Source organism: Cibotium barometz, chromosome 26, assembly GCF_041138505.1.
Source record: "Cibotium barometz isolate CiBa-2024 chromosome 26, ASM4113850v1, whole genome shotgun sequence".
Lineage (NCBI taxonomy): Eukaryota > Viridiplantae > Streptophyta > Polypodiopsida > Cyatheales > Cibotiaceae > Cibotium > Cibotium barometz.
Window position 1 is genome coordinate 9616990 of NC_141071.1, and position 123002 is coordinate 9739991.

The 123002-nt window shown below is 43.3% G+C and overlaps 2 protein-coding genes across 4 annotated transcripts; one reads left to right on the forward strand and one right to left on the reverse strand.

Annotated features, from left to right (window-relative positions):
* Window positions 1-23679: 23679 nt before the first annotated feature.
* Window positions 23680-27170, forward strand: REP (Rab escort protein). 2 transcript variants are annotated; one of them, XR_015269185.1, is made up of 9 exons: window positions 23680-25092; window positions 25342-25467; window positions 25552-25651; window positions 25782-25820; window positions 25918-26167; window positions 26253-26328; window positions 26465-26622; window positions 26723-26806; window positions 26957-27170. XR_015269185.1 is itself a non-coding variant. In XM_086820233.1 (9 exons), the coding sequence occupies exons 1-9, from the start codon at window positions 23744-23746 to the stop codon at window positions 27086-27088; spliced, it is 2346 nt and encodes a 781-aa protein (XP_086676359.1). In that variant the 5' UTR covers window positions 23680-23743; the 3' UTR covers window positions 27089-27170. The 2 variants fall into 2 exon arrangements, 1 of the variants encoding a protein (XP_086676359.1); XM_086820233.1 differs by having other exon boundaries at window positions 26433-26622.
* Window positions 27171-60038: 32868 nt separating this feature from the next.
* Window positions 60039-121307, reverse strand: LOC147623647 (sphingoid long-chain bases kinase 1-like). Of its 2 annotated transcripts, none has more exons than XM_086820234.1 (9): window positions 120933-121307; window positions 118442-118906; window positions 116970-117329; window positions 116613-116706; window positions 66010-66047; window positions 65725-65871; window positions 62508-62607; window positions 60618-61591; window positions 60039-60533 (listed from the first exon to the last, which is right to left on the reverse strand). In XM_086820234.1, exons 2-9 carry the CDS (start codon window positions 118811-118813, stop codon window positions 60387-60389), a joined length of 2232 nt encoding a protein of 743 aa, XP_086676360.1. In that variant the 5' UTR covers window positions 118814-118906; window positions 120933-121307; the 3' UTR covers window positions 60039-60386. The 2 variants fall into 2 exon arrangements, with proteins under 2 accessions (XP_086676360.1, XP_086676361.1); XM_086820235.1 differs by having other exon boundaries at window positions 118442-118894; window positions 120933-121065.
* Between the last annotated feature and the right edge of the window lie 1695 nt (window positions 121308-123002).

Consider the following 123002-nt stretch of genomic DNA (forward strand, 5'->3'; position numbering starts at 1 on the left):
CCCATTGGAGCATGTTTGGATACGATGTATAGGAAAGAGCGGGATTTTCCTTGCCCTCTAAAGCACCAAGAGCCTTGACAAATGTATAGTGGACGCTAATTACTAACCCAAATATGCTCCAATGGGGACCAAACTTTACAAGCATGTGGGGCTCGGTCCCCCCGACATGCTTACAAAGTTTGGTTCCCATCGAAGCATGTTTGCGTACGATGGTATGGGAAAGAGCGGGATTTTCCATGGCCTCTTAAGCACCAAGAGACTTGAAACATCCGCACTGGGCGCTTAAGTCCAACCCAAAAATGCTCCAATGGGGACCAAACTTTACAAGCATGTGGGGGTGGGTTCCCCCCACATGCTTGCAAAGTTTGGTCCCCATTGGAGCATGTTTATGTATGATGCTATGGGAAAGAGCGGGATTTTCCATGGCCTCTTAAGCACCAAGAGGCTTGAAAAAGCCACACTAGGCGCTAATTATTGACCCAAACATGCTCCGATAGAAACCAAACTTTGCAAGCATGTGCGGGTGAGTCCCTCTCGCATGCTTGCAAAGTTTGTTCTCCATCGAAGCTTGTTTGGGTCTTGCAAAGTTTGGTCCCCACCATTGGAGCATATTTGGCTATGATGGTATGGGAAAGAGCGGGATTTTCCATGGCCTCTTAAGCACCAAGAGACTTGAAAAATCCACACTGGGCGTTAATTACTAACCCAAACATGCTCCAATCGTGACCAAACTTTGCAAGCATGTGGGGGTGGGTTTCCCCGCATGCTTGCAAAGTTTGGTCCCCATCCGAGCATGTTTGGGTACGATGGTATGGGAAAGAGCGAGATTTTCCATGGCCTCTTAAGCACCAAAAGACTTGAAAAAAAACTAGGCGCTAATTACTAACCCAAACATCCTCCGTTGGGAACCAAACTTTTCAAGCATGTGGGGGTGAGTCCCCCCCACATGCTTGCAAAGGTCGGTCTCCATCGGAGCATGTTTGGGTATGATGGTATGGGAAAGAGCGGGATTTTCCATGTCCTCTTAAGCACCAAGAGACTTGAAAAATTAGCACACTAGGCGCTAATTTCTAACCGAAAAATGCTCCGATGGTGACCAAACTTTACAAGCATGTGGGGGTGGGTCCCCTGCACATGTTTGCAGAGTTTGGCCCCCATCGAAGCATGCTTGTGTATGATGGTATGGGAAAGAGCGGGATTTTCCATGGCCTCTTAAGCACGAAGAGACTTGAAAAATCCACACTGGGCGCTAATTACTAAGGCAAACATGCTCTGATGAAGTCCAAACTTTCAAAGCATATGCAACGGTGGGTCCCCTTGCATGCTTGCAAGGTTTGGTCCCCATCGGAGTATGTTTGGGTACGATGGTATTGGAAAGAGCGAGATTTTCCATGGCCTCTTAAGCACCAAGAGACTTGAAAAATCCGCGCTAGTCGGTAATTACTAACCCAAACATGCTCCGATGCGAACCAAACTTTTCACGCATATGGGGGTGAGTCTCCCCCCTGCATGTTTGTAAATTTTGGTCCCCAATCGGAGCATGTTTGGGTATGATGGTAAATGAAAGAGTGGGATTTTCCATGGCCTTTTGAGCACCAAGAGACTTGAAAAATTCACACTGGGGCGCTAATGACTAACCCAAATATGCTCCGATGGGGACCAAACTTTGCAAGCATGTGGGGGTGGGTCGCCCCCGCATGCTTGCAAATTTTGGTCCCCATCGGAGCATGTTTGCGTACGATGATATTGGAAAGAACAGGATTTTCCATGCCCTCTTAAGCACCAAGAGACTTGAAAAATCCGCAATGGGCGCTAAATATTAACTCAAACATGCTTCGATGGGAACCAAACTTTGAAAGCATGTGGGAGCATGTTCCCCCCACATGCTTGCAATGTTTGGTCCCCATTGGAGCATGTTTGGATACGATGGTATGTGAAAGAGCGGGATTTTTCACGGTCTCTTAAGCACCAAGAGCCTTGAAAAATCCGCAGTGGGCGCTAATTACTAACACAAATATGCTCCGATGGGGACCAAACTTTGCAAGCATGTGGGGGTGGGTACCCCCTGCATGCTTGCAAAGTTTGGTCCCCTTCGGAGCATGTTTGCGTACGATGGTATGGGAAAGAGTGGGATCGGAGCATGTTTGGGTACGATGGTATGGGAAAGAGCGGGATTTTCCATGGCCTCTAAAGCAAGAAACTTGAAAAATCCGCACTAGGCACTAATTACTAACACAAACATGCTCCGATGGGAACCAAACTTTGCAAGCATTTGGGGGTGAGTCCCCCTCACATGCGTGCAAAGTTTGGTCTCCATCAGAGTTTTTTGGGTACGATGGTATGGGAAAGAGCGGGATTTTCCATGCCCTCAGGGGCACCAAGAGACTTGAAAAATCCACACTGGGCACTAATTACTAACCCAAAAATGCTCTAATGGGGACCAAACTTTACAAGCATGTGGGGGTGGGTCCCCCCACATTCTTGCAAAGTTTGGTCCCCATTGGAGCATGTTTAGGTACAATGGTATGGGAAAGAGCAGGATTTTCCATAGCCTCTTAAACACCAAGAGACTTGAAAAATCCGCACTAGGCGCTAATTACTAATCCAAAAATGCTCCGATGGGGACCAAAATTTAGAAGCATGTAGGGGTGGGTCCCCCCCATGCTTGCAAAATTTGGTCCCCATCGGAGCATGTTTGGGTATGATGGTATGTGAAAGAGCGGGATTTTCCATGGCCTCTTGAGTACCAAGAGAGTTGAAAAATTCGCACTGGGCACTAATAACTAACCCAAATATGCTCCGATGGGGACCAAACTTTGCAAGCAGGTGGGTGTGGGTCCCACCTTCATGCTTGCAAATTTTGGTCCACATCGAAACATTTTTGGGTACGATGGTATGGGAAAGAGCGAGGTTTTCCATGGCCTCTTAAGCACCAAGAGACTTGAAAAATCCGCACTGGGCGCTAATTAACTAACCCAAAAATGCTCCGATGGGGACTTGAAAGATCCTTGCCCTGTTCGTGCAATGAATTCTGGGGCACTAGCAGTGGAAGTAGCACTTCTTGCATAGGGCAGAGCCTCTCACCCCAGGGCCTCGCCCCCCACGAATATCCGGACAAGAGACTAATCCCTCGGTTCTTCCAAAACCAAACCCAGAAAAACTTCCCTCGCCCAGCAGACGGCGATTCCTCTAAGATATTTTATTCTAATGTAGTCAAGTTCATGACTAACCAAATTGATCCTACCGAACCCATAAGTCTCATGGGGTGGTTAGATCAAGGATAAGATTTGCACTTGGATCATAGAGACCAACACATTTTTCCTCATCAAGAGTCACAGCCGTTGATTCTTTTCCATAGAACAAGGACTATACGGGATTTACTTTATCTATCATAACATAACAGAATTGAGTCTCATTTTAGGGATCCATCAGTCCAGCCTAACCCCATCCAATCCCATGGGTTAGCCAACCACCCAACCGCTGTAGGATCCATTTAGGAATTTGGTTATGTTTTGCCCCAGGTACCAGGGAAAAGAGTTCCCAAGTCCCCTAGCCAGTGCTTCAAGCAAACTTCAAGATAGTCACACCACTTACACACCCAATATAAAATTTTCTGTTTCATAGATTCAACTGTCTTTAAAACAATCTTTTAATGAAACCATAGTATCACTGATCATAATCCGCCAAAATATCTAGCTTGAATTCTGATTTCCAATCATTCCTTCATCGATGTACCTATGGCATCATTGGCAACCAGAACACTCACCACCTGTTCACTCAGGGGCCTTTTCAATAGTTCCTAGCTCATAGTACCCGGAAATATAATCACATAAGAAAAATTCTGATGGACTCTCCATTGAATATCAGCAAGATCAACCAACATATCCATATAAAAGAGCCATGGACTCGTCCGTTGAGGACTAGCAAGGCCAATCAACCACATCCATACCCGAGTTCAGAAAACAACTCTAACTCCTTATTCTATTTTCTTCCTCCCGAATACATGTGTAGGTATCTTCGGCGACCCAGAGCCCGAGCACCGTATGGTCAGCACCCTCTAAGCTCCTTCGCAGGTCATCTAGCGCTTCACTCATAGGCCGCTTCCTTGGTCCCTATCGAACCAAGGCTGGTCAAGACCTCGAGCGACCTTGCTACGTGAGACGTCCTCCATTGGCTCTCCGTCTCAGCTGTTACAACTTTATCACTTAGGTCTCCCACGACCTCATTCACAAGATGGTCAAAATGCTTTCCCAGCATTCTTGACATAAAACAATTTAAAAATAGGTCATAAATACAGTTTCTAAACGAACTCTCATCTTTCCACATTGTTCCACATCATTTCTCGTTATTCCACATTCTTCTAAATCAATTCACTTTGCTTATTCCACATCCAGTCATATCTATTCCCATCATCCTTCATCCATTCTCATTACATCTCGTCACATCTATCCACATCACATCACATTCATCCACATCACATCTCATTCATCCACATCACATCTCATCACATCCATTTACATCTATTCAGATCCTCATCACATCACGTCACATCCATCCTCATCACATCTCATCCATTCACATCTACCCATATCCACATCACATCACATCACATCCATCCTCATCACATCTCATCCATTCACATCTACCCATATCCACATCACATCCATTCACATCATATCTCATCCATTCACATCTACCTCGATCCACATCATATCACATCACATCCATTCACATCACATCTCATCCATTCACATCTACCCTGATCCACTCATAGCACATCACATCCATTCACATCATATCTCATCCATTCACATCACATCACATCCCTACACATCTATCCAGATCCACATCACATCACATCCATTCCCATCTCATTACATCGCATTCACATCTCACCACATCCATTTAGATATCATCACATTGCATTCACATCCATTCACATCTCATCGCATCCATTCACATCTCATCACATCCACTCACATCTCATCACACCCATTCACATCTCATCACACCCATTCACATCCATCACACCCATTCACATCTCATCACACCCATTCACATCTATCACATTCATTGCATCCACATCACATCACATACATTCCATCCACGTCTATCCATATCACATCACATCACATACATTCCATCCACATCTATCCATATCACATCACATTCATTCCATCCATATTACATCACATTCATTCCATCCACATCACATCAGATTCACATCCATCCATTCACACCTCATCACATTCATCCACATCCATTCATTCATTCATATTCACATCTATCAATTCACATCTCCTCACATTCACATCCACATCCATTTACATCTCATCCACATCTCCTCACATTCACATCCACATCCATTTACATCTCATCCACATCTCATCACATCCACTCACATCTCATCACATTATATTCACATCTCATCACATTACATTCACATCTTATCACATCACATTTACATCTACTCTTATCACATTCACATCTCATCTAATCACATCGCATCCATTTACATCCATTCACATTCATTCAGATCCACATCACATCTTATCACATCCAATTTTAGTATCGTTTTCTACTTTCGATACCGATAGGACTTTTCTAAGTTTCTGCCAATTGCTTGGCCTAGTTAAAGGTATTGTATTTAATAGTAAAAACTCAGAAAGAGCATTTATGTCTTGTATTTTCATTCCTTAAGCTTCATTAATGAGAACTAATTCTAAACTTCCGTTTCTCATTGGATCCTCGATCCTCACAAGGATTCCAGATTCTCTTTTCTGAATAAGAATTATCCAAGTTTTCTCGATGGATATTTTCATATCCTTTCTCAAATTTCTCAAGTGAAATATATTCAATATTATTCTTTTTGAGTAAAAGATTCTTGGGATTTACAAAAATCAATTCTACCCATATTTTCCAATAAAATTAATAATACTCAAAATTTCACTTTTGATAAATACTCATAATTTGAATTATGCCAAAAAATCCTCTTTTACCATTTAATTACTTGGATTTCAAATATCATGGGAATTCCTCTTTTTGCATAAAAATAAATTTACCACAAATTCCTCTTTTACCATTTAATTACTTGGATCTCAATTATCATGGGAATTCCTCTTTTTGCATAAAAATAAATTTACCAAAAATTACTATTCTCATAATCAATTAATTATGCATAATTATAAAAAAATTATTCCACATGAATATGATTAAAATCATTCTTTTTGCATAGGATGTCCAATCCTAGAATATGGTAGGAAGTCCTCTTTTAGCATTATGCATAAAAATAAGATATGTTTTATTTTTTAAAAATTTTACCATAACTTGCTGCTATTACCGATAATTCTCAAAAAAATTCTAAAGAATAAAAGCCTGTAATGAAAATATGATAGTAGTTCCTCTTTTATGCTTAAAATCAAACTATGAATTTAAATCATAATTTTAACCATAAAATTAAACATAACTATGATTATCCCACTAGATTAAGCTAATTTCAACATTCCTCTTTTTCCAAATTGTTAGGATAATCCATTTCTCATTTAGAATGAATTAGAGTAGTTTTCAACTACTTATAAACAATCTAAAAGAATTTACCATTATTTTAATAGCACAAAATCATGAAAATAGCATTTTCTTAATCTCTAGCTTATCAAGCCTAGAGTTTAGCTTTGAATTAAGAGACTATCATTGAGAAGCATCCTTTTCCAAGGGATTTAGCCATAAAGATGGCTATTCTTTTAGAGAGAGAGATTTACTTAAAGAAAGCATTACAATTTAAGCATAAAGGTTAACTGCTAATTAAACATTAAGAAACTTAGGGAAATCTTGATTTGAATTAAAACAGTCATTTTGAAAGCTTCTCAAGCTTGAGAGGGGTTGAGAAGAAGAAAGTTATTGAAATTTGAAAAAAACCCATAAAATTTGATTTTACCTCTTATTCTCTATTTGTAGTGAAGCTCCCGACCAATCAATTGGTCCACCAAGAGGAGAAGAGCAACTCCAAGAGTTGTTGTAGAGAGAGAGAGAGCTCCAAGCTCCCAAGAGAGAGAAAAATTTAAGGGATAATAGAAAAAATGATTATTTTAATATAATACTGGCATGGTATAGCTCCAATATTTAATTGCAAATGAATAAGGGTCTATTTATAGGTGAGGGAGGCCACTAACCAAGTCCAACTGGGTTCTGGAATTTTCCAAGTTCAGTTTGACTCAATTTGGATAAGATTTGGACCAGTTTGGCTCCCTTTTTTATTTGGTTTGATCCAGGAGAGAGGAGAGATAAAAATATCATAATTTTTTTGAATTAAAAATCCTTCCACACATGTGAAAGAGGTGCCTACCTCAAGAGTCCCCCTTTCCTTACCAAGGTGTCAAAAATGCATCATTATTCTAAAATATCTCATTTTTTTTTATAATATCTCATAATTTTTAACTAATAAACCTTGTACTTAGTCAACTCTTCATCTTATGTGAGCATTGACTCATTTTTGGATATTTTCTTTTATTCTTTTGGATTTATCTCATCCCAACACTTGGATTAATCCAATTGGCCCATTGGAACCTTAATTGGACCATAATCTAAAATTTTCTAAAAATGTAGACCCTTAGGCTAAGGTCCCTTATACCATTTTCAATTAATTCCTAATAAACATTGGAAAGTTCATTTTGAACTTCTGTTTCAGGGGAATCCATTTTAGACACTAGGAAGATTTTTATATCCAAAGATATCTCAATTTTGGATTATCTCTCTCTAGGCCAAAACAGGGTAGAACCAGATCTTTCTTCTATTTCAGAGAGGGAATTACTATAAGAACAGAAGGGGAGGTTCTTATACCTTTACTCCTCAAAAGCTAGAGGGAGGAACCTTACAAGACCAACTTTACAACAAGCATGTGTGGGTGGATCCCCCCCCCACATTCTTGCAAAGTTTAGTCCCCATCAGAGCATGTTTGGGTACGATGGTATGGGAAAGACCGGGATTTTCCATGGCCTCTTAAGCACCTAGAGACTTGAGAAATCCACACTAAGCGCTAAATACTAACCCAAATGTGCTCCGATGGGGACCAAACTTTGCAGGCATGTGGGGAGGGACCCTGCAAGCATGTGGGGGTGGGTCCCCCCAATGTGCTTGCAAAGTTTGTTCCCCATTGGAGCATGTTTGGATACGATGGTATGGGAAAGAGAGGGATTCCCGATGGCCTCTTAAGCACCAACAGCCTTGAAACATCCAAACTGGGTGCTAATTACTAACCCAAATATGCTCTGATAGGGACCACACTTTACAAGCATGTGGGGGTGGGTCCCCCCCGCATGCTTCCAAAGTTTGGTCGCCATCGGAGCATGTTTGCATACGATGGTATGGGAAAGAGCAAGATTTTCCATGGCCTCTTAAGCACCAAGAGACTTAAAAAATCTACACTGGGCACTAATTACTAACCCAAAAATGCTCCGATGGGGAGCACACTTTACAAGCATGTGGGGGTGGGTCCCCCCTCCACATGCTTGCAAAGTTTGGTCCCCTGTTTGGGTACGATGGTATGGGAAAGAGCGGGCTTTTCCATGGCCACTTAAGCACCAAGAGACTTGAAAAATCCACACTGGAGCTAATTACTAACATCAACATACTCCGATAGGGACCAAACTTTGCAAGCATGTGGGGGTGGGTCCCTTGTGCATGCTTGCAAAGTCTGGTCCCCATCCGAGCACGTTTGGGTACGATGGTATGGGAAAGAGATGGATTTACCATGGCCTCTTAAGCAACAAGAGACTTGAAAAATCAAAACTAGGCACTAATTACCAACCCAAACATGCTCCGATGGGAACCAAACTTTGCACGTATGTGGGGGTGAGTCCACCTCGCATGCTTGATAAGTTTGGTCTCCATCGGAGCATGTTTGGGTACGATTGTATGGGAAGGAGCCGGATTTGCCATGCCTTCTTAAGCACCATGAGACTTGAAAAATCCGCAGTGGGTGCTAATTAGTAACCCAAGAATGCTCCAATGGAAACCAAACTTTACAAGCATGTGGGGGTGGGTCCCCCCACATTCTTGAAAAGTTCGGTCCCCATCGGAGCGTGTTTGGGTACGATGGTATAAGAAAGAGTAGGATTTTCCATGGCCTCTTAACTACTTGAAAAAATCACACTGGGCGCTAATTACTAACCCAAAAATGCTCCAATAGGAACCAAACTTTGTAAGCATGTGGGGGTGGGTCCCCCCCACTGCTTGCAAAGTTTGGTCCCCTCGAAGGGTACGATGGTATGGGAAAGAGCGGGATTTTCCATCGCTTCTTAAGCACCAAGAGACTTAAAAAATTCACACTGGGCACTAATTACTAACCCAAACATGCTTCGATGGGAACCAAACTTTGCAAGCATGCGGGGTGGGCCCCCCGCATGCTTACAAAGTTTGATCCCCATCGGAGTATATCTGGGTATGATGGTATGGGAAAGATTGGGTTTTTCCATGGCCTCTTAAGCACCAAGAGACTTGAAAACTCCGCACTAAGCACTAATTACTAACCCAAACATGCTCTGTGGGGAACTAAACTTTCCAAGCATGTGGGGGTGAGCCCCCCCGCATTCTTGCAAAGGTTGGTCTCCATCGGAGCATTTTTGGGTACGATGGTATGGGAAAGAGCGGGATTTTCCATGCCCTCTTAAGCACCAAGAGACTTAAAAAATCTGCATCATTGGGCGCTAATTACTAACCCAAAAATGCTTCGATGGGGACCAAACTTTACAAGCATGTGGGGGTAGGCCCCCCCACATGCTTGCAAAGTTTGGTCCCCACCATCAGAGCATGTTTGGGTACGAAAGAGCGGGATTTTCCATGGCCTCTTAAGCACAAAGAGACTTGAAAAATCCACACTGGGCGCTATTTACTAACCCCACAATGCAAACTTTGGTCCCCATCGGAGCATGTTTGGGTATGATGGTATGGGAAAGAACGAGATTTTCCATGGCCTCTTAAGCACCAAGAGACTTGAAAACTTCGCACTTGGCACTAATTACTAACCTAAGAAAGCGTCAATGGAAACCAAACTCTTCAAACATGTGGGGGTGAGTCCCCCCTGCATGCTTGCAAAGTTTTGTCCCCATCGGAGCATGTTTGGGTATCATGGTATGTGAAAGAGAAAGATTTTCCATGGCCTCTTCAACACCAAGAGACTTGAAAACTTTCTTTTCCAAAAATTTATTTAAAAAAAAAAAGGTGGCATTAACTGTGCCTTGAACTTGTATTCCATTCCTTAGATGTGGCACAATAATTTTGGGAAATGTTGGATAAGTATTTTGCACCCAGAATCACATTAATCATCAATGCTAGAAGTTCCCACATGAAACTACACGAAATGTTCACATCGTGAACCGTTTTCTGTAACTTTATGCTTTGAATTGCTCCCGACATGAGCAGCGTGATTAATGCCGCAATTCATAGGATTACCTTGCCAAAAATAGGTACCCTTATCTTGACACCTCTGATGTCTCACGAGGTCTGACAAAATTAAGAATCGTGAAAGTGCAGAAAATAATTCACGCCGTGAACTATTTCAGAACTCTTTACGGCATGAAGCAAATCATTCACGATATGAACCATTTTAGAAACTTTCACGATGTGAACCTTTTTAGAAACTTTCACGGCGTGAACCATTTTTTGTTCACGATGTGAACCCATTATTCTTCACATGATGTGAAACCTTATCTCTTCACGAGGTGAACGTTTTCCTGCAATCTCACGCCTTTATCAAATCCAACTCACACGAGCTTGGTATAGTCAGGTTAAGGCTACGGAGGTCTTGAAAAGATTAACACCCATAACAAGGTATCATGAATTATGATCCCAAGGGCAAAAAATTTTAAATACGTGAAAGTGCAAAAAATCATTCATGACGTGAACTATTCTCTACAATCTCACGGCCTCAAGAACAGGTTGGCAAAATTTGATCAAAACTTTCACTCCTTTACAAAGCCACATCCATTCACTCACAAATCCAGGGCTGTTCACTCACAAAGCCACGTCTGTTCCTTCATAAAGCCACGGTCGTTCACTCAAAGCCATGGTTGTTCACTCACTAAGCCATGGCCGTTCCTTCACTAAGCCATGGCCGTTCACTCATAAATCTACGGCCACCGTTCATTCACTAAGCCACAATCGTTCACTCACAAAGCCACAATTGTTCCTTCACTGTGCCGAGTGCCTCCATTCCATTGGGTGGCACCTTGACCATTATATATTCACATGTGGTTGACATGCCAAGCACATTTGGCCGTGAGAGCAAAACTTTTTATGAAGAGCCCTCTAGTGGTGCACCTTTGTACATGCACCAAGACGTGAATAGATGCCCCGCATGAACACACATGCATCCTCCTATAACCACATGCCTATTCTCACCCCCTACCCATGTACCCCCTCCCCTTGATCCCCAAAATGACATTTGAAGCTTAGCACAAGCTATAGGAAGAGCAGTTGTGCAACAATTGCATCACATACACAACCAATGTGGGTAAAAATCTTTAAACTCATGGCAAAATTCCACGGCGTTGGAGACCCCATATCCCACCTTGAGGTCTTTAACCAAATCTGTCAGGAATTTGAAGATTTAGATGATGCAACAAAGGTCCATATCTTTGGACTAAGCCTTGAAGGCAAGGCGGTGCAATGGTTCCAATCCTTGGACCCTCGGCACAAAGGCACTTTCAAAGCAGTGAGAGAGGCCTTCACTCTTGGATTTGCACCATACGAGCCCAAAGGGAGCCTCGTTATCCAATTGTTCCACCTAGAACAAAAGCCAAAGGAAACCTTAGGCGACGACTACAATGCACACATTAATTACCTCGATTCGCGTTGGCCCAAGTACTGGTATGCGACTAACAGGCCCAACTCAAAGAAGGGCCATTACCACTGCCAAACGCAGGCACACCCCAAGACACACGATACCCCATTGATGTATTTACTCACCTAAACTTATGCACCAGGTAAGGAAGGAGCTCGAGCTTAGGCTTGAAGACAAGGAAGATCCGTTCACCAACCTAGCATTGACAAACGAAGATCTTGCCCCACCTATGCCTCCTAACCCTACATTGCCTATTCCGCAAGAGGTCAAGACCAAATCCCACGTTCACATCGAAGAACTCGATGTGAACAGTGACAAAAAGTTCGACAAAGTCTCATAAGGTGTCCACACAAAATTTGTTGAAGTATTTTACCCTCCTACGGCACCCAAGTCTCAACCTCGAACCCCATCAAACAAGGACCAAATTGAACTTTGATACACCATTGTCGGTCCAACCTATGAACCACGCCCTGAAAATGAAGGAGTTCCTCATCAACGAAACCTTGTCCACCTATCCGCCTTTCTTTCCTCCCAAATCCAAATGCCCATTCGAACCTTTTTACAAGGGAATCTGAATTTATGGAATGACCTTAGGGATTGTATGGAAGGAAAACTACAGGCTCCCATAGAGGAGATGGATAGCTCAAATTCCTTAGATGAACTCTTGAATTACTTCATGAGGAAATCCCCCAACCCAATGGCACACCAACAATTTGAGTAAATGTGTTAGGTCACTACTTTAAAAGTAATGATACAAATGCAGCTCTTTGCCCATTTCTTACAAAGGACGTAACGTCACGACCATCCTGGTGGATGGGGGGGCTGGTGTAAGCATCATCACACAAGGAAGTGCTGAGAAAAATGGGAGAACCACCTTTGGATGACACTAAATTGGTGATAAGGCTAGCGGACGGCACAACCGTAAAACCCTTTGAACTATTGAAGGACCTCAAGATTAAAGTCCTTGACATGAGCTTCAAACACACATTTGTAATCATGTACTTTACTCAGAAGCCAATTTCTTATGATAGCATCCTAGGAAAACCCTTCATGATACTGACACGAATGGTCCATGATTGGGATATAGATCATGTCTATGTTTGCAAACAGGATCAAACACTCAAAGTGAACCTACCTACATGGGAGGCACATCCCATGATGAAAGGTCCAGGACTAACAATTTCTTTGTTTGCCAAGCTTGTCACCAAATCCTTGATGAAGAGCGGGAGTTAGACATAGTCACTTCTATCATAGATGACAGAGCTAACTAAGACTAGATGCAAATCCTAGCTACAATCGATACACTCCCAAATCACAAACAAGGAACGACATTTGCGGTCCCAACCTACTAATACCTTCATGAAACTTACAAGCCCTCTGCCTTGCTTAACACTATGAGTGTGAGCACACCTCCCCAACACAAAACCGTAACCCTTTGGGTCTAGTTAGATTTTCCCTTTGGCAAAAATATGCAAAGGAAGCATGCCTTGCTATCTCCAACAGCTAGCCACAATCTTTTGCCATGGGAAACATGGGTCTCCCTAGGCAAACCATCTCTTCACAGTGCTCATGCCAAAAATTCAGCTCTTCATAGTGCTTATGCCAAAATTCAGCTGCCTAGCGAAAAATGAATACAAAGTCTTGGGTCTTTTACACAAATAGAACATATTGTCTCTAACCCATTGGCTTGTAAGTTTTATGTGGTTCCCATAGGTGAGACCAAAGACACAGCCATCCTTGGAGGGAGCTAGGTCAAGAATACCCCATGTACAATCAACTCAGCTGACAACACAGCAATGGGAAAGGCAATGATGATCCTTTGGGAAGGGGAGTCGACCATATTCGATCCTACGCCAGTACCAATTGCTTCCACAAAGGGTACTCTTTCACCCACAAAAACTAGTAAGTATTCCACCACCCCCAAACTGCCACACGAACCAAACCAATAATATGGATTGGATTCTCAACTAAGAATGGTCTACAAAGGTGGAGGCATGGAAAACCCACACTTACACCTGACAGCACTTACATTCAAATATCACTAAGAATGGTCTACAAAGGTGGAGGCATGGAAAACTCGTGGAAAACCCACACTTACACCGGACAGCACTTACATTCAAATCTCACATAAAATGCACCTAAAGAGTGTTAGGTATTTCATTCCTAAAATATCCATTGGAAATAACTAGTTAGAGTGTAGATTTCATGTCGTAGATATAGGAACACTCAAAGGCCAGATTATAATTGGAAAAGAATGGATTGATGGCACTCATCACTACCAAATCAATTAGCGAGACGAGAAGAAATGGCCACCATGGAAGTCAACGGCAAAAAAGCCATAGTCCTCTTATGTCCAAAAGAGGAAATCAGACACACAACCTCACCCTTGACTACTCTCCCCATTCAAGTCCCATCTTCATCATTGGTAGTCTCCCCTATTACCACACCCCATGCCTCACCATCCAACACTGACAACAAAGAAGGGGCATTGTCAACACCATCCAACAATGACAGCAAAGCCTCATCGTTTTGACAATCACCCTTAACTCTACATCCTCAACCATCCACATTGTAAGCACCCCAATCTCTTACCACTATAATGATAATCAATGCTGGGTTCCCAAGAATATTCTTTGCAGCTCAAGGATTCTATGATGGCTACACTGAACTTTGGATCCCAAAATAGCCATTTGAAAAACACAAGAGAAAAAAGCAAACCAAGAAGACAAAAACAACCCTAAGCTAAACCTTCAACATTGACGAATCCCCGATCGCTTACTAAGAGCACAAGGCTACGACAAAGGCAACACTCACCTTTGGCTACCCGAGAATGTAGCCTGTGCTCATCCACCACAACAAATCCCTAAGGAGCTGCAACAAAAGACCCAATGGCCAAAAGTTAGGCAACCCCAAGCACAACAAAGCCAACAACTATGGGTGCCTACCAACATGTTCAAAGCTCAAGGCTTCCATGAAGGAAACACACAACTGTGGCTCCCAGAGCCACAATCAAAAGCTTGTCCCCTCAACATCGATAACCTACTCATAGCTCAAATCCCCATCGACAAAAAACCAAGAAGCCTTGTCAAACACAGGCCCTCATCACTTAACAATGATGCATGCTAAAATATCTCTTAAAATACCAATGCTTCAATGACGACAACTCCATCATTTGGGTCCCAATGAATAACCCTGACAAGTTGGCCCAATCCAAAAAAGCTGTGCAAGTACCTGTCCAATCCACACAACTGGTTTGGCGGGATGCGGCCAACAAGGAAGCAAGTCCACTCTTCATCCAACAAATCCCATAGACTTGCCCACACACAAAGCATGGGCACTCACAAGCTCAATTTTGCCCATTCCTTTCAACAAAAAGAGCCTCGTACACAAAGCTCCAACCCACCCCTCAACTTCATCACCAAACCAAGGGGCAGTGCCGCAACAATGCTAGAGCTTATGCAGCCCGTCTCAAAGACAACCTCACAAATCTAGCCAAATGGGCTAATTTGTACACAACCCTCTTTTGGGGTGCTGACCAATAAACAACCTTCAAGTCCTCACCCAAGAGGACCCAAAAAGAGAGAGAGAGAGAGAGAGCGCAGATGCACTCTAGGCAATTAGACATGTCTAGGTGATTAGGACCACGGGCACACCTTTCACCCTCACCCATACACGGCACCTCCAATTCTCAATGGCCTCTATCATTTGCACACACACCATACAAAGCATCATCATTGAGGACCCAAAAAGAGAGAGAGAGAGAGAGAGAGAGAGAGAGAGCGCAGATGCACTCTAGGCAATTAGACATGTCTAGGTGATTAGGACCACAGGCACACCTTTCACCCTCACCCATACACGGCACCTCCAATTCTCAATGGCCTCTATCATTTGCACACACACCATATAAAGCATCATCATTGACATCCATCCATGTACATCTCTGGATGGGGTGACCAAGGACGCAAGCCTGGTCAATGGTACAGCCCATCGCATGGATCTTCTTGATCACCCCAGCTTCGCTCAAACAACTATACTTCATGCCTCATCGACCCTACCTACAACTTCTTCTTATGCTACCTTAGCTTTGGCAACCAAATAATCCAAAGTAGCTTCTACTTCCATACTCAAAAGCTGTTACCCCTATGGATCCTCACCATCAACTACCTCTCATATCAAAACACGATCCCACTCACATGAGCTATAATGACAGAAGAAGACAAACCATTAAAATAGAAAGAGAGAACTTTGACCACTAAAAGATCAACACCCAACTGAGCCAAGATGCCCATTAAGGTGTCTTGATGAAGATGCTACAACTACAACACCCAAGTGAGCCAAGATGCCCATTAAGGTGTCTTAATGAAGATGCTACAACTACATGTACATTGCCATCAAAATACAACATCTCGGCGTGCAAGCAGTTTCCATGCAAGTTACCTCCTTGTCCCTCTGGAACCCCCACCTTGCCACTTGCTTATTAACACTGTCGTTTACTAACCCATCATCAACATCCACCTACCACTTGGATACTAGTCATTAAGTATTCCGTGCTAGTCTACTCATTCAAATACTTTGATTCCTCCCATGAGGATGTTACAGTTGCAAAGGCAAAAAAAAAAACAAAACAAAACAAAATAATAAGTACTATTGGGCATATACAAGAAATCAAAATTCATAAGAACCTGTATGACTAGATGGATACTTAATCACCAGAGTACTCCACTAAAACTTCTTTCCATCTTACTAACCTCCCCACCCCTCTCATTTCCGAGGAGACAAGAGGACCAACCAAGTGCGACACTTCCCAATGTGCCTTGACAACTTCTTCACCGATCATAAGGACGCATGTGGCTAACATGTTTCTATGACAACTATATCTGCATACTTATGTAATGAGCATGTGTACTATATTATAAATCCCATCATTTGATGAGGAAAATTCCCTAAAGACTCTCCCAAGCCTTAAGCTTCAAAGGACAGACAAGAGAATCACAGCTAATTGGCCAAACCATAAAGAAAATTCTTGTAACTATGTCTGGGCACCTCAGGTTCCTTACTCCTAGGTGGCCTAGCGGGATAAGGCTTGGAACTATAAAAGCCAATTTCTCTTGTTTGTAACTCATTCTCCCATTTATGCAATAGAATTGGAGTGTTCTCTCTCCCTCTCTCTTGTAACTCTAATCTAGCATGTGCGGTATGCTTAGGGTTAGGGTTTGGGTGTGATTAGCACTAATTGCTTGTTCTTTCATGCTTTCCTTGTACTTCTTATCTCCATCTTGCTTGAGTGATTAGACTATCGCCACACGATCGGATTCTACGGAGATCCCACATGATCTTTGCGAGAGTACTTTTACCACCTGTAGGATTAAGAACCACCTCGGTGTGACAGCAGCCAATATGGGAGGGATCGTGAGCGGCTATCCACACGTGATGGTGGAGCTCTTGAGGATGGCTCGAGCTCAACAGACCAGCAACTTCCCAAGATAAGCTTTGGTTAGGTTACCACCCACAGTAGCCAAAGTTGCGGTATAATTTTTTTCGCACATATTGCCTCTACTACCACTAATTCTTCTTGCCAACTCCAAGGATGGACCTGAATTAGGGAGGGGGGTACGTTAACCACACTAGTTAACATTATTTTTAAGCATGGTCATGCTTCATATAACTCATTTTTATGTAAACCGCACTAAGCGCTTCTTGTAAAAGATATATGGGATAACCGAGCTTACAACTTGTGTAATGCTGGCCATAAGCATACACCTAGGTGTACACAGAGCTAGAAGAACTAGTTTTAGGCCCCCAATTGTTAAATGGGCACGACTGGCCATTGTAAAAAGAGACCTTATGTATATAAGTGACTTATGAAATATGAAAAGGGGACAATCCCTTATCATAATTGAGCTCTTGTTAACAAAGAATAAAATTAACTATTTATCTTGGGTGACCCAAGTGTGAATAAAGAATTAATTGTAAGAGTGAATCTGATTATTTCTTTAGAGGGTGACCAAAGTGTGGTATAAGAATTAAGAGTGAATCTGATTAATTCTTTAGAGGGTGACCCAACTTGGTTATAAGTGAATCCAACTAGTTGTGACTTGTGACACACGTAAGGAATGTGTGAGTTTGATTGTGAGTGAATACGATCAACTCTGTGACATGCATGCTTCCCTCTAGAGCCGTCGTTATGCATGCTTCCCTCTAGAGCCGTCGTTATGCATGCTTCCTAATCTAGGGCATTCCCTCTAGAGCCGTCATTATGCACGCTTCTCGAGGTGGTATTTTGGCATCTTCAAGAAGGAGCCATTCTATCCACCTTCTCGTAGCTCGCGTTGCCACAAACGTAACTCTTCAGTCGGATTGCGATTCGGAGCTCGTTTGCTACTTTATTAGCATAAAACTCTCACATGGGAACCTCCTCTAAGAGCTAAAGAGTGCTTGTTTAAGCCTCTTCATATGGGGAGGGAAGGTGTCCTTAAGCTATAATTTTGGGGAAAAAAGCTTGGACTAGAGCGGGAGAAGGAGAGTTCCCCCTTAAGTCTATTCATAACGGGGGGAGCAGTTTAGGACACCCTCTCCACAACACAAGGGCAGCCTGGGCTGAAAACGGCTTGTTGGGAGATGGATTGTAAAGGGATGTCGAGTATAGTCTTTGCATAGAGTGTCGGGTATGGGCTGCAAGGTATAGTCTATGCACAGAGTTGGGTGCCGGTCATAGAGGGGTGTTGGGGGTTTATATAGGGGCTGGTACAGGTACAGGTACGGGTACAGGAAAAGAGAGGGCAAAGTGGGGAACAAAGGACGGTGTATGGTGAAAGTGCACTGGTCTGTGGGCTGCATGGGTCTGGGGGAAAGGGGTGGTGCATGTACCTGGTTTAAAGGTGAGGTACGCATGGCTCTTCTCGTCTAGTGGTAGCATGGGTGTCCACATGGAAGCCAAGGCAACCTTACCCTAGGGCGACCGGTCTTTGGTCCATGTACGATCATTCTATGGTCGTCTAGGTATGTGTACGATCCAAGGAGGCATCTTTTTGGGGCAGGTATCTGACTCTTAAGGTTGGGTCAGAGAAATTTAGAGGAGATAAGCATTCCTATCCATAGAGTGCTTTAAATGGTGACATCCCTATGCTCTTGTGATAAGATGTATTATAGGCAAATTCTACTAGAGGAAGGTATTTAATCCATCTTCTTGGCTTCCACCCACAATATGTCTTGAGAATTTCTTCAATTACTTGATTGATTCTCTCAGTTTGGCCATCAATCTCTCTCTGGATGGTAAGCTGTATTGAAGCAAAGTTGAGTACCCAAGGCTTGAAATAAGGACGTCCAGAACTTTGAAGTGAAGTCGAAGTCCCGATCATTGACTATCCTTTTTGGTAAACTATGGAGCTTGAAGACCTCCTTGATGAATAATCGGGCAATATCAGAAGCCTTGAAGGTTTTCTTTGCTGCCACCGTGATAAGATGAGCTACTTTGGTGAGCAAGTCTACGACTACAAAAATGAAATCATATCCTCCTTATACAGTGGGGAGACTTGTTTGACAAAATCCAAACTAATGCATTCCCACTTAATTTGAGGAATATTTAAGTGTTGAAGCTTTCCACGCATCTTAACTCTTTTAGCTTTGATCCTTTGACATGAGAGACATTGCTTCAAGTATCGCACGACATCATTTTTCAAGCATGCCCAATGATAGCTTCTCCTTTAGAGCATTCAAGGTCTTTGCATAGCGTGGATGCCCTGCACAACAGTGGGGCTATCATGAGCTTCATGGAGGATTAGCTTCTTTAGGGAAGGATCCTTAGGAATACATAATCTGTGATTGAAGTAGAGACACCCATCATGGATGGAGTAACCCTTTATAAGATTTTTCTCCTCTTTCGAGATTCCCCCTCCTTTGACCAAGTTCACCATCCTTTGGTAATCAAGATCATGAAATGATACTTTCTTCGCCTTGGCCAATATGGGATCGGTTGGCATAGAAATTGCACTCAAGAAGGATTTGTGAGCTAAGTGCATCTGCTACCGCATTATCCTTCCCAGGGTAAAATTTGATATTGAAGTCATATTCTTGTAGCATCTCAATCCATCTTCTTTGCCTCATATTGAGGTTAGGTTGGATGAAGATCCTCTTTAAACTCTTATGGCCGGTTACAAGCTGGAACTTGTGCCCCAAGAGATAATGTCTCCATAACTTGAGACAATGAACAACTGGTGAGAGTTCCAAATCATGGGTGTCATAGGTGGCCTCATATTACTTTAGCTTCCTAAAAGTATAATCCACCAGTCTTCCTTCTTGAGGATGGTTTTGAGTTGATCAAAGCTAACTTGATGGATTGGTAACCATACTATTTTTCAATCCTTCTTAAGAAGATCAGTCAGGGGTGCCAGTTTTACAAGAGAATAATCCTTGATGAAAATCATGTACCATCATGTTATCCCCAAAAATCCACGAGCTTCGTGGATTGAATTAGGGGTTGGCCACTCCAGTATATCTTTGACCTTGGAAGGATCTATTGAGATGCTGTCTTGGGAAACAATGTACCCAAGGTACTCAATCTGATGATTAAAAAAGGTACATTTGCTTTTCTTAGCATAGAGTTTATGCCTACGCAGTAATGCAGCACTTTGCACACATGCTCCTCATGTTTTTCCACCAACTTGGAGTAGATTAGAATGTCGTCACAAAATATGAGAACAAATTCATCCTAGTAGGGACAAAATATATCTTGCATTAGGTGGTTGAAAGTCGTAGGAGCATTGGTTAACCCGAATGACATCACAATAAACTGATAGTGGCCATAACGAGTATTGAAAGTTGTTTAGGATATATCCACTTCCTTGACTTTGATCTAATAGTAGCCAAACCTCAAGTCTATTTTTGAGAAAACCTTGGCCCCATGAGGCTTGTCAAGAAGCTCGTCAATGTGTGAGTGATAAGATACTTGTTCTTGATAGTAACTTGATAATCTATGTAGAGACGAAGAGTGCCGTCTTTCTTCTTTTGGAAAAGAATGGGTGCTCCCCAAGGAGAGTTGTTGGGGTGCACAAATCCTTGCTCAATGAGTTGGGAAAGTTGTTTTTTGAGTTCAATGGCTTCAGGAAGAGACATCTTATATGGGTATTTTTGAGACAGGTTGAGCACCAAGGATTAGCTCAATCTCATGATCGACTTCTCGAGGAGGTGGTAGCCCTGTAAGCTTGTCAAGAAAGATGTTAAAGAATTCTTAGAGCCAAGAGGGTTCAGATTCTTTACTAGGTTCAACAGCTTGGTTAAGCTTAACAAGGAAAACATGCTCCTTTGAGAAGGTGCTTTGCTATGACTACCCTAGACTTGGGTTTACATGTCTTCCCCTGAACTAATACTACTTGGCCGTGCTCATTTTTAAAAGTGATATGCCCCTGGTTACAGTGAATACTAGCATTGTTTGTGATTAGCTAGTCCATCCCAAGGATCCCATCATAAGTACCTGATGGTAGGACTCTAAAATGGCCATGAGCTTGTTCACTACCCAATTTAAAATAAAGGTTTCCTACAAAGTGGTGACATACTACTTCCTTCCCACTAGCTAGCTCTACAACCATTTTCCTGGCTGGTTTTTGACCCAAGTTTAATTTTTGTAAACACCTTGGAGAAAGAAATAAATGGATACTACTACAACAATCAATTAAAAGCTGGAATGGCTTACCATGATGAATGGTTGGGGTTTGAATAACACCAAATTGTTGATTAGGACCTTGATGTTCTACTGCCGCATGGATAGTGGCATGCTCTTCTTCAGCCATTTCCAAAGTTGGTTCTTCATTTATAGCACAGGTGTGGTGACTACTCCGTGACCTTTGACGCGTCCTCCACCTCTTGCACCTTGGTGGATGGGGGTTCCATGGCCCTAATTTTCTCGATCACCTTGAGGAAAGGATATCGCTAGCTTGGGGTATTTGGCCTTAAAGTATCCCAGCTCATTGCAATGGAAACACACAAGGGTCTCTCTAGAAGAAGAAGCATATGAGCGGGGGAAAAAGGAGTTGGTTTGCCGACCTCGGTTGTAGTAGGGAGCATTTTGCTAGGGCTTCTTGTAAGACTTGTCCTTAGGGTTTGATTCAGGGTGAGATCTCTTCTGGGGCCTAGCTTTGCCAGACTCCAGCTCCTTCATAAGAGGTTTAGCTCGTATAAGACCATCTTGCAATGTACTTGGCCTCATTGCTTCAAAGCAGGAGTCCAATTCCTCCAGGGTTAAACTGAGTTGCTTGAGGCTAAAGAACTCATTCATCTTGATAGACTCATGAGATGGGGGAAGATACCACTCTTTCACAGCTTGTTTGATGTCATTCCAAGTTTGGGATTGTTCAGTGACTCGCACCATTATTTCCATAAGAGCTTAGCATCCCAAGTGAGGCAAAATCACACAAACATGGATTGATTTGTAGTTTTAGTACTGTAGCGTCCATTGCTTCAATCCATACTTCGGCATCCTTCTCAATTTTTGAACCTTCTCCTTTAAAAGAGGGAGGTTGCTTCTGTTTGAGTAGGAGTTTCTTCTCCTGGGTATTTGTGTATAGCGCATTGGGGAGAGAAGGCTGTTTGTCCTGGCCATCATTGCAAGATTAAATTTAGGACCATGAGATTTATACTTTACGCTAAGCTCATGATATACAAGTAAAACTTTGAAATCATTTTATTTCTCAATTCAAATATTTACAAGGACAAGACTGATTACAAAGATTAGACACTAATGTATTTAGTCTTATTTGGGTTGTGTGGATGCACATGTTATATATAACTAGCTCTTAAGTCTTGAATATATAAAAAGCAAGTAGAAAAATAACCATAAGCTAAAATATTTCCTAGTGTTGCACACAATTCATTTCAAAAATAGATGGAAGGGGTCAAATCTTTAGCCTAACTTTTACACTTCAACTACATTTAGTAAGATGTCAATGCATTTTCAAGATAGTTGGGAAGGATCAAATTTGTAGTCTCACTTTTGCACTTCATTATATAAAATAAAATGATGTAAACTAAGGTAGTGGGCACACATAGAAAGATGCTCAATTATCTAACTTAAACTATCCACCATTGATCCTAAGGTGATTCTAAGGTTACCTTAGCTATATCATTCACAAACTATGTTCTTGTTATCAAATATTTTTGTGAATAATATTATCATGATTATTATCTATGAGCTCTATACTTAGTTATTGTTGTTAAATGCGGCACATTAATTAACCTCCTTGACCTTAGGTTCAAACCTTAGGTCGACCACAACTTAGTCTCCCAGTGTCCTGCAACAAGGTCTCCACCTCGCCTCACCTCCTCCACACTCTCAAGGTCTCCCAGCGTGACTATTGCAATGTCTCCACCTCATGTTGCATCCTCCTTCCCACTTCTCAATGGTCTCCCCTCCTGTACCCACGTCCTGGCTTCGAGCTCATAGAAAGTTTGCCAAAGCATGGATGGCTTGCTTGGCTAGGTCGGAATCACTCTTATGTGTGTCCCTCCGACCATGTTGTTGTGGGCACGCCCAACCCAATTTGCATGTGCAACTCTCTAATGTTCAGTGCAAGAGATACTATTTTACAGTGAAAACGGTCAACTTATAGTGTGTGGATCTCAAGTAGGCATGAAGGAGATCTCCTCGCGCGAGTCCTATGTGCATGTGGAATAACGACATTATAGGTTTTTTTGTTGTTGAAAATAAAAAATATCATCGATGGAAGGAAATCCCTCATAGGTGCAGCTAACAGGGGCATACAGTGAGTAAAAAAAGAAATTTGATTAATTTATGAGGGAAACTTGGATAACCTTAGGTACTTTGTTAGTAAGGTTTCTGTAAACCTTACGAAATTTTTTTAATTAACCTTAGGTACTTTGTTAGTAACGTTACACATCCGTCTGAAGCTTTCAGCGATGTCTAACTTGATCCAGCCCTCCTCCTTCGACCTCATCATTCTAGGCACGGGCCTCCCTCAGTGCATCGTCGCTGCCGCTGCTGCATCCAATGGCCACTCCGTCCTGCACATCGACCCGTGCGACTTCTACGGATCTCACTGGGCGTCCCTCCCCTTCAAAGCTTTCTCCGATTGGTGTGCTTCTGCAGGTCTGCTTCCCTTCCCCTATTCCCCTTCGCAGCCACGGGGGTCCCCCGCGTCTGAATCGAAGGCTCTCACAGATCAGGGTCTGCTTGATGATGGTGATAATGATGATTCTGCAAGCATGGAGGCGCTAAATGCGGAGATCAAGGGTTTGGCTATGGAGACCGTGGAAGAAGGTTCGCAAGCTAAGACCGAGGGCCTGAATATTGAAGGTGCCCAAAAACAGGGTCTGGCTTGCTTGCATGTTGGTGATGGTGACGATGAAATCAAGGGTCTGGCCATGGGCATACAAAATGAAGGTGCACAGAAAGAGGTTCCGGATCGCCTGGGTGATGGTGATGACGATACCGTTGATGATGCGTCTTTGAGTGAAGGGGCGCTAAAAACTGAGAGCAAGAGTTTCCTTATGGCCACAGAGAAAGAAGATGTTGAGAGCAAGGGTTTGGCCATGGCCACAGAGAATGAAGATGTTGAGATCAAGCAGGTGGCCACGGTGACAGAGAACAAAGATGTACAGAAACAGGATCAACCTCATCTGTATGATGACTATACAAAGGTTGAGGGTTCTGCCATGGATGCAGAGAGAAAGGATTGGCAGAAAGAGGGTTTAGACATTCTTGCAGACATCACAGATGTGCAGAAAGAGGGTTTGGCCATGGCTGCAGACATAGACAATCAACAGAAAGAATCAAGCTTGAACGTAAATGCCTTGGCTACGGCAGAGATGGGCCTGGAGGCTGTAGTTGTAGAGCCCGATTGCTCAATGTATTCAAATTTCCATTTCTTGCAGAGTTCTGCAGAAAATCCAGGGCTTTCACGTAGCTACAGCATTGATCTAGCAGGGCCTAAGCTAGCCTTTTGTGGAGGACCTCTGGTAGAGTTGTTGTTAAGATCTGGAGCCAGCAATTACCTTGAATTTAAAGGTCTGGAAGCTAGCTTCGTCTGGAGCTCTGAAGGGTTATCACCTGTGCCATCATCTCGTGCTGATGTTTTCAAGGATCGCACTCTAGGTAACGCTGAGAAACGCCACTTGATGCGCTTTTTCAAGCTGGTGGTAGACCATGCCTCATCAAATCCGGAAGCATCTCAGATCAGCGAAGAGGATCTGGAGTCTCCATTTGCAGAGTTCTTGCAAGGGCGGCAGCTTCCTTCATCTGTTCAAGCGTACAAAGCAGTACCTACTCTAGTCCTTCACGGACTGCATCAATTTGCATGCTGATTTTTGCCCTAAATTTTCTGGTTTTGAAAGTTGTATTTGTCTTGTTCAAAGCTTCTCCCCCTTCCAACTTCTTTCTACCCACTGTCAACATGGCGCATGTATGTATCTGATCTGCTCATATGGTCGTGTGGGTGTGTGCAGACACACATTCTGTTGTATCTAAAGGTTTTCTTTTTTACCTCCTTTACCTGCAGAATAATCCTGTATGCCATAGCCTTGGCAAAGTGTAAGCAAGATTCATCTGCAGAGGGTGCCAGCTCTATCATTAGCACAAGGGAGGGGATGCAGAACTTGGATCTTTATCTTACTTCAGTTGGAAGGTATGCCTTACATCTTGTGGTCTAACAATTGTTTCTTAAGTGGAGACCTTGGCGAATGATTTTTTTTTTTGGGGGTGATTTCAGGTTTCCAAATGCAATGGAAGCCTTCTTGTATCCCTTGTATGGTCAAGGAGAGCTGCCTCAAGCTTTCAGTCGCTGTGCAGCCGTCAAAGGAGCCCTTTATGTAAGCTCTCTATTATAACAAGTATCGTGGATTAGGAACCATGTTTACAAAGCTTTTGAATAGTGGGTAAGGTAAGTCCAAAGCATATAGAGCTTATGAAAGTCTTATGCTTTGTGTTGCGGTGATTCAGGTCCTCAGAATGCCCGTGGATGCTTTACTTAGAGACAAGGTCTCAAAACTTGGCAACCAGGAGTGCATTTTCTTATCTTGCGTCTTGGTGCTTTGCCATGGGCAATTTTTTTAAGAGATCTGATTTTTGTGTACAGGAAACCCATGAATTCAAGGGGCTACGAGTGTCTACTGGTCAGTTGATATTCAGTCGAAAACTCGTGACTGGACCCTCCTTGTATACGACACTTTGCAAGGGCATTATGTGTGAGTCCATGTTGCGAAGCGGCGGTATTGATGATGTGGCTCATCATGAAAATAATTCTAAAGTGGTTCGCAGCATATGTATTACTGACAAGTCCTTAAAGCCAGACCTGTCTACACTCATGGTCGTCTTTCCTCCTCAATGTAAGAAGGTCTTGTGGATGTTCTTTGCAAATGTTTTGCAGACTTTTCTGCTCTATTGACATTGCGTGGCGTGGGACCTTTTCAGCCTTGACAGCTAAAGCGAATGGGGTTGTACGGGTTCTTCAACTAGGAAGCAGTGCTTCTGTTTGCCCAGAAGGGAAGTAAGTGGCTCTAATCTAATAAAAAATTAAAGGTCAGTACCAGTATATTTGTGCTGGTTCATAACCCCATAGCTTACCGTTTCACCCAACGTTTACTATGGAAGATTCCTTGTGCAACTCTCTACGGCATGCTCAGATGAATTGGTTGGCATGGAGGTTTTACAAGCAGCTACGCAGTCTCTCTTCAGCTGCCCAGACTCTAACAGTGCCGAAGCAGTTGTAGCGGAGGACAAACCTACTTTGATATGGGCGGTCTTTTATGTGCAACATGGTGTATTTTCTCAAGGTGCCAAGGTATGATACTTACTGGTCATCTGTTTTTTGTCTCATGCTACACGGGTGTGAGTGTATTCCAAACCCTGGAATTCAGCATTGTTTGTTGTTTCCTGTGCAGTGGGTATCAGCAGGTCATATTGCAGTTTGTGGAATGCCAGATGAAACACTTGATTATCGAAGTGTAGTGGCTTCTGCAGAGAAGGTCAGCACCCCCGCACCCCCCTTGCCTTCTTTTCTCCCTTCTGGTTGTTTTTACTGGTTTTTCTCCTTGTGTTACTTGGCGGTAAACAGTATCACAGAAAATAATGTCTCTGAAGGTATCTGATGATTGATCGGGCTGTTCCAATTACAGGTCTTCCAAGGGCTTTATCCATTGGATGTGTTTTTCCCAAGAACGGTATCCTCAGAAAATGATGTTGAAGGAGTTGAATGTGGGTCTAGAGACACTGATAATCATACAACTGATACAACAGAGACTTCATAAGCAAGAAGACATGCCAAAATCTTTTACGGCTGCTGTTTTGGTCTGATTTATAATATGGTGGTTAAGAATTAAATTCCAAGTCGTGCATTTGATGTTTTGTACGTTGTGGTAAGCCCAGGTTGTGGTTGTTGATTGGTTTTAAGTACCCAAAGCTGTGCAGGGGGCTTGGGGGTTATGGAGAGGGACACTGCCTAGGGCCAGGGGTCGGGCAATGTATGCTAGATAGGGTGTGTTTCCTGTGTCCCAGGGCTTCCATTGATTTTCCATGACTCTGAATGCACCTTGAATGCGCTTATGATTGGCTCTCCGGATGTGGTAGCCACGTGCCAAAAAGGCTTATTAGTGATAAATGTCAGGATTATGTGTTGCATATTTCACATTATATCTTAATGTCTATCTTATCTGTGGGTTTGTTCAAATGAACAAGATTCTAGTAGGTCTATCAAGGTTGGCATAACTTTAATATGTTCAAGCCAGACCTATATGCTTGCCTAGGGCCAGTTCCCTTCCTTCCCCCCCCCCCTTCCCCCCCCCCCCCCCCCGCCCCACGCGATTGGCCCTCTTGCTCCTCAACTAGGTTTTATTATAGAACTCCATCCTTTTGGGTTCCTATGACCAAAGTAACAATGATTGTTGCCAGCTTCTATGTTTATGAGAACAAATGAAGCATTGAGAGAGAGCGCAGGTAGAGTAGAGATTTGTGATCTGATGATGTTGACAAAATGTATAGGAAGTTCTCTGAGAAGATAAGAGGGTTAAGACATTTATGAACTCTTAAATTTTTATTAAAAATTGGGTGCAAGCCTAACCATAAAAATGGCTCCTAATATTCCATGTATTAATTATTAGCGAGGGCTGCTAATAAACTTGGGTACTATCAGGCCCTAGTATTCCATGTTTTTAAAATTTTATTAAATTATTAGAGAAGGCTACTATTTTGACTTGGGTGGGCTACTATCAGGCCCTATCCGGAAGATATGTAGGTGAAGAGGATACACAATTAGACCAACCATCTTGGAAGCCATTTAGGGTATCACTTGATCTAATGTTAGCCCTTACTTTTCACCTTGGTTTATTCAAAGATCATTTTGCAGTTAAGGCTCACATGAGGATGGCAAATAGTTTTTTTGCGAGCATTCGACAACATTTCCTTGACGGTAGCAATTGTTTTTGGTGGCTGGTTACAAGTAATTTACATGGTTGCTTTATCTTTAAAGCAACATCATTGCATGGAGGGCTAAATTAGTTGATCACCCTTTCATTTTCAGTATACATTGAAACACACAGCTTGTACACAAACCTCCGTGCATGGCTTGTGCACGCCCCATTTGTGCTAAGCATGCATTTGTATGTGTCAGTATGTTTCATATTTATACGAGACTGATTTTGGGAATAGTTTTATTATAGGGTTGCAAGATTTCTCTGGGCCTCCAAGTTAACTCTCTTCTCTCTCTCTCTCTCTCTCTCTCTCTCTCTTTACTCATCACTTTTGTATTTCATGGTTATTGGGAGATGTATTGCTTTTTAGTCCCTTAGTCACCATCGCCATCACTAAATCTCTCCCCTCTCTAGGGTTCTTATCTGAGTTTTTAGGACTTATCTTCTTAAAGTTCACTCTATGTTCGAGGGTTTTCTCTTATGTTTTCTATGGTTTCTCATGGTGGCTTTGCATTTTTTGGATCTTTCACATTGTGGCTTTACGTTTTAGGGGGTGGTTTTTTGTTTTTTGTTTGCATTTAAAGGTTTTTCTTTGCTGTAGAGGCTTGGCATCATGCTAGGATTTTCTTCAATGTTCTATGACTTTTGCTCATATTTTAATTTAGGCTTTTGGCAATGCTTTTAAGGGTTTTTCCTGATATTTTAGGGTTTCCATGAGCTTTTTAAGATTCTCATGTTTTAGTGCCTATGCATTTCTCTTTTTTCTTTTCATTCTTTGTTTCTCTATTTATTTCTTTTGTTCTTTCTTCTTTTCTCCTTTCTTCCAAATCAATCTTGGGGAACTTGATTGCAACTAGGGAAAGGAGCTTTCATGATGTCCCACGGTGTGGCCATTACTCTTAAAAACAGTTGGTTTCACTGTTATGAGCCGGTTATTGAAAAAGCGTTCGCACTCCTTTTCCCGCCTATAGGTTCTTGTGGTCCTTCGGACTACAACAAAGGAACGGAGTCGTAGCTCTTTGATTCACCCCTAGCCACAAGTCATCCCTGTATTTCGCCACATACGATCAATCTCTCTCTCTCTCTCTCTCTCTCTTTGCAAGTTAGATATTATGCCCTTAGGTTCAGGCTCATTGAGACCTTAATAGGCTTGAGGAAGATTTACAAATATTAGGGACCCCCTAAAATTGATAGTGCGACTGCATAATGAGAGATGGAGTTGATTAAAATTGTCATGGGTGCATATGTACTATTTCAGTCAACTGAGAATTCTCCTATTGATTAATTAATGGCCTGCTAACACAGCCCATTCTCCGTGCAAGCAAGAGGCCTGCAGAATTTGGACCCTCTTCTCCTGCAGTCGCTTTCAATCCTTACAGATCAAGGAGGAGAGAACGGTGCACAGGTGCGCCCCTTAGAAATCAATGAGGAGAGACCCATGTGTGTGTGAGTGAGGTGCACCGCTAAGCGTCTTAGACATTGACGAGGATAGACATGATTGTAACTTGTAATGCTGGATCTGGCACAAGCTCGTAGGCATTGCTAATCCTCTTGTCTTCTTCAGTTTCTTGTGGGTTTAAAAAGTATGGCGGCCAATTGAACACCACACTTGGCTCCTCTCCCTCAGCTCCTCGGAACTCCTGAGTAGTACTAAGTGCAGTCATTCGGTAGGCTAATCTGTGGTTACAACGATCAACATGTAACAAGCATGATGCTGCAAGAGGCAGAATAGTGGCATGCTAGGTAGTCTAATGCTATTGCACAGGCATCAGATGGTCTTGGCAGTAATGGGCATGAAGGTTGGTTGGATTGATGCGTTCATAGAATGGAGTTTACCACTCTAGGTCAATCCCCTCTTCTTCTTTATTATGGCATCTCTCCATGAAAGGTGGTTCCTCCTTGGCCTTCCACTTGGTTTCACAAGAGTTGGGATGGAGCTCCATAAACTTGTCCTCATCCCACTCCATTGCTAGATTAAAAGCATGTTGCTTTTATGATATTGAGATTTGGCGTTCTTTTAACGAACTACCCATAGGCTTCCTTTTGGAGTGTGGGCACATTTGAAACGTCTCGATGTGAAGTCTCCCCATGTCAGTTCTTCTGGAAGCATCTTCTTGCCTTTCTCTTTGCCCTTGCCCTTGGGAATTACTTTGATCCTTAGCACAAGCATTTACGAGGTGAGTGACATACCTTGCCCTTGCAATTGTGAGCTAGGTTATGGAAGATTAGCTTCTTCGTTGAGTTGTTTTAGGCTCCCAAGTACAGTTGGGCAAAGCCCCACAACCTTGGTTTGTTCTTGTGCTCTTTCTATGGTGCAAGGGCTTCCCATAAATGGGGGTGGTGTGCCGTGGAATAGTCCCACTGCATAGCCATATTGAATGCTTGTGTGTGGTTCATTTTTGTGAAATTTCTATTTTTTGAAACATAAGGAAAATTTTTGAATTTTATCTATTTTGCTGCATTCATGTTTCTAATTGCATTTTGTTGTTATAATTGCAAATCTATGTTTATTTTTGGTTGATTTCTGTAAAAATTGTGTATTTTTTAATTCTGCATTTCATGTTTTGATTGATTTCTGCATTTTTAAAAACCTTTTTTAATATATTTTTAATTTTAAAAATAAAAAACAATAAATTGGGCATCAAATTGAATAAATCTAGGTAAACAGACCTCGAAATCAATTTTCGGACATAGAGATTATCTCAATTTAGACTCCTTACATGGAGAAATCAAGATAGAAATAAAAATTCAAAAGGATTTGCGAGGTGAATTAAATTTTACGTTTTGTAAGTTTTTTGTATTTTTACATTAATGTAATTAACGTGAGTTAATTATGCTTAATTTTCTCTCTAATTTGGGACATCTTGATTGGTAGACTGCATTTAATGCGTGTAGGCTTTTAGACCACTAGCCAAAAAGTCCAGAAGTTTGTTTTGAGTGGTTGGACGCATTTAATGCGTGCAAGCCCCAAGTCAAAGATTTTAGGAAAACCCCTTTCGATAAAACCGAAAACTAAAACCGTAAACACTAAACTAAAAACATAAAAAGCAAAAAATTAAAAAGTAAAAAAGTAAAATATAAAAATAGAAAATGAAAAGGTAAAAGGTAAAAGGGAAAAGAGGAAATGTAGAAGGGTCACTCCATTCTAAAATAGCCTCAACATTGAATAGCCTTGATTGGTGCTTCGCCATTAGGTATGTGGGATAGATGATCCGCTATGACATGTTTCTTGCCATGCCTCAACTACTATAAAATCAAGCTCAAGAAGAATCATTAACCACCTTGTGATCCTTCCCGTGGAGCATGGTTTGTTTACTAGGTACAATAAAACTTGATGATCAACATAGAAAACAAATTTGTTAGCAAGAAGGTAATGCAAAAATTTCTTTACAACATAAACCATTGCTAACCCTTCACGCTCAGTGGTGGTGTAATTGATTTCAGTTTCATCTAGTTGCGGACTTGCAAAACTAATAGGATAGTCCAATTTATGCTCCCCTAGCTCTGCTAGGACACATCCAATTACGAAATTAGAGGCATCAATGTGTACATGAAAGATGAGATCCTAGTTAGGTGTTCACAAGATTGGAGCACTTCCAAGGCTTGCTTTAGTGCATCATAAGGTTGTTGACACTCCTCATTCTATATAAATACAATCAATAGTTTGTACAAAGGATGAGCTATTTCTACATAGAAAAAAATAAACCGACAATAGTAGTCGACATGGTCCATGAATCTCTGGACTCCCTTGTAGTTTGTTGGTGGGGGTAATTCCAAGATGACCTTCTCATCAGTAGAAATCTCATTTTTGGACACTATATGCCCAAGAATAACTCTGTGTTTTACCCAAAATTGGCATTTGTAAGGGTTTAAGGATATTTAATAAAATTACACCCTTCTTAGGCATGTTAGGTGCTCTTTCCAAGACGATGCACAAATCATCCAAGAAAGCTTCTAGAAACTTTCTTAAAAGTAGTATTCATAAGTCTTTGGAACGTGGCCGATGTGTTGGTTAGAACAAATGGCATAACTCTGTAAGCATATACCCCATGCTTAGTGATAAAGGCTGTTTTGTCTTGTTCCTCAGGTGCGATAATTTTTTATAGCCTAAGTATTCATCCAAAAAGCTATAAGCCTCCTTGTCCGTAACTTGTTTGAGCACATGTTTTGAATATGGCAAGGGGTAGTGATTCGTGCACGTGGCAGCATTCACTTTCTTGAGATCAACAGACACTCCAAGTTTTCCATTTTTCTTGGGCACAACCACAATGGGTGAGACCCATTTTGAGTGTTCAATCTCATAGATGAATCCACAGTCAATGAGTTTATCGATCTCTTCCTTAACAATGCTTGCATATTTGGGATTCATTGGGATAGGGTCTCTATTGGACTGGTTTAGCTTTGGGTACCATGGGGATGGTGTGTTGTACCACCTCTGCGGGAACTCCCTTCATATCATGGTATGTCCATGCAAAGAAATCCCTATACTCCTTCAGGAGAGTTATAATTCGGCCTCCTCGGCCTTATTTAAGTCCTTGGCTATGTTGATAGGTTCAGGATCTTCTCCTAGTTCATCAATAGCCAAGTCTACTTCCTTGATCTTTACAGCCCGTCATAGACTCCTCCACTCTCACTTGTGGGATTATGTTTGGCATTATCAAACACTAACTTGTGTTCCCCTATGTTGTATGACTTGTAATGCTTAGGTGTTTGTGTGGATTCAAGTTTACTATAACTAATCTCCTCATTATCAGAAGGTAGAGCATGAAGCATTCGTAGGGGCACGACCTTAGGGAGCTTCTCACCATCAAGTGTAACCCATGTAGATCCTCTAGCTCCCCAGCTATTGATTATAGCCATCATATGTATCCAGTTTAGATCATCTTCAAGATCAACAGCTTGTTTTTCAGCATCTTTGTAGAGTGGGTCCTTCCCCCAACATCGCTCTGTTCTCTTTGCAAGTATAGCAGTATTGCAAAAGGGTTGAATGGATGGTAGTATCAAATCTCTTGTCGAATAGTCCACCACTACCCATTGGATGTACATGACTAGTCACCAGGTCTACTCTAAGGATTGAGTCATCAAATTGTAGGTAGACATGGTTTTTGGACCAATCATGGACTATTTTAGCTTCACGCATAAATGATCTTCCTAAGATCATTTCATAAGAATCGGGTTGCTTGGAAAAGTCCATCACAATGAATGTTTCAAACCTTGATGCTAAGATTGTGTAATATTCCCATTGGTTTGGTAATAGTACCATTAGCCATTTTAACCATAATGTTTGAGACTTCAACCTTGGGTTTGGCCATTTTTTCCTAGCATTTTTTGGTGATTATATTGACTCCCACACCACCATCAAGGAAACCCATTATTGTGATTCCCTTGGCGGTGACTAGTAGTAATGCGTTGGATTCATCGCCTTCTTCAAAGTATTGACCTAATTTATTCAATGGAATTTTGACCATTGATTCGGTGTACTCATCCATACGTGGGTTCTTGGATCTTCTATGACTTGAGTTAGTGAAATTCCATAGTAGGGTTAAGTCTTGCGGGTTTCTACAAATGGTGGTAGTTCTATGTTAAGTTATTGATTTGAAAGAGCTTTCGATGCTCTAAAGAGTTCAGGATATCCACACAAGCATGTAGTCATCGTGGTCTTTGTTTTAGAAGCCATGAACTCCAAAAATTTAGGGATGTTCAAGGGAGTACCCATCACCTCTCTACCATATGAGGGTGCTGGTGATATTGGAATTTCCACTCTTGAATGACTTTAGGGTTCTCATACTCAAACATTCTCCTAAAGAGTTGAGAATCCATGCTTGGGAATAGGTGAGTTCTCGCTAACCTCAAGGATGACACTAGGTATATCCAAGGGTTTTTGGGTTACGAATCAGTTTTAGGTTATTTGGATGCACAGTGTCAGAGATGTTTGCTTGTTTTGGTCTTGGTTCTAACTCCTCTCCTGAGTATGTGTGACCATATTCCTAAGCTTATGAAGTTGTTCCAATTCTTTTACAAGGTCGGGATATGAACCAAGTTTCTCTTTGTTTGGTTTCTTGGGGGCTTGAATCCCTTCCTTTTTGGTCTCCTTAGTTTTTGTTCGAGTGTCTCTAGTTTGCTTAGAACTAGCATGTGTGTCCACTCAATCAAAATCCTCATCAATATCATTTATGTAGACTAGTTCATCAGGTGTTCCCAAGTTCACTCATTCCGTTTTCTTGGTTTTCCCCTCTTTTATAGATTTCTTTCTTCTATTGCCCCTCTTCTTTTTGGATCTCACTACTGAAATAGCTTGGTTTTCTACTTTCATTTCTACAATAGGTGTGTTTTAAGCCACAAGTCTCATTATTGCATTAACAAAAGGGTTAGGCTTTCTCAAAATTGATCTCTGAGTTTGCCCACCCACTCTAATCATGTTGAGAGGTGTGATGGTAGGACCATTTTGATGATTTTCAACCACCACTTTCATTGGACAATCTTTAATCCAATGGCATGCTGGAAGATGAAACTTGGGTGATTGGTTGGTTTCTAATGGGACACTCAAAGATTTGGTGTGGTCCCTGACAATGATAGCCTTGTTTGAAGAGGCATTCTCTTGAGAGTAGAGCTGATGTCTCGACCTCTTCGTACGCGGCTAGCTGGTATATTAGTTTGACTCCACCTCTTACATTGACTACATAGTAGTCGAGATAAAGCTTTGTGGAGTCCTCGACGACATGTAAGGCATTGTCCAAGTCAACTTCGTAGTCTCTGCACACTCAAAAGGTTCCTCAAAACCTATTTGGTTCAATGGTGTGATCCTCAGGGGTGGAGGTTGAGGTCCCAAAACTGATGGAGGTAACGACACATTTTGTACATTATTGTAAATCCCCCTTGCAATAGGTTGTTGTGTCATTTGATCAGCATTGGGTTGAGATGTTATTGTAGGTACTATGGCTTGTGTTGTGATGGGGCCGATAAAGCCAACTATTGAGGCCTAGAAGCATTAGCAAGGGTTTGCAAAATGCATGTGGCACTGTGAATCCTCATGACCATAATGTCCACAAAAAGTAAAATTACCATTATAGCATGCCCTTAGGGCTAGACACTCATGTGGCACTGTGAATCCTCATGACCATAATGTCCACAAAAAGTAAAATTACCATTATAGCATGCCCTTAGGGCTAGACACTCACTGGTGGTCGAATGTCCTTATCAAAAAATTGAGCACCATTGAAGCTCTCTCCTTGGGCCTTGGGTACATATGTACGTTTTTGGAGGATCTATTGCCTTCATTCCCTCTTGAAGCGCTTTCAAGACATCTGTGAAATTCATCTCCACTAAAGTGTTGCCTTTAGCAAGGGGTTTAACTGTAGAAGTGCTATGTCCCGTGACTCCGAAAGCAATAGATTTAGAATTCGATGCATTAGCTCCCTTGACCACCATGAAATTATCTTCTAGTTGGATGACATTTGTTGTGACTTCATCCCATGTAGTGATCCCTCTAATGACTAAGCCATTATAGATCGCTTCATAGCTAAGCCCATGGATGAATCTATCCAACAATTGATTATTCAAATAGCATTCATGGCAGAAGGCAATGAGAGTTCAAATGCTTGAGATGGCTAATGAAACCGACTCCTCTTCTTTCCTCTCGGATTTGTGTAACTGTGACGCTACACCCCAAGAACCATCTCCTAAGAATGGTGAAGTTCAAGCATTCCTCGACCCTGAGAGTTCTATACCAATCCCCAACCTTACCTTCTAATGTTAGACTAAAGGAATTGGTCTTGGAAACCTAATTTCGTTCTCCTAGGGCCTCACACACTTAATCAAATACTTCCAAATGCCTCCTAGGAGGATCACCATCTCCAGTGAATTTATGGGTTAGCTTGGCTATTTGGGCAGCCTTGTCGACCACCATCTCTCACAATAGGTGCTATGATTTTTGCTACCGCTCTTCTCAACGCCTGTGCAAAAGCAACTGGGTTTGTGGTTAGAGCCGGTGTTGGCATAACAAGAGCAATGATAGGAGTAGGTGGAGATGCAACACGTGGCACTGCATATGAGGATGCATTGGTCTAAAGCCTAGTGGGGGTAGATGTGCTACGTAAGGTATGTGTCCCACTAGTGCCCCAATAGGTGCTTTAGTCATGTGGGCATTAGGTGCAATCGGTCTTGCAGAGTAGGAGTTATAGCACACTCACTCTAGGGAAGAGATGTTTCATGGGTACACTAGACTGAGATGTGACTCCTCTAGGAATGGTAATACTAGATATGCCAGGCATAGGGGGCTCCATGTGTGAAGTGGTGCTAGCTACTATGGTAACCGTGGGCATGTGTGGTAATTCTATGTTAGTCACAGGTGCCATAGTTAGTGGTGTTGTGCTTGCCACTAGATGAGGCAGTGTACTAGTATTGTCTTGGGTGGGGGTAGCTCTAGGAGATCTAAGAAGGTGAAGCTCATGCTAGTATGGTCTTGAGTCCCTCTAGCATGGTCTTGTGGATTAGAAGATGCGGGCTGGTTCATGCTATAGCCGGGTGATACTACAAAAGTAGGATCCGGTGGGCTCACAGGAGGTGTTACCATTTCGCTCATTTGTGGGTAGTCTTGCTTTGGATGTCCCAACTTGCACCATATGTCTTTGGATCCTTTCATGTTCTCAATGACCCTATATATACAATCACAGATACCTGCAATTGTTCCTCCTTTTTTATGGCCCCATATATGGATTGGACAATCCCTTCCCAACTAACACCATAAGCTTAGCCTGTGGTGGCGAAATCCATAAGAGTCTCTGTTGATGCGTCATACTTCCAATCATTTGTGAGAAGACATTGATCCATGATTTGTAAGCCTAGCTCTTTCCTTGAGGTAGAGGCAACGTTATTACTTATGTTGAGACTGTTGGTTGGGCACTAGCTTGGGACTCATTTTTGGGCATACTGGGGTGTTTGGGCTGCTAATTGATGTGCCGATTGTAAATTTTCTTCTTCCTTTACTCTAGTAGCCTAGATCAGTACCACTACTGCACTTATTATAATGTCCTACCATTGGGCATAAGCACTTGTGCAGGGGGATGGTTTGATGGTCACAGTTGTAGTAGGTGAAATAGGAGTTTTATGACAGGGATATCAATGTGAATGCTCCCTACTTGCAACGAGAGTACACCAGGCGTATCTTTGAATTTAACCTCAACTCCTTCATCATATGGTCTGTAAGTCGTAAGATTTGGTTCAGAGGTAGCAGTTGAGGCCGAATCTCTAAGGTAGCTAGCTACGTGGTCAAAACGTCTAGTGAGACGATGCTCACTTCTTGGGACTGGGGATCCTTTCATTAACTCAAAATATGACGATGTATCATTGGTCCAGAGAGGTAATCGACAACATGGAGGATCACATCCCATCTCTCATAACATCCATTCAATTGCCTAGCCCTTATGGTAAAGTGATTTATAATGCATTAATTGATACGGGGGCTAGTCAAAATCTAACTTCCTTCAATGCATGGAACCAGTTTGTAGATACCTCCTTAAGGGTGAAAAGTATCCATGGTAGAAAGACGAAGGTTCTTGGGCTATTACAAATAGAGATATACTATGATAGTAGCAAGCAATTAGTGCAAACTTTCTGGTTATGCCTGCTAGAACATTACCTGAACCAGTAATACTTGGTCGTACGTGGATGAAGGTTGCAGGATGTATGATTAGACTGGTCAACAGGGTGTGTCTTTGTGGGTAAAATCACAGCAGCAGCTGAACAATCTACTCATAAACCCCTGCCACCTCTCACTATTATCGAGGGTTGCAAACAAGGAGGAAGCTTCAACATCCACAAAATCTATGGAAACCCCCTCTACTTCAGTGTCCACTATTCAAAAAACTCTCAATTCTTCTACCTCCACAAAACTACATATCAAAAGAATGAACATATACGACAAGTTATAAAGTGGCAACCCAAATCTACCTTGAGATGGGCTCCCAAGATTTCTCCATCCATTCCACCCCAACCAACCAAGCAAGGAGGACCTCAACACAAGAATCGGCGTACGACATCCAAGTTACAAGTTATCCCAAAATGGATCCCCAAAGCTCAAGGCTACTACGAGGGTAACCATTGTATTGGGATACCAAAACATAAAAGTATACCACTAGTCTCACTATCACTAAATTTCCAAGTCTCCTCAGTGATGGATAACAGCTTCAATAGCTCAAATGCCATCAAAGGGAAAGCTATTATAAAATAACCTTCACCACCAATGCCCAAAAAAGTCTGGATCCCAGAGAGAAACCCTATCACACGAGACATGGTGATTGATGGTGGTAAATCTTCTACATCACTAAAGGTTACAAAACCATTGTTGGCTATCCAAGCCCCAACCCCATTGATTTCCCTAGAGCAACCCACTATGCAAGTGTCAACTCCATTACTCATCTATAAGGGTGAACCCATAAGCTCCATCCGGTCTTATGAGAGCCATTTGCCCCACCATTAAAGCTAGAAGTTGACATGCCACAACTAGTATTAAAGGGTGCTTCCAGCCAACACACTAATGGAGCAAAGTTGGAACGGATGGTTTTTACAAAAAACCTACAATATCTTTTGCGAGGTCAAGGTATGATAGAAAACAAGAAGGGGGACTTATGCTAATATCATTACTTCAACCCTCCACATTTTTCTCCCCGACAAAGTTCATGTCCATATCAAGAGGGAGCTTGTTGGAAAAAAGCTAACCCATGACAATATAGCTTGAACCAACAGTGTACAACAATATAGCAACTATACACATACTAAATATCCGACTAACCATACAAATATTTTTTTATAAAGACGATGAAAAAGAGCACATGTCAAATAAAAGAATGAAGTACGACTTTGCTGTGACTACCGGACGCCGTGAGCATGGAATTTTTGTGGACCGACACGAGTGACCCTATCTTGGACCCGGATTGCCAAGAATGGTACTATCGAGGGCAGCTAAGTATTCCTCCTTTCCAAAGCCACTCACCCTATTTTTATGCACCGATGTTGTGGAGCCACCTTTGTGGACCTATTCTACCTACAATTCTATCCCCTTGCACCATACATTACCTGTAGGCACCTGTAGGCATCACATGTTATATGCAATATCCTACTTATGTTGGCACTGTAGAACTTATTCCAGGCACTATGGGACAGTACTATCGGAGTCCACGATAGGAGAGACACCACAACAACACGATAACGTGAGTGTACGTTACCTAGCGGGAGGACCCTATCAAGATAGAACTGCAAAGGAACATCTTGTAGAGCAAGGAAGGAGGGTAAGAACTTATGGATTTACACCATCATTTATGGCAGTAATGTTTCTGCTTCCTTGTCCCTTCTAGAGCATGGTGGGTGATGTCATAGAGACAGCTTGGCTCACAGTAGCTCACTTATCTATAGTACCCATGCCATATCACAGTGAGGATGCACTCAGACTGTCGTTTCCTGGTATACCCAGAGGACACATATATATAGGAAGCAACCCCAAGTGAGGGGGAAAATTAACCTAGTGATAAAGAATCGGAGCATTCTTACGAACTAAGGTTATCTGACGATGAGCTTGCAAGATGAGTTTGATTTACAGGTTATTGAGGTGCAGTAGTGTAGACCAGACCTATATTTACAACATGCAGTGTGGACGTGCAACCTCGATATGGACAGAATTTTCCTCATTTCCTAGGTGTATTCTAATCCATTCTCACCTTTTGCTATTGTTTTAATCTTTTTTGTGATTCTCCATTTAGTGTTTGTTTGACTACTTGCTTGGATCATTATGTAACTAGTCTATCAATTTCTACTTATTATGTGGATAACCATTTAAGCTTTGGTCCTAGTTCAATCCTCCCTAAGATTGACCTTAGAGTATACCAAAGGAGTATGCCAACTACTTCACCTTCCTTAGTGTGCCCTCTTTAGTTAGAATAGAGCCTTCTAGGTGAATTGTAAAAGTGAAACTAGTTTTTTTTTAACAAAGTAAAAATCCAAAAAAAAACCCACAAGAAGATAACCATCTCCATGTGCGATCTAGGTGGAAATTTTGGCTCTCAGTGATGGAGCCTTGGGACCGTAGCCTTGATCTCCATGGGATGGAACCTTCTCGATAAAAACCTATCAATAAAGGGCTTTAAAAAAAATCTATTATTGTGGAGGTACTTAACGGTTCTTAGACACTCTTGTATGAGATCTCCAGACCATTGCTTTAGATCCTTGTTGCAAGGTGGTGCCCTACTTTAATAATTTTAGAATGAAAACAAACACTTATAATAATCACTTAGCAGTTTCATTTATGAGGCTAGATAACAGCTAGAGATGGTTTCACCAAAGTGATAGTGTGTCGAGACTGTCATAAAGGCATACGTTTTATTCCATCTTAGTTTAGATCAAATTTGGACCAACCGTAATATATGAAGCATATTAGATAAAAGACAAATAGGAATCCACTAAATGTTCTACGACGATAAGCAGTAGCGCAACAACATCGTCTCCTACAAGAATCCAAGCACAAGCATTTATGAGGTGAATGACACACCTTGCCCATGCAATTTTGAGCTAGGTTATGAAAGATTAGCTTCTCAATTGAGCTGTTTTAGGCTCTTGAGTGTGGTTGGGCAAAGCCCCATGACCTTGGTTTGTTTGTGCACTCTTTCTATGGTGCAAGGGCTTTTCATAAATGGCACTCTCGTGTATGTCCGACCTTCCAAGACCTCCGACATTTTCAACACCAACATGCATCTAGCAATAGCCTTGATGAATCTTTATTGACATATTCTAAGGATGGAATCTGCATTAGGAAGGGAGGCATGTTAACTCTCATTGTTGGAAACCTCTCCAACATCGATGCCATCCATTGGCAACCCTCACTTCATTTGGCTATTGACATAAAAATGCTAACATTTTATATTTTGTGTGTGCAATCGTTTCTTGTCTATGAAAGGCGCACCACGGGATTAATTATGGAGGTTTCATGCTATTGAGAGTTTGCACAAGCCTACGCCGCCCTGGTTAGCCCATAGACCTGTATTTTAAGTATGGCACCCAAGGTGTGAAGGCTAGGGGCCAAGATAAGGGAAAAATTTTGGTTATTTGTTTATGCTCTTGTGCCTAAGTAATAATGCAATAAGCTAGATTAATAAGGTGGTAAAATGCATTTTTATGGGATATAGCTCAAAAAACAAAGTTAGAGGTTTTTGCATGCTTTAGACACTTTGTTTCTATGGTTGAAAATGTGTTTTCATGTAAAGTTGGTACCCTTCATATAGATCAAGGGGGGAGTATATGTCAACGGAGTTTCATTCATATATGGTTGAAAGAGGCATAAAACATCAGTGCATGGTGCCTTACACACCTCTTAGCAAAATGGTGTGGCGGCTGAGAGGAAAAATTGATCTCTCATGAAGATGGCATGTTACATGGTTAAAGGCCAAGATTTACCTCATGTTTTTTCGTTGGAGGCAGTTTATTGTGCCACTTATGCGCTAAATAGCCAAGGCCTTACAAACAATTACCCTTTGAAGCTTGGAATCGTAGGAATCCCTATGTGGCTTATCTACATGTTTATAGCTGTCTTGCTTATGCTCTTGTGCCTAAGCAATAGCCCAATAAGCCGGATCATAAGGTGGTAAAAATGCACTTTTGTGGGATATAGCTCAAAAACCAAAGGTTATAGAGAAACTACCATCTAGCCATAAGGTAGATTTTAGTGAGCAGAGATGTTATCTTTGTTGATAACTCAGTTTAGCCCATATGCTTTTATGCCAAAAAAGAAAAATTGCTTAGATGATATCTTTGATACCCTCTTACCTTTGTATAATACCAAACAACCAGATGTGGAGGAGCAAATGAATGCTCAAAAAGGTTTTGTAAAATTAGTCCACACACCAACTGATCACATTAGCCCAAATTTCAGCCCATGAATCAACCTATTGATGAGGTAATAACATGTTTCTCAAAGGTCCTAATGAGGAATAGACTTTAGCCTTCAAGGTTGAGTTACGTGTCATTCTAAATGATAGATGTGGACTTGTTGCACTATTATTTGGGCATACAATTTATGTAGTAGTATGATGTGATGGTATTATTTATGATATTAAAGTCAAAGTACATACAAAGATTGCTTACATGGTTTGGTCTTGAAGACTGTAAGCCTATTACTACATCAATAGGCACTTGTGATACATCACTTTATCAACATGCTATTGGTGGGTGCCTCATCTACCTATGCACAATACGAGGCTAGACATTAAATTTGGGGTCTCCTAGTTGGGCAGGTTTATGCACAATCCTAGAAGTAAGCATTGGCAAGCTCCTAAGCATGTATTCCAATACTTATAGGACATTTACATGACACTCAGTCCCTTAGGCTATTTCTATAGTAAGTATTCTGACACTTTACAGGACACTCAGTCCCTTAGGCTATTTCTATGGTAAGTATTCTGATACTTACAGGAGGACACTCAATCCCTTAGGCTATTTCTATAATAAGTATTCTGATACTTATAGCCACTCAATCTTGTAGACTATTTCTATGGTAATTGTTGAGATATCGAGCTCAACTAGTGCAAATATTGATAACATGCTAGGATGTTATCTCCGCACTGATGCCACTGGCATGGTTGGTGAAATTATGGGTGATATGCCACTAAGGATTTACGAGCTATGTGATAGCTACTTTGGTGTATTAGAGTTATGGTATAGTTATAGTGCATAATTGTTGAGATATCAAGCTCAACTAGTGCAGATATTGATAACATGCTAGGATATTATCTCCACACTGATGCCACTGGCATGGTTGGTGAGATTATGGGTGATATGCCACCAAGGATTTATGGGCTATGTGATAGCCACTTTGGTGTATTAGAGTTATGGTATAGTTATAGTGCAAACTTATGTGTAGTAGATTACTTTCCCTTATAGTATGTACGTGTGGCTGTATAGAAGATAATAGAAGAAAATCTCTGTTATGTGATTGTCTACTCTTGTGTGTGTGTGTGTGTGTGTGTGTGTGTGTGTGTGTGTGTGTGTGTGTGTTCTTACAAGAAGCTCAAGCTCACCCTCTCCCCCGCATTCTTTTCATGGTATCAGAGCGTCAGTTTGTGTGAAGAGATGAGGTCAGCAAGAGGCAAGCAAAGGAAAGGATACATGGTTAAGGGTAGCTTCATCTCTTTTCCCTTTGATTTGAAAGTAAATCTTTGCAGCAGGGAGCTATTAGGCAAGAGAGTAGCAACAAATAAGCACAATAGCAAGGTGCACTATCACATCTTGAAGTTCCCTTCACAGTGAAGAAAAGGGTCATTATTATTATACAGATATGGTTTATAGAATATTTTGAGCCATGTTTTGTCTCTGCAAGTTTTCCACATGCACTTTGTAAAAGTGTCGATTTTGACTTTATATGCCCAATTTTTGGTTTAGTTCAAAGGTACAAAATAAATTTGGTTATAAGGCAATATGTGCAAAGAATCTGATATATGCAAGTTGTTGGTGGATGTATATTTGTGTGACTATTCCATATACAAGTACAACATAACATGTATACAAATTGTACCACTAGAGAGTACAGGTTTACTATAAGTATAGAAGTTTTTGCAAGCACAATTTGGAAAGTTACTGCAGGCAACCATGTCTGATAATCTATCCGAGATTGTGAGCGAGAAGCTAGACAGAGATAACTTCCAAGCATGGAAGTTCAAGATGAGAAACTTCTTCATGGGAAAAGGATACTAGGAGTTCATTTCAGGCGCGTGAGCTAGAGCTTTTGGAAGAAAATGTCACTTCTCAATAGACACAGGCCTTTAAGTCATGGTATGAGAGAGCCAACAAAGTGATGTAGTGGCTATATATTAGTGTGGAGGATGTTGTGATTGGTCATATATACAAGATGCAACGACAACACTTAAGGATGTATAGGATATCTTGGTTACGTTATATAGCATAAGAACTAAGGCAAGGAAGATGTAGCTAAAGAAAGAGCTACATAATGAGCACATGAATTAGATGAGTATCAACGATTACTCATTAAAAGTTAAAGGGCTTGTATATGCCCATAGCTCTACTCGAGCTCCTCAGCTCTACTAGAGCTCCTATGGATGATTTGGTGTCGGTGGTCATATATACAAGATGCAACAACACTTAAGGATGTATAGGATACCTTGGTTAAGTTATATAGCATAAGTACTAAGGCAAGGAAGATGTAGCTAAAGAAAGAGCTACATAATGGGCATAAGAATTAGATGAGTATCAACGATTACTCATTAAAAGTTAAAGGGCTTGTATATACCCATAGCTCTATTCGAGCTCATCGGCTCTACTGGAGCTCCTATGGATGATTTGGTGTCGGTGGTCACATTGAATGGGCTTGGCAAAGAGTATGATTAGTTTTGGGGACATCTATTCAAACTTGAGAAAACTTCCCAAACTTCAAGGATCCTTATAGCCCTTCTTATCATGAAGGAGATGAATGTCAGAAGTAAATCATCTTCTAGAAATATGCAAGAGGAGTAGACCTTCTACACGAACATATGTAGAGGTAGAGGTTGATCACATCATCTAGAGGTCGAGGTGGTACAGGCCGGTTTGGAAACCAAAATCATGGTTAGCAACAATAACAAGAATCTAATATACAAATAGGTATAAAAGGCCACTCTAGAGGCAATGAGAGATCCATACAGGACGACGTGGATGGCAAAAAAATCAGAGTAAAAATAGCATGAACTGCTATTATAATAGCAAACTAAGTCATATAGTAGAGTGCTATAAAAAGCAGAATAACATTAAAAGTGGGAAGCTCCATCAAGGAAACTACATATTTTTAAGCAAGCAAGCTAAAGATAGAAGTGAGCAACTTTTTGTGATAAAAGGGGGAAGCTGTAGTAAGGAAACTATGGATTTTCAAGCAAGCAAGCTAAAGATAGAAGTGAGTAGCTTTTTGTGATATAGCATGTAATTAGTTCTATGACTGTAGATGCACAAAATTGTGGAGATGTGTGATAAGTTGATTCAGGTGCTTTTAACCGTACGACTAGCCAAAGAGAGTGGCTTAGAGATATGTAAAAATGGAAAAACCAAGGTATGTGGAAAATAGGTAATGATATTGTGCATCCTATCACACATGGTGTTAAGATGTCATTTTCTATGCAAGATGGCAAACTGAACTACTTGTTGATGATGTACTTCATGTTACAAATATTACAAGAAACTTGGTTTTAGTTGGACAAATGGTTGAGTAGGGTCAGCAAGGAAGGTTTAACTCTCAGGGATGTTATGTACAATGGTTACAAAGGGTAATGGGATTGGCAAAATGTTTACATTGGATATAAACATGCCTAAAGTGAAGGCTACAATGTTTGCATGTGGTATATGTGTGATCGTTAACATTTAGTATAAGTGTATTGGTCATGTCGATATTTAGCTTTAAAAATGCAAATCCCAAAGCACTGTTATTACAGGTTTGCCAAAGTTTAAAGTGGATGGAATGCACAAGGTATATGAAGCATGTAAATTGGGAAAACAATCTTAGTAGGATTTTCCACATGGTAGGAATGTGATTCAAAGACCATTAGATGTGGTACATTTAGATATTTAGGGTCCAACAAAAATGGCATCAATCAAAGGATGCCACTATTATGTATCGTTCATTAATGACCTCACTAGGAAGGTGTGGGTGGTCTAGTACTTCATGAAAAAGAAAAGGGAAGTGTTTACACACTTTCAGAGCCTCAGGGCTATGGTTGAGAATGACAAAGGCATGCACAGGAATTTATTTTTCAATGAGTTCAGTGACTCTCTACAAGAACTAGGGATAAGAGGTAGCTCACATGTAGGTACACCCCACAGTAAAATGGGGTTACAAAAAGTAAAAACATGCATATTACAAAAGTTGCCCGTGCATTAATGAACGAGAAAGAGATGCTTAAGTAGTAGCAATTGCAGTTTACATTATGAACACAACTCCACTGTAGTAGTTCATGGCATGATGCCTGAAAGTTTATTAGCAGATTTGGTGCACTTGAAATTGTTTGGCTACATTTCCTATATACATGTGCCAAATGAAGTGAGAAGCAAAGTGGATCCCCAGGCCAAAAAATATATCTTCATTGGATACTTTCTTGAGTAGAAAGGCCATAGATGCTAGTGAGATGCAAGGATGTTGTTTTTTATGAGATGAGTAGCTAGTATACTCTAATAAAGGATTCCATAGAGGCTATGTAAACAATAATGTGGTTGTAACGAATGGAGAGCAGTATCAATCACATATACTTAGAAGACCTAACGAGTTCTCTAGCAATCTCTTCACATCCATTCACATCCATCAACATCACATCACATCCATTTACATCCATACACATCACATCTTATCACATCCATTTACATCTATCCAGACCCACATCACATCACATCCATTTACATCTATTTAGATCCACATCACATCACATCCATTCACATCCATCCACATCACATCTTATCACATCCATTTAGTATGTACGGCTACTCTACTTTCGATACAGATAGAACTTTTCTAAGTTTTTGTGGCAATTGCTTGGCTTAATTAAAGGTAACTTTTTCTTGATCCCATTAAATCTGAGTATCAAAGTGTTGTTGAACTTGGTTAGGAAGGTTGAGGCCACTAATTTTGACAAATCATTTGGTGGTACTATATGTGCTAAATATTCAGCAACAAATTCGTATGTATCACGTGAGGGAAAAGAGAAGGTGAATCATCCTTTCATAATGCTTGATGTTTTAGTAGGGGATATTGACTCATAATAGAGACTTGATGAGGATTTTGGGACTGCAATTGATGTTATACAAGGTGTACAAAGAGCCAAACAGTGTGTTAAGAACACCTAGCACTAATCCAGGTGTGCATCGGTCTATGAGGGTTAGATATCTAGTGGGGATAAGTTGAGATATGATAGGTATACAACCCTTCATTATGCTTATATGGTCAAAGCAATACAATAGATAGAGCCCACATACTTTTGAGGAGGCACTTGGACATAAGCATTGGAAAGATGCCATGGATGAAGAGATGGCTACATTACTTGCAAATGAGACATGGGAGTTAGTCCCTTTGCCTAAAGAGAAAAAGAAAATTGGATGCAAATGGGTTTATAAAGTAAAGAAGAATTTACATGGGTCTGTGACCAAGTATAAGGCAAAATTGGTTGCTAGGATGGTAATTATGAGAGCAGTCACATTGCTATGAATCCAGCTAAGAAACGGTCTTTATATCATATGGATGTAAAGAATTTATTTCTACATGGCAATTTACAAGAGAAGGTCTACATAGTACAACCACGAGGATATGAGGACCATACACATCCAGATCTTATTTGCATGTTGTGTAAAGTCGTGTATAGCTTGAAATAGGCATCTATCATGTAAGATACCTCTTACATTGTACCATTGTTGTAACAATTTTGGAGAGAGAAAATACTCTTGATATTATAAAAACCAAATGATATTATCTTACAACGTTACATTGTAAGATACCTCCTACAATGTACCATTTTTGGAGAGAGAAATTACTCTTGATATTATAAAAACCAAATGATTGATTCCTCATTCAAAAGTTCTCTTGAGTATTTAAAAAATGGTGTGTAACCATTAAATAGCACTTTTTAATCTTGGAATCCTAGAATTTGAGATCATGCACAATAATGTGCTAGGCGGTAGTATAATTTACAAAAACCTATAGAGAGAGAAAAGATCCTAAAGTCCAAGAATAGTATTTTGATACGTGAATTAATAATTTCAAGCCCTAGCTATGTGTAAAACCCTTGGTAGAAAATTTTGGTCAAATAGGCCCTACACATATACACATTTGGTGCACATTATTGCACATTAAATTATTTTAGACTAAGGTTTAAGGTGCACAAGGGAATTAATAATTTTAGTCTTGGAAAAATTAAAACTAAGGCCCTAAACAATATATAAGATCAAGGATTAAGGTAGAAATAAATGGGTTCATAAAATAATTAAACTAGACCCTTGGAGATGTACACCTAGTGCATAAACTAATTTAATCCTAAGGGCTAAGTTCTAAGGTTCATTAAATTAAAAGAGTCCAAGTCAAAGGACAAGGCTAAAGCTAAAAGAGTAAGGTTTTGTTAATAAAGGGATGCTAAAATTGGAGCATATAGGGATCTATGCGTATATATTTGGCCTATATTTGCTAAAAATAAAGGAGCCAAGGCTAAAATAAATAGGATAAGGATGGAAAAGGGGAAAATCAAGGTAAATATAGATGAGAGATGTCTTGCATCCCAACAAATAGAAAAGAAGGATTATGTTTGCCATAAAGGCCTGCTAAATATACATGCATGTCCCATGCTTTTAGGAAAATCAATGAGTAGGTCTTAGGCTTATGATTATGCCCCTCCCCCTACTTTTTTCTGAAACCTCCCTCCTTGGTAGCTGTGTGAGTGTTTTGCAATCATCACAAGTCTTTTTTTTAATATTTTAAGTACAAGAGGTACACTTACAAGTGGAATGGTCCCTTTTTAAACTAGTATTGCAGTTTTAGAGCTTGTGTGTGCACTTTCTCCAACAAGAGAAACTCGTGGACTTGTTCTCGTCCCCAACTTGGTTGTACTACACCAAATCACCCTTATTCAAGGTTAGTCCTATTTGCATATTTCAATTTTTGAATAATTCTTCTCATATGAGGTATAAATTGTACTTGTGTCCCTAGTCTTATTTCACATTTGAATTTCCATCATGATTACTTCCTACTTTACTATTTATTTAATTCTACAAATTTAAAGTAAATAGGATTATTTATCTCTTTCATCTTAGGATTAACTTTTTGGCCTTTCTATTTGTCAAATTGACCTTTCTATACCCTTTGAAAGCCAAGGATAAATAGTTTTATGCTTTTTGCCCTATCAATTGAAATTTGGAAGAATTCTCATACCTCAATCCATCTCCCAACCTTAGAAATTGAGAAATTAGGCACTTACAATTAGTTATTTGTGTTAAACTCAAAATAATATTTATTTTTCCACTTGTGTAACCCTAAATTGTGGGCGAATTAATCTTGGTTATAGAATTTCTCTAGTTTATATGTGGGAAATTTTCCATACACACCCATAGAGGTTGTTTACATTGCTATAGTTAATTTATATTTCATATTAATATTTATACTAAACATAGTGTGTATGTGCTCAATTTAGTGTTTTTACTTCTATAATTAGAGTCTTTAAGCTTAAAAAATGTATATAGTTAGAGGCAATTTTTGTGCAAAAAGTGGTATATATGTAGTGGTCCATTTGTCGAATATAATATTATATACTAAAAATAGCTACTTAAGTTAAAAATAGCATTGATGAACTAAAAATAGCTATCTATGTTAAAGTTAGAGCTGATAAAGCTAAAAATAAATTGTCCTTGTTAAGTATGGCATTTAAGTGCTACAAATAACATCTAATGTTAAAAATAGCATCTTGCTCTAATTTAGGGCATTCAGCTATAATTAGTAACCACATGAATAGAATGTTATTTGAAGCCTATCTTTGCATTAAGGTCTAGATCCTTGATTGAAATTAAGACCCAAAGAGACCTTAAATGCCTTGAAGTATCTTGGAAAGCTGCTACTACCATGTAGATTTAAGGGAAATCGGACCTTGGCTTGCAAATAGAGTCCTCAAGAAAGAGGAAGGATCTACCACATTACAAAGGTTTACATACCAAAATGACTTGTTTTGATGCTTAGTGCATGTTTTTACAAGATGATACCTCACAAGTGGGTGTAACGCCATGTGGTGCTAGCGACTTCACACGAAGGTATTCCTACGAGACCCTGATCTCTGTAGACTGAACATGGATCATTCCAATGTACAAATAAATGAGGCAAGTAGCCCCCGTTTACACATTATTATGGGGTGAGTAGATCCCTCGATATTTTTTATAGCCAAAGATTGAGTAGATCTCCTGAGTGTCATTAATTTTTGGTCCAATAATCTGAGGACTCATGCTCTCGTATATGGCATGGAGACTAGGACCTATGAGTACTTAGTGGACAATGATTATATCTTTTTGTAAAGGTTTATTTTTACAAATATCATGATTTTTCGAGGTAAAATTGAATTGTGCAAAGCATGTACAAGTGAAAGCTAAATGGAAAATTCAATTATGGGTTTTTGTGGCATCGATTTTATAAGAGTTAAATGGATTAAGCACATTGGAAAGTGCGTAGCAGGGTGGACTAAGAAATATAAGTACTTTAAGACCAAAAGTGATTTTTTAAACAAGAAAATCGGGAAAAGTCTAGGAATCAGCTTTAGATTATAGAGTCTTTAGAGAAATTAAGGTAGAACCGTTGTCTTCATAATCTAGGAATAAGATGTTTTGTTGAAGCCAGGGGAGCCACCAATACCCCTTATTTGTGAGAATTATGAAGAGGAAATTTTAACTTGGAGAAATCATAGTCAATTCCTACCATAAGGTCTATTTTAGTCTAGCTATGTTGAGAAAGGTGTTGGATTGTCGAGAAATTAGATATTGATGTATGGATGCTCGGAGTGAGTTCTTTCTACCCTTAGTTTAATCTTTTGCTATGGTTTCTCTTTTAGTAAGAGTAGGGGTCTCATATCTGGTATTAGAGCCAAAGTTTTGAAGGTCGAGAGACAAAGTTATATTTTCTCTTGAAAGGATTGTTGATAAAGTGATTATTTTTGGGGGTGATGTGAGTAACGAAGTGGGTTAAAGGAATCGGGTCATTACTATATGAACATTTTATGTTTAAATGTGGCCAAAGAGATGTCCCCGCCGTTTGTTTATCTGGGATCATGGGTTTGGTGTTCAAATAGGATATGTTAGTTTTTTTATTTGAGCACCTCGACTCGTTGGCCATAAGAGAGGAGGATATTGGCTAAACATTTTGAGGAACTGTTCTTTCCTAATTATTGGGATAAAAGACATCAATAGCTAAACATTTTTAAGGATTGTTCTTTTCTAATTACTTGGATAAAAGATATCAATGGATAAACATTTTTTAGGAACTATTCTTTCCTAATTACTGGGACAAAAGACATTAGTGGTTCGCTGTGGAAGTCAATGGATTTTTTCTTATTATAGTTAGAATGAGATGCTTATAGAAAACATAAGTTTAGCCTTGATTAATTTTAGGATGAGCATAGTACCAGAATTCTGTTTATATGGACCCATATGCCAAAATATTTAAACCTTTAGGATAATTTATAGGGTTGTGAGCTTCTTCTTTCCACATCATAGGATTATATTGTGGTATGGCAGTTGGGGCTTATACCAGGTCTATTAGACAAAGGTTGGATCATCATAGAAGAGTTGAGGTTGAGGAAGCCGAGTGATAGACAATTCTTGTACTCGAATAGTTGTGAATTTTTAAATAAAGATTTTTATCTTCTTCTTGTCCTTCTTGCCAAAGGAATTGTACTTCCAGAGAGAGGTTTATATAAGAATTGAGTATTTAAGTTGAATTTGGATGAGTGCAAAAATGGCATGAAACACGATACTAGACAAGGCCATCAACATCATTTTTAACCATTGGCAACAAGGTTTGCCATGGCACTACCTGAAAACTCAAGAATATTGCTTTGGAGGACAACCTTATCAATCTCATTTCTTATGGTCACATGTGTGGGATGTTCATGAACAAAAAAATGTTATTGAAATAGATTTGGGATTTTTACTCTTCTTTGCATCAAACATAAGCCTAGCTATGATTGTGGAAAAGCTGGGAATTGAGCTTGGATTCTACCTAGGTTAAGAGTAAGGCTTTGATGGTCTTAGGGCCTTCTTGTACTGGGACAATTTTAACACTGTGCTCATCAAAGGTTTCAACACATAGGGATGCTGGGAATTCATGCAAGGCTGAGAAAGAGGGTAGCTCTTGGATTTACCTTCTGAAGCTTCTCTTGCTCCGTAGCCCATGTGTTCTCTATCTTGGTTTTTCCCTTATCTTGCTTTTTGGACATCCATATCTGCTTTGTTGTGACATGTCGATGCAAGGCCTTTGAGCATGATGATGATTTTGGTAACTTTTCTTTTCTCACTTGCATCGTTGTACGAATGGCATCTTTAGCACCACCCAGATTTAATTTCTTCCCTAGTGGTATCCTTGGCTATTAGTGACCTTTGTGTGGTCACCCTGTATGGCTGGATCATCGTATGACTTATGTATTGAATGATCATTTACACAAGTTATAATATATTGTGCATAAATTATTGTAAATAAATTTTCTATAAGTCTCAAATGGATGGCTATATATATTTTTTGTATAAAGGAATACAAATAAATGGTACATGTAACTTGTTCATTGATTAGATACTATATTGAATAGTATAAATAAAATAATTTCATTTGTGTAGTGTATAATTATTATATTCTATAAATAGTATTTAACTATAAAGAAATTAAACATAATTTATTTAAAAAATACTATTTAAATATCATGTGTACATATTCTGTTTAACTTATTATTATGTAGATATTGTATATAAATACTAATTGTAAATAATATAATGTAAATATTGTGCATGACTAAGTTCATAAATATGGCTTTGAAATATTATGCATAAATTATAATCTATACTTAAAAGTATTATGCATAAATTATTATCCATGCTTAAAAATATTATGCATGATTATTGTTTATAAATGTAGCTTAGGAATCCATGTGCAATCAATACATGCCTCATACACCTTTACCTTTCTATCCACATCCTTTAATTTAAAAAAATATAGTATTAACTAAAAGTGTATCTCACCCATATAAGTAAAGATGACATAAACAACCACCTCAACTAACAAATCCTCCACCCACAAGTAAAATGGACAACATAAACAGACGACACATAAACAAGTAAGCTAATCTTTTGTTTAGGATCATGCATCTCTACTTGGCTGTGTAAGCTTCTCTAAGGTGTATTTTGTTGGGTAGAAGGGGGGGGGGTTCATGAAGCTGACCATGAAACCAACACCAAAGAGATGTTTTGAAAGCTGGCAAAATAGTATAAAGGGGCTAACTTAAGGTCATGAAACCATAGAAACTAGCAACAAAATATTTGGAAAAACAGACTTTATGATGGTCTGTCTAACCTATTCCGGTGGCAGAATAGAGCAAGAGGGGGTCATGATATTACATAGGAAGATGAGTTTTTGAAATCCTATAAACCCTATTGTTAGCAGAATAGGGTTTAGAGGAAGGTACAAGCAGGCTTTTTGCACTTGTCCTCATTATGTGAAATGGTAATAGACACCTCCATTCTCCATGCATTCTCCATTCCATGACTGGGGTTACTCTTCTACAGCATGGGTGGTTGTGTAGAAGGGCCTTTGGGCCTCCAACAATCACCAGTTACCTTCATCTCAAAGGCAAGCTCAACTATACATGCATCATGGCCTTTGTTGGAGTGAGAGCTTGGAGAAACATTCATGCTATAGGCTCATTTCTTACATAAATATGGTTTAAATAACCTTGGCACCTTAGGGTTTTTTGGGTCTTTTCACACAAGGGCCTTAAATGCCCTTTCATACTCACATCCTTTAATAAGCCCTATTCACATTGCTCCTAGGCATGGTATATAACTAAATTACTAATCAAGATTAGTGAGAGTACAAGCCAATATTTCTCATCTTTAAAAAAACATGTATGGTTAAATAAAAGTTTAAGGAAAACCACTTGCCAAATATTCTAAATATTGCCCAAATTTTGTCGAATCCTTGAATACGCCATGTTCACATGCTTGTTCTTATTTCTTTATTTTCATAGGATTTTGAGGGCCTTGGTCACATGCAAAAGTCTTCAAATATTCATCAGTTTAAATTGGTAGATACTCCTTTTTGCCTTCAATTTTCGTGAGCATGCACAAGGTATAGAGAAATTTTTTTTTTTGTGGAGAAAGAGATATAGGAACAGAGGGAGATGAAGAGAGGGGTTAAGATGTCTACTTTTGTGAATAATTGAAGACTTGAGACTTGTTTCAATGTTTTAGTTCTAACTCCAGACTTTTGGATTTTGTCTTGTAGGCATGTCTCCAACAAAGAAATTATAAGCAGCTTCTGGGAGCAAGAAAGGGTGTAGGAAGAAGAAAGCCAATAATGAGGCTCATCAAGATGTTCCATTAAGCCCACCAAAGGAGAACATAGAGACCCCGAAGATGTGGGAACACCTTATAAGACAACCATAGAAATGGGAGAGACAGACAAAAATCTTGAGGAGCCAATTCCTTTAAAAGCAAGGATCAAGCCAACAAGGGGAAGATGGGAGGTTAAAGTTGAACATTTGATTCCATATTCCATTGACACACCACATGGTGGGGACATTTTAGAGTCCATCTCTATGACAAAGGGATTGTGCCACCAAGGATACCTCTACGCCTCGTTGTTTGGTCAATCCCATCGTTCATCACCTTAGGAATGATCTCTCAGTTTTATAAAGAGAGCTTTTGAGACAGAGGGATATGTTGCTACAAAGGGCTCCTTTATTTATCGTCTCTATGAGTATGCTCGATGGGCCCACCATAGAGGTAGATGATGAGATCAAGTCCAAATGGGAAAAGAATTGGATTCTTGTGAATGATGAGTTTGAAAGTGAGATTCAAGGTGATCCAAAGTGGGGATTCCTTTCCAACAAAATGATGTTTGTTCGGGAGGGTAAAACCATAGGATTGCTTCATGGATGCAAAGCATTTGGAGAGGTTTTTACCAACAACAAGGCTCACCACATCAGAGTTACGACACACATCATTGCACCATAGGCCAAAGATGAAATGATATTGATTACATTATTGCAAAGATTTAATTTGTAAGAACTTTGATACCATGTGAATCCACTTTGTTTTGGTACTATGTGAGTCCATTTTATGTAAGACACTCTTATGTTCATGTGTTTTGTATAACATTAAGAATGAATGAAGAGGCCAGTATGATAACAAACTTGAAAGACTATCTATGACATACTAGTACTTTGGTGTCATGTGATGCCCACCATCACTTTCTGGAGGGATCCACTTAGGAGGAGAAGAGAAGCATTGAGATGGTTAGAAAGAAGGAGCTTAGTCAAGGGAAAAGATTCTGGTATCCACTTACCCAAACCATACTTTGTAGAATGGTTTACTCGGTAACATCTTATCTTCCTTTTTTCTATGCTTTTAAATTTATAGCGTCACATGTAGGGTATCTTTTATCTTTGAGTTTTTTAATAATAAAATCACATGTATAACATGCGGAGTAAGTGTGGAAAGTAAATTTTGACGCAGCATGTAAATAGCTTCCATTTGGTATATGGATAAGGATGAGCAAGAAGTGAAAACAAATGCAATCAAGAAGTTAATGAATGCAACATATCATCAAAAGATTTATCGAGTGAGTAATCTTGTCCTTTGTCTCTTATGGCTTGTAGATCCTATGTTTTGTGAAACCTTCATGTAAATCCTTTGATGCTACTAAGTAGTATTTGTTGAATTAATAGAATAACATTGTTTTGTCACGTATGTTTGACTATAGGTCCATTTCCTTCACATGATGAATGACCATGAGAAAGTTACAAAGCATTGAGTTTATCCATGTCCCGTTGTCTTCATTGCCATCATGGAAACGACCATTGCCTCCTAAGAATTATGTTAACCAATATGGTGGTGGTTTCAAGGACTTGCACCAATGTTTTGTGTTGATCTAAACCAACAAAATAGACGGCGCAATTCCCAGTCTGCTTCAGACTTTTGAGGAGCATTATATGACTTTGTTCCATGTATGGTTCTGTGCTAAGCTTGTGCATTCCATATCATGGCCATGAGGAGTATTTTGTATGCAAACAACCATGAGCATAGCTTCTTCAATGAAGATCCAGCTTGGGAATTTCATGCTTCCTTGCTACCTACCTAGCTCTTTGTAAGAGATAGGGCAAAGGAGGAGCATGGCATTGTAGCATTGAGAAGAGTGCATCCTTTATGTTGATGTTTATGGAGATTTCTTACCTTTTGCAAGGTTCTATTCTTGAGTTGAGAGTTGGGATAGGTCCATGTATGAAAGTGGCTCTACATCCTAGCCACTCTTGCTGCTTTTGCTTTTGGCAGTGGAAGTGGACAAAGAATATATGTGATGCATATTTGAGAGGAGCCTTGAGTGGCTATTATATGGATGAGAGAACTACATTATCACTATACAGGAACATGGGAAAATATACATATGGGAATTAGCAACACAAAGAATGGATCATCTATATATGCCAATCTCTCATGTATGTTACAAGTTTTTATTGTTTGATCCATCATGTTTCAACAGCATAGAGAGTCAATAAAAAGGTCTTCTCCTATGGATACAAGCCTAGCACAGAATACCAATCTAGCGATCATGATGTCATGCAAATTCATGAAGCTAATCATGGTATTTCTTGACCAAAAGAAGGCCATAGAGAATTTTGATAAGGAGATCTTGTGTTTTGATATGAATAGGGATCCATAGGAGTAGCAAATTTTATATTACTATCATCATCTTCGATGCTTACCTGGCTATATACATGAGAATAGTGCACATGCTTTAATCAAGATAAAATCATTATAGATTTAAGCCTGGCGATAGGGTTTTTAGCCCAAGACAAAGTTCCGAGGATGGAGCTTGGTGGGGGTCTTAACCCCATTTTGGGCCTAACAAAGTCACTCTCTATTATAGACGAGAGTAGCACAATAAATGTCATGAAAAGGCACTATTAATGTTATAAATATTATGAGAAAAGCTAGAAAATCACCAATCTTAGTAGTAAGTTTGGGTAGTAAGTGTGAATAAGGCCCAGTTGTATATGAGTAAATTTCTCATAATATAATGACACAATCCCCCTTTGTTCTAAGTGAGCTCTTTTCTTCTCCTTGTTCTTGCTCTTGTGTATGTATATGAGAGAGAGAGAGAGAGAGAGAGAGAGATGAGATGAGATTCTTGTTGCTTCTTGCACATGTCTTTCTATAATTGGTGTGAGAGAGTATAGAGAGAGAGAGGTGAGTCCTTGTAAGGAGGTGCAGTAAACCTCTTGTTGATGACAACAAGGGTGAGAGAGGTGAGTCCTTGTAAGGAGGTGGAGTAAACCTCTTGTTGATGACATCAAGAGGGAGACTAGGAAGTTGGAGCATAAAGTTAATACTAGTTGGCAACGAGTGCTTCGCACGTCTTTTGAGGCTTCCAAAATCAAATTCTACCCAAACCTCCTCCTCCCCTTCCGAGCCTCCGAATTCTTCCCACGTGGCAACTTTCTGAAACTCTTAAGATAATATAGAGATGATGCTATACATGCCAGTGCTTAAGGAGACTACAATAGAGTCTAGTTTAATTGTGTGAGCCTTTTATCATGAAGAATATGACCTTCAATCTCTTATGCTTGCAATACAGCTTAATTTGAAATGATTTTGTCTACTTTCCTTGTTATGAGCACTAAATGCCTTACCACATCAAAACTCTTTATAAGCATATTATAAATAGTTTTTTTGTTGCTTTAACTTCGTCAATGACTTGATTTTAATATAGAGTTGATTTTATAAGATTGCTTAATAACTTTGTTGAGGGATTGTGTTACTCTACAACTCACTATCTATCAAATCAAATGATGAAGCTCTCATAAAGCCATCACAGGTAAGAAATAACACTCCTACTAAGTACATTCATAAATGTTCATTATCCTTGACCTTCATTATAGCAATTTTCATATTGATGCTCTTTATAGCTGGGGGATCATGGCATCTACATCTTCATGATATAGTGTAAAATGTGTCACCGCTATGAGGGAGGTTGAATAGTGTAACATGTTACAAAAGAGTTTTCTCATAAGCTTATTGCCACTAGCAAATGATATTTGAGAGGATCTTGTTGCTAGAGGTTTCTAGTTTTAGAATTTTGGCCAGAGAGGATTCAAGGCTACAACTGCAAATTACTTGTGAGGAGGTACAACCATTTACACATTATTGATAGTAGAATAGTGAGGAGGTACAACCATTATTTGTGAGGAATAATGGTAGTGAGGAGGTACAACCATTTACAAAATATGGACACTGCACAAATATACATGTAATGGGGGGCTAAAATCTTGTAACAAAAGAGAGTATCTAGTAGAGGTATAAAGGTGATGATCCAAGGATATATCATTATTGGAACTTTAGGAGAAGATGATATTCATTATTAGAACTTCAGGACCTTCAAAATTGATTGGCATCACAAAGGATAGAAGGTTAGGATATGTTCTCTATCATTGCACTTTGAGATAATCATACTGTGTGGTCGCTTTTGTCATAATAGTACATGATTCCAATAGATTTTAATCATGTTATAAAGATTTGCCATAGATACTATCAAGCTAGAGGATTTTATACAAAAGAAAAATGCATGAACTGTTGGAAACGACGGGCTTGCACTTGGAGGAAGGATAACAAACATGATAGTGTGAGGTTGTAGGAAATGATGAACGTTGATGTTGAAAGTTTCACTTTTTTTTGTGTTTTTGGGTGCAAGAGTAGACTTTCAAACAATGCTAAAAGAAAGCTACAAGCAATGAACTTGTTGAATGAACCCATTCAACAAGAAGCTGACCCCATTCAACCTCAAGTTTGTTGAGATTAATCTAAGATCAACCAGCTTAGATCCTTCTCAAGCTGAAGTCATCTATATGGAGATCCAATCCAAAAGAAAAATTTGAAGCCTCAAAAAAACCCTTGAAATTTTTGCAAAGGTCTTTGCTCATTGTATCAAAGGAGGTGTACACTGCAAAGCTGAATGAAGACTCAAAGTGGTCAAGAACTAATAGCACAATTGAGTACATATATATAAAGTAACATATATATGGAAGCACAATTGAAGGAGAAGGTAGATGCCCAGCCTTTCATAAGGTTTCAACCCAAAGGCTTTTAAGATCAGTTGGTATTACAACTCAAGGAGATCAAACAAAGGACGAGAGGATACAAAACACACATTGGACAGACAACAAATGTTAAAAATCAATGTATCAGGGGAGAACGCCCTAAGGATGTAAACCTACTTCATAGCTAGAGTTAAGGATATAAGGCTTGTCATGAAACAAAAAGATTTAAGGAAAGCAATAAAGCCCAAGGTTTGAATGAGTGTTTCATAGAGTTATCAAAATAGTGGCAGATAGGATAGGTTCCACGAGCAATGACCCCAAAGGCAAGGATAAAGATGAAGCCTCAACCTCCAATAAAAAAGGTTATGCTGCAAAGAAACATGATTATCACTGGCAATGGTACATTACAGATGAAGTTAGTAGAGAAAAGGGAGTACAAAGGCTATACCCACCCTCCATGGTTTTTATTCTATGGAGGTAGTCTTACCATGAAAACAACGGTACACCCAATTGCATGTACGGATCAAGAAGAAAGCCAATGGGAGAAATGGTAAGTGCTCCTTAACATTACAACCATTAAGTGGAAAAACAAACTTAGGTACTAATTACTCCACCTATTTTTCCAACTCCGTAGAACTAACACAAAATTCCAGAGCCATTAGCATATACCAAGGGGCTCGGACCTACCATTTATGAAGGGGCACACCCTAACACACAAGAGGTAGGATCGGGCACAATGATAAAAGGAAGAGAATAACAATGGTAACCAGTCAAAGAAGAGGCAAGGCACTTGAAACAGAAAAGAGAAAGGAGCGGGTGCAGAAAAGAAACAAAAGGAAGTGCCCAAAGGGTAAAAGTTGATGGCAGCAACACAGGTACCGATTTGCTTAATCTAGGAAAGTGCAGATACTTGGGGGCAAATACTCTTCCAAGAAAGCCTACCCATAATATCCCTCAAAACTCTCTAAAACTAATAGCAAGTATCATAATTAAACAAAGAAAAATTACATTCAAAAGCAATAATCAAAGACCCACAAAATCTGTGTAGTGATGTTAGTGTACATGGAGTGATTACACTCAAGTTCAGTTGATTTTATTGAGAAGATCCTACCATCTTCGTGAAGACCATCAACCTGTTATTGGCAGATCATAGAGTGTTTCTTCCCTTAAAATGGCAAAGGCTAAATCTACATATAATAATACAAGGACCTCTTAGCCGAATGAAGGTCTATCTCGACTGCTCATAACAAATCCTCATCTTCTTCCGAAAATTCCTTATAGATCTGTACAACAAACTTTCTTCCCTCACTTCTCTAATTATTCAGAATTGAGTGTCCGATGAGCTGACATTGCTCTTCAAGTACGGTGGTGGATATGGGTCCATTAAGGGCCATAAGCTCTCCATCTATTCCACAACCCTTATGGTGGTTGTTCCCCGGCTTGAGCTTCACAGAATGTACCTGCAAAAGCAAGGGAATCAGATCGATCTTTGCCAAAATAAATTAAAAAGTAAAAAATTCCAAAATAAAAAAGAAAATCAATACCTTTGTGTACTCTACAAAAGGTAAGGATAGATGGCGGCCAAACTGCATCAAAACCAAAAATCGAAGCAACTGGAATCGGCCGACCTTACGAACAAGCACAAGATCCAGCATCCGGTCATCGTGCTCTGCAGTAGGGGCCAGCAGTTGCGATTTCAAACATTGAACAGTCTTGCATCGATGATTGCACACCATGACGCCTAAAAAAGGGCCTTGCTTCACCACCCATTTCGCATCCTCTGCATTGTGCACTGGCAGCTGCCCATGCTTCAGGGTAACCTGACCAACAACTGCTTCAGAGCTAGCTTTCACATCCAGGCAACCTTCCTGAGAGCTCCACTTCAACCCCAAGGATTTGGATACATCATCTCCGGAAACAGCAAACATGTCTCCTGGACAGTCCCCCACCATGGAATAGTCCCACGAGCTTCTAGAGCTTCCATTTCCAGGGCTCATGCCTGACCAACCTCTATCTATCCTTGACTTGGATCGTGTCCGGGGCCGTGGGGAAGGAGTTGTTGGACCTGCTATCGAGTGATTCACTGCAACCATGTCCTCATTTCCAGCTTGTGCCGAGCTGCCTCGCATCAAAGGAGCCCGCTTCGATTTTGCATCCAGTCCCCGGACATACTCCGATGGCTCACTGTTTGCATCAATCATGCCTGTAAATATGTCGTGTTCACCCAAGCTTTTATTGGGCGTCATCAAGGCAGACTCATGGTTGAGGGCACCATTGCTTGTTGTCCTCAATCCTGCTTCTAGGTCAATCTTATCGTATATTGGATCATCAAAAGTGTGTATGGAAACCTCAGTATGTATGCCCTTACTCTCTGCTCGATCTTGGTGACCTTGTCCAATGACTGGAAGATACTCAACCTCACATTCATATCTTGGCAAGCAGAGGAATTTCAGGGCACCTGCAACAAAATATCTCAAAGGCCCAAACCTCTTCTGATACTTTCCTGAGAGCTCCAACACTGTCAAACATTAAAAAAACCAACTTTCAGTCTATATTTCCAAACAAAATCAGGAACTAACTGGAGAAAAACCAAGGTTATGCATAAAATGCTCCTGCTATTTTTAAGGGTGCTGCTCGATATAAGCAGCTGTGCTTCTCTACTCTTCTTCTTCCCTTGCCAGCCCATTGCACTTGCCCCCCAACAAGCAGCTCCACTCTGGCCAGTACACACCTCCTACCCTTCTTGTTAGCACTGCTGAATTGTGACCGCACTTTCCTCCATCTGCCCTAAACATGACACGTGCTGCTCCTCAATCACCTCCTTACAGCAGACCTATGGCCGCCCTACACCATTCTACAGCATATCTTGCTCTGTGGTAGGATGGCTTCTCACCAATGCTACCTTGCAGCTCTCCGGCATGAGACTCCCAATCTCTTTTTGCTTTCTAGGCCTCCAGAAAGTATACAATGCACTTCTACCCAAAACAAGACAACATTTTGGTGTGTGTTAGGGTATATCATGAGCTTCTTCCCCCAACAATAAGGAAAGGCCCAACTTATTAGCATCTGGCTAGATCAGAAACACAAGCTTTTAATAAGTGAACCAGCAACATTTTCTACAAGATTATTATGTTCTTAGAACACCTATTTGTACCCATGCCAATGTGTATATACATCCACATGATTATATGAATGACATTGACCTGCACATGAGTATGCATGCATGTCCATGTGTATGTAGCTATATGTAAGAAGGATAGCACTCCAGTATGTGGTGTGTGAATGTGAGTGCTTCTGCATGCACATCTGCATCCAAATATTTGTAAACCTGGCCCTCAAGTGTGTACATGTGACCTGTTCCCTTTCCAAATGATTACAAAGTCTATCATATAGATGATAATAAACGTGTGTTCCTTGAAAGACAAGAAGCGCACCATCACTCATGAATCCGTAGTAGGCAACTGTGAGACCCATATGCACATCACCAGTTTTCATCCACTCCACTGCAAAAATATCTGTAGACACCAACTCTCCCTGTCAACAAGTGAAAAATGCCAATTAACAACATATACTAATCCATATAGGCAGTCTCCATCCATTTTTGATAGAACCCCCCCTCCCACCCCGCACACCCCCCCCCCCCCCCCCCCAATATATGTTCTAACGAATGCCCCACAGTTCTTGACGAGTGAGCCGCCCGGTAATGGGTGGTATGCGAGTCGGTACCTGCCCATGAATCTGTGTTCATATATGTGTGTGTGTGTGTGTGTGTTGCGATGAGCGAGCCACCCGGTAATGGGTGGTAAGATACACACACACACATATGTGTGTATATGTAATGGGTGGTAAGATACACACACACACACACATATGTGTGTATATGTATATATACATATACACACACACACACATATATATGTGTGTGTGTGTGTGTATATATATATACACACACACACACACATATATATGTGTGTGTGTGTGTATATGTATATATACACACACACACATATATATGTATGTGTGTGTGTGTATATGTGTATATGTATATATACATATACACACGTATATATATGTGTGTGTGTGTGTGTATATATATATACACACACACACACACATATATATGTGTGTGTGTGTGTATATGTATATATACACACACACACATATATATGTATGTGTGTGTGTGTATATGTGTATATGTATATATACATATACACACGTATATATATGTGTGTGTGTGTGTGTATATATATATACACACACACACACATATATATACATATACACACGTATATATATGTGTATATGTATATATATATACACACACACACACATATATACGTGTATATGTATATATACATATACACACGTATGTGTGTGATCATATACACACACACGCGCGTGCACACGTGTGTGTGTGTGTGTATACATACATACATACATACATATATATATATGTGTGTGTGTGTGTGTGTGTGTGTGTGTGTGATATATATATATGTATACACACACACACACACACATATATATATATATACATGTATATATATATGCGCGCGTGTGTGTGTATATATACATGTATATATATATATATATACATGTATACATGTATACATACATATATATCACACACACACACACACACACATATATATATGCGTGTGTGTATATATACATACATACATACATACATACTTACATATATATATGTATGTATGTATGTATGTATATATATGTATGTATGTATGTATGTATATATGTACACACACACACACACACGTGTGCGTGTGTGTGTGTGCATACATACATACATACATATATATATATGTATGTATGCACACACATGTCACACACTATGTATGCACACACACATGCATGCACGCGCATGCATATATATATATGTGTGTGTGTGTGTGTGTGTACCAACATCGATCTCTACAAAAGCATAGTGGCACCATACAGGATAGAGAGGAGTGAGGAGATTATCCAACAATTGGAGAGCTAGTTGGCAGCTTGCCAACAAGACATCCAAGCAAGAAAGGCAACACACACAGTGGTAAGTCCATCCATAGATGAAGCTCATGTCTGAGGATGCCAGAAAGCTTTCAAGAGAGGAAGTGGTATTAGTGATAGAGTTCCCAAGTAAGGAGTAGATTTGGGAGGATAAGCCCAAGGAGCAAGCACAAATAGATGGAGGGCAACCCATCCAAGATTCCATTCCAATTTCCAAAGAGGAGTCATCAATTGAGACTCAAACTTTTTCTATTGAGGGGGAGGATAAGATGAGCGATTCAACAGTGGTGTCTACCATGCTAGCTGAGCATCCACAGTCAAAGGGGCTTATTCCACTGATCACAATTTTTGAGAAGGCCGTAGCGGAGACGTCATTGGAGACAGCAGGTCCAATAGCCATGCTATTGGAGTTCGGACGACTATTGTGTGGAGCAGAAAGCGAGTTCGCCGAAAGATCTATACCGGTTGGAGCGGTGGAGCATCATTTGCACCCGTGCTCCAAGTTACGCAAGAGGGGATGTCACCTGCATGCTCTCCCAAGTGTGACATGGACATGCTTCTATCCATTGGCCAGCAAAGAGGTAAGTACGTGGCCGGATTCATGTGTTTGTATCTTGTCCTGGCACCCAATGAGCAGCCTAGTGTGGACAAAATTATTGGGTTATTGTGTGAACACCCTTAGTTGGACATTATTACGATCATCATTGAGTCATTGAGAGCTTAGGAGCAGTGCTACCAATGAGTATCTCTATTCAACATTGTAATATTGTCCTGGCACCCAATGAGCAACCAAATGTGGACAGAGTTATTGGGTTATTGTGTGAACACGCTTAGTTGGATATTATTATTAGGATTGGTAGAATTGGTAGCCAACTCACCAACATTAGACACTATAAATAGGAGTCTAGGCCATACCATATTGTGCCAGATCATTGGAATAGTGTCCTAGCGCCCAATGAGCAGGCCAATGTGGACAGAGTTATTGGGTTATTGTGTGAACACACTTAGTTGGACATTATTATTAAGGTTGGTAGAGTTGGTAGCCAACTCACCACCATTAGACACTATAAATAGGAGTTTAGGCCATAGTCGTATTCATTCATTGATCATCATTGAGTCATTGAGAGCTCGGAAGCAGTGCTACCAATGAGTATCTCTATTCAACATTGTACATATTTCATGTTAGTAATACATGGTAGATTAGGTCATCTCTCTCTACTATGTATGGAGCATGACGAAGTAGAATTTTGTGCATGGGTTTAAGTCTCTGATTAGGCACTAATCGCAATCAATCAATTCATAAACACGCTTCCGCAAGCACCCATGCTACATTGGTCACTCATCAAGGAGTGTCACCATACCACAACACACGAATTAGCCACATGTCGATGGATTGCCAAGGGAAAACATCAAGGTTGAACTAACAAAAGGTGTCGAAGCCAAACTGGCAGTCAAATCTAACCTGTGATTAACGAAAAAAAATCATGAAATGCTAGAGGTCTATGGTTTGCCAAGGCAAAACATCAAGGTTGAACAAATAAAAGGTGTCGAAGCCAAACTGGCAGTCAAATCTGACCTGTGAACGAAACAATCATGACATGCACGAGAGAGAGAGAGAGAGAGAGAGAGAGAGAGAGAGACCTTTACTATGGCAACCGCAGCTGAAGCAGGATCACGGATACCCATGACGGTCCAGATAAGGGAGTTATCTGAGCCAGCAGGAATGATTCCAATAGGAATCGCCCTCGACTGTTTTGCATCCTCTCTGCTTAAGAGCCCATTTAGAACCTGCACACCATGCCATCTTCTCTTGTAAAGAATACAACCTCAGGATCAAAATGCATGCAAAGGCAAAACTAATGTGAAGAAACTTTGACACACGGTGATCAAGGGACTTGTTAACAGTAAACTTCCACAACAGCGTACCTCGTTGACAATGCCATCACCTCCCACACATATGATACCTGCACAAGTTTTACATTTGAATTTCAGACAAATGCATAGCAAAGCAAAGAGGCACCAAATTAGCATGATTGAAAAAAGTGCAAGAATAGCCAACACCTGAACAATTACATTCAGGAGCCTTCAATTACAGTCACCACTTTACAGCATACAGACAACATACTTGCTAGAAACAAGCATGGTGGACAAAAGGGAAATGGGAGCAGTCCAAGAGGAGGAAGGGGACGGAGAACGGCAAGGGGGGAAACATATTTCATATAGGAATACATGAAATAGATTCATTAGATTGACTAAGAGATGTGTTACAAACAAGACATAAAAGACATATGAATGAGATGCAATGTGAAAGTTGAATTTTGACATCTCAATAACAAATGATAACAACGATGTCATTGCAGATAAACGGAACAGCCTTTGTAGCCAGGCAAGCAGCTTCTCCCTGCTTTTAAAAGACCGTTTCCCTTTCCCCGATTGTCCGCCCAAGATATCACGATTTGTGACTAATCTCACTAAACTGCACCTTAATCACTAATATTAGTGAAAGGGTGTCCTGAAAGGACAACCTTTCACAAGGGTTACTGTGAAAGGACATGTCTCATCTAGGAGACAACTGTTCATTTAATAGACATAACTATTCGTCTAAGAGTCACAATCCTACATTGAGGATGTGCCTCTTCACTTCTACTTATTCAGGCCCTACTTAAGAAGGCCTTGTGTATCAATGCAAACAACACAGCTTTCCGCTCTCTGACTCCTATTTTCTCAAGTATTTCAATTATGTTTAATAATGTTTAATTAAGCTAAAAGCTTAACGATGGTATTGGAGCAAACAAACTCCAACCTACAAGATGCCCACAACCAAACCCTAACCCTTAAAAAATCAAAAAACCCTAACCCTAAAAATCATTGAACCTTAACCCTGAAATTAGCCTTAGCAAGGTTTTTATGAAAGAGCACCATCCAATTTCGGCCCTTTTTTCCCAGTTTTGCATGATTTTTGAGTTCCTCGATTTCAGAACCCCAAAAAAAAAAATGATGGCAAGCTGTAGGCTTACCGAGTGTTCCTAGCCTTGACCAATGGTTGTCTCGCTCCTCTTCTCTTCCATGCATAAGCCCTCGTGCCCCTTCAAGCTGAATCGGCCCCTTCCAATGGTTGCCACCCTTCTCTGATGAGCCACGACATTTTGTTTTTTTTAATGCTTTAAAAAAGCATCAAGGCTTAACACCTTTAAAAGGCTTTACACCTTACCTTCCAGCCACTAAAGGTGCACACACGCCCCAAATGGTGGGCCACCCAGTGCAAATACACGGAAACACACAAAAATAAAAGGAAAATAAAAAACAATGTTTCGTCACCTTTTAATAGGCACAAAACGGCCGCATCAACATTCCTCTGTCGGCAGTTCACGATTTTTTTTTCCCCTTAACTTCTGTGTATTGCTCATGCACTCACCCGGTTGCCACTTCCTGATGTGTGTGTCCTCAGCCTACACAAGGTGTTCCTCTCAGCACAACCAATGGCCTATTTCTGCACCATACTCTTGACTCAATTTTTTTTTCCTTCTAATGGTGGCTTCGGCTTCGCTTCAACAAAAATGACTCCAATGTGATCAGCCCTATACCTTGCTCCGCTCTGCACATGAAATCCGTGACCCAAATCCGCCCCCTCTGCATGCCGACCCCCCCTCTATGGTGAAGACATGACTGCCCAGTGCTTGTACGTGATGATGGAACTGCCCTTGAACTCGTGATGTGCTGCTTGGCTTGGTGCCCGCCATATCAACATTCAGCCGGTTCTTGTCACAAAACAATTTTCAGCCGGCTGCCCCAAACAATCTTCATCAAATCTTCACATGTTTCAACAACAAATATCAGTGATGGCGATGGAGGTGTACACTAAATTTTTTTTTCCTTCTAATGGTGGCTTCGGCTTCGCTTCAACAAAAATGACTCCAATGTGATCAGCCCTATACCTTGCTCCGCTCTGCACATGAAATCCGTGACCCAAATCCGCCCCCTCTGCATGCCGACCCCCCCTCTATGGTGAAGACATGACTGCCCAGTGCTTGTACGTGATGATGGAACTGCCCTTGAACTCGTGATGTGCTGCTTGGCTTGGTGCCCGCCATATCAACATTCAGCCGGTTCTTGTCACAAAACAATTTTCAGCCGGCTGCCCCAAACAATCTTCATCAAATCTTCACATGTTTCAACAACAAATATCAGTGATGGCGATGGAGGTGTACACTAAATTTCCAACTTCCCAATCCAATGTTTATTAGAGTTCAGGCACGTCGTCTCAGCAGGCAGAATCATCACCAATGGCCGAAGAAAGAACAAGATACGCAATGGGATTCATCTCCACGTCGTCTCAGCAGGCAGAATCATCACCAATGGCCGAAGAAAGAACAAGATACGCAATGGGATTCATCTCCACCTCCTCCTGATTGGCGATTACAAATTGTGGAGTTACATGTGATTCCATTCTCTACAACAGTACAACTTATGTGAAGTGAGCAGGAGACACAAGAAGACAATCTTGGGATTCTGTTTCTTCTTCGTCATCATCAACGGCTATCAGCATTGCAAACTCTGATTGTATTCCTTCTGAAGAACAAGGTGATGATTTAAAAGCTCTGTATCAATTATTGAAACAAGTCACAATAAGAAGCTGGACATTAAGCTCCTTGAATCTTATATCGTCAAAATTTGGAACAATGGCTTTATAAGATGAATCTCTATTTTGACACCTCTCGAAGTCAAAGAAAGTTGCCATAGTTGCATCCTTGCTTAAAGACAATGTCTTCATTTGGTGGCATAGAGGGATTCATGATGGCAAAGGTGCGGTTCATACTTACCAATGTGGATTTTCAGACCCGTTCTAAACTCCGAATATTGGAACAAACTAGTTCCTTATCTGTTTATATCTCTCAATCCATCACGTTGGTACTCTGATCAAGAGACGGATTCATGATGGCAAAGGTGCAGTTCATACTTACCAATGTGGATTTTCAGACCCGTTCTAAACTCCGGATATTGGAACAAACTAGTTCCTTATCTGTTTATCTCTCTCAATCCATCACATTGGTACTCTGATCAAGAGTTTCATGCTTTCATCTTGAGATTAGAACCCACCTTGCGTTACGATGTCCAAAAATATGATCCTCCCACCTTAGCTCTAGCTATTCGCTATGCCGAGTGAGTTGTGGATCTCAATTCTCCACATTAGGACCCTTTAATAAAGGATGATAATTGCCTATGTGTACTATCTCACATGAGGCAAAAGGTTTTGGATGAGTGCCATGCTCCTCCATATGTTGGTCACAGAGGCATAATGTCTATTACGAACATGATTGAGCGGTATTTCTTTTGGCCAAGTATGCGAAAGGACATAGAGGCACATGTACGTGCATGTATCACCTATCAAAAGGTGAAATTTGCAAAAAGACACCAAGTTTGCTTCAGCCATTGCCTATTCCCACGCAGCCATGGGAAAATATTACAATGGATTTCATTATGGATTTACCACGGACCCAACAGGGTAATGATGCTATTTGGACAATTGTGGACAGGTTTAGCAAGCAAGCTCACTTCTTGCCGGTCAAGAAGACCATCAAAGTTGAGTATATGCTTAAAATATATCTTGCACAAGTGTTCAAGTATCATAGAGTGCCGAAGTCCATTGTGGGGGATAGAGAGATCCTAAGACTACAAGTCTCTTTTGGCGGGCGTTATTAAATATTATGGGTACCAAATTAGACTTCTCATCAGCTTACCACCCCGAAACGGATCATGCAAGGTTACATCTGTACTACTTACCTTATAGTAAGGTATGTTTTAGTGTACAGTACGGTACAATACCGTACTGGAGGGATCTGTACGTGGCAGTTCTCTCCCCCCCCCCCCAACTAGCCTTAGGCAAACTTGTAACTTGACGAGGAATTCTTGTGTGCTCATCAAACTGATTTCAGGTTTCTCTCTCTCTCTCTCTCTCTCTCTCTCTCTCTCTCTCTCTCTCTCTCTCTTATCTTCCAAGTTTTCATCTCACTGTAAGTGTAAACTTTTGCGAGGGCTTCTTCTGCAAAGTGGAAGGCTATACTGCCTTTCTTAGGGACTTCTGGCAGCGCCTTTGGGCCAGCTTCCGGCCCCGGAAGGTGACGCTTTTTCTCTGGCTCACAGCGCATAGAGGACTGGCTGTGGGGGCTTGGCTAGCTTTTGGCAGACACCCAGCGTCCTGCCCTCGGTGCGGCCATGCACAGGAGTCGCAGCAGCACTGCTTATGGGATTGCCCACAGGCTCAGCAGGTCTGGCAGCGCGCTCTCAGGATGGTTTTTGCAGGCTCACCAGGTGAGATGCTGGTGACGTGGGGTGCGGTGGCTTGGGCCACGGACAGCGGCCCGGCCCTTGGATATGAGGACGTCCCTGGCAGTGCGACCATCCAAGTCTCTGACAAGGCGATGGCGGTGGTTCCGACGCCAGACTTCTCTTCGGCAGCCCCTCAGGAGGGGGTCGGGCACAGATGGGAGATGATCAGCAGCATGACGGCTTGGCACATATGGAGAGCCCGATGCAGGGAGGCCATTGACCGCCAGGCGACTCCACCGGCGGAGGTCATACAGGCCCTCTGGGTGGACATCATTCACACCTTGAGAGGACACTAGGGCGACTCGGACCGCATGAGAGGGCGCCGCAAGGCTTTCCTCCGCACGTGACAGCCTGGCCCTTTCCTCACCGCGAGGGGCAAGGATGTCACTTGGCACTATAGGCCTCCAGTTTGGCTTTTCTCACCTCCCACATGTACTACTAGGTAGCCCCCCCCCCCAGAGAGCGGCCAGCCACCACGGGGGTGGAGGTCAGGTGTTCACTGTGTTTTTATCCCTCCTTGCGAGGTGAGCTTTGTAGCCTTATGGCGTTTTCTCATTAACTAATAGAAGGATCGTTTTTCCGGAAAAAAATAAAAAATAAAAAAAATAAATAAAGGATGATCTTTCAATACTCGCAGCAACTTTAGCAACTTTCTGACTCTCAAGCGTCTTCAACACCTCAACATTTGCAACATCAAAATTCTCATCGATCTTCTTCTCCAAATCGAAATCAAGATCGTTGACATCAACAACTTGGTAACAATGACAAGCGATCGTTTCCTCGATCACAACAGCAGTTGTCGCATGGTGATACCTCTAAGCGACCGAACAACTTTCAAAATCGAACATTTGGTTCAGCTAACTCATGGTTTGAGTACCTAAAGCGCCCTAATTCTTGTCAAAATTAGGGCCCTTTGGGTACCTTCAACCTCAAAAGACAAGTCGCGAGTTCAGTGCTCAAATAATTCAAAAAGCAAGCGTACAATAGCTCATGGAGTTCATGTTTGTGCTAGTGCTCATGCTTTAGAGATTGTAGAATTACCACCTGGACTCAGAGTTTGCAGATGATACGGCAGCTTACCTGTTTGGAGATGTGGGGAATCTCTAGAGATTCGCTGAGGCGAACGAGATCTTTTGTCGTGCATCAAGAGCGCAGATCAACTGGGATAAGTCGTGTGCCTTCAGGGTAGGCTCTATACCCATCCCGACTTGGCATCTAGTTGAGGCTTTCCAGTGGATTCCAAGGGACACTCCATTTCGCTATCTTGGATGTCAAGTGGGCATCGATGTATCTTCGGAGCAGCAGCTCGCCCCCCTTCTTTTGAGCATTCGGAAGAAGCTTTTGTACTGGAGTTCTGCGAGACTCTCCCTAGCTAGTAGAGTGCTGGTGGTGAACCAGGTCCTTCTTGCCACCATGTGGTACATTACTTCTTGTTGGGCCTTCACTTGAGCATGTATTGGTCAGGTACAGTGGTTGATCCGGAATTTCTTATGGGCCACCAATGACAGGAGGCTTGCCAGGACCAAGGTGGCATGGAGAGTGATCATTCAACCGCAACGCAAAGAGGACCTAGGCATCATTGACCTACTATTTAGAGTCGTGCCCTGTTGGGCAAGTTGATTGTTAGAGGGACTGCTTCTCGGTGGTGAGCCTTGGAAGGACTTCCTCTTAGCCCGGATTTCATCCCGCACTCCAAGTCTAGGGGGCCCTTGTCCGCGGAGTACCAAATGGATCTTCACAGAGATGCGAGCCCGCGAATTTAGCCCTGCCTTTGAGGACAGATTTGCAGCAAGTTTCCTCCGAGCTTGGGACTATCTCAAGCCGGCCGGCCCTCAGGCAGCTAGCTCCAGTTGCCTGAGAGGAGCATCTGAGGCAGCCATTGATATGGAACCCCTTTATCCATTTACCCAGTGGCCACATGCTGGGGGCCCAATCTCATGTATCATGGGGCGCATTGAGCTTAGGACTTGCCAGGTCCCTGTTAGGGGTTAGGGTTACACAAGAACAGAGAATCACAAAAGCACAGCAGCAAACACAAAGAGGGAGAGAGATGGTGATTGATGCTCACACAAAGAAGATGACATAGAATGTGTGGAGCAAGGGAGTTGACTCCACAATATCAAATACAATAATCTGTGGTGTACTCACACCTAATATCCAAGGGAAAAAACCCAAAGGGAGAAAAGTGCCCTTGGTTAGCCCATGTTCACATGTAGCACTACTCATAGCATACGTGGCATAATTCATAGCATAAATGCCTATAAATCCCCCCTGTAGTGGCAATGTGAACCTGTACTACAAGACCCGTGGTTTTTGGGAAAGTATCAATACCCACACGGAGGTATATGGTTTATATTGTTGGCTCGGCATTTCTACAGCTATGTGCCGGCTGAATTTTATGGTTGCCTCATGTTGGGCTGTGTTATGGCATTTGTATATGAATAATCCGGCATCTCCCGTGGGGAGAGTAAGGCCCTCAAAGCTTGTACATGATATTTTCTCCTTGGGTAATAAAATACTCCAAGGGGGGGGTCAGTCCATTCCGGCCTCTATGTGGTGTCACATTTCCAAGCTCCATTTTCAGTATTTGTGGATGTTTTGTCCAGCTTTTATGTTTTATGCAAAGTGATGATGGATATGTGTGAAGGCTATGGCCATGTTTAAATGTTTTAATATGCATTGATGGTATCAACAAGTGTGTCAAAGGCCCTAGTCCCCCGAGCACCACGAGTTGCAAGGACAAATTGGATGACAGTAATTACTCCCTTTGGAGTTTCATGGTCAGAAATCTTCTTATGGCCAAAGGATTATGGGATTATGTGTCACGTGAAGATGTACGCCCTGTTGACATAGCACCTAACACGCCTGGCTCTGGTGTTCAACAAGCTGCAGTACCTACTTCTCCCTCACAGGAGCAGAAGAGATGGGATACTTGCGATGCCCAAGCCATGGCTTTGATTGATTTGTCAGTAAAGCGATCAATCATACCGCAATTCGGTCCTGCGGGACCTCACGGCGAGCTTGGGATGTACTTGAAACCATGTATCAAGTAAAGAATGAGACCAGGGTTGCATTTCTCAAGAAAGAGCTTGAGAACCTGGACATGAATGATGGTGATAGTATGGTTGATCAAAATCCAGGATCTTCGAGAGCAGCTACTCAATATTGATGAGGTAATTTCCGAAAAGGAGCTGGTTTCCGGGACACATCGCTCACTCTCTCTAAGCGGGGAAACCAAACCTCACGGAGGGATTTGTTTAAGAAGCTTATGGCTGCCCCTGAGGGCAAGCGAGTAACATGTGTAAACAATTCTTCTTATCCAGTTCAAGGTGTTGGTGAGGTGATCCTCACAATAGCAGATGGTGCAGACCTATGTCTTCTAGATGTATTGTGAAACCGATCCCGTCAAGTGGGAATAGACTCCGTTGGACACCCACACGCGTAATAGCACAAAATAAATATCACAATTTAAATGGACAACTTAATAACAACTGAAAATTAAAATGAAATGAAATGTTGATAGATGGACACCAGCACTCGGGCCGGAACGGGCCGACCCCCCCCCCCCCTTCAATATATGATATATTATAATTTATTGGGAGTATTTAACAAATACAATGCTCCAAGGGGTCAATGAACCAGATGATGTCCATGTACAACTGAGATGAATACAGTACCAAATAAGAGTGTCACCGTACCTAGCCATTTAACGTTTGTCGGCAAGGGAAACCATTTGGGTCTGATTTTGGTCACGATAGTGGGCTCGCTGAAGCTCCCACCTCCCCTCTCCCTGCTCGTGGTTCTGCATAGCGCCTGTCGCCCCCCCCCCCTACCTGCTCGCCCCCCCGCTTGCCCATCGTTCCTTCCCCCCCTCCGCCTGCATTGCCCGCCGCCTGCTCTTTTAGCCCCCCCCCCCCCCCCCCCCCCCCCCCCCCCCCGCCTGCTTCCGCTTTTGCGCCCCCCCCCCCTTTTTTTTTCTGTTCCGCCTCGCTTCCTCTCCTCGCGCCCCCCCCTTGTCTTCTCGCCCCCCCCTACACTCTGCTGCGCCTCATCCCCCCCCCCCTGCCGCCTGCTCGCTTCCTCCCCTTCCCTCTTGCGCGCAGCCCCCGCCTTCCCCCTTTTTTGGGGTTCGCCTTCTCCCACCCCGCCCCTCCTTCTTGCTTCGAGTTCGAGGCCGCCCAGAGCGTTGCCAAGGTCCTTGCCATGAGTCCCCTTGACATCAGGGGTGCTCGGGCTTTCTTCAGACCTTGGCAGCATGGATTTGACCCAGCAGCGGCGGAGCAGGGAGAGCGCCTCTTCCATGTTACAGTTTGTTTCCCTGGTCTTCGCCGGGAGTATCTTCCGCTCCTCTCCAGGCTCGGAGCATTGGTGGGCTCGGTACTAGAGACGGGCCCCTCAGCAGCTTCAGTGGTGGCCAGAGCAGCTGGGCTACCTTCGGTCAGAGTGTTGGTGTCTGACATCTCCTCCCTTCCTAAGGTCATTCAGCTACCTAGGATAGGGGGGGGGGGGGGGGGGGATAGATCAGAGAGTGGAGTTCTCGGGGCTCCCGAACCAGTGCTTCATTTGCAGGCAGGTCGGTCATCTGGCCAAGGCCTGCCCTCGCAGGAGACCTCGACCCTCACCACAGCAGCAGGCTACTGATGGCCCGCCCACAGATTCGGCTCGGCAGGCTGCCTCCGGGACACCTGCTCAGGCCACAGAGACCTCGGAGTGGCAGCCTGGACAGGGGCGCCGCCGAGGGAGACAGCCACAGCAGCACGCCCAGAGACCGCTGCAGCAGCAGCCACAGTCTCAGCCTCACTGGGTTCCCGTGAGGAACAGCTTTGCTCCCCTTCAGAAGGAGACCCCTGCAGCGACTGAGGACCAGGAGATGCCAGCCCCCCCTCCTTCACCCCCCCCCACCCCCGTCCCCTCCCACCGCCTCGCTTCCACCATCGCCTCCTCCCGCTCCGGTTTCGGCAGCGGCTCCCTCTCCACCTCCCTCGCCTCCCCCTCCTCCCCCTCCGCCCGCCACACCTTCCCGGGAGGCCCTGGCAGTTCCCTGGCGCTCACCTGCAGTCCGGAGAGCGCTGAGCACTGACCTCGCTCGAGCATCACAGAGGAGACCTATGCCGATTAGGGCCTCACGGATTTCATCTATCCGCAGTCGGCTGAGTCGCCTTGGCATTAGACAGCGCTCGGAGGCTTTTGATTATACCTTCACACGGCTTTTTGGAGCAGAGGGCCCCCATGAGCCAGCACCCATTCGAGTTCATGTAGTGATACCTCCGGCCCGCGGGGAGGAGGCACTAGACTCAGCGGTGGCCTTCTCGTTCCCTCTTTGTGGACCTTGCGACCGGGAGTGGACTCTAGAGCTCGCTCTCAGCACTTTGAAGACTCAGGCAGTTGAGTTTTCTCATCACATGAGCGATCTGGAGGTGACAGATGTGATAGGCCGACTTTGGGAGTTGGCTCATTTTTTCTTGGATCCCGGGAGTGTGGATATCTCAGGGATTCGGCATTTGGTCGTGCGCATAGTGGCAGACTTGGCACGCGACCCTGGATATGTGAGTATACACGAGGTTGCTCTGTCAGAGCAGGAGGCAGTCGCCATGGGCCACAGCCACTGGCGCCTGATCCGGGATTCTTGCAGTACACCGGGTGGGCAGATTCGCAGCCGTTCGGATGGGGATTACTCTCCATCCAAGCCGCTTGCGAAGGCCCGCCGTACGGCTGAGACAACATCCACCTCAGCAGGGCATCCATGAGGATCATCTCATGGAATGTATAGGGCCTTGGCGGAGCACACTTTATACGCTATCGAGGTTGCTTGAGGCAGGAGCTTCAGAGATGCCTGGTTGGTGGCAGCATTGACATTTTGATGATGCAGGAGCACCACTTGGGTGAGAGCAGGATCCGGAGATATGGTTCGGTGATGCCTGGTAGATGGGACACTTTTTGGTCTGCAGGGTTTGGTCCTTTGGGTGGACAGGGAGGAGTATGCATGGTTATTGCAGATGTATGGCGGCAGGCCATTGTGGATCGAGGGATCATTGTGCCTGGTAGAGCACAGTATGTCATTTTGAGGATGCATGATGAGCTATTGGGTGTGCTCAACATCTATGCGCCCAATCATGCTAGTGCCAGAGTAGAGTTCTGGACTCAGGTTACAGATGCATTGCCAGAGGCCGCCCATTGGTGTGTTGGGGGAGACTTCAACATACTTGAGGACCCGGCAGATAGGGTGGGAGGCAGTCATGTTACAGTGCACGGCACAGAGCTTGCAGCTTGGGACCGGTTTTGCATGTCACTGAGGATCACTGATGCATGGCAGCATGGGGCTTTCTCCCGGTCTCGGTCGGATCGCCGGCAGGGAGGGACTAATCTATCACGGATTGATCGCTTTTATGTGGGCGACTGGTTAGGGGAGCGAGGGGGCTCCGTCGGCATTCTCGCTGGCACCTCATTTTCAGATCATGCGCCAGTTATATTGACATTGGAGGAGGGGACCCGGGAGCCCAGCTTGCAGTTGAGGATCCCAGAGAGGGTACTTACAGATCCCAGTCTCGCTGAGGACATTGAGAGGATCTGGCATGATAGTCAGTGCTCTGACCAGGATGCAGCGGGCCAGTGTGCCCAGGGACTCATTGATCTTAGCTCTTTTCTACACGCTGCAGCTTTGACACGACTGGGAGAGATTCGCGAGCGGGAGCAACGGCTGAGACGCAGCCTTGCTTCGCTACAGCGCCTTCAGGAGCAGCAGCCTGCATGTGAGTGGGTGGCGTCCCAGCTGAGCCAGGCACGCCAGGAGGTTAGAGAGGTAGAGGAGCAGAGACATGAGTTTTACTATCGTCGTCAGGCCTCTCAGTGGTGGACGCAGCTTGGTGATAGAGTGACTGGAGAGTTTTTTGAGATCACTGGACCCCATCATGCGCGAGCAGGAGTCCGCCAGCTTGGTAGACCGGATGGATCGGTAGCTACTGAGCTCGGGGAGATCAGAGCCATTGCTACTGCATTTTATAGTGACCTGCTTTCAGCGGAGCCAACCACTGAGGATCGAGATGTTTGCAGACAAACTGTGTGGGCCCATGTGCAGAGGAGGGTCACAGACCATATGTGTACAGTTCTAGGTGCGCCTCTGTCAGAGATTGAGCTTGCCGAGGCCTTGAGGGTCCTGCCGCGACATAGTTGCCCAGGGGAGGACGGACTGACGCCGGTCTTTTTTATGCGCTTTTGGGACCTTTTGGGGCCAGGCCTCCGCAGGGGCTTTAAGCATGTTTTGGACACTGGGGTGATGCCGCAGAGCTTTTCAAAGGGCTTGATCTATCTTATCCCCAAGGGGGAGGGAGTATCAGATGACATTCGGCATTGGAGGCCTATTACGATCCTCAATACTGTCTACAAGGTCTTGGCAAAGGCCTTGAGTTTGAGGATCCAGCCCTTCCTGGGGGAGTTGATTCATGCTACTCAGACAAGATTTGTCGAGCGCAGTATCCTTGACAACATCTTTACTTTCTGGGAGGCGACGGCCCGAGCTAGATTTCTTGGCGAGGACTTGGTCGTGATGCTTCTCGATTTTGAGAAGGCATACGATAGAGTTGATTGGGGTTTCTTAGAGGGCACTATGCTTCGCCTGGGCTTTGAGCCAGGATGGATCAGAGGGGTGGCAGCTCTGTATTCCACAGCTCGCAGCCAGGTGCTGATTGCAGGAGGACGGGGGCCGAGTTTTGAGCTGACCAGATCAGTCCGTCAGGGGTGTCCTCTCGCCCCTTTCCTTTTTCTCTTCTTTGCGGAGGCTATGAGTATGTATTTGACGGCAGAAGAGGTTGGTTTGAGAGGACTGCAGCTCCCAGTCCCGGGGGAGGACCTGCTTGATGCTGAGTTTGCAGACAACACGGGCTTATTTTTGCATGGCCATGAGGCCAATCTTATTCGGGCTGAGCAGTCGCTCCAGGTTTTTAGTGCAGCTTTGGGAGCATTGATCAATTGGTGCAAGACAGTGGCCTTTTGGATCAGTAGTGCTCCCACTCCGGCATGGAGCCCGGACCCCGGTTTTAGATGGATTCCTCCAGGCACAGCAGTGCGGTATTTGGGATGCCAGATTGGCCTAGATTTGTCACTTGAGCAGCAGATTGCCCCGCTTCTTCTAAGCATTCGGAAGAAGCTATTGTATTGGAGTACAGCTCGACTATCCTTGGCTGGGAGGGTGGTGGTGGCAAATCAGGTGCTATTAGCGACCATGTGGTACATTACGTCTTGCTGGATTTTCTCGAGCTCTTGCATCAACCAGGTACAGAGGCTGATCAGGAACTTTCTGTGGTCAGGGAGGGACGGTCAGCCAGCTCGGGCAAAGGTTGCATGGGCAGTTATTACACTTCCGTTGGCTCAGGGCGGTTTGGGCATTATAGATCCAGTCGATCAGAGTAGAGCCTTATTGGGGAAGCTTATTGTTCGGGGGTTGCTTCCAGGCGCTGAGCCTTGGAAAGAGCTCCTCTTGCAGCGACTGCAGGCTCGGGCGCCCCCAGCAGGGGGCACTTGGGCACCAGAGATTTGCTGGATCTTCATAGAGATGAGGAGGACAGGCCTCAGTAGAGGATGGGAGGACAGATTTGCTTTGAGTATCCTGAGAGCTTGGGAGCTGCTGAGACCGGGGCTCTCTCAGCGGCCTCCTTCCTGTGTTGAGGAGCGGGCCAGGCAGCCGCTCATCTGGAGCCCAGCGGTTCGCACGGAGCAGGGTCATATGCTGGGTTCTCGGCCTCGTCTAGCCTGGGGACCTTTAGCGGCAGGCCCAGCTCGTAGTTTTGGAGACTGGCAGGCTTTCTGCAGTCTACCAGAGGAAATCCAGGTGGAGAGGCTGAGTCACTTCAGAGGGGGGTTGATTATGAGGGATGATATACAGGAGGCACTCACAGAGGAGTGGTTCACGCCTCTCGAGCCAGTGGCCCCACGGTGGATGTGAGCCTTTACACAGTTGGAGATCCTGATTGCTGTCAGAGCTAGCACTGAGGATGGCAGATGCCTCTACTATGAGATTCAGGATGAGGGCAGACTCCAGAGAGTGGAGGTGGAGTCGCCTTTGGTTGCAGAGTGCACCTTTCAGAGGATTCGGGTAGTGGCCGCCGCTTCTCGGAAGTGGCATATTGACCCCGACCCTGCTGATGTGCTCCCGGATTGGCGCATATGGGCATATGCAGCGCGCCCCTTGGCCCGGCTACAGTGGGACCTCGGGGAGTACGAGTGGCATGATCCTTATGCATCCCTTGAGGCCACAGAGATCACCTTTTTCCAGTATACTGTTCGACTGGAACGGCATATTTTGACGGCGAGGAGGACGGTTTCTCCAGCGCGGCAGCGGGGCATTGGCGACTACAGGGACTCTCACAGGAGTTCCTGGAGGATTTCTGGGCTCGGCTCTGGGCTAGTCGGCAGGCCCGCAGGATCTCGGCTTTTCAGTGGTTGGTCGCCCACAGGGGCTCAGCAGTTGGCACTTGACTTGTTTGCAGCGGTCTTCCGGCGGCCTGCGTCCGATGCGGCCACCCTATGGAGACACAGAGACACTGCCTTTGGGACTGCCCTCAGGCACAGCAGATTTGGCTGCGAATGCTGCGTATTCTGGCCCCCCTCTCTCCAGAGGGTATGTTTACGTGGGGTGCCGCTGCTTGGTCGACTTCGTCAGGGCCTGCTATGGACTATGAGATGGAGCAGGGCAGTCAGGCCATCAGATTTATTAGGGGCCAGCCTCGCCTGGTTCCGGCACCGGATTTCTCGTCCGCCAGCTGGACACAGGAGAGGGATTTACGATGGGAGCTCCTCAGCAGCCTCACCATCTGGCTCACCTGGAGGGCCCGTTGCTTTACGGCCTTTGAGGGGAGATTGGAGCCACCAGCAGAGACTGTAAGGGGGATTTGGCAAGAGTTGATCCACACCCTGCGAGGACAGTACGACCGCATCCGGGGAGACTCGGATGGGGCGATCTTACGGCGCCAGGCCTTTCACACCACTTGGCGCTGTGGCCCTTTCTACACCTTACACACGGGATCCCCCCGTTAGCACTACAGGCCACCTGTTTGGCTCTTCCCCCCCCCCTATTGTATGATTTAGCCGCTCAGTTCTTTGTACTGATGCTTGTATTTTGCAGCACCTAGGGAGAGTCTCCCGGGCTGCATGATGTATTCGCTGCTCTATCTCTCTTAGGAGCAGGAGAGATCTTTTGTAGCCCTACGGGCGTTTTTATATAACTAATGGAAGGATCTTTTCTCGGAAAAAAAAAAAAAAAAAGAGTGTCACCAGGAGGTGAAACTTTTTGCAGTTGTTTTCTTTATTTACATTTCTTTATAAATATATATATTTTTCTTTTCTCTCTCTTTGGTTGCTGTTGTTTTCCCCCGGGATCTCTTGGAAGGGCTTGGGCCATTGCAATGTCAGAATGGGTCAGCCAGTGGGACTTTGGACCAGTGGTTAGCTAAGCCTGAGAACTGCACTGAAAGATGAATGACAGTGTCCAGGACATGGCCACTGAATGAGGGCATAGGCCGGTTTACACTAGTAAGTGGCCGCCACCGAAATGTGAATGTATCTTGAATTCTAAGCAAATTCTGAAGTGACCATAGTGCTCAAAGATGGTCAGGAGACCAGAAGGAATGCAGATGACATCATCCCTAAAATCTAGGGAACTGCTATTTTGGGCAGTGTCGGAATCGAAAAGTGTTCGCGTCAGTTTGTGCGGAATGTCAAGGGGACCAAAAGCTGGCAAAGGACTGTTGTGAGAATGTGAACCAGTCAGGAGATTTTTAGCTTGGAAGATTGCATGTGGAAAAGGCTTAAAAATGTGCCAAGTGTCAAATTTATGTGCATTTTCCACACTGGGAAGAGGGAAGCGTGGCATTTTGGGCTGAATGAGGCTCATTTGCAGCATTATGGTGGGTTGTTGCAGGTTAAGAGCTATTGTGGTGCACTCCCTTGCCCTGCAACTCATGTATTGAGGGTTGAGCTTGCTCCCCACAGCCTCTCTCTCTCTCTCTCTCTCTCTCTCTCTCTCTCTCTCTCTCTCTTGCAGACTATGGTAATGCTCTCATCAGATAAAATCAGGTACAGTTGCAAGAATTTCATGCTTATATGTAGAGGCTAGTTGCCTCCTTGAATAGGAACCGGTGTAGTTAGTTCCTACACCAAAGCAGGGACGGAAGAGGGTAATAACCTCTTCAATACAACGATGTTTCAGCACTGTTTAGGTGCTGTTTTTGGGCTGTTATGTTGCCCGGTTGATGCCAGAATGCAGTAGGACTTTGCTAAAGTCTTCCAGGACAGTACAAGGGTTAATTTGGGCTGAAAACAGAGCTGAAAACAGGTCTGTGCAGAAAATAACAGCAAGCTGAATTGTGATGTTTTGGACTCCATTGGGTAGTCTCATGCCTATGGAAGTGAGCCTGTCAGTTGGGACTCATTCTGAGATGTTATGGAACAGTTTTAGTGCTATTATGCTGGCAAATCTCTCCCACAATTTGTAAAACTCAGCTGGTGCAAGTAGAGTGCTCTGTTGCACTCGTGCTTTGTATTTTCCAACTTTTTAACAATAAAGAAATACCACAAGGGGCGCCGGACTTCGGGGCCAATGTGTTGTTGAGCGAGGGAGTGAGGATTCTGTGATTGTGTGTCTGAGTAAGTCCAGGTTATTTGTGAATGAATTACCGCTTTATGTGTCCATAGACCGGTTTTATGGTTCCATCGCCAGGATAGGGTCCTCTTTTCTACAAGAGCCCGGACACGGATTGGATTGGGTGAACAGGAGACACACATAGTGAGGTACAACTGATTACAGGTGAGAAAGAGTACGGTCTCTTTCTTTGGATACAGGTTCCCTTAAACTTTCAGTTGACAGTATGACAGACATAGGGAAAGGCAAGCTCCCTACCGAAGAGAGTTCCTCTTCTACTCACAGACAGCATATAGAGGTGAAAGGTGCCCAGGTGTCAGCCTCTGCTCGGACGGAGCCAGTAGTACAGCCAGCCTTGTTAGAAGAACAGGAACAAGAGGATTTATTTCATGCGCAGCTCCTGAGCATCGTTGGTACCTTTGAACAGCTGGTGAAGAATCCCAGGATGAAGAGATATTTGCAGTCAAGGACAGGGGATTCCCAGGCTGAATCATCTCAGCATGCAGTTGAGAGAGCACAGGAACAAGTGCCAAGGATGCCACAGCATGTAGAGCAGACACCAGCAGTGGCAGCCAATCCAGTGCAGCATGTTACACAAGCACAGGATCAGGCAGTTAATGGTCAGGGCAGTAATGCACAAATGGTTCTGTCGACCATTCCTCCTTTGGTTGCTGCCCAACCCGGTTATTTTGGTGGTGGGTCTATTTTCCAGGCCATGGCTAGACCGCCCACAGCTTTGCCAGGTTTGATGCCAAGAGGGTCACCAGGACTGATGCCTACAGAATTTGTGAACCCTCTTTATGCCAACATAGGTGTGCAGCCTGGATTTCAGACACATTTCAATCCAGTTTTGATGCCTGCAGTACCTGTTAGTGTGGCTGAATTTTCTCAGCCAAGTGGACAGACGCCAGCAAGGACTGATGCAGAGAAAGTGCAGAAGGATTTACCATTCTTACAGCCGCCAATCTATGATTACTTGACCCTCAAGAGCAGTAAGCAAAAGGACTACAAGGAAGGTGGTCAAGCAGTGAAGTTTGAGACTTTCAGTGGCATACAGGCTGAAATTGCCAGACACTTGGAAGATCCACAATGCATTCCATGTGAGCCTGTTGAGGCCTTTTGTTGGAGATGTGCCAGAGGATTTGATGCCTGAGGAACAGCCTGAAGTTGAGGAATTAGATGAAATTCTGATTCCTGAACAGATTCTGGTACATAAGGACAGGAAAGTGAAAGGGAAAGTTGTCAGAAGATATTTGGTGAAGTTCAAGAACTATTCACCAATGGATGCTAAATGGATGGATGAGGTTGAACTGGCTGATTCACCTCAATTGCTGCAACTTTACAAGGAAGCTTTCCTGTTAGACACTACAGTGACATGATCTGCTTTTTGAAGCTGAATTTTGAATGACTTGTACACTTGCATCATATGTTTGGCAATGTACAGTTTTGACATTTGTTGTCAATGACTTAATCAATGAATGAACTTTCAGTGCTTTGAAGTTGTATCTGTTACACTTCAATGAATGATTATACGTGTTGTGACACTAATAGTGCGGGGACACGTGCTATCGCCCTGTGTTGCATCCGGAAACATGTATTTGAAAGGCTTGAACTTGCGATGACACAAATGGTAGTGGGAAATTCCTATCATCACCCCGTGTCATCTGTTAGCAGGAGATACATGCGATGACACTAATCACCTGGGGAATCTTGTGATCGTCCTATGTCATCCGTTTGCATGTGGACTTGCAATCGAGGTCGCTTGCTTCTTTCAAGAGGGGGGTATGTCAAAAGGAGGTGAAACTTTTTGCAGTTGTTTTCTTTATTTACATTTCTTTATAAATATATATATTTTTCTTTTCTTTCTCTTTGGTTGCTGTTGTTTTCCCCCGGGATCTCTTGGGGGCTTGGGCCATTGCAATGTCAGAATGGGTCAGCCAGTGGGACTTTGGACCAGTGGTTGGCTAAGCCTGAGAACTGCACTGAAAGATGAATAACAGTGTCCAGGACATGGCCACTGAATGAGGGCATAGGCCGGTTTACACTAGTAAGTGGCCGCCACCGAAATGTGAATGTATCTTGAATTCTAAGCAAATTCTGAAGTGACCATAGTGGTCAAAGATGGTCAGGATACCAGAAGGAATGCAGATGACATCATCCCTAAAATCTAGGGAACTGCTAATTTGGGCAGTGTCGGAATCGAAAAGTGTTCGCGCCAGTTTGTGCGGAATGTCAAGGGGACCAAAAGCTAGCAAAGGACTGTTGTGAGAATGTGAACCAGTCAGGAGGATTTTAGCTTGGAAGATTGCATGTGGAAAAGGTTTAAAAATGTGCCAAGTGTCAAATTTATGTGCATTTTCCACACTGGGAAGAGGGAAGGGTGGCATTTTGGGCTGAATGAGGCTCATTTGCAGCATTATGGTGGGTTGTTGCAGGTTAAGAGCTATTGTGGTGCACTCCCTTGCCCTGCAACTCATGTATTGAGGGTTGAGCTTGCTCCCCACAGCCTCTCTCTCTCTCTCTCTCTCTCTCTCTCTCTCTCTCTCTCTTGCAGACTATGGTAATGCTCTCATCAGATAAAATCAGGTACAGTTGCGTGAATTTCATGCTTATATGCAGAGGCTAGTTGCCTCCTTGAATAGGAACCGGTGTAGTTAGTTCCTACACCAAAGCAGGGACGGAAGAGGGTAATAACCTCTTCAATACAACGATGTTTCAGCACTGTTTAGGTGCTGTTTTGGGGCTGTTATGTTGCCCGTAACAGTGTCCAGGACATGGCCACTGAATGAGGGCATAGGCCGGTTTACACTAGTAAGTGGCCGCCACCGAAATGTGAATGTATCTTGAATTCTAAGCAAATTTTGAAGTGAACATAGTGGTCAAAGATGGTCAGGAGACCCGAAGGAATGCAGATGACATCATCCCTAAAATCTAGGGAACTGCTATTTTGGGCAGTGTCGGAATCGAAAAGTGTTCGCGTCAGTTTGTGCGGAATGTCAAGGGGACCAAAAGCTAGCAAAGGACTGTTGTGAGAATGTGAACCAGTCAGGAGATTTTTAGCTTGGAAGATTGCATGTGGAAAAGGCTTAAAAATGTGCCAAGTGTCATATTTATGTGCATTTTCCACACTGGGAAGAGGGAAGCGTGGCATTTTGGGCTGAATGAGGCTCATTTGCAACATTATGGTGGGTTGTTGCAGGTTAACAGCTATTGTGGTGCACTCCCTTGCCCTGCAACTCATGTATTGAGGGTTGAGCTTGCTCCCCACAGCCTCTCTTTCTCTCTCTCTCTCTCTCTCTCTCTCTCTCTCTCTCTCTCTCTTGCAGACTATGGTAATGCTCTCATGAGATAAAATCAGGTACAGTTGCGTGAATTTCATGCTTATATGCAGAGGCTAGTTGCCTCCTTGAATAGAAACCGGTGTAGTTAGTTCCTACACCAAAGCAGGGACGGAAGAGGGTAATAACCTCTTCAATACAACGATGTTTCAGCACTGTTTAGGTGCTGTTTTTGGGCTGTTATGTTGCCCGGTTGATGCCAAAATGCAGTAGGACTTTGCTGGACTCTTCCAGGACAGTACAAGGGTTAATTTGGGCTGAAAACAGAGCTGAAAACAGGTCTGTGCAGAAAATAACAGCAAGCTGAATTGTGATGTTTTGGACTCCATTGGGTAGTCTGATGCCTATGGAAGTGAGCCTGTCAATTGGGACTCATTCTGAGATGTTATGGAACAGTTTTAGTGCTGTTATGCTAGCAAATTTCTCCCAGAATTTGTAAAACTCAGCTGGTGCAAGTAGAGTGCTCTGTTGCACTCGTGCTTTGTATTTTCCAACTTTTTAACAATAAAGAAATACCACAAGGGGCGCCGGACTTCGGGGCCAATGTGTTGTTGAGCGAGGGAGCGAGGATTCTGTGATTGTGTGTCTGAGTAAGTCCAGGTTATTTGTGAATGAATTAGACCGGTTTTATGGTTACATCGCCAGGATAGGGTCCTCTTTTCTACAAGAGCCCGGACACGGATTGGATTGGGTGAACAGGAGACACACATAGTGAGGTACAACTGATTACAGGTGAGAAAGAGTACGGTCTCTTTCTTTGGATACAGGTTCCCTTAAACTTTCAGTTGACAGTATGACAGACATAGGGAAAGGCAAGCTCCCTACCGAAGAGAGTTCCTCTTCTACTCGCAGACAGCATATAGAGGTGAAAGGTGCCCAGGTGTCAGCCTCTGCTCGGACGGAGCCAGTAGTACAGCCAGCCTTGTTAGAAGAACAGGAACAAGAGGATTTATTTCATGCGCAGCTCCTGAGCATCGTTGGTACCTTTGAACAGCTGGTGAAGAATCCCAGGATGAAGAGATATTTGCAGTCAAGGACAGGGGATTCCCAGGCTGAATCATCTCAGCATGCAGTTGAGAGAGCACAGGAACAAGTGCCAAGGATGCCACAGCATGTAGAGCAGACACCAGCAGTGGCAGCCAATCCAGTGCAGCATGTTACACAAGCACAGGATCAGGCAGTTAATGGTCAGGGCAGTAATGCACAAATGGTTCTGTCGACCATTCCTCCTTTGGTTGCTGCCCAACCCGGTTATTTTGGTGGTGGGTCTATTTTCCAGGCCATGGCTAGACCGCCCACAGCTTTGCCAGGTTTGATGCCAAGAGGGTCACCAGGACTGATGCCTACAGAATTTGTGAACCCTCTTTATGCCAACATAGGTGTGCAGCCTGGATTTCAGACACATTTCAATCCAGTTTTGATGCCTGCAGTACCTGTTAGTGTGGCTGAATTTTCTCAGCCAAGTGGACAGAGGCCAGCAAGGACTGATGCAGAGAAAGTGCAGAAGGATTTACCATTCTTACAGCCGCCAATCTATGATTACTTGACCCTCAAGAGCAGTAAGCAAAAGGATTACAAGGAAGGTGGTCAAGCAGTGAAGTTTGAGACTTTCAGTGGCATACAGGCTGAAATTGCCAGACACTTGGAAGATCCACAATGCATTCCATGTGAGCCTGTTGAGGCCTTTTGTTGGAGATGTGCCAGAGGATTTGATGCCTGAGGAACAGCCTGAAGTTGAGGAATTAGATGAAATTCTGATTCCTGAACAGATTCTGGTACATAAGGACAGGAAAGTGAAAGGGAAAGTTGTCAGAAGATATTTGGTGAAGTTCAAGAACTATTCACCAATGGATGCTAAATGGATGGATGAGGTTGAACTGGCTGATTCACCTCAATTGCTGCAACTTTACAAGGAAGCTTTCCTGTTAGACACTACAGTGACATGATCTGCTTTTTGAAGCTGAATTTTGAATGACTTGTACACTTGCATCATATGTTTGGCAATGTACAGTTTTGACATTTGTTGTCAATGACTTAATCAATGAATGAACTTTCAGTGCTTTGAAGTTGTATCTGTTACACTTCAATGAATGATTATACGTGTTGTGACACTAATAGTGCGGGGACACGTGCTATCGCCCTGTGTTGCATCCGGAAACATGTATTTGAAAGGCTTGAACTTGCGATGACACAAATGGTAGTGGGAAATTCCTATCATCACCCCGTGTCATCTGTTAGCAGGAGATACATGCGATGACACTAATCACCTGGGGAATCTTGTGATCGTCCTATGTCATCCGTTTGCATGTGGACTTGCAATCGAGGTCGCTTGCTTCTTTCAAGAGGGGGGTATGTCAAAAGGAGGTGAAACTTTTTGCAGTTGTTTTCTTTATTTACATTTCTTTATAAATATATATATTTTTCTTTTCTTTCTCTTTGGTTGCTGTTGTTTTCCCCCGGGATCTCTTGGGGGCTTGGGCCATTGCAATGTCAGAATGGGTCAGCCAGTGGGACTTTGGACCAGTGGTTGGCTAAGCCTGAGAACTGCACTGAAAGATGAATAACAGTGTCCAGGACATGGCCACTGAATGAGGGCATAGGCCGGTTTACACTAGTAAGTGGCCGCCACCGAAATGTGAATGTATCTTGAATTCTAAGCAAATTCTGAAGTGACCATAGTGGTCAAAGATGGTCAGGATACCAGAAGGAATGCAGATGACATCATCCCTAAAATCTAGGGAACTGCTAATTTGGGCAGTGTCGGAATCGAAAAGTGTTCGCGCCAGTTTGTGCGGAATGTCAAGGGGACCAAAAGCTAGCAAAGGACTGTTGTGAGAATGTGAACCAGTCAGGAGGATTTTAGCTTGGAAGATTGCATGTGGAAAAGGTTTAAAAATGTGCCAAGTGTCAAATTTATGTGCATTTTCCACACTGGGAAGAGGGAAGGGTGGCATTTTGGGCTGAATGAGGCTCATTTGCAGCATTATGGTGGGTTGTTGCAGGTTAAGAGCTATTGTGGTGCACTCCCTTGCCCTGCAACTCATGTATTGAGGGTTGAGCTTGCTCCCCACAGCCTCTCTCTCTCTCTCTCTCTCTCTCTCTCTCTCTCTCTCTCTCTCTCTTGCAGACTATGGTAATGCTCTCATCAGATAAAATCAGGTACAGTTGCGTGAATTTCATGCTTATATGCAGAGGCTAGTTGCCTCCTTGAATAGGAACCGGTGTAGTTAGTTCCTACACCAAAGCAGGGACGGAAGAGGGTAATAACCTCTTCAATACAACGATGTTTCAGCACTGTTTAGGTGCTGTTTTGGGGCTGTTATGTTGCCCGTAACAGTGTCTAGGACATGGCCACTGAATGAGGGCATAGGCCGGTATACACTAGTAAGTGGCCGCCACCGAAATGTGAATGTATCTTGAATTCTAAGCAAATTTTGAAGTGAACATAGTGGTCAAAGATGGTCAGGAGACCCGAAGGAATGCAGATGACATCATCCCTAAAATCTAGGGAACTGCTATTTTGGGCAGTGTCGGAATCGAAAAGTGTTCGCGTCAGTTTGTGCGGAATGTCAAGGGGACCAAAAGCTAGCAAAGGACTGTTGTGAGAATGTGAACCAGTCAGGAGATTTTTAGCTTGGAAGATTGCATGTGGAAAAGGCTTAAAAATGTGCCAAGTGTCATATTTATGTGCATTTTCCACACTGGGAAGAGGGAAGCGTGGCATTTTGGGCTGAATGAGGCTCATTTGCAACATTATGGTGGGTTGTTGCAGGTTAACAGCTATTGTGGTGCACTCCCTTGCCCTGCAACTCATGTATTGAGGGTTGAGCTTGCTCCCCACAGCCTCTCTCTCTCTCTCTCTCTCTCTCTCTTGCAGACTATGGTAATGCTCTCATGAGATAAAATCAGGTACAGTTGCGTGAATTTCATGCTTATATGCAGAGGCTAGTTGCCTCCTTGAATAGAAACCGGTGTAGTTAGTTCCTACACCAAAGCAGGGACGGAAGAGGGTAATAACCTCTTCAATACAACGATGTTTCAGCACTGTTTAGGTGCTGTTTTTGGGCTGTTATGTTGCCCGGTTGATGCCAAAATGCAGTAGGACTTTGCTGGACTCTTCCAGGACAGTACAAGGGTTAATTTGGGCTGAAAACAGAGCTGAAAACAGGTCTGTGCAGAAAATAACAGCAAGCTGAATTGTGATGTTTTGGACTCCATTGGGTAGTCTGATGCCTATGGAAGTGAGCCTGTCAGTTGGGACTCATTCTGAGATGTTATGGAACAGTTTTAGTGCTGTTATGCTAGCAAATTTCTCCCAGAATTTGTAAAACTCAGCTGGTGCAAGTAGAGTGCTCTGTTGCACTCGTGCTTTGTATTTTCCAACTTTTTAACAATAAAGAAATACCACAAGGGGCGCCGGACTTCGGGGCCAATGTCTTGTTGAGCGAGGGAGCGAGGATTCTGTGATTGTGTGTCTGAGTAAGTCCAGGTTATTTGTGAATGAATTAGACCGGTTTTATGGTTACATCGCCAGGATAGGGTCCTCTTTTCTACAAGAGCCCGGACACGGATTGGATTGGGTGAACAGGAGACACACATAGTGAGGTACAACTGATTACAGGTGAGAAAGAGTACGGTCTCTTTCTTTGGATACAGGTTCCCTTAAACTTTCAGTTGACAGTATGACAGACATAGGGAAAGGCAAGCTCCCTACCGAAGAGAGTTCCTCTTCTACTCGCAGACAGCATATAGAGGTGAAAGGTGCCCAGGTGTCAGCCTCTGCTCGGACGGAGCCAATAGTACAGCCAGCCTTGTTAGAAGAACAGGAACAAGAGGATTTATTTCATGCGCAGCTCCTGAGCATCGTTGGTACCTTTGAACAGCTGGTGAAGAATCCCAGGATGAAGAGATATTTGCAGTCAAGGACAGGGGATTCCCAGGCTGAATCATCTCAGCATGCAGTTGAGAGAGCACAGGAACAAGTGCCAAGGATGCCACAGCATGTAGAGCAGACACCAGCAGTGGCAGCCAATCCAGTGCAGCATGTTACACAAGCACAGGATCAGGCAGTTAATGGTCAGGGCAGTAATGCACAAATGGTTCTGTCGACCATTCCTCCTTTGGTTGCTGCCCAACCCGGTTATTTTGGTGGTGGGTCTATTTTCCAGGCCATGGCTAGACCGCCCACAGCTTTGCCAGGTTTGATGCCAAGAGGGTCACCAGGACTGATGCCTACAGAATTTGTGAACCCTCTTTATGCCAACATAGGTGTGCAGCCCGGATTTCAGACACATTTCAATCCAGTTTTGATGCCTGCAGTACCTGTTAGTGTGGCTGAATTTTCTCAGCCAAGTGGACAGAGGCCAGCAAGGACTGATGCAGAGAAAGTGCAGAAGGATTTACCATTCTTACAGCCGCCAGTCTATGATTACTTGACCCCCAAGAGCAGTAAGCAAAAGGATTACAAAGAAGGTGGTCAAGCAGTGAAGTTTGAGACTTTCAGTGGCATACAGGCTGAAATTGCCAGACACTTGGAAGATCCACAATGCATTCCATGTGAGCCTGTTGAGGCCTTTTGTTGGAGATGTGCCAGAGGATTTGATGCCTGAGGAACAGCCTGAAGTTGAGGAATTGGTTGAATTCTGATTCCTGAACAGATTCTGGTACATAAGGACAGGAAAGTGAAAGGGAAAGTTGTCAGAAGATATTTGGTGAAGTTCAAGAACTATTCACCAATGGATGCTAAATGGATGGATGAGGTTGAACTGGCTGATTCACCTCAATTGCTGCAACTTTACAAGGAAGCTTTCCTGTTAGACACTACAGTGACATGATCTGCTTTTTGAAGCTGAATTTTGAATGACCTGTACACTTGCATCATATGTTTGGCAATGTACAGTTTTGACATTTGTTGTCAATGACTTAATCAATGAATGAACTTTCAGTGCTTTGAAGTTGTATCTGTTACACTTCAATGAATGATTATACGTGTTGTGACACTAATAGTGCGGGGACACGTGCTATCGCCCTGTGTTGCATCCGGAAACATGTATTTGAAAGGCTTGAACCTGCGATGACACAAATGGTAGTGGGAAATTCCTATCATCGCCCCGTGTCATCTGTTAGCAGGAGATACATGCGATGACACTAATCACCTGGGGAATCTTGTGATCGTCCTATGTCATCCGTTTGCATGTGGACTTGCAATCGAGGTCGCTTGCTTCTTTCAAGAGGGAGGTATGTCAAAAGGAGGTGAAACTTTTTGCAGTTGTTTTCTTTATTTACATTTCTTTATAAATATATATATTTTTCTTTTCTTTCTCTTTGGTTGCTGTTGTTTTCCCCCGGGATCTCTTGGGGGCTTGGGCCATTGCAATGTCAGAATGGGTCAGCCAGTGGGACTTTGGACCAGTGGTTGGCTAAGCCTGAGAACTGCACTGAAAGATGAATAACAGTGTCCAGGACATGGCCACTGAATGAGGGCATAGGCCGGTTTACACTAGTAAGTGGCCGCCACCGAAATGTGAATGTATCTTGAATTCTAAGCAAATTCTGAAGTGACCATAGTGCTCAAAGATGGTCAGGATACCAGAAGGAATGCAGATGACATCATCCCTAAAATCTAGGGAACTGCTAATTTGGGCAGTGTCGGAATCGAAAAGTGTTCGCGTCAGTTTGTGCGGAATGTCAAGGGGACCAAAAGCTGGCAAAGGACTGTTGTGAGAATGTGAACCAGTCAGGAGATTTTTAGCTTGGAAGATTGCATGTGGAAAAGGCTTAAAAATGTGCCAAGTGTCAAATTTATGTGCATTTTCCACACTGGGAAGAGGGAAGGGTGGCATTTTGGGCTAAATGAGGCTCATTTGCAGCATTATGGTGGGTTGTTGCAGGTTAAGAGCTATTGTGGTGCACTCCCTTGCCCTGCAACTCATGTATTGAGGGTTGAGCTTGCTCCCCACAGCCTCTCTCTCTCTCTCTCTCTCTCTCTCTCTCTTGCAGACTATGGTAATGCTCTCATCAGATAAAATCAGGTACAGTTGCGTGAATTTCATGCTTATATGCAGAGGCTAGTTGCCTCCTTGAATAGGAACCGGTGTAGTTAGTTCCTACACCAAAGCAGGGACGGAAGAGGGTAATAACCTCTTCAATACAACGATGTTTCAGCACTGTTTAGGTGCTGTTTTGGGGCTGTTATGTTGCCCGTAACAGTGTCCAGGACATGGCCACTGAATGAGGGCATAGGCCGGTTTACACTAGTAAGTGGCCGCCACCGAAATGTGAATGTATCTTGAATTCTAAGCAAATTTTGAAGTGAACATAGTGGTCAAAGATGGTCAGGAGACCCGAAGGAATGCAGATGACATCATCCCTAAAATCTAGGGAACTGCTATTTTGGGCAGTGTCGGAATCGAAAAGTGTTCGCGTCAGTTTGTGCGGAATGTCAAGGGGACCAAAAGCTAGCAAAGGACTGTTGTGAGAATGTGAACCAGTCAGGAGATTTTTAGCTTGGAAGATTGCATGTGGAAAAGGCTTAAAAATGTGCCAAGTGTCATATTTATGTGCATTTTCCACACTGGGAAGAGGGAAGCGTGGCATTTTGGGCTGAATGAGGCTCATTTGCAACATTATGGTGGGTTGTTGCAGGTTAACAGCTATTGTGGTGCACTCCCTTGCCCTGCAACTCATGTATTGAGGGTTGAGCTTGCTCCCCACAGCCTCTCTCTCTCTCTCTCTCTCTCTCTCTCTTGCAGACTATGGTAATGCTCTCATGAGATAAAATCAGGTACAGTTGCGTGAATTTCATGCTTATATGCAGAGGCTAGTTGCCTCCTTGAATAGAAACCGGTGTAGTTAGTTCCTACACCAAAGCAGGGACGGAAGAGGGTAATAACCTCTTCAATACAACGATGTTTCAGCACTGTTTAGGTGCTGTTTTTGGGCTGTTATGTTGCCCGGTTGATGCCAAAATGCAGTAGGACTTTGCTGGACTCTTCCAGGACAGTACAAGGGTTAATTTGGGCTGAAAACAGAGCTGAAAACAGGTCTGTGCAGAAAATAACAGCAAGCTGAATTGTGATGTTTTGGACTCCATTGGGTAGTCTGATGCCTATGGAAGTGAGCCTGTCAGTTGGGACTCATTCTGAGATGTTATGGAACAGTTTTAGTGCTGTTATGCTAGCAAATTTCTCCCAGAATTTGTAAAACTCAGCTGGTGCAAGTAGAGTGCTCTGTTGCACTCGTGCTTTGTATTTTCCAACTTTTTAACAATAAAGAAATACCACAAGGGGCGCCGGACTTCGGGGCCAATGTGTTGTTGAGCGAGGGAGCGAGGATTCTGTGATTGTGTGTCTGAGTAAGTCCAGGTTATTTGTGAATGAATTAGACCGGTTTTATGGTTACATCGCCAGGATAGGGTCCTCTTTTCTACAAGAGCCCGGACACGGATTGGATTGGGTGAACAGGAGACACACATAGTGAGGTACAACTGATTACAGGTGAGAAAGAGTACGGTCTCTTTCTTTGGATACAGGTTCCCTTAAACTTTCAGTTGACAGTATGACAGACATAGGGAAAGGCAAGCTCCCTACCGAAGAGAGTTCCTCTTCTACTCGCAGACAGCATATAGAGGTGAAAGGTGCCCAGGTGTCAGCCTCTGCTCGGACGGAGCCAGTAGTACAGCCAGCCTTGTTAGAAGAACAGGAACAAGAGGATTTATTTCATGCGCAGCTCCTGAGCATCGTTGGTACCTTTGAACAGCTGGTGAAGAATCCCAGGATGAAGAGATATTTGCAGTCAAGGACAGGGGATTCCCAGGCTGAATCATCTCAGCATGCAGTTGAGAGAGCACAGGAACAAGTGCCAAGGATGCCACAGCATGTAGAGCAGACACCAGCAGTGGCAGCCAATCCAGTGCAGCATGTTACACAAGCACAGGATCAGGCAGTTAATGGTCAGGGCAGTAATGCACAAATGGTTCTGTCGACCATTCCTCCTTTGGTTGCTGCCCAACCCGGTTATTTTGGTGGTGGGTCTATTTTCCAGGCCATGGCTAGACCGCCCACAGCTTTGCCAGGTTTGATGCCAAGAGGGTCACCAGGACTGATGCCTACAGAATTTGTGAACCCTCTTTATGCCAACATAGGTGTGCAGCCTGGATTTCAGACACATTTCAATCCAGTTTTGATGCCTGCAGTACCTGTTAGTGTGGCTGAATTTTCTCAGCCAAGTGGACAGAGGCCAGCAAGGACTGATGCAGAGAAAGTGCAGAAGGATTTACCATTCTTACAGCCGCCAGTCTATGATTACTTGACCCCCAAGAGCAGTAAGCAAAAGGATTACAAAGAAGGTGGTCAAGCAGTGAAGTTTGAGACTTTCAGTGGCATACAGGCTGAAATTGCCAGACACTTGGAAGATCCACAATGCATTCCATGTGAGCCTGTTGAGGCCTTTTGTTGGAGATGTGCCAGAGGATTTGATGCCTGAGGAACAGCCTGAAGTTGAGGAATTGGTTGAATTCTGATTCCTGAACAGATTCTGGTACATAAGGACAGGAAAGTGAAAGGGAAAGTTGTCAGAAGATATTTGGTGAAGTTCAAGAACTATTCACCAATGGATGCTAAATGGATGGATGAGGTTGAACTGGCTGATTCACCTCAATTGCTGCAACTTTACAAGGAAGCTTTCCTGTTAGACACTACAGTGACATGATCTGCTTTTTGAAGCTGAATTTTGAATGACCTGTACACTTGCATCATATGTTTGGCAATGTACAGTTTTGACATTTGTTGTCAATGACTTAATCAATGAATGAACTTTCAGTGCTTTGAAGTTGTATCTGTTACACTTCAATGAATGATTATACGTGTTGTGACACTAATAGTGCGGGGACACGTGCTATCGCCCTGTGTTGCATCCGGAAACATGTATTTGAAAGGCTTGAACCTGCGATGACACAAATGGTAGTGGGAAATTCCTATCATCGCCCCGTGTCATCTGTTAGCAGGAGATACATGCGATGACACTAATCACCTGGGGAATCTTGTGATCGTCCTATGTCATCCGTTTGCATGTGGACTTGCAATCGAGGTCGCTTGCTTCTTTCAAGAGGGAGGTATGTCAAAAGGAGGTGAAACTTTTTGCAGTTGTTTTCTTTATTTACATTTCTTTATAAATATATATATTTTTCTTTTCTTTCTCTTTGGTTGCTGTTGTTTTCCCCCGGGATCTCTTGGGGGCTTGGGCCATTGCAATGTCAGAATGGGTCAGCCAGTGGGACTTTGGACCAGTGGTTGGCTAAGCCTGAGAACTGCACTGAAAGATGAATAACAGTGTCCAGGACATGGCCACTGAATGAGGGCATAGGCCGGTTTACACTAGTAAGTGGCCGCCACCGAAATGTGAATGTATCTTGAATTCTAAGCAAATTCTGAAGTGACCATAGTGGTCAAAGATGGTCAGGAGACCAGAAGGAATGCAGATGACATCATCCCTAAAATCTAGGGAACTGCTATTTTGGGCAGTGTCGGAATCGAAAAGTGTTCGCGTCAGTTTGTGCGGAATGTCAAGGGGACCAAAAGCTGGCAAAGGACTGTTGTGAGAATGTGAACCAGTCAGGAGATTTTTAGCTTGGAAGATTGCATGTGGAAAAGGCTTAAAAATGTGCCAAGTGTCAAATTTATGTGCATTTTCCACACTGGGAAGAGGGAAGCGTGGCATTTTGGGCTGAATGAGGCTCATTTGCAGCATTATGGTGGGTTGTTGCAAGTTAAGAGCTATTGTGGTGCACTCCCTTGCCCTGCAACTCATGTATTGAGGGTTGAGCTTGCTCCCCACAGCCTCTCTCTCTCTCTCTCTCTCTCTCTCTCTCTCTCTCTCTTGCAAACTATGGTAATGCTCTCATCAGATAAAATCAGGTACAGTTGCGTGAATTTCATGCTTATATGCAGAGGCTAGTTGCCTCCTTGAATAGGAACCGGTGTAGTTAGTTCCTACACCAAAGCAGGGACGGAAGAGGGTAATAACCTCTTCAATACAACGATGTTTCAGCACTGTTTAGGTGCTGTTTTTGGGCTGTTATGTTGCCCGGTTGATGCCAGAATGCAGTAGGACTTTGCTAAAGTCTTTCAGGACAGTACAAGGGTTAATTTGGGCTGAAAACAGAGCTGAAAACAGGTCTGTGCAGAAAATTACAGCAAGCTGAATTGTGATGTTTTGGACTCCATTGGGTAGTCTGATGCCTATGGAAGTGAGCCTGTCAGTTGGGACTCATTTTGAGGTGTTATGGAACAGTTTTAGTGCTGTTATGCTGGCAAATTTCTCCCAGAATTTGTAAAACTCAGTTGGTGCAAGTAGAGTGCTCTGTTGCACTCATGCTTCGTATTTTCCAACTTTTTAACAATAAAGAAATACCGCAAGGGGCGTCGGACTTCGGGGCCAATGTGTTGTTGAGCGAGGGAGCAAGGATTCTGTGATTGTGTGTCTGAGTAAGTCCAGGTTATTTGTGAATGAATTACCGCTTTATGTGTCCATAGACCAGTTTTATCAAGAGACTCGAAGTAGACGTTCGAAGGAGGGCGACCCACTTGAGTGGTCAAGTCTCTACGGTCCTGTGCCTTCACTGGAATCCGCGGAGAGCGCCCCACTGGTGTTCCAAGACCACGCAGAAACAGGCGCTCCCGTACTAACGCCCGGCTCTCCCGATCTCGGCACCCATGGACCGTGGTTCTCCAAAAGCTTGGACTACCCGGCACCGAACGGGTGTTAGCGGTAGAGAGAATCCTTTATCAGATTTACAACAAAATCCTTTACTTAAATCTGAATCCACTTACTTGTAGCTTGCTAATGGAAGACAAATACCCGAGGCGTTTGTGTGCAACTACTTGAGAGGGACACCAGGACGCAGCAGCCTGTCGAGAAGGAGCAGCAGCAGCTGCCAGTGTAGAAGGTGTAGCCACCCGAAAAGGAGGTGCAGAGCCGTCTGTAGCCGCCTATGGAAGGGAGGCGCAACCCCACGCAGCCGCCTGTAGAGGGGAGTGTAGCCCCACGCAGCTGCCTATAGAAGAGGAGTAGCTGCCTATTGTGGAGGAGATGCAGCCACCTGCAGAGGATGAAACAACCGCCTTTGGAGAGGAGAAGGTGCAGCCGCCAGCTGAAGAGCAAGCGTGGCCTACTGGAGAGCAAGTGCAGCAACCTGAATGGTGCACAAGCCGCCTGCTATGGCCGCCTGCAAAGGAGAAGAGGCAGCCACCTGTTGTGGCGTAGCCGCAACAGGTGGGCAGAAGGAGCAGCCGCCTTTGGAGAGGAAACGCCTGGCTGCAGCCGCCTGTGAGGTGGCGTAGCTGCCTGCAGTGTAGAGGGCAGCCGTGTGTATGGGAGGAGGCACAGCCGCCTACTGGAGAACATGCGCAGCCGTCTGCTTGTGGAAGTGGAGGTAGCACAACCTGAGGAGGAGGAGGCGCACAATCGTCTGAGGGTGAGCAAAAGGGTGGTCGCCTCTTTGTAGGTGTTGGAGAGAAGGTACCCGACCACAGCTGGCCGGCTCCCCACACTTGCATGGGGGCGGCCAGCTTCAAGGTGTGGGACAAGAGCATGCCCAAATAAGAAGAACAAAGCTGGGTCTTACAAATGCCCCGGCTACATTCAATAGAATGATGGATCGCATATTCTGTGGGTACAGGAAATTTACAGGTGTCTTCTTTGATGACATCCTAGTCTTCTCGAAGACCGAAGAAGAGCATAAAGCTCATTTGACTATTGTTTTTGAAGAGCTCCATAAGCATAAACTCTTCATAAATGCAAAGAAGAGTGAGTTCTTCTTGTCAGAGATACATTATCTTGGACATATTGTGTCCAAAGATGGAGTGCGGATGGATCCTGCAAAGATTGATGCAATTCGGAATTGGCCCCCGAATTGAGTTCGGTGCATGAGATCCATAGTTTTCTTGGATTATGCTCTTACTACCGCAGGTTCATTCGGCACTTTGCATGGATTGCTTCTCCTTTGCATGATTTGACAAAGAAAAAGGCCGTGTTCAAATGGACTAATGTAGAGAGAGATGCATTCCTCAAATTGAAAGATGCAACTACTCATGGTCAAGTGTTGATCGTTCCGGATTTGCAAAAGCCTTTTTGTGTGGAATGTGATGCATCTGGAAATTGCATAGGAGCTGTCCTTAATCAAGAGGGACAGGCCGTGGCTTATGAGAGTCGTAGATTGCATGATGCAGAGCTATCTCTTGGCATTTATGAGAAAGAGCTCTTGGCTGTAATTCATGCACTTACTATATGGAAACATTACCTTCTTGGGGCTGATTTCACTGTGAAGACAGATCACCAGAGTTTGAGGTACTTTCTTACTCAAACTAAGTTGTCAGAGAAGTATATGAGGATGGCCAATTTCCTCTCTATGTTTCATTTTCAGATCTTACACACCCCGGGAAAGAAGAATGTAGTGGCCGATGCATTGTCACGAAAGCCATATGTAGCAGCTATCTCAGTTGCCTCTCATGGGGACTTGTCTACCATGCGTGATTTGTATCATACGGATGCTGATTTTGCCACTATTGGGCTGATTTGATGGCTGGTCATGCACATGCCTCATATGTGATCAAAGAGGGTTATCTCATGAAAGATAATTGCCTATGTGTGGTGTCTGACATGAGGCAAAAGGTTTTGGATGAGTGCCATGCTCCTCCATATGCTGGTCATAGAGGCATAATGCCTACTGCGCACATGATTGAGCGGTATTTCTTTTGGCCAGGTATGCGGAAGGACATAGAGGCACATGTACGTGCATGTATCACCTGTCAAAAGGTGAAATTTGATAGGCAAAAGGCACCAGGTTTGCTTCAGCCATTGCCTATTCCCACGCAGCCATGGGAAAGTATTACAATGGATTTCATTATGGACTTGCCACGTACCCAACAGGGTAATGATGCAATTTGGACAACTGTGGACAGGTTTAGCAAGCAAGCTCGTTTCTTGCCGGTCAAAAAGACCATCAAAGCTGAGCATATGGTTAAAATATATCTTGCACAAGTGTTCAAACATCATGGAATGCCGAAGTCCATTGTGGGGAATAGAGATCCCAGGACTACAAGTCTCTTTTGGCGGGCCTTATTTGATAATATGGGCACCAAATTGGACTTCTCATCAGCTTATCACCCTCAAACGGATGGGCAAAGTGAAGCTGCAAATTCAGCTGTGTTGGATCTCTTGAAATGTTATGTGGCGGATCAGAAGTCTTCTTGGGAGAAGTACTTACCGCTTGTGGAATTTGCATACAACAACACAGTACATGCATCTACGGGAAAGGCCCCGTTTGAGATTGTTTATGGTAAGGTGGTTTTGCCACCCATCCTTCGCACAAAGGATGAGATATTTGCAGCTGATGAGTATGTAAGAGACTTGGATATTGCTTTTGCCCACGTGCGGACAGCCATTGCAAGGTCACAAGACAAGCATAAAAAGGCTGCCGACAAGCATAGAAGGCAATTGGATGTTAAAGAGAATGATTGGGTATTGCTGAAATTTGAGAAAGCAAGACTTGCAAAGAGGCCTGGCAAAGAGGGTGCATATCCTAAGCTTGCAACCAGGTACTATGGGCCTTTTCGAGTGATCGAGAAGATCAATGAAGTGGCTTTCAGATTGGCATTACCTAGTCATTGGCACATACACAATGCTTTTCATGTGAGTCTCCTTCGCAAGTATGTGGGGCCGGAGCCCACTGAAATGGTCATTGAGGATCCACCAAAAGTGGATGAGCTTGAGGAGATCTTGCAGCCAGAGCAGATTGTGTATCACAAGGAACGCAAGCTTGCTATAGGCAAGGTTGTGAGGTGTTACCTTGTGAAGTTTAAGAACTATCTTCCCATTGATGCTCAATGGGTAGATGAAGAGTTCTTCAAAGATTGCCCGCATGTGCTTCAGACATATTTGGATGCATTTCAGTTGCGGCTGTTAAGAAGCGAGGGGGATGTCACCATTTGGCCACCCGAATGGTTCACTCTTGCTTTCACACTATGTACATATTGGATTGGTGTCCATGGCTTTTGGAATGTGCCTATGCATGTGATTGACACGTGTCATGCTATATAGTTGGATATGATATTCCGCTGGGACTTGACGTTATCATGCCCGGAATATCTGGAGGACTTGGCTTTCCGCTGGGACTTGTGCCTTTGTGTACATGCCCGGAAACGCCTGGAGGACTTGGCTTTCCGCTGGGACTTGTGCCTTTGTGTACATGCCCGGAAGCGCCTGGAGGATTGGCTTTCCACTGGGTCTGGTATCGCATATACTTACCTGGAAACGCCTGGTCTTATATGGTTTCATGAACAGAAATTGCTCATGCCAATGCTGCATTGCATAGCATCTTTATATGCTTGCCTGCAAATGAAATTGCATGCTGTTTTCATGCCTGCATGACCTATGTGTAGTTCCGGGCTAGGGGACGCCCGTGAACCGTGCGTGTGAAATTGTCTGCTGACATGGTTGTGTGGCATGTGAACAGGTGGTAAGTATTTCCCAATCTAGGCTCAAATAGCCCTTAGGACTTAGCCAATATTTATAAGTGAGTGCGTTCCCATTTCATTAAAGTTTGGGCGCCCAAAGGTCACTACTTATAAATTATGACCGCTTCCAAGTTCACACTCACTGAAGTCCCGAGGCGGACAAGACTCAATGTCCAGGACCTGATCCTCCCCTTTTACTCATAAATGGGCATCTCCCCATGTCCCCTCACCTGATTGGACCCCAATTCACTTACTTATTAAGAGAAATTCGTGTTTTCTCTTCATGAGGATTTTTGGAGGCTGAAAACTCTGTTTTTCCACCATTTCTCTCCATTTCCAAGCTCTCCATAGCCATACCCAACTTGCTAGGGTGTTTTCCAAGCTTCCAAGAGTGTTTCTAAGTGCTAATCACTCTCCTACTCACTCCCAATGACTGAAATTCAGCAAAACAGCTCTCATTTTTGCTGTAATTTCTGGTCTTTTTGTTGAAAACCCTAATTTCAGCCTTCCTTTCTCAAGTTGAACCATAGGGGAAGCTTTCCCAGGGTTCCCTTCATCCTCTTGAAGACTTTTGTCGCGAAGGATTGCGGCAAATCGAAGATATCAACACTTCTAAAGCTTCCAACGCGAAGGCTTCCGCTTGCAACAACTTCTATGAAGACTGGTAAGCTAATTGGACAATGTGTTGTCATTACTTATTCAGTAGAAGGGCAGGACTCCTTGTTTAGCCGCCCTGTGTAGTATTTTCTCTTGTCCTATGTGCTCTTGAAGATGTTGCTACCTTAATTGGTAGAGAATATGGGCACTGAAGTCGGGCCGGGCATCAAGGCAGCTCCTTGGTGATCTACATCGACATACCATTGTTTTCTAAATGCTGAATTTCATATGCATTGGCATGGAGGATTTGGCAATGGATGCCCGTGAAGCTATGTATTGAATTTCTCCAATAGTAATACAATTTACTCAAGGGAGGGGTCGGCCGTTCCGGCTCATTGTGTGTCTCTTGTCAATTCAGCAATTTACTTCTTGTACATGAGCAAGTGTCCTTCAAATCTTAGTGTATTTAAGTGTATTGATTAGCATTGTGTTCAACCAAGTTACACGAGGGAATACGCAATGGCTGAAGCAAACCTGGAGGTTTCTGCCTGTCAAATTTCACCTTTTGGCAAGTAATACATACACGTACATAAGCCTCAATGTCTTTACGCATGCTTGGCCAAAAGAAATATCTCTCAATCATGCGTGTAGTGGGCATGATACCTCTATGACCAGCATAAGGTGGAGCGTGACATTCCTCCATAACCTTTGGACACAAATCCTTCACCACACATAGGCAGTTATCCTTCATAAGATAACCCTCGTTGATAACATAAGAGGCATGTGAGTGACCAGCCATCAAATCAGTCCATATATGGCAAAAATCGGCATCCAAATGATACAAATCTCGCATAGCAGATAAGTCCCCATGAAAGGCCACTGAGACTGTAGCCACATAAGGCCTCCTGGATAATGCATCGGCCACCACATTTTTCTTTTCTGGAGTATGCACAATCTGAAAATGAAACATGGAAAGAAAGTTTGCCATTCTCATCTGCTTCTCCGAAAGCTTTGTTTGAGATAGAAAGTATCTCAAGCTTTGATGATCTGTCTTGACTACAAATTCAGCCCCAAAAAGATAATGTTTCCATATCTAAGGCATGAATTACAACCAAGAGCTCTTTCTCATAGATATCCATATGAAGCTCAGCATCATGCAAACGACGGCTCTCGTATGCAACTGCATGCCCTTCTTGATTTAGGACAGCCCCTATACAATCGCCACAAGCATCACATTCTACTACGAATGACCTTTGCAAGTCAGAAACAATCAATACAGGTCCACATATGATAGCATGCTTGAGTTGCAAGAAAGCATCCTGTTCTTTTGAAGTCCAACACTGTGACCAAATGAGTTCTATGTTCCTGCTCCTTCTTGGAGAAAACCAAGATATCATCAAAGAATACACCTGTGAATTTGCGATGGGGTCAGAATATTCTATCCATCATACGATTAAATGTGGCAGGAGCATTCGTGAGACCAAAAGGCATCACCAAAAATTCATATAATCCAAAGGCTGTCCTGAATGCAGTTTTATGGACATCTTGTGGCACCACTCGTATTTAGTGATAACCACTCTTCAAATCAAGACGGCTAAAACAAGCCGAACCATCAAGCTTATCCAAAATGTCATCAATACGCGGAATTGGGAATCTGTTCTTGATGGTAAGCTTATTTAAAGCTCTAGAGTCCACACACATGCGGAATGACCTGTCTTTCTTTTGGACAAGAAGCACAGGAGAGCAATAAGGTGAGGAACTAGGCTGAACCAAACCTTTCTCTTAAAGCTCATTTACCTGCTTCATGATCTCTTCTTGTTGTGCGGCACTCACACGGTATGTGGGTTTGTTAGGTGGAGAACTACCTGGCACAAGATCTATGCAATGATCCTCGGGCCTTTGGGGAGGTAATTCACCTGGCAATGCATCAGCAAAACAGTCGTTGAATGCATGAAGAAAATTCAGCCTATCGTAAGTCATAGCATCCACATTTTGATGACTTGGTACAATGCTATCACGAACACAAACCAAGTACGCAGAAAGACTCTTTTTCATTGCTTTATTAATTTGGATGTGAGATACAAGTGGGATGGAATCCCCTTCTTTGCCAGCATCAATGAAATGCATGCGGCCTCTATCCATAAAAGAAATCATGTTGGTCTTGTACTCTTTGCGATGCCATGGCTTGCCCAACAATACATCACATCCATTTAGTGGTGCAACTAAGAAATGTTCATTATCAAGGCAGCCCTGGATATGTATGCGCAACTTCCCTATCAGTGGGATAACCTGCACCTCTTTACCAACAAAGACAGCTTCGGCTTCAATCTTTGACCCCAAGCCTTGCATACCATCCGCTCTTTTGCATCATGTTTTGTGTTTCCCTGCACATTGGGTACTGCATGTACATTAGCCTTGGTCTGCTTGTCCTCGTGGATTGTCGAAACATGTGCTCTTTGCTACCACAAGAAAAGGGGCGGCCAGCTTCAAGGTGTGGTGTGGGTAGGTGGCCATGCACCCACCCCCACACACTTAAGGGGTTAAGTGTGGGGTTTCCCTCCCCACCTTGGCCCACACGTGGGTAGCCATAATGGGTGCCCACTTTTAAATGAATGTGAACTTACAACCTTATAAAATTAAAGGTTAGAAAGGAAAGTTATTAAAACAACAAATGCAATACACTTACCACTTGTTCACACACAACAAAACTCGTCAGAAGACAGAGCAAACTTCACGACTCACTGGCAAGCGTCCCCGCTCAGTAAGTGGCACGTCAAACAGGCAAACACAAGAATACAAGTCATGCGAAAACAGTTTCAAACATGCAAAACATGAATGCATGTGCAAATAGTATCATGGACATATCTTCATGGAAGAAGTACAAAACATCTATCGGGCACAAAAATGGCACGACAGAAAACATAAATCCTGGTCTTCCTATGGAGTGACAGTCCCATAGGTAAGACACAGATCCAGGCACGAGCCTCTCTATGGAGTGACAGTCCAATAGGCAAGACACAGCACAAATACTGGCTCTTCCATGGCGTGACAATCCCATGGATAGAACACAGTCCAGGTCATACACAGGTGGCACCAATCTGGCTCCCGTCCATACGACACCATCCTGCTAACACACGGGTGGCACCAGTCTGGCTCCCGTCCATGTTAAGCAAAAATACTGGCCTCTTCACATGAGACACCGGCCTGGCCTCAAGTGAACAAGACACAAATCTGGAGATGGACCAAATGGTCGGCCAATTGGTGACATATTGTTTGTGCCAAGGATTAAGAAGAACTTGCTGTTCGTCTCCTCTTTTGCTAAAAGAGGATATGTAGTGAACTTTGAGGATGACAAATGCACATTACAAGACCGTGAGGGTGGCTATGCATTGGTCACTTTTGGCACATTCAGCATGATGCTCATGTGGTTACCACTCTTACACCTGCCATGCATGAGGCAGAATTGTGGCATGCCAGGTTTGGACATGTGAATTACGGCAGTTTGATGCTACTCCAAAGGCATAAAATGGTACAGGATATGTCTCATGTAGAGTTGCCACCAAAACATGTATGTGAAGGGTGCATATTGGGTAAGATGCACAGAAATGCATTCCCAAAAGATGGATCGATAAGGGCTGTCTGGAAATTATAGCTTGTGCACAGTGATGTGTGTGGTCCTATTCGAAAAGCACTTTATGATCTTATACTACATACTTATTTGACCACGCAGGGATTTTACAATAGTCCAACGGAGAGCACCCTCTATGTGAAAGAGGATCATGGTACTCTAATTATGCTCATGATTATGTGGATGACATGTTGCTAACTAGGAATGATATGGAGAAAATTTCAGCTTTCAAAGCTGAATTGCAAACGTCATTTGAGATGACAGATTTGGGATTGTTGCATTATTATTTGGGCATACAATTTGTGCAGACAGATGTTGGGATTTATGTACACCAATCAAAGTACATTCAAAAGCTGTTGCACACATTTGGGTTTCAAAATTGTAAGCCCATCTCTACTCCAATGGAGCCAGGGCTAAAATTGAGCATGTATGATGCTAGAGAGCCTTTTGATATGAGTGTTTACAGCCAAGCAGTGGACTGCCTCATATATTTATAGCATATGTGGCTTAACTCATAGCATAAATGCCAATAGCCCTTGGAGATTGGCTTGCACACAGACAGTTACCTCGGAGGTTTAGGAGAGAGTTTTGGCAAGGATCCAGGGTAGAGACAGGCTTAGCATCGATATCTACTTTGCTATTTCTCTGGAGTGGCCGACTCCTATCCCAGACCCGAGTCCCCCATGTGGCTAGGCGTGTTTACCAGACATGATATTGTTGTGGCAATTCACGGAGCGGATGAGGGCAGTGGTTTGCTCACTTTTTCTATTGGATCCCATGGCAGATTAGAGAGATCCGAGCCCCCCTTGGAGGATTTCAATGGCTGCACCTTACAGAGAGTGAGGGTGATTGGATTTTATGCACAGGAGTGGCACATAGGCCCACCACCGGCCAAGGTGGCCATGGAGAGACTCTAGCGGCTATGGATATGGAAGTGCCGACCCCTCACGCGCCTCCACCGGAACCCGAGAGAGTGGACTTAGCATGATCCCACTGATCGAGAGGAGACTCTGGATGCCACCCTTTTTGCATATTCAGCATGGATAGGCCGCAGGATCCGGATGCTAGAGATTGATGGCACCTTGACAACGGCAGCACATTGATGGCACCTTGACAACGGCAGCACATTGGCAGTCTCACAGGGCCCCTCGCAGCGTTTTCTCTCAGATTTTTGGAAGAGGCTCTCGAACAGTTTTTGGCCTAGAAAGATCACCCTCTTTCTTTGGCTAAAGGCACACAGGAGCTTGGCAGTTGGCACTTGGCTGGCAGTTGGAGGTCAGCCAACAGCTTGCTCGAGGTGCGACCACCCTCAGGAGTCTCAGCAACATTGTCTTTGGGACTACTCAAAGGCTCAACAGGTTTGGTGGCGGATTCTCTACATATTCACGATGGACAGGGCCTCGACCCAGATCATTACATGGGGCAATGTCACTTGGGCCACAGAGGTTGAGGTGGTCAGGGCTTAAGAGGAGGATGGTGGAGGGTTAGCCCTTAGGTCTCTCACCTCCACATTTCGGCAGTACCAGTCACAGCCCCACCTATAGACCACTGGTGACCAAGCTCGTGTCAGAGATGGGAGATTTGCAGTAGCATTGCAGCCTAGCACATTTGGCGAGCTAGAAGCAGCGAAGCCATCGAGGGTACGCATACTCCGCCTGTAGAGTCTATCAAGAGCATTTGGCTCGACACCATACATACCCTCTGCGGTCAAGGGAGGAAGTGCAGAGTGGCTCTATTCGCATTTAGAATCGGCAGGAAGCTTTTTTGAGGCTCTGATGGCCTGGCTCTTTTCTCATTGATAGAGGTGGTGACCCCACTTGACATTACAGACCACCTGTGTGGTTGTCCCCCTCCCCCCCTCCCCCTGTATGAGATAGCCTTCTCCTCATAGAGCGACCAGTCAGAGAAGTGTCTCTTCCCCTCTTTAAATTACACCATCCCCACCCTGTACATGTGGCAAGTTTGTATCTAGTCCTTCGTGGTTGTATTTAGCCCTTTGTGGCTGTTTTTCATTAACTAATAGAAGGATCTTTTTCCCAGGAAAAAAAAATATTAGTGAAAGGGTGTCTTGAAAGGACACAACTTTTTACAAGAGTTACTATGAAAGGACATGTCTCATCCAAGAGGTAAAACTATTCATTTAAAAGACACAACAATTCATCTAAGAGTCACAACCCTACATTGGAGAAGTGCCTCTTCACTTGTACTGCCCTTCACACAGATGCGTGGCCAACACTGCCTGGGTTCCCTAGAAAGCTGCCGACTGCTGGCTGGGTGCCTGAGAAGGTTGCCAACAGGGTCCCAACCCTCCTTAATAATGATGCTGCTGCTGAAGTTGATGGTGTTGATGCTACTGATGCTGATGATGCTGATGATGTGCTGATGATGCTTATGCTACTACTGATGACTTAAATGCTGACTTTAATTGATGATTAATCAGGGATTAATGATGTTCATGGAAAGGATTAGCCATGGCACAGGTGTGCACGTGACAGAAAGGGAATCTTGTGATCAAGATTTGGTGTTTTTACACGCATTAGGAGTTACCAGCAACTTAGTAACACGCGATCAACTAGTGACAGCTAGCAAACACTAACACAAAAAGTTTGGCATGAGGGCTAAACTGTATAGTGACTCGGTGCTAGGGTTGTCTTGGAAAGACTCGTTACATTTCAGTTTGCACTTGTAAGCAAGTGTTCCTTACAAAATTCTTTGATTCCAATAGCAAAGGTCTATTAAAGGAGTCCAGGCAAGGACAAGTAAACTTGTGTAGATGCTCCAGTAGAATACGAGAATTCAAGGATAGGCTTACTCTTGTTTGTCTCCTACATGATTCACCCCGAACTAGGCTCATGCCAGTGTTAACCAAGGGTTGCACCTACAGTCACATGCATCACTCATGTGAATGCCACATGGACATACTTGCAACCACTTTCTAGGCAAAGTACGTGGTAGAGTGTGACCTGTTTGGGTTCACACACACTGTGCTCCTCGATATTGAGACCGGTGCTTGCCCGTACACACGGCTCCAAGCCTAATAAGTGCGTGGAACACCTCTACATCATTCCAGAGGGTTACAAAGACGTGTGGGACATGCATTGAAATCATGTGCACGACATGCACACTTGACTGTTGTCATGTGCACAGTGTGTATCTACCGTGTGCTACACGCACACAAGACTAGTTTCGAGGTTTGGGGAAGCTTGGAGCTAGGCAAGCTGATTGGAGAGCTGAGTTAGGGATAGACTAACAGGCGGGCATCCAAGTATGTGTCAGAATGCGCAGCGGGAAGACTAACGCACATAGGAGATGCATCACTATTGAGCTCTACGAACACCCCCAACGGGCACTGCAACATCCCTCCACCGGGCTCCCATCTCCTGGTGAGCTGCCTCCCAAAACACCGGCCGGAGGAGATGATTATGACAAGGTGCCACTCTAGCCTATATATGGCTCTTCAACTTCCCATGCTTCCACTTATGGGATAATCCAAGGCACCTTCTAGCCATAGATCACACGCTCGAAATCGCCAACCTTCCAACACTATGAATGGGCGGGCGCCCAAGTGTGGACGCCCGATGACCGGCCAAGAGCCTATAAAAGGATGGCCAAGGTTAGTCATTAGTTCATAGAGTCTTGCGTGTCTTTGTGAGAGCTCTATGGTTAGGAGCCTAGATCTAGTGCAGACATGCACCTTCTTTATACAGCCGAGGCCGGCAGCAGTCTCGAGGCCCGCGAGGGTAGCTTCGTGGCGGTATGGGACGTCAGGAGGTAGAGACTGGTCGGTACGTCCATCTAGTTAGCTCAGCTCGTGGCTCGGTGGGGACAGCCAAGACTTGTGGACTTGCCCACGGCTGTCAAGGTTGGGAGGTGAGTCAGGCCTGCACCCCCTTCACGTTTATTTGGTTTGTTTGCAGGTTTCGAGTCTTGTATCAGGAGCGTTCTACGGGGTGATCCTATGGGGATTTAACAGTGGTATCAGAGCAGTTAGTTACTCCTCAAGAAATCATAGATGTCGAGGACATGACATTTGTTCCACATGAACCGGAAAAGATTCTTGGATTTCGTGAAAGACGATTGTGTAATACTCTTATCACGGAATACAAGATCAAGTGGAAGAATCGTGTTGAGGACACTACATGGGAGACATTGACTACCCTTAAGAGGAACTACCCTGGCTTTTTAGTGAGCTCTTAGAGGAAGGGGTGTGCACAGTGTGTATCTACCGTGTGCTACACGCACACAAGACTAGCTTCGAGGTTTGGGGAAGCTTGGAGCTAGGCAGGCTGATTGGCAAGCTGAGTTAGGGATAGACTAACAGGCGGGCACCCAAGTATGGACAGGTGGGCGCCCAAGTGTGGACGCCTGATGACCGGCCAAGAGCCTATAAAAGGGTGGCCAAGGTTAGTCATTAGTTCAGAGAGTTACACGTGTCTTTGTGAGAGCTCTATGGTCAGGAGCCTGGATCTAGTGCAGACGTGCACCTGCTTTAGGCAGTCGAGGCCGGCAACAGTCTCGAGGCCCGCGAGGGTAGCTTCGTGGCGGTATGGAACGTCACGAGGTAGAGATTGGTCGGTACGTCCATCTAGTTAGCTCAGCTCATGGCTCGGTGGGGACAGCCAAGACTTGTGGGCTTGCCCACGGCTGTCAAGGTTGGGAGGTGAGTCAGGCTTGCACCCCCTTCACGTTTGTTTGGCTTGTTTGCACGTTTCAAGTCTTGTATCAGGAGTGTTCTACGGGATGATCCTATGGGGATTTGACAACCGTGACCTTGTACGGAACTTGTTCAGTTGACCATGGGGACAAGGGTTCACAAGAGACCAAGTAACCACCATAGGCCTTGCACATGTCCTATACAAATATGTCCATGTTGCATCCGAATGCGAGTTGCACATGTATCCCCTTCTTCTAACTTGACGGAAGCTGCATAGCCTCCAAATAGTCTGTCAATAAAGATAGATAGTCTTCAAAGAAACTTGTGTCAAGCCATACCGCTTTGTGCGTCCCTCGATTCTGAAACTTCATAAGCAACTGACACTCTTGACGGCCAAAGCCATACTTGAAACGGTGCAAAAGAATCGGTTCTGGAACCATCACTTCAGCTTCGTCGATGATAACGGGTTCAGATTTATCTTGTACATCTCAAGGAAGAGGTCCCACATAGTGCTGTAGCCAATTGATATGAAACACATCATGCATAATCCAACTGGAAGGTAACTTCAGCTTCATGGACACCTCATTGATCTTCTTGATGATGGGAAAAGGTGCAAAGCTCCAAACGATAACTTTGGACATCGCTTACCCACCTGTTTCAACATGTGCTTCATAATCTTAGATATACCCATTCCCCGTCCGAGAATTTGGTTTGCTTCGCGTATCCTCGTCAATCATGACTGGAACGGTCTTCCAAAAGCTCCCAATGCAATGACTTGTGAACTTGGCACGGTCTGATACTATGGTCCTTAAGTATGCCACCGATTGGGTACCCACCGATCGGGTACCCACCGATCGGGTACCAATGCTGAATAAAAAGTTTGGTAACATCCTCGGCACCCTGCAAGGAATCAACATAACAAATTTGCTAAAACAATCAACTATCATGAGAGACTGCGTGTTACACTTACCTTGACTAGGAGGCAAATTTGTCATGAAATCCATACATGTCCAGGCCCATCGAGAATTAAAGATGGTTTGTAACAACCATGCTTTCTTCCCATGAGATTTTGACAAATTGGACAAAGTTACACATACGTGAACACGTCCCGCCTCATCCTAGGCCAGTAAAACTGCCGCTCTAACTTCTCCAACGTGGAGTGCATGTCCCTACGAACGCTTGTGATGGCATCATGGGCGTCATGGAGAAGAGCTACTCGAAACTTCTTCAAGACACAACGCCAACTTTTGTAAAAAAGCGAACCATCACGTATCAAGAAATGGCGGAGTCCTGTGGCGTCCAATGCTTGTTATTGCTGTGTTCCAAATTCCTCGGAATCCACGTATGGTTGCTTCATCATCTCTCTCACTGTACCAACAAGTTCCATGTGTGTGTGTGTGCTAGTCAAGGAGCTAAGTTTATCCGCCATTGGGTTGGCCTATGAACTGGATGCCACCATATTGCTCGAAGATCTACTCCAGCGATGTTATCCATCACTCCACTACGCACTTCGAATCCTCTGAAGCTAGCACAAAGCCTAATAATTAGTGCGAATCTCAAATTCGTGCCCATAAGAAAATGTTTAGAGTGGGCCAAGGAGTTCCCGATCATAGACCGAGTAATTCTGCTCTATAGAATTCAGCTTACGAGACATGTAAGCAACTAGATGACCATTCTGTTGTAAAGGAGCTCCTATGGCGATGTTACTTGCATCCTTGATAACCTGAATTGGATCATCCCACGAGGCAAGCAGTAAACAAGGAGCCTTGGATAAAGCAATCTTGAGGTCCTTGAAAGCTTGCAGTCCACCCTGAGTCATCTGGATGCATTGCCTACGGGTCTTGACATACTCGAGAAAATATGTGAGAGCTACAGAGAGGTCAAAGAACCTGTCAATGTGAGTGGAATATGCTTGGAAAATTTCCACAGACAACTACACGTCATGTGCTGAGCCGCGATCTCCCAATTGAGTATTTCGGACTACTACGATGGGATCTAATCAGATGCCCTCTGAGCTAATGATGTAGCCAAACCAAAGTAGTGAACCTCCACCAAATAGAACTCCAATTTCTTTTCATTGATAAAAAGCTCATTACTTTCAAGCAACTTCGTCATTTTTTCGACATCAATGTTGTGCTACTCTACCATAGGCGTGAATACAAGTATATCATCCAAAAAGATGAAGACACACTTGCATATCAAGTCTCTATAGACATGCATCATCACGTGGTTAAATGTTGCCAGAGCATTTGCAAACCCGAAGGGCATGACCACAAACTCATAATGGGCCCGTTCAGTACGGAATGTTGTTTTAGGAATGTCCCCCACTACCTATCTGTACTTGATGGTAACCACTCTTTAGGTCAAGTTTCAAGAAAATCTTTGCTCTGTTCAGCCTCTCTAAGATATAATCAATCCGAGGCATTGAAAACTTAAACTGTATTGTAGCTTATTGAGAGAGCAGTAATCCACACAAAAACATCAACCTTAGCATGTCTTCTACATCTTCATGTGGTGGTGGAATATAAGGGAATGGTTGCGCGCAAACATCCTACAGCCGCCGCTCTCAAACAAGACAACGACCCGTTGGCCACCTACATAGCCAAAAGTGTTGAGAAACTTCTTGTGCTAATACTCTAGTCATGAGCACCCTTCTTTTATCTTCAAGCTCCCAACTAACAATGGTGCCAACCATGGAACTGGCAGTTGAAGAACGCCAGGGGGGGGGGGGGGGTAGAGGCGGGTGTTGTGGTCTAGGCAGGGGGTTTTTTTTGGACAAGCCTTTGAAGTATGCCCTATTGTGTGACAATAGAAGCATCACTCTTTGAGCCTGGTTGAACTTACCACCGGTCTTGCCTGCCTTGGCTTACTGGATTGGATTGAGTCTCGGCACAACGTCCGAGTTCTTGGAGCCAGAGACCACAACACTATGTCTTGGGGATGATCCCCATTGGTTCTCACCCTTGTCGCCCGCATTAGATGCCTTGCGCTGCTAGAGTTGTGTAGTCTTGGGCTTTTCACCATTGTGCTTCATTTCAGCACTTTGCACAAGCGCTAGTGCCCATTCGAAGGTAGTTGGCTCAAACATATGCACATCCCTTTGGATTTGTGTGTCCAAGCCAAATAGGAACTGCTCTTTCTTGTCCTCCTTAGATTTGCACAGCTGCAAAGCCAGGTGAGTGACATTGTCAGCACTTTGCGCAAGCGCTAGTGCCATTCGAAGGTCATCGGCTCAAACATATGCACATCCCTTTGGATTCGTGTGTCCAAGCCAAATAGGAACTACCCTTTCGGCTGCCCAAAGTACCACCAGTTGTCCTCATGCCAAAACTAGTCTAAATCCACTAGTTGGTGTTGCTGGTTACCATGCATACACAGGTCCACACTCACCGTGCTCCCCTGGACATTGCCTCCGATGCCCATACACCTAGTTGCAACCCTAATAAGCGCCGGGAACACCTCTATATCATTCGGAGGGCTACAACGACGTGCAGGACATGCACACCTAACCATGACCATGTACGGAACTTGTACACCTGACCATAATGCTTTATAGTGGATCCTTGGCTGTCATGACTCGTCCCCGGACAAGGACTCACAAGAGACCAAGTAACCACAACAGGCCTTGCACCTATACTATAGAGATATGTCCATGGGGCATCCAAGTGCGAGCGCCGGGATGCATGTGACAAGTAGCTGCAAGCACACAGGCTATCTGGTGGTAGTAGGTACATGACGCCAAGACGTGCCATCATGACTTGGTTGACTTACAACAATTTGGACCTCAAGCTCAAGGGTGGTTCCGAAACAGGATCTATGGCTTAGAGTGTCAACAGCCCGAACGTGAAAGAGGTCTAGTGCTATTGTTTGGTTGACACAGTCAAGCCCGTAAATCAGGTTTGAAGGGAACGAAAGAGATATGATCATGCGCATTACCCATGAAGTGGGTCAGCGGTGTCTTCTTCAGGACATGTGGAAGGCTAGATGCACTGAGGCCATGAAGGACACTTTGGTTTATGATACCCAGTGCATTTGCAAGATCAAGTGTGATATTTTCATACTTCATATAAGTCTCTTTTCCGGGGGAAAAAAAGGGGGGGTTTGGTGGACACTAGAAAGTCTAAAATTTAAATTTTTGGAAAGTACAAGCTTTGGGAATGGGGAATTATCCAATACAAAAGATATAGTGCCTGAAGCTTGGTCTATGGTTCTTGGACACAAAAATGGGCATTGGAGCTCAAGTGTCTAAGTGGAAAGCATTTATGGCGAGCTCCCAAGGATTTGGGAGAGATCTAGTATTAAAACATGGTTCTAAATGGTGCTCATATAAGGTGGAATACAAGGAACACACTTCTAAAATCTAGGAGGGTTACTATTTTTGGACAATCCCCAATGGAAATTATGTTCGTGTCATTACATCCATAAGCTAAGGAAATGGGGAGATTTGCTAGAGCACCTTCGACAGAACGCCTACAAGTTGAGATATTTTTTTAGAGAGTTTACGGGAGAGACCATCTCTTGAATTGGAACATGTGGCACAATAGTGGATCAAAGTGAGACAATTGGCCTCACACTTGTCACCTCAGCTCTCCATCCACTTGTCATTATAGCTTTTACTTGCCAGTCTAGCTCATGAGAGCCCCAAATCTATAAATTGGAGCCCTCTCTCTTCATTTGAGCACGCTCTACTGCTGCAAACTAGCCTCTACCATGTTGGCAACTCTTCTCTATTCTTGGTGGTTCTCTACTCTAAGGTTATGGCTCTCTACCACCGCTTTGGTTATATATGGACAGCCATTGGGCACTTGCTACAGCAACTCGGCATATATTTGAGCCATTGGGCACTTGTTATTGCCATGGGGTATTGCATCTCAGCCATATGGTTTCATGGACAACTTTATGGGCCTATGATTCAGCCATATGGGCTTATGGACAGTCTTATGGACTTATGATTCAGTATGGACAGTTATGTGGACTATTGGATAAGCTATGTTTGGTCTGCATGCACAGGGAATATGCATATTCTTGGCATTTTCATGGGGCTTTTTGATGACAGCCCGTGTATGAATCATTCATGGTTGCATGTGGATAAACCTGGAGCATGTGCTCCCCCAAAGCTTGTACATGATATTTTTCTCCTTGGGTAACAAAATACTCCAAGGAGGGGACAGCCTCTATGTGGTGTTAGATATGCACATCTCTCTTTTACAATTTTGTGAAATTAAGTGACATATGTTTAAGGCTATGGCCAATTTAAGTGTTTAATTGCATTAATGGTCCAATGTTTTGGAGAAACCTGTGCCAGCCCATTCAAGTTACAAAGAGGAGAGTCGCCAGCCCAATTCCATCATGATCGTCATCAACAGGACTTGATGCAAGTAACTCCAACCCTGATAGGGTTTCTAGGTATGTGGACCTTACAAAGCCTTGACCACAACGGTATAGATTGACTTTATACAATTAAGTCAATCAAGTACATAGTTCACAGTGAGGAACCTATATCACACTACTTCAGAGAGACAAAGCGAGCTTGAGCCCAAGGGGAATCGAACCCCTAAGTAACAATGTATGGCTAGTCATTAAGGAAAATTCAAACTCAAATTGGTCCCTTTAAGGATTGCTACACCTTCTCTCTCTCTCTAAAAATGGGCGCATGGTGAAATTTTTATAAATCAACTTAGAAGTGAGAAGAGTTTGGACATTTTGAATCTACTCTTCAAGACCTTTCCAATGATATGCAGCATGATGGGCAATTTTGCGTATTCAAGAAGTCCCAAAATTTGGTGATGATGATAGCCTTTGCCTTACAACCTTTTCCCACGGTTAATAGTGCCAAAAATGTGTCAATTAGTTGTGCCATGGTATTTTCCAACTGTGCCAAAAATGGGCACAATTGAGAATTTGTGCCCTCAAAAAGCCTCTAAATTTGTGCCATGGTGTTTCCCAAAAATGGGCACAGTTGAGAACTACTCACAAACTATGCCCTCAGCTAGTCTCTAAATTTGTGGGGAATATGCCAATTTTTGCTGCATTTAATGCAAAAAAGGCCATGCAGTCCATACACAGCTGGTGCCTGCCTAAAACTGCCGTACAGCTCTGTGGCTGTCTACTGTATCTGTTGTCCACTCTATTATACCAGTTGTACCGCCATTCATACTTGGACCACCCTGAATCTGCTGATTAATTGCCTATTGTACCTGCTTAAAGGTTTGTGCCATTGGATACTGAAGCATTCTTATTGGCTATTGAGCACCCGTACTGGCTGTTGGGCACCCTCTTTTTTGCTGTTGGCTGCATGAGAGTCTGAGGTACATGTGTACTTGCAATTGTTTATTCAAAGATCTGTGATGAGTGGGAAAGATTAGTACCCACAGCAGGTGGAAGTTATTTTTTATATATTATTATATTTTTCGTATCATTACTATTCATGAGTTTCGGCATGTGTTAAAACCCCGTTGTATATATATCTTCGAGCCCTGGTAGTTGAAATACTCCTTGATAATGTACAATTCCAAGGGGGGGTCAGCCCATTCCGCCCCAGTGTGGTGTCCATGTGCACTCTTTTCAAGTTTTTGGTGGAACGTGGCTGTGACCATCAAAAAGTGTTTAATCGCATTAATAGTCTGGTGTGCAAGCCCCTTGCTTCAGTTACATTCATCCAGAGCTCGTGTGACCTCATACGCAACTCTTTGTTCATGCTTCTTTATCATTGTTTCCCAAAAATGTACCCCACAAGCACTTTCTTTGACACACTCAAAAGAACAAAAGTACTTTAGCAACATAGCATTACTTACTAGGCTATAAACAATTTGCAAGACCATGATTGCTTTTGAAAATATACCATTTAGACAAGTTGAAAGATCTACATTAGCGGCCAGCTTCTGAGCATGGTGGGGACCATTAGTTTCTACCACATTTAGCTTGAATCCTGCCAGCTGTACAAAAAAAAGGATGATTTCCAAATCAAAACATTAAACTTGGACTGTTCAGGGGCGTATGGTGTCAGCAAAACAACCAACCCCAACCGAACATCACAGTCAGTCTCTGAGAGCAAGCTATGGGTGTGAGAAGTATGATGGGTTCCATACTGTGACTTGGACACAGGCAGTGGGCACCTCATAATCCCTTTAAACCTTGTCATTTAGCATTGACAGCATGAAAGATTGATGCAGCCAAAAGGTGCATAAAGACAACATACCTTCAATATCGGTTCCACTTTTGAGTCATAAATTTTGCGGGCACGGCCACGTCCAGACCGAGGATTGAGGATGACAAGCATGACGCGTCCAGTCTGACAGCACGGCACAACATCTGGTGGTGAATCCCGTGCATCAATTCTCGAACATTGCCGTTTCACCAGTGGTAGAGGGTGTGGTGAATGGTTGACAAAACATCTTTGAGATTCAAAAGCACAAATCCACTTTAAAGCCTCCTCTGGATTCGGGGCCAAAAAATGGACATCCTTCCGTTTGCGGCATCTTGTTGTGCACGGCCACCTTGACTTCAAGAAGGGAAAGGAATGCACGGTAAATCGACGAGTACCATCACTGTATGAAACCTGCAAAACAGTCTATGCATCTCTCTCTCTCTCTCTCTCTCTCTCTCTCTCTCTCTCTCTCTCACGGGGCCTCCAACCATCAGCTCCAGATTCGAGATATTCTTCTTCCACAAGGAGGCACCACCACAGATTGTGGATATCATGGCCCTATGCTCCATCCAAGACACATGAGTTTTTTGTTCCTACTTCCTACATTGTATGCACAGGGACCTACATGAAGTTTTAACATCCAGTTTACACATGGATTACATGTAACATCTTTTTGGTCTCATAGACCCTTTGGGTCTCTAGTAGACGTTAATATAATCTCTCTCTCTCTCTCTCTCTCTCTCTCTCTCTCTCTCTCTCTCGTGAGATAGCTATGTTTTGTATGATGAGATATGCCATGGACATTATTGTATCACTTTGGTCTCACTGGCCCATTGGGTCTTCTCTCCCTAGTTGCTGCTTCCGGATGCTCCCTATTGATGTATTGTAGGGCTAGATACTTACCTTCAGTCCTTTCTTTTCTTTTCCAGATAGTGTATCAAATGTCATATGGTTGTAACTTTGGTCTCATAGGTCACTTTGGCCTTTTGAAGACGTTAATATAACATTTCATTTCTCTCTCTCTCTCTCTCTCTCTCTCTCTCTCTCACACAGTTTCTTCCGGACCCAGGAGGTGGACACTGATATACCTGATCTTGTGGACCCTCCACGAGTTGCTCCGGACCTACCTCGCCCGAGAGGAGTTACCTCAGAACAAGCCTCTGCCCCTCTCAGCCATACTCATTAGCCCCATGCTTGATATTTTGGAGAGTAGTATACCATCTACTCGGAGCTGATGCTGCTCTCATGTTTCTATGTTCTTAGTATTTCCATGATGAGTTTCCATGGACAGTTTTGTATCACCCAAGTGAGATAGCTATGTTTATGTTTTCTTTCTGTTTTATTTTCCATTCCATGATGAGATATGCCATGGACATTATTGTATCACTTTGGTCTCATAGGCCCATTGGGTCTTTAGTAGACGCTTAACCTCTCTCTCTCTCTCTCTCACACACACACACGCGCACGCACGCACGCACGCACGCACGCAACCTTCTACAAGAAAACACAATTATATAACTCACCGCCACAACATCTTCCAATTTCAAAGACGTGGCCGCACAGGCAAACTCTTGTGTCGTGAGCTTGGCTGCAACATCAACCCTTTCCACATTTTCCTTGGGCGTCTTCTTGTCCGGAGCAAGCCGGCCACTGATGATAACTTTTCCTAGCAAATCTAAGTTCTCATTATTGACTTCGATCTTATGATGATCATGACCATTTTGTGACTCGGAAAATCCATTCACCCCACTCGGGTCAGCTCCTTTTGAGCGCCTCAATCTCCATGGGCATTTGGATTTTTTGAGTGCAGGAGACGCATTCTTATTGGCAATCCCACAGCATAGAGTAGTTTTTCTGATGGTTTCCTTTTGTACTTCGTGAAGGTTGTTTGACATTGCAAGAACTATGTGAAACAGCCCCGAGTACACCAAACAGCCCAACCTATTAATCTTCTTTGGGCTTCACTCCACTGACTTCTGCACAAGCATCTGCCAGAAACATGAGTTAGCAGAAATCTATGTCAAGGAATCAAGGTCCATGTGTTATGATTTGCATTTGCAGAACTAGCAAGGCCACTCTCTCTCTCTCTCTCTCTCTCTCTCTCTCTCTCTCTCTCTCTCTCACACACACACACAAATCGCAGGTAGGAATCTCTCTTGAACCGAAAGTATGTTTTTGCTAGTACGAGACTAGATCTCAGCTTTGACAGCAAGAACCCAACAGCACAAAAACTGAACCTCACCAAACCTAAGCTGTGATACCAACTGTAGGACATCTTGCACTCAAATATACAAGAGAATTGCGAGAAATAGCAAAGGAGGCCATTTGTACTCAAACATTCAAGAGAATTGCGAGAAATAGCATAGGAGGCCATTTGCAGTTGCAACTTGCAGAAGACCTGTCGTACTGTCTACTGCTGGAATACAAGCACTGTCTGCTCTATCTAAAACAGAAACCAACTTAGGGGAAGGGACAGAACATGAGCAGGAGAGATTATTATATAACTGCCCAAGATGCCCTACTGAGAGAGGATAGCTGCAGGGGGTAATTTACTGGTCATCACTGGTTGGCTGCAGCCTGCTGCTCATTGGGACCAGCCCAATTGCACCGCTGTCAGGTGCCCGTGCAAATATCTAGCGACCATCCTGCCAGATTCTGTCCCACCACCATCTGCCCTGCCATCCTGTAGTGGGGTAAAAGACAAATGCAGGATGAACAACAAGCACTGCTGAAAGAAAATTTTAGCAAGAAATGGATAAGTATAAAGCTCATGCAGCAGTTTGCACCAAGAAATCCATCAAAACTTAGGACAGGTTTGAGCTCAACTCTTTTTGTTAAGAGGGAGTTACATGGTTTGAAGCGTGTTGCAGGCAGATGGCACATTTGGTTGCCAACCAGATGCTTTGAATGCCATCAAACATGACAAATGCACCTCTCCAACCTTCATGCTGTATGTGGATGGCACATTGAATTGGCTCCATCAGCACTCTGTTGCAATTTTGTCTGGTTGGCATAAACTCTATGTCCTCTTGCAAGAGACGCACCCTTTTGTGAAATTGAGGCCTAGGGTTTAAATATCCATTGGGGAAAAAAAGAGCATGGAGCATGTGATTAGGTAGCTTTTACAGGCAGTCTGACACTGTCTGCAATTTAGGCAGCTGTGACATTGTGTATGTTGGACTTTTAGTTGTTTTCAGTTACTAAAAAATTTGGCTTGTGACCCATGTTTTTAATGTGGGAGAAAGCTTCCATCAAATTCTTGACTCCAAATTGGGCGTAGACATGTCGCCAGACCTATAATCTACTCTAGATTGATCACATCAAAGCCCGTGACATGCCTGGCTTGTTGATTTGAAGGCAGGCACTTAGATGGGGCCCAAAATATGAGCAAAAATGTAGCCAATGGGGTATGCTTTGACAGTAAGGTGATCCTTGCCATTATGGGTTTTAAGGCTTCAATTGCAATACATGTGTGTGAGTAGAGTTCTTTATACACAATAGAGTGCAAAGATAAAGAAAGAATTCAACAGACTCGACTGATGGGTCATCAAATCTCAACATATATAGTCAAAGCCCATAAATTCAACCATTTTCAACTAATGGGTTATCAAAGCCTGTGCGTTTGCTGTTTTTCAGCATTGTGGCATGTGTGTTTTGATGCACTTGGGCAAGTGTGTTTTGATGTGTTTCGGGATCGGACTGACACATGCATTAAAGTGGCATGTTAATGAACAAATTAGCCAACGCAATTAGCATAGGGTTAATATGAAGGCTGAGATCATGATAAATGTTAATGAGCTAATTAATCAGTGCAATTGGCATACATTAACATAGGTTTAAAATTTGATGAACTTCAAGAAGGCATGTGTAAACGCAGCACTTGCAACAGCTTATTTCTAAGCAAACCCTAAAGACCGGCAAGGTCTTAAACGCGAACTAGCCCTTCTGTTGCGTTACGGTTCCACTGTACATTGATCATCTGTGCATAATTATGAGCAAAACTGATAAACTTACTTGATGGGATCCTAGGTCTGTTGCAGCTGTTTCTGCATTCATCTTCTTCGCCTGGAGCAGAGAGTGAACTCTCGACGGGTCATGGCAGAATCCATGAAAGCTCTGCAACAAATCATCAACCGGAAGTGCCCAAATTGAGAAATAGAGAGAAAAGTTTGATCTGCGAATCGGGTGGGGCTTGATGTAATGATTGAAGGGGGTATTTTAGAGCTATGCAGAGAAAGCTGGCTGTGGTGATGAAGAAGGTATTAGGTAGATCCAGCTAATGATGATGGTGGTGGTGATGATGATGATGATGATGATGAAAATGAAAAGTGGGGAAAAAATGAAAAAGGGGGATGAAAAAGCACCAAGAAATCAAACCCACCCAACAGTGGGAAAAAAGCATCTGTGAAGAGTCTTGCAAATGAAGACAATGACCTTACACCAATTCTAGTATTTATTATTTATTCTCTTTTTGGCCTGCCTTCTAAATAATTATATATAATTACATAGTCACACACACACACACACACACACACACACACACACACTAGTTTCAACTTTTCTAGATACTTGCAGCTTTTTTGGGCCTAAAATACCTTGAATTTTGAAGCTTTTTAAATTGTGTAAATTGTTAATATTTGCAAGATGTTGAGGGTATAGTGTGTGGGCCCACTTGGCACATGTTGAGCTTGTTTTACCATTTAAATGTCTTCATTTTTTGCATATTGTTTCCTTGCCTCCCAATTTACCTCTTTCTATTCTACCCCAAATTAAAAAAATCCATGCACACCCCACCTAGCAATTTGGATTTTCAATTACACTCTTCTATTCTACTTCATTGATATTAGTGGACATCCGTTTCTTTATTTAACAACATCTTTCATCTTACACTCTTCCATTCTCCTTTCTAAAATTTGCATAGTTTGAGGGGTTTTATTTACCCAAGAAGGGAAGAGCTTCTTGCATGGCATATGGCCAACAACCTTAGGAGGAAAGACGAGGATAAAGGCACTCAACCATGCATTCACATTGAAACCTTAAGTCTTTCAACTAGCATTAGGTGTCTCACTCATGGTTGAAACTTCTTCTTCTAAAGGCTTACCATTTCCTTATGATGGCACACATATTGTCATTGTTCTTTGGGTGTCCCAATCTAGACAACCACCGCCCGACACCCCCCCCCTTCACACACACACACACACACACACACACACACATGTATGCATGCACAACAATGGAAGCTTACCTCACTCTGCATGAGCTTTGCATACCCACTTGTATATGCCCACCTATTTTACTTTGCTCTTCTTTGTGTGTGTGTGTGTGTACGCACACATGTGTATGCATGTATGCATTTGTGTGCACATATGCGTGAATGCATATATGTGTGTATACATGTGCATGTGAATGCATGCATGCATTTGTGTGTGCGTGCGTGCATGTGTGTGTGTGTGTGTGTGTGTGTGTGTGTGTGCCTGCTTGTGTTTATGCATGCACATGTGTGGGGGGGGGCACACACACAGACATATCAAAAGAGGAAAAAAGAGAAGAAGTAATAGGATTTCATGATTTTCATCGGGGAAGCACCGTCGAGGGGGGGGGGATGGGTGTTTTCATGGCAAACACATGAGCTTCATTTTCATCCACTCTAAAACCTAAGAATTGGAGTCTAAATCATGTTATGTTTTATCACATGATCTATAAGGACAATGACCTTTGCTTGTGGCTCTCTCTCTCTCTCTCTCTCTCTCTCTCTCTCTCTCTCTCTCTCTCTCTCTCTCTCTCTCTCTCTATCTATCTATCTCTCTCAATAAAATATCAAATTTGATATTGCACATGCACCAATGACCCAACACTAGGAATAAGCTCTTATAAATCCGCTTCTATTACCTAGTCCTCCATCGTGTTTGTACCTTGTTGTTCATATTCCACCTATGTGTGCTACTAAAAAAGCAATCCACTCGCCTTCTTGTCATAATCCAAGGCAAGTACACGCACGCTTTTTATGCACAATACTATATGGGAGATAGAAAACCTCTCATCTCAATAAACCAACCTTGAAAAACAATGAGTGAACCATGTTTT

Coding starts and splice junctions, on each gene's coding strand:
- REP (XM_086820233.1), top strand. CDS start 23,744: ATGTCTAACTTGATCCAGCCCTCCTCCTTCGACCTCATCATTCTAGGC. Junction 26,168..26,252: donor GGTCGTCTTTCCTCCTCAAT/GTAAGAAGGTCT, acceptor GGACCTTTTCAG/CCTTGACAGCTAAAGCGAAT. Junction 26,623..26,722: donor TATTTTCTCAAGGTGCCAAG/GTATGATACTTA, acceptor TTTCCTGTGCAG/TGGGTATCAGCAGGTCATAT.
- LOC147623647 (XM_086820234.1), bottom strand. CDS start 118,813: ATGTCAAACAACCTTCACGAAGTACAAAAGGAAACCATCAGAAAAACT. Junction 65,872..66,009: donor GTGATGGCATTGTCAACGAG/GTACGCTGTTGT, acceptor CATGGTGTGCAG/GTTCTAAATGGGCTCTTAAG. Junction 61,592..62,507: donor CTACGGATTCATGAGTGATG/GTGCGCTTCTTG, acceptor AATGTTTGACAG/TGTTGGAGCTCTCAGGAAAG.